This window comes from Ovis aries, chromosome 9, assembly GCF_016772045.2.
Source record: "Ovis aries strain OAR_USU_Benz2616 breed Rambouillet chromosome 9, ARS-UI_Ramb_v3.0, whole genome shotgun sequence".
NCBI classification, from domain to species: Eukaryota; Metazoa; Chordata; class Mammalia; order Artiodactyla; family Bovidae; genus Ovis; species Ovis aries.
Window position 1 is genome coordinate 9265623 of NC_056062.1, and position 144179 is coordinate 9409801.

The window sequence follows — 144179 nt, forward strand, 5'->3', positions numbered from 1 at the left end:
AATTCTGAACCCACCTTGCAAGATATATCCACATTATTGTGGTATTCAATCCTTTTTACAGTGCTTGATACAGTGTTCTGATATTAAGATTTTTGCATCTATATTCATAAGTGTATTTTTCTGTAGACTTCATAGGGTTGTATTTGTCTGATTTTTGGGCTATGGTAATCCTAACTTCAAGGTCTGTCTAGTCAAGGCTATGGTTTTTCCAGTGGTCATGTATGGGTGTGAGAGTTGAAATGTAAAGAAAGCTGAGCACTGAAGAACTGATGCTTTTGAACTGTGGTGTTGGAGAAGACTCTTGAGGGTCCCTTGGACTGCAAGGAGATCCAACAAGTCCATTCTAAAGGCGATCAATCCTGGGTGTTCATTGGAAGGACTGATGCTGAAGCTGAAACTTCAATACTTTTAAGAGGGTAACAGTCAGGAAGGGCAGGGGTCTCTAAATGGAGGAAATAGCTTACAAGTGTCTGACATTTTTCTCTCTCTTAAGTGGTAGGAGGAAACAAACTAGTGATATTATTTTCCTTCTCTATACAAATTTAAAAGGAGGTTCCTCTTAAAATTCTGTGTTGCCATGACACCTGGTTTCACCTCAAGTTGACTATTCTCAAAGTTGGCTTAAAAATCAACATTAAGAAAATGAAGATCATAGCATCCAGTCCCATCACTTCATGGCAAATAGATGGGAAAACAGTGGAAACAGTGTCAGACTTTATTTTTGGGACTCCAAAATCACTGCAGATGATGACTGCAGCCATGAAATTAAAAGGCTCTTACTCCTTGGAAGAAAAGTTATGACCAACCTCGATAGTATATTCAAAGGCAGAGACGTTACTTTGCCGACTAAGGTCCATCTAATCAAGGCTATGGTTTTTCCTGTGGTCATGTATGGATGAGAGAGTCGGACTGTGAAGAAGGCTTAGTGCCGAAGAACTGATCCTTTTGAACTGTGGTGTTGGAGAAGACTCTTGAGGGTCCCTTGGACTGCAAGGAGATCCAACCAGTCCATTCTGAAGATCAACCCTGGGATTTCTTTGGAAGTAATGATGCTAAAGCTGAAGCTCCAGTACTTTGGCCACCTCATGTGAAGAATTGATTCATTGGAAAAGACTCTGATGCTGGGAGGGATTGGGGTCAGGAGAAAAAGGGGATGACCAAGGATGAGATGGCTGGATGGCATCACTGACTCAATGGACGTGAGTCTGAGTGAACTCCGGGAGATTTTGATGGACTGGGAGGCCTGGCGTGCTGCGATTCCTGGGGTTACAAAGAGTCGGACATGACTGAGCGGCTGAACTGAACTGAATTAAATATTCTCAAACCTAGAGATAACCAATGCCTTTTTCTTATGGAAATGTTTATCTTAAACTATGCTAATGTACTATGCATTTACCCCAAACTCTGTCTTCAAGTTGGTTCCGCCTTTTGGCTCAGAACCTACTTGATAAACCAAGATGTTATACTCAGATATTGTTCCTCTAATCTATGTAAATGAAACTATTTGTATGGTGATCTGCCCTTCTTCAGGATTCAAGTTAATCATTTCATGGCCCAAGATAAACCATTTGGTTTCAAGATTATCCCAAAATGCATCTTATGTGTGAGGGGCCTGGTGTCATTCTGAGTTTTGAGACATTCCTTTCTTTCATTAACAGACTGCTTGTGACTATATGGAGAAGGGAATGACAATCCACTCCAGCAATCTTGCCTGGAAAATCACATGGGCGGAGGAGCCTGATAGGCTACAGTCCATGGGATCGCAAAGAGTTGGACACGACTGAGCGACTTCATTCATTCATTCATTCAGTGACTATATAACACCCAGCTGAAGACTAGCAGGTTGGTACTCTTTCTTCCCCCATTCAGATGCCTATGTCAGAAGCTTTCTTTATCTCCTTTACACTTTAATAAAACTTTATTACACAAAAGCTCTGAATGATCAAGCCTTGTTTTGGACCCTGGATTAAATTCTTCTCCTCTGGGATCCAAGAATCCCAGTGTTGTGATTCAACAACAATCTTTCACTTTGGCCACCTCATGCGAAGAGTTGACTCAATGGAAAAGACCCTGATGCTGGGAGGGATTGGGGGTAGGAGGAGAAGTGGACGACAGAGGATGAGATGGCTGGATGGCATCACTGACTCGATGGATGTGAGTCTGAGTGAACTCCAGGAGTTGGTGATGGACAGGGAGGCCTGGTGTGCTGCAATTCATGGTGTCGCAAAGAGTCGGACACGACTGAGCAACTGAACTTAACTGAACTGAAGCTCCACCTGGAGAAGGAAATTGCAACCCACTCCAGTACACTTGCTTCCTCTCCCATGGACAGAGGAGCCTGGTGCGCTATAGTCCATGGGGTTGCAAAGAGTGGGACACGACTGAGTGACTAAGCACACAAGCTCCATAAGTTCCTAGTATTTGGTAACTCATAATTGTAAATCCAGGTTTGGTCTCTCATGCGTTTGCTTCAGCTGTGGCAGCTCTACTTCTCTTGCTTCATGTTGGAAAGGAAGTTCTAGGATCCTGTGTCTTCTCTCTGTCCCACAAAGTTAGGACTGGTACTGAGAGCCTCTGGTTTATTTTCTCTAGGTCAATGCCCTGAAAGGCCCCGATTGTACATCTTTTCCCAGGAAAGGAAAGCCCAGCTGGTGCTATCCATGGCTGTCTGGAGGAGCTCATGGAAGCCTCTTCATAGACTGCCTTTCTGTGGGCACTTGCTTCCCACTGAAGGTAGTGCAGGGTGCTGGCTGAACTGATAACAGAATGCGGGCATCCTCAGATGAGAGGCCTCTTTTGCGCACTGTTATTGAAGGAGCCCATGAGTAAGCTGTAGGATCTGACAATTTGTTGAGGTCCACAAACTATTTGCTGTGAGCTTTTGCACTTTTTCTCTGCTCCTGGTTGTCCCCACAATCTTCAATTACACTGATCCCCTTAGTAGTTTAGGTGGCGTGACACAGAATTGGGTCACGGGGGCAAAATCCAAAGTACTGAGGCATGTTGGTGGTCACTTTGTTATTCACTTTCTCATGGGTAAGAGTGCCGACAAAGAGTACCTTTCTTGGCTTTTGGGGGATGGAGTCTTACAGGTAGAGTGAAACTATCACACAGGTGAAGTGAAACTTCTTACCCCTTCAGAGTGTCTATTCTCAAATGGTTTTCTCTTCAAGTGCTGGGATCTCCAGGCTTCCTTTAAGGTAATTCTTGTTCATAGTCAGTTTTTATAATCAGTGTTTTAAACAGGGGGTGGGGTAGGGAATGAGCGCTGGATCCTCCAATTCTACCTTCTTGATGATGTTAACACACTGTTCTCTTTTCCTCCGTAACCAGACATTACTTTATCTCCATCCTTTTTAAGCAGCATCTCTTCACCATGAATTTTCCTGTTTTGTGGGAATATTTGTCTTTCTGGAGTTTAATGAGATTCTATATAGTGAGTCCCTGAGAGCTGAGACTTAGTGGATCTTCCTCACTGTGTCCTACAATACCCAGTGCTTATTAGTTACTCAATAAAGTTTAGATAAATAGAATTGTTTCCACCTTGCAAGACAACTATTTCCAGATAACTACTTTGCCTTGGCATTTTTAGGCTTTTCTGAGATTTTGTGTTGCAGATTTTATAAGGTGTTGTTTTGATTCCTGTTTGCTCACCCTTGATTTAAAAGAAATAGGTTTAGATATTTTTCTAGGCAGAGCTGTTATCATCCCTTTGTATGCACAGTACACAAGCTTTCTCATGGAATAATCCCTTATATGTCAGTCTGTAAAAGTACTGGTGAACAACTTTTAATCAATATTTACTGTCAGATGGCCATTCGTTTAGTTTACATTTTGTGAATATATTTAGATTGTCTTCCTTTGCAGACATCAATTATTTATATTGAATTATATGAGATAAGCATTTATTCTTTTTTGTGTCTTGCTATTGTAAATTTAAAATTATTGTTGCTCTCTTGGCCACACTTCCTGTCAGGCTCTTTTTGTTATTGACATCATTTTTTTCCCAAAGAAGCTTGCACATCCCTAGATATAATGTACAGCTCTTAGCTCCTTTTTCTGCACTGAGCTGAACTCCTACAGATTTGGATAGACATACTACTAGAGTATCTGACTGGGGGTGGAAGTGGATACACATTTAACTTTCTCTATTTCATCTCATTAATATTCCCTTTATCATAGTGTCTGCAGTAAGCTAAAATCTATTCCTCTGTTTCTCAAGTGCTATATTATTTTGGTCAGTGGGCTTATATTTATAGGACATGATTTACGTCTCATTCAACATTAATGAATAGATTCATTAATTGAGAAATATTATTAAGAATTCTGCTTTATATCCTCAGGAAAATTATATTTAGAAATGGGAAAAGATTATACAAGGCATAAGTAATATCATAACCATATATATTTGGACAACTGCTGTGGTTGATAACTTTTAATATCATCTAGTCTAATGGATTAGAGATCGCTGGTAAAACATTAAGTTGGGATACATCAGGTCTGTGAGTCAGGTATTTCCAGAAGAGTCTAGTACTTGAATAATGAAACTACATAGAAACTGCCCTCACTAACTCTAGTTGGCACCAGCCAATCTGTTATGGATCTGAATAGAACATAAGAGTGGAAGGGTGAGTGTGCTCTCTGCTTAAGCTGGAATATCTGTTTTCTCTGGCCCTCTGATGTCGATGCACCTTGTCCACAAGCCTGCAGACTCAGACTGGGTCTTACCCCACTAACCCTTTAATCCTGAACCTTGATCTTGGACTGGGACTCATAGCATCACATTATCTGGTTCTCTCTACCACTGAATTTCCTGGGCTTCCAGCTTACAGAAGGTAGGAAGTCTCACCCTCTCGAAGCACAAAAACCCATCCATTATCATAAATTTATATATATATATATATATATATATATATATATGCATCTCTGTGTATTCATCTCTATGTATCTATCTTGTAGGTTCTGTTTCTTCTGAAAACACTGACTAATATAGCTGAAAATTTCTATTTTCTTGACAGACTGAAGTTTGTTTATGCATATATTATAGATATTTGGAAATTTTCTGAGAAACAGGGCAAGATAACTATAATCACAGTGGCACAAAGAAATACATAGTTGGTTGTCACCATTACACTTTCTGTTTCCTGTCAACTTTTTGTGTGTGTTTTTTTTTTTTACATATTCTTTTTCCTTTCATTCTCATAAGTCATTTTCCCTCCATTAATCTATTCACTCCAATTGATAACATCAAATTATTAATTACTGTTAAGTCATGTCTGACTCTTTGCAGCCCCATTGACTGTAGCCTTCCAGGTTGCCCTGTGCTTCACTATCTTTTGGAGTTTGCTCAGACTCATGTCTCTTGAGTCGATGATGATATCAAACGATCTCATCCTTTGTCACCCACTTCTGCTCCTGCACTAAATCTTTCCCAGCATCAGGGTCTTTTCCAGTGAGTTGGCTCTTGACATCAGGTGGCCAAAGTATTGGATTTTCAGCTTCAGGATCAGTCCTTTCAATGAACATTCAGAGTTTATTTCCTGGTTTGATTAGTTTCACCAGCTTTGACTGGTTTGATCTCTTTGCTGTCCAACGGACTGTCAAGGGTCTCCTTCACCACCAATTCAAAAGCATCCTTTCATCAGTGTTCAGCCTTCTTTATGGTCCATTTCTTAGATTTGTACCTTACTCCTGGAAATACCTTAGCTTTGACTATATGGACTTTATGGGCAATGTAATGTCTCTGTTTTTTAATACACTGTCTAGATTACAGTTCAGTAACTCAGTTGTGTCCGACTCATTGTAACTCCATGGACTGCAGCTCGCCAGGTTCCCCTATCCACAACCAATTCCCAGAGCTTGCTCAAACTCACGTCCATCGAGTCTGTGATGACATCAACCATCTCATCTTCTGTTGTCCCCTTCTCCTCCCACCTTCAAACTTTCCCAGCATCAGGGTCTTTTCCAATGAATCACTTCTTTGCATCAGGTGGCCAAAGTATTGAAGCTTCAGCATCAGTCCTTCCAATGGATATTCAGGACTGATTAACCTTAGGATTGATTGATTTGATATCCTTGCAGTCCAGGGGGATTCTCAAGAGTCTTCTCCAACACCACAATTTAGAACCTTCAATTCTTTAGCACTAAGCTTTCTTTATAATCCAACTTTCACATCAATACATGATTACTGGAAAAGCCACACTTTTGACTAGATGGACCTTTGTTGGCAAAATAATATCTCTGCTTTTTAATATGCTGTCTATGTTGGTCATAACTTTTCTTCCAAGGAGCAAGCGTCTTTGAATTTCATGGTGCAGTCACCATATGTAGTGATTTTGAAAACGAAAAAATAAAGTCTGTCACTGCTTCCACTCTTTCTCCATCTATTTGCCATGAAGGGATGGAACCTGAAGCCATGATCTTAGTTTTCTGAATGTTCAGCTTTAAGCCAACTTTTTCACTCTCCTCTTTAACTTTCATCAAGAAGCCCTTTAGTTCTTCTTTTCTTTTGCCATTACTGTGGTGTCATCTGCATATCTCAGGTTTTTGATATTTCTCCCAGCAATCTTGAGTCCATCTTATGTTTCATCCTGTCTGATATTTCACATCATTTACTTTGCATATAAATTAAATAAGCAGGGTGACACTATTCACCCTTGACCTACTCTTTTCCCAATTTTGAGCCAGTCCATTGTTCCAATGTCTGGTTCTAACTGTTGCTTCCTGACCTGCATACAGGTTTCTCAGGAGGTAAGTAAGGTTGTCTGGATTTCCCATCTCTTTAAGAATTTTCTAGTTTGTGGTGATCCACACAGTCAAAGGCTTTAGCATATCCAGTGAAGCACACATAAGTGTTTTTCTGGCATTTTCTTGCTTTTTCTATAACTCAACAGATGTTGGCAATTTGATCTCTTATTCCTCTGCCTTTTCTAAACACAGCTTGTACATCTGGAAGTTCTTGGTTCACATACTGTTGAAGCCTAACTTGAAGGATTTTAACTATTACTTTGCTAGCGTGTGAAATGAGTGGAATTACTATTATGCAATTAAAATACTTCTAATTTGAAAATAAAATTTCATGGTGATAATTAAATATCTGGAAATGATTTCGTTTATGAAATAGCACTCAGTTCAGTTCAGTTCAGTTCAGTCACTCAGTCATGTCCGACTCTTTGTGTCCTTGACGTTCTTCTTTTCCTATTTGTAACCAGTCTGTTGTTCCATGTCCAGTTCTAACTGTTGCTTCATGACATCCATATAGGTTTCTCAAGAGGCAGGTCAGGTGGTCTGGTATTCCCATATCTTTCAGAACTTTCCACAGTTTACTGTGATCCACACAGTCAAAGGCTTTAGCATTTTTAGCTTTAGCTAAATGTTTAAGCTTTGGCATAGTCAACAAAACATAAATATATGTTTGTTTGTTTGTTTGTTTTCCTGGAATTCTCTTGATTTTTTGATGATCCAGTGGTGTTGGCAGTTTGATCTCTTGCTCCTCTGCCTTTTCTGAAACCACCTTGAACATCTGGAAGTTCACGGTTCACATATTGCTGAAGCCTGGCATGGAGAATTTTGAGCGTTACTTTACTAGCGTGTGAGATGAGCGCAATTGTGCAGTAGTTTAAGTATTTTTGGCATTGCTTTTCTTTGGGATTGAAATGAAAATAGCACTACTAAACATTTAAATGGGCAAGAAGAAGACTTCACTATAATTATACAATTGCTGTTTCAAGCGCAGATTATTTAGGAACAATGATATAATGTGGAAATAAACATTAATGGGTTATAAAATATTGAATATCCTCAGAACTTGAAGGAATTTAGTGCAATTAAAACTGTAAAATCATATATTAAAATGTCAATTTCCAAAGACAAATAGAATCAAGAAACTAGAGCATTTGACTTTTATTTTTAAAGTAGAACTGTTAGTTTCAAATAGGAAAATATACCTTAATGCATCTAAGTCAATTTTTTTTTTTTTTACATTTAGTATATGGGATGTTGGCCTGAAGTATAAGTTGAGTGTGTGTTTCCAGAAGACAGCACACCTATGCTTTGGTCTGAAGGGTACAGTAGAAATACTAACATTTTCAAAAAGTAAACTAGAAATTAATGAGAAACTATAACCTGTTTTTGAAAACCTACATTTTTACACTGAGAATTTTCTATCAGATATAGAAAGAAAATTCAAAAATAAAGGACCTAACATGTAACAAAGATGATTACAATGCCTCACTGTAAAACTGACTTGTTTGAGGACAATCCAATATTGACAGTCATGAGGCACTTAGAATTTTATGCAGGCAATTTTATTCCCTCCTTTATTTTACAAGCATGTGTAAATTTATAATTTAATTATTCAATTAGGAATTTATATATTTTAGACATTAACACCACTGTCTATATCATTATTCATTAAAAAAAAAAATAGTTTTCTACCAGGCTAGAAAGAGACAAAAATGGAATAATTTAACCTACTTCACTGTGTTAATTGTAAAGGTGTAACTTTTATATGATAAAAGGTAAATAGATTAAGCTAAGCTAAGCTAAGCTAAGTCACTTCAGTCGTGTCCAACTCTGTGTGACCCCATAGATGGCAGCCCATCAGGCTCCCCCGTCCCTGGGATTCTCCAGGCAAGCACACTGGAGTGGGTTGCCATTTCCTTCTCCATGATAATGAAGCCTTAATATTAAGCTATGCTAATTGAAGGATATAGCATAACGGTATATATGCTCAAAAATTCTAAAAGTGTTTCATTAGAGGATATATCCAACCCTCCATTACAATACTCCTTTGTATTTTGAGGGAGATATAATACAGTATGTCCCCTCAGTTCAGTTCAGTTCAGTCACTCAGTCGTGTCCGACTCTTTGCGACCCTATGAATGGCAGCACACCAGGCCTCTCTGTCCATCACCAACTCCTGGAGTTCACTCAGACCCATGTCCATCGAGTCAGTGATGCCATTCAGCCATCTCATCCTCTGTCGTCCCCTTCTTCTCCTGACCCCAATCCCTCCCAGCATCAGAGTCTTTTCCAATGAGTCAACTCTTCGCATGAGGGGGCCAAAGTATTGGAGTTTCAGCTTTAGCATCATTCCTTCCAAAGAAATCCCAGGGCTGATCTCCTTTAGAATGGACTGGTTGAATCTCCTTACAGTCCAAGGGACTCTCAAGAGTCTTCTCCAACACCACAGTTCAAAAGCATCAATTCTTGGGCAGTCAGCCTTCTTCACAGTCCAACTCTCACATCCATACATGACTACTGGAAAAACCATAATCTTGACTAGATGGACCTTAGTTGACAAAGTAATGTCTCTGCTTTTAAATATGCCATCTAGGTTGGTCATAACTTTTCTTCCAGGGAGTAAGCGTCCTTTAATTTCATGGCTGCAGTCACCATCTGCAGTGATTTTGGAGCCCCCCAAAATAAAGTCTGACACTGTTTCTCCCTCTATTTCCCATGAAATGATGGGACCGGATGCCATGATCTTTGTTTTCTGAATGTTGAGATTTAAGCCAACTTTTTCACTCTCCTCTTTCACTTTCATCAAGAGGCTTTTAGTTCCTCTTCACTTTCTGCCATAAGGGTGATGTCATCTGCAAATCTGAGGTAATTGAAATTTCTCCAGGCAATCTTGATTCCAGCTTCGGTTTCTTCCAGCCCAGAGTTTCTCATGATGTACTTTGCATATAAATTAAATACGCAGGGTGACACTATACAGCCTTGACGTGCTCATTTTCCTATTTGAAAACAGTCTGTTGTTCCATGTCCAGTTCTAACTGTTGTTTCCTGACCTGCATACAGATTTCTCAAGAGGCAGGTCAGGTGGTTTGGTATTCCCATCCCTTAGAATTTTCCACATTTTATTGTGATCCACACAGTCAAAGGCTTTGGCATAGTCAGTAAATCAGAAATAGATGTTTTCTGGAACTCTCTTGTTTTTTCAATGATCCATCAGATGTTGGCAATTTGATCTCTGGTTCCTCTGCCTTTTCTAAAACCAGCTTGAACATCAGGAAGTTCACGGTTCACGTATTACTGAAGCCTGTCTTGGAGAATTTTGAGCATAACTTTACCTGCATGTGAGATGAGTGCAATTGTGCGGTAGTTTGAGCATTCTTTGGCATTGCCTTTCTTTGGAATTGGATTGAAAACTGACGTTTTCCAGTCGTGTGGTGACTGCTGAATTTTCCAAATTTTCTGGCATATTGAGTGCAGCACATTCACAGCATCATCTTTCAGGATTTGAAATAACTCAACGGGAATTCCATCACCTAGATTAGCTTTGTTCATAGTGATACTTTCTAAGGCCCACTTGACTTCACATTCCAGAATGTCTTGCTCTCGATGAGTGATCACACCTTTGTGATTATCTGAGTCGTGTAGATCTTTTTTGTACAGTTCTACTGTGTATTCTTGCCATCTCTTCTCAGTATCTTCTGCTTCTCTTAGGTCCATACCATTTCTGTCTTTATCGAACCCATTTTTGCATGAAATGTTTCCTGGTATCTCTAATTTTCTTGAAGAGATCTCTAGTCTTTCCCATTCTGTTGTTTTCCTCTATTTCTTTGCATTGGTCGTTGAAGAAGTCTTTCTTATCTCTTCTTGCTATTCTTTGGAACTCTGCATTCAGATGCTTATATCTTTCCTTTTCTACTTTGCTTTTCACCTCTCTTCTTCTCACAGCTATACGAGCAAATTCTGTTCCAAGAGTATATTTGTGAGTCCTTTTTACAATAAGTCCAACCAAGTTATGCAACTAACATAGCATTATAATACTGTAATGTATAAGTAATAAGTTTATAATGCTTTACACACAAATAATGCAAAGAAAGAGATAGACACAAGAATTACATTTTAATCTGACAGTATAATACCTTGCTTGAAAAAAGTACAGATCTGCATTACAACAGCTGACTTATAGGGACTGGCATCAAGGGAACACACAAGAAGAGTTACGGACTAGAGGAGGGAGATGAGCTGGGAGATGGTAGTGTTGAAGGACCATCAGAAGTAGGAGATGGAGGGAAAGCTGCAATTTCACTCATGCCTGACATTGTCGGCACAGGTTCTGATTCCTTGCTGGATTCAATTCTATCTCTTCGCTTGAAAAAGAAATCCAGTGATGTCTGGGTGGTAGCTCATTTTTCCTCATTATAGATTACATGGTAACACGAGATTACATTCTGAACAACTTATGCACTCTCTGTATACCATTCTTTGTTTGGATCTTGTGCCTCAAAAACTGACAGTGCTTTCTCAAATAAAGAAAATTCCCTTGTCATTTTCTGTGTCACATATCTCTTTGATTTTAAGTTACTTCTTCTCTCTTTTGTCTCTTTCATCCTTTCTCTGGGCCTGTGTATCCATCAAGTGTTCACTAGTTAGTGCCCCATTTTGCACAGCAAGGAGTTCAAAGAATTCACCCAGCAGGTCTAACTGAAGCTTCTTACTAAGTCACTAAGTTGCTGAAGACTTATTTGGACTCCTCGCTCATGTTCTTCACTTCACAATAATTATAAGTAAACTGCAAGCACAGGTTCCTCCAAACCCCATTCATGGTGACAGCCATAATCTCACTTAGGCTTGCATTTTGGAAGGTTTGCAACTTGAAGTTTGGTAATAGGGGGCTTTGTCTATTGTTCAATAGACCCAGCATTTATTGTACTGTCTCACTGCTTAAGTGCTTAGGATTTCATTTAAGCTATTTTGAAAGCAAAAACATCTCTGAGCAGCACTGATAAAAAGAATTTAATGAATGTAAGAGTTAAAGAACTTAACATACAAATTCCTAAACCTTAGAGTCAGTTTATACACATTAGGAACAAAATCATACTTCACAGTAGATTTTAGTCTTTAACTACGTAAGCAATGTGACAGTGCAAATTGAACTACTTATTCTAGGATGAGGGGTACTAAGAGATGTAAGTAGTCAAAGATGATGTTCAGAAACTCAACATACATTTTAAAAATAAACGCCGTTTTGATTTCCAAGTTATTTGAATAATTTCATCTTTTAGTTTTATTTTTTTCTATTTGCTATACCTGTTAAAGTGTGTATCTTTGAATAAGAGCTACACAATCAATGTAGTGGAAGGATTGTCTTCAAAAATAATACTGAAACACATTTCTGTGAAACTTGGCATCTCAAAATATACACTATATAGGACAAATGTAAATTTAGGGAGAACCAAAACAGCACTTTATAACTACTAATCATGTAAAAGCATCTGGCAAAAGAGGAGGTGACCTATTAAATCATTAGCCCTGAGAAACGTCTACAAAACACCTGGTCCATGCAAGAAGGGATGAGAACATTATATATAGCAGAAAACCTCATGCAAAAATAAGGAATCTATTTCCATTGACTATTACATCTTGTTTCATATAATGGAGAAAATAATCTTTGGTGATTTGATTTTATTTGATGTTTTCTTCTAAATTATAGAATTTTGGAGAACAAAGTAATCAAGGTAAACAATTTAACTTATCTTGTATATATTTTACTAGATTTGTCCTTCTAACTTTTTGTACAGTTGCATGCTATATAAATGCATTAACATAAAAATTAACTCTAGGGAGTAGCACATATTTTGGATTTAGATACAAAAATATCCGCAGGCCATTCTGACATTAAAATATTTCTTCTCAGTACTCACTTTTACTCAGCTATCAAAAACATCACTTCTCAGAAGTGTGCTATGTTCTCAAAGATGAGATAGGTCTTTAAGAGAGAGGTGATTATGATTTAAGGCATACAACAACCTCAGTCTTGAAAGTTAGCTAAGTATGAATTCAGTTCAATTCAGTCTAGTTCAGTCACTCAGTCATGTCTGACTCTTCCCGACCCCATGGATTGCAGCATTACAAGCTTCTCTGTCCATCACCAACTCCTGAAGTTTATTTAAACTCATGTTCATTGAGTCAGTGATGCCATCTAACTATCTCATCCTCTGTTGTCCCCTTCTTCTCCCACCTTCAATCTTTTCCAGCATCAGGGTCTTTTCTAATGAGTTAGTTCTTCCCATCAGGTGGCCAAACTATTGGAGTTTCAGTGTCAGTATTAGGCCTACCAATGAATATTCAGGACTGATTTCCTATAGGTTAGACTGGTTGGATCTCCTTGCAGTCCAAGGGACTGTCAAGAGTCTTCTCCGAAGCCACAGTTCAAAAGCATCAGTTCTACGGCACTCTGCTTTCTTTATAGTCCAACTCTCACATCCATACTTGACCACAGGAAAAACCATAGCTTTGACTAGATGAAACTTTCTTGGCAAAGTAATATCTCTGCTTTTTAATATGCTGTCCAGGTTCATCATAACTTCTCTTCCAAAGAGCAAGTACCTTTTAATTTCATAGCTGTAGTCATCATCTGCAGTGATTTTGGAGCCCCAAAAGATAAAGTCTGTCACTCTTTCTACTTTTTCTCCATCTATTTGCGGTGAAGTAATGGAACCAGACGCCATGATCTTACTTTTTTGAATGTTGAGCTTTAAGCCAACATTTTCACTCCCCTGTTTCACTTTCATCAAGAGACTTTTTAGTCCTTCTTTGCTTTCTGTCATAAGTGTGGTGTCATCTGCATATCTGAGTTTATTGATATTTCTCTCAGCAATCTTGATTTCAGCTTGTGTTTCATGCAGCCATGCATTTCTCATTATGTACTCTGCATATTAATTAAATAAGCACGGTGGCGATAGCCAGCCTTCACATACTCCTTTCCTGATTTGAAAACAGTCTATTGTTCTATGTCCAGTTCTAACTATTGCTTCTTGATCTTCACACAGATTTCTCAGGAGGCAGGTAAGGTCATCAGGTATTCCCATCTCTTGAAGAATTTTCCACAGTTTGTTTTGATCCACAGGGTCAAAGGCTTTGCATAGTCAACAAAACAGAAGTAAATATTTTTCTGGTATTCTCTTGCCTTTTTTTTGTGATCTAGAGGATGTTGGCAATTTGATCTCTGTTTCCTCTACCTTCTCTAAATCCAGCTTGAACATCCTGAATTTCACAGTTCACGTACTATTGAAGTCTGGCTTGGAGAATTTTAAGCATTGCTTTACTAGCATATGAGATAAGTACAGTTGTGCAGTAGTTTGAGCATTCTTTGGCATTGCCTTTCTTTGGGATTGGAATGAAAACTGACTTTACCAGTCCTGTGGAGACTGATGAATTTTCCAAATTTGCTGGCATATTGAGTGCAGCACTTTAATAACATCATCTTGTAGGATTTGAAATAACTCAACTGGAATTCCATCACCTCCGCTAGCTTTGTTCTTAGCGATGCTTCCTAAGGCCCACTTGACTTCCCAGTCCAGGATGTCTGGCTATAGGTGAGTGATCACAGCATCGTGATTATCTGGGTTATGAAGTTTTTTTTTGTTTGTTTGTTTGTTTTTTTTTAATAGTACTTCTGTGTATTCTTGTCACCTCTTCTTAATATTTACTGCTTTTTTTATGTCCATGCCATTTCTTTCTTTATTATGCCCATTTTTGCCTGAAATATTCCCTTGGTGTCTCTAATTTTCTTGAAGAGATCTCTAGTCTTCTCCATTCTATTGTTTTCCTCTATTTCATTGCATTGATCACCTTGCTGGCCTGCTTTGATTTCCCAAGCTCTGGAGTTTCATTCCAGTGAAGCTGGTTTTCTCATCATACCCTTGGTAATTTATGGGTATTGGATACTCAGATATTTAACATCCTTACTTGATAAGCCTATAATATGGGTCTTTTGTACTTGAATTTTAATATCCATAGCAGCTTTGATTTTGCCTTATTTAATTTTGTCTCAATCTCTGGTATTTCTATTTCTCTAAATTATATTATGGATCTTGTTCCTAATACTATAGGTTAGGTTTTCTGGTAAAGAGGAAACTCTAATAGACTTAAATGTGTTGCTTTTAATATATGGTGCTTTATTTCACTGTCAGATGATGCTATGTGAAAAAGGAACAAAAAATAATGCAATATGATTCTTGACCATTAGTAGAACTTTGAATATGTACTCATAAATAACTCACTACTATGAAGCTTGACTCCTGTATGGGATTGTTGGATATAGAAAAAAATTTCAGTATACTCTGTTAACCTATGTTCCAAAAATGCATTAACATATTTACTCATACTAAAGAAGTATTCTTTGTTTATCTGAAATGCACATTTAATTGAAAACCTTGCATCTTATGTGGCAACTTCAGTAATATACATTACCTATCCTAAAAATAGATGAATTTATTTTTATAGTTAAAATTAATAAGAATAGTTAACTTAGATATGGGTTTGTAGAAAAAAAGTTTTGTTTATCACTATTATTAAATAGTGAGTGCTATTTCTAGTGAATATTGTACAGAAATATTTTCAAAATTATAGTATTTTTAAAGTTATCTAAACATTTTCTCTAAATGAGCTCTTAAAATAATCATGTAATTTATTTTTTAAATATAAATTTATTTATTTTAATAGGAGGTTAATTACTTTACAATATTGTGTTGGTTTTGTCATACATCAATGTGAATCCGCCACAGGTATACACATATAGACAAATATACACAGGTATACATCCTGAACCCCCCTCCCTCCACTCTCCCGGTACCATCCTTCTGGGTCACCTCAGTGCACCAGCCCCAAGCATCCAGTATCATGCATCGAACCTGGACTGGTGATTCGTTTCATATATGATATTATACATGTTTCAATGCCATTCTCCCAAATCATCCCACCCTCTTCCTCTCCCTCAGAGTCCAAAAGACTGTTCTATAAATCTGTGTCTCTTTTGCTGTCTCACATACAGGGTTATCATGAGCATCTTTCTAAATTCCATATATATGCCTTAGTATACTGTATTGGTGTTTTTCTTTCTGGCTTACTTCATTCTGTATAATGGGCTCCAGTTTCATCCACCTCATTAGAACTGTTTCGAATGTAGTCTTTGTAATGGCTGAGTAATACTCCATTATGTATATGTACCAAAGCTTTCCTATCCATTCATCTGCTGATGGACATCTAGGTTGCCTCCATGTCTTGGCTATTATAAACAGTGCTGCGATGAGCATTGGGGTACACGTGTCTCTTTCAATTCTGGTTTTCTCAGTGAGTATGCCCAGCAGTGGGATTGCTAGGTCATAAAGCAGTTCTATCCCCATTTTTTTAAGGAATCTCCACACTGTTCTCCATAGTGGCTGTACTAGTTTGCATTCCCACCAGCAGTGTAAGAGGGTTCCCTTTTCTCCACACCCTCTCCAGCATTTATTTTGACTGATTTTTAATATCATAACGTGTTCCTGCCTGTCATTATTACTCTGTCATTTTAAGCTGTTTTATATTTTTTATAAGGGTTTCCTACTTTTAATTAAATTTATTTCAATGTATTTTTCTTAATTTATTTTGAATTTTCAGCTGCTTGCTTATCTATTTTTCTTGAAGAGTAGTCATAAATCAACTGTATGTTATACTTAAGATAGAATAATACTTTACTGATTGACCACATTAAGGAAGATTTTAATGACATCTTGATAATGTAAAATGTTGAATCTGTGACTGCATTTGTCAATACAAAATTGAATGTAAATACCCTGTGGTAGATGCATGAGAGGCATTTAGTTTCACAAGTATAATTATTAATATATATGTAAAAAGCAGAACTCTATATATCTTGTTTTCAAAGGGGAGGGATAGCTTAAAAAGCAACTTTATATTTAAATTCAAATGCAGAAAAATGTGTAGTAAAGTGGACAAATTTCAAAAAATGAAATATAATAAATTTACTGGGGAACATTTGCAGGATAGAATGAATATTTGTTTATGAACCATTCAAATTTCAAGAACTTATATATTCAAGGCAAAGTTGCATAAAATGTCAGCAAAAGTCGTCGATGTATCAAAGTCACTACACCACCGCCACAACCTAGCTCAGTAATGTCTGGCTCTTCAAGACTCCCATGGACAGCAGTCTTCCATGCTCCTGTGTCCATGAGATTTTTCAGGCAAGAATACTGGAGTGAGTTGACATTTCCTACCCAGGGGACCTTCCTGATTCCGGAATTAAATCTGTCTCTTGCATCTCCAGCATTGGAAGATGGATTCTTAACAAACTACACCAACTGCAAATCCCATAGTCAGTGTAATGATAAGTAATGTCCTTACAGTAATGACGGTAAGTGCTTAGTGTGGATTAGGATTTGGACTTAGCACTTTACCACCATTTCTATGTTTTATTTTTATTATAATGCTGTGAAATACGTAATATGCCTGGTTTTTTCAGAAGAATAAATATTAATTTCTTCAAAATCTATTGTTCAACTTAGGAAAACAGATAAAATATATATTAAACATAACTACATTTAAATGTTTTTGAATAACAGTCAATATTTCAGGTACAATTTTTACTATTTTCACTCTTTTTTTTTTTTTTAATTTTCCTGGAATACCAACTCTTATTGCTCCTTTGAAGGGAAATAGAATTCTGTGCTTAGGCGATCTGTCTTCTAGCACAATTAAACCCACATTTCAACCCTCATCTGCTAAATGCTAACTAATCTTGGACAATTTACTGTCAGGCTTCATTTCTCACATAAGTTTGGATTAACAGTGCTTGAATCATGGGGCTATTGCAGAGATGAAAAAAGATGATATATGAGATACACTTAGTACCTGGCATATGGTAATTACTCAATAACTGATGGTAATTATAATTATTTACTTTACCTATTGTGAGTCAGTTTTTCCAGGTCATGTTTTGTCTCCCTTGTCACTAGCCTTTTGTTTCATTTATATTCAGTTGAAATTGTCTCTCTGCTCTTTCCTCAGTGTTTATCTTAACCTGTTATAAGATGTCCTTTTTGCCTTCCTTCAGTCGTAGTTTGTCCATTTTTAATGCTTCTAATCAGCTAAACAAACTGACCATTCTATTACCAGGGGATTCCTTTAATCCAAAACTCAGTTTTCTTTGTTACATTACAGAGGCAGGGAAACAAAATGATTGGATCATGTGTTTGACAATGTAAAAAAAAAAAAAAAGGGGGGGGGATTATATTTTCCTCATATGAAAAATAGAATTCTCAGTACTTATCCTTTTAGAAGAGGAAAGGTGGGGACAGATGGGAGATAGGGTGTTGCGGGGGGGGGGAGGGGGGACTTACTAAATTTATCTTTCATACAAGGAAGTACCTGGGTTAATTAACACATAATGTGCCATTATCTAGAAATCTTAAATTTTATTCAGTTTTTAAATTTATAAATTAAAAAATGATCTTTAGACTAAGTCAAGAGAATCAGTGGTCTCTGCGATTCATTTTTCCTAAAACAATCATGGGAATTCAAGAACTGCCATCACTAAATTTTTTTGAAAACTGTAACTTATTCAATATTACTCAATAAGTTCTATTTTCATAATTTGCCTAAAATTATGCAAGAATATGATGAAATATTTTAGACATAAATATAAAATGTATAGAGTACTGTTTATGTTTAGAAAGTTGTACAAATATAAGAACCAATAGGTGGCATATTAAAATAGCAATCATTGTATCTGGTAATTTTATTTCTCTTTTAGATATATATGCTTTGATACTTTCTAACTTTTCTAAAACAAATATGCAATTTTTTAAACATTTAAATTATGTATTTTTTTAAATTTTATTATTGCTTTTTGTTCTTATATATTGGCTGTGGGGGTCTTTGTTGTTGCACATGGGCTTTCTCTAGTTGTGGTGAGAGAGAGCTTCTCTCTAGTCGCAGTACAGGAACTTCTCATTGTTGTGGCTTCCCTTGTTGTGCAGTACGGGCTCTAGGCATGTGGACTTCAGAAGTTGTAGCATGTGGACTCAATAGCTGTGGCACATGGGCTTAATCGCTCCACAGCATGTAGAATCTTCCAGGGCCAGATTTGGACATGGTGTTCCCTGTATTGCAAAGCAGACATTGGAGAAGCCCTATGCAGTATTCAAAAGAGAAATAGGTAGCATTATTTAAAAAAAAAAAAAGAAAATATAGCACAAAGCTTAAAAAGATAAATAGAATTAATCATAAGATTGTTTCTAAAAAATAATTTTAAAGAACTAAATTGTTTTTAAAAGAGAAATTAGAAAAATAAATAGTGAGTGTGAAAACAATTCTATATTAAATCAGCAGTGAATGTATCACTATTAGTGTTTGGTGTATAGTTTTACTTTTTTTCAAAGATAAGGTTAGAAAGTAGGTGGAAGAAGTGTCAACACACTGAAGGTTGTAAACTTGTTTTAAAAGGTTGACTAAAGTCCCATCCTTTTCCCCCACTTCCCTTCCTTTCAAAATCGTCCACCAGGTAGAAGGATAAATTGATTGAGCTTGAGTAAAAGTCATATATTCAAACAAGCAGTAGAAAGTACACATTGATTTTTGAATTATTACACATTATATATCTATTATAGACATGCTGAAAGAATCTGTTTAATGGCGGCATGCTGTCCAATAAGGGGGTTGTACCTTAATTTATGTAAAAATTGCCATAATTTCCCAAAATTACTTCCTTTCAGAATTCTTAATACCTTTGGTTAAACCAAATTTGAGAAAATCATGTGTCTATCAGAAGTTAATACATGAATGCCATGAAAGACATTATGTCAGGAATGACGGAAATGAGACTGAGGAACTTTGTGTTTACAACCTATGCTGTACTTTGGCAGAATTTCGTATTAAAACTGTGGATGAGTCATTGAGTTGCTAAGGATACATAGCTTTCCCTACTAACAAATGAGATGTGTTTCATAACATAATCATATATATTAAGTGATTACTTTCCAATCCAAATACTTGGTAAACAACCTATGAAACCCTGCATTAATTTTTTCCCCTTTTTATTAAAATACCTGATGATATTCCTCCAGTGGGAGACTATTCTGGGTTACTCCAAAATCTGTGATCCTGTGTCTTAATTTTAAGAATGCAAAATAAACTGCCTTTTTTCCTCTATAAAGGTCATATTTTTTCATAGTACCTTTATTAGATAAACATTTATTTCACAGTAGGTTTTGTTAATATCTTTTTTTTTTTTTTTTTTTAGCCACCAGGGGGCCCAAGAATACTGGAGTGGGTAATCTATCCCTTCTCCAGTGGATCTTCCTGACCCAGGAATCGAACCAGGGTCTCCTGAATTGCAGGCAGATTTTTACCAGCTGAGCTACTAGGCAAGCCCTAGTAATGGCCCCCAAATACTTTTTTATTGTTGAATTTTCTTTAATTTATACTGTATTTTTCTAGTTTTATATATTTTAGATGTTCTATAAAGAGTACATACTTTGAGTGAATGTTATTTCACTTCCATTTAAATATCAAGTTGGTACAAAAGTAACTGCAGACTTGCAATTGTTAATATCTTTACTTCTTAAAATTGGTGCTTTCATATTTGAAGAAACATGGCTATTCATGTAATAAATTACCTATGAGAAAAATGCTAGGAGATGAATCAGTACCACTGTGCCTTTTAATTTATAGATTTTTCCTGAAAGAAACTGTCTCTTGCTTTATAATTCTTTACCTTACTATATAATAATAGATAAAATTATTTTCAATATTCTTAGTGTTTTATCTTATTCCTATCATATATGTTTTTTTGTATATGACAATTTAACACAATCTAATTTTAGAAAAGTAATGTGTGCATTTTCCATGCAAAAACACATATCATTGAACAAAGATAAACCAGCACTTTTTTTTAATGTGAATTAATTCTGAAAATGCATTCTTTTCTGGGAATAATCATAGATGTAAAATATTTTAAAGCCTTTAGTTTCCAATGCTAAAAAAAAAAAAAAAAGTCAATTAGTGCAATCGTTTCCCCTTAAGTATAATCTCATTTTAAAACGTGTTTTGGGAATCAGTTGTTTCTATGGTAACCAGAAACTCAAGTGAAATTATAACCTGCTGAAACAGGATCCATTTGATCAATCCCATGAAATGGATTTAGAAAAATACTTCTTAGAAGGAGTGAAGGTATGAGTTTTCTCAAGCAAATTATTGGGGAAAATGTATCTTCTTTTTGTTTACTGTGTTATTTTCACTATTTCAACCAAATTCCAATATAATGTATATTGGTTTAATTATAAGAATAGGACTTAGAATTTTCTCACTGATAAAGTACATAAAAAAAAAAGAGTACAATCACGGTCTATGGTTGAGGTTATTGTTGCTGTTTAGTCACTAAGTCGTGTCTGATTCCTGTGCGATCCCATGAACTCTAGCCCGCCAGGCTCCTCTGTCCATGGATTTTCCCGGGCAAGAATACTGGAGTGGATTGCAATTTCCTTCTCCAGGGGATCTCCCTGACCCAGGGATCAAACCCAGGTCTCCTGCATTGTTGGGCAGATTCTTTACAACTGGAAGACAAATTTTATCTTTACCCCAGCTACCTTTGGAGTTCTAAATATTTTCAGCTATACACAAAGAACTCATCACAGATTCAAGGAACCAGTACAATTTTAACAGTTAAACATGCACACAGTCTACTCATATGCAAAGCATCTTAAATATTTAGAGAACAAAATTAAGCTTAAGTGAGGTTTTCTCTTTTCACTTCAATATAGTACATTGAATCACCTTTGAGATTCAGGTTTAATGAATGGTTATAACCTTGTGAGAGGAGGAAAGATGCCTTACCAGACTCTGACCTTGGATGAAGAGATGCATAGGCAAAGTCAATCATGTGTCCTGACTTCAGCACAGTGTCCTGGGTCCTGGACATCCTATATTCTGAACTATTGGAATAGCATTTTTTTTAACCTTATAATATACAGGTGAATGTGTAGTAAGCAGAGAAAAATATGTAGGGAGAGCACTAGACATTCTTTCTGCATAGTGACTTCTTCAGTTTACTTAAATCTCTATTCATAAGCTTTCAAGCATAAATTAAGGAACATCCTCAATTCAAAATTTTTATGAGAATTAAATTGATTCAAGATATTTAGCAGCTTGTTTTTGATCATATTAGTTGTCTATTACAAAACTGTTTCTTCAAACAGACTACTATTGATTTTAAAGATTCTATTGTAATACTGAACAAAATTTAATTTGAAAGAATTACTATTCATTAGATGCTTGAATTACTATTGAATAAGAATAAGAATCTCTACTTGAATTACTATTTAAGTAAAGATTGTTTTCTCTACTTGAAAAGAGGTGTGCATCTAGCTTGTTAATTATTATATTTGAAATATAGAGTGTATATTAGTGTTTGTAAAAATGTTTTATGAACTCTAAAGGCACAGAGATTTGAGCTGACACATTTTTAAAGTAAAGTAAAATAGGAGTCAAAGGTATATATTTTTGTTTTATAAATAAATATGGAATTATGAATACAATGCTCATATTTGAGTATTTAAGAATTAAATACTTAACTGCTTAGGCATTTAATAATTCAAATTTATTTTACGGTATTAGCACATATATATGGAATCTACAAAAATGGAATAGATGAACTTATTTGCAGGGCAAATGTAGCCAACAGTCTTGAGGACACAGCAGGTGGGGGGAGAGAGTGAGACAAGAGGGTAGCATATTGACATATTTGCACTGTCATATACAAAATAGATAGCTAATGGGAAGCAACTATATAGCAGAGGGGGCTCGGTTTGGTGCTCTGGAATGGTCTAGAGTGGTGGGATGGGAGATTGGAAGAGGCTTAAGGAAAAGGAGATATTTGTCTATATATGGCGTATGCACTTTGTTGTATAACGGAAGCTAATACAACATTGTGAAGTAACTAGTTCAGTTCATTCTCTCAGTAGTGCCTGACTCTTTGTCACTCCATGGAAGCCAGGCCTCCCTGTCCATCACCAAAACCTGGAGCATGTTCAAACTCATGTCCAAGGAGTCGGTGATGTCATCCAACTATCTCATCCTCTGTTGTCCCCTTCTCTTCCTGCCCTCAATCTTTTCCAGCATCAGGGTCTTTTCTAAGGAGTCAGTCCTTCCCATCAGGTGGCCAAAATATTGGAGCTTCAGCATCAGTCCTTCCAATGAATGTTCAGGATTGAGTTTCTTTCAGTCCAGTTCAGTTGAGTCACTCAGTCGTGTCTGACTCTTTGCCACCCCATGAACTGCAGCACGCCAGGCCTCCCTGTCCATCACCAACTCCCAGAATTCACCCAAACTCACATCCATTGAGTCAGAGATGCCATCCAGCCATCTCATCCTCTGCCGTCCCCTTCTCCTCCTGTCCCCAATCCCTCCTAGCATCAGAGTCTTCTCCAATGAGTCAACTCTTCGCATGGGGTGGCCAAAGTACTGGAGTTTCAGATTGACTAATTTGCAGTCTAATTGCAGTCTGTGGGACTCTCAAGATTCTTCCCCAACACCACAATTCAAAAGCATCAATTTTTCAGTGCTCAGCCTTCTTTATGGTCCAACTCTCATATCCATACATAAGTACTGGGAAAACCTTAGATTTGACTGTATGGACCTTTGTCAGCAAAGTAATGTCTCTGCTTTTTAAAATGCTGTCTAGCTTTTCTTCCAAGGAGAAACCATCTTTTAGTTTCATGGCTGCAGTCACCATCTGCAGTGATTTTAGAGCCCAAGAAAATAGTCTGTCACTGTTTCCATTGGTTCTCCATCTATTTGCCATGAAACGATGGGATCGAATGCCATGATCTTCATTTGCTGAATATTGAGCTTCAAGCCAGCTTTTTCACTCTCCTCTTTCACTTTTATAAAGAGGCTCTTCAATTCCTCTTCACTTTCTGCCATAGGGGTGATATCATCTGCATATCTGAAGTTATTGATGTTTCTCCTGGCAATCTTTATTCCAGCTTGTGTTTCATCCAGCCTGGTATTTTTCATGATACTCTGCATACAAGTTAAATAATCAGGATGACAATATACAATCTTTATGTACTAACTGTTGCCTCTTGACCTGCATATGATTTCTCAGGAGGCGAGTAAGGTGATGTGGTATTCCCATCACTTGAAGAACTTTCCATAGTTTGTTGTGATTCACAAAGCTAAAGGCTCTAGCATAGTCAATCCGACAGAAGTAGATTTTTTTCCCTGAAATTATCTTGCTGTTTTCTGATATAACTGATATTGGCAATTTGATATCTGGTACCTGTGCCTTTTCTAATTCCAGCTTGAACCTCTGGAAGTGCTCAGTTCACGTACTGTTGAAGCATACCTTGGAGAATTTTGAGCATTACTTTACTAGCATGTGAGATGAGTGAAATAGTTTGCATAGTAGCACTCAAACTTTGCAGTAGTTTGAACATTCTTTGGCATTGTTTTTCTTTAGAATTGGAATGAAATCTGATCTTATCCAGTCCCGTGGCCAGTGCTGAGTTTTCCAAATTTGCTGGCATATTGAGTGCAGCACTTTACAGCATCATCTTTTAGGATTTGAAATGACTCAGCTGGAATTCCATCACTTCTACTAGCTTTGTTCATAGTGTTGCTTCCTAAGGCCCACTTGACTTCATACTCTAAGATATCTGGCTCTAGATGAGTGATCACATCATTGTGGTTATCTGGGTCATGAAGATCTTTTTGGTATTGCTCTTATGTGTGTTCTTGCCATTTCTCCCTAATATCTTTTGCTTCTGTTAGGTCCATCTAAGTTCTGTCCTTCATTATGCCCATCTTTGCATGATATGTTCCCTGGTACCTCTAATTTTCTTGAAAAGATCTCTAGTCTTTCCCATTCAATTTTTTCCTCTAGCTCTTTGAATTGATCATTTAGGAAGGCTTTCCTCTCTCTCCTTGTAATTATACTCCAATAAAAAGAATTAAAATTTATTTTTAAGAGCTCATCCTTTAGTGTTCTCCTCTATTGAAAAGGCAGATAGTCTTCACTCTACACGTACAACCCTAACTGTGTAGAAGAAATTGTGCTCTAGTTCTGTCTGTTAAAACAACTAAAGGATTAAAGGAAGTGGGTAAAGCCAAAACCCAGACAGCATGTGTTATTGAACCTATCTCCCATCACTGTCTTGAAGATTTTCATGAGTTTAGCTTGTTTGCATGTCCTTTTAAGGTACTTTAAAAAAATTCTTACCATCTCTATTAGAGTTACTTGTGCAACCAATCTTCCACTCACACTGCCAATGTGAGTGAAAACTATGTTCTGGTGTTCCAGAGAGATATTATTCTTGTCTTGGAGGAAAAGCTATCATCACAGAGATACTTCTCAAAAGTGGCACTCATATGATTCCAAATTTACTCCTCCACTTTTTTTTATTATTATTAATGTTATGCTCTCATAAGGGATTAGGTTTTTAGGGTACAGAGTAGAATGCTTTTAGCTTACCGCTCAGTACTTCCTTACAGTGTACTTTCTACACACTGATAAAAAATATAAAACCTTCTAACTTTGGCCACCTCATGCTAAGAGTTGACTCACTGGAAAAGACTCTGATGCTGGGAGGGCTTGTGGACAGGAGGAGAAAGGGATGACATAGGATGAGATGGCTGGATGGCATCACTGACTCGATGGACCTGAGTCTGAGTGAACTCCAGGAGTTGGTGCTGGACAGGGAGGCCTGGCATGCTGCAATTCATGGGGTTGCAAAGAGTCTCAGACACGACTGAGCGACTGAACTGAACTAAAGAGCATGAAAGCAAACAAGGAAAAGGTAAACGTACTACGATAAACAGTGTATGCTGCTCATTAAATTATATAGGCAAATAGTTTAAATATGTAACCACATTGAGAAAATTTGCTTTGCGTTTGTATCAATCAGAATAGTTAGATTATGCTGAGGTAGCAAATTCTCCATAAATTCCATGCTTCAAACAATAATCATTTTTGTTTTGTTCAGTTGTACTCAATTATGTTTCTGCAGGTCATCTTGTAAGTCTTTTCTATGTCACTGTTGGTCTCACTCTCTGGCTTCATTGTTGTGTTGTTGGAATAGTTGTTACCTGGAAAGCGATATTGCTCTAACACAGGGAAAAGAAAATTGTCTTGAATTGTCAATTACATATACTGGCCTTGAAATAAAATTATCTGGCCAATTCAAGTCAACTCAGTGGTTTCATGTAAATCAAAGAAATTGCCTAGAAGAAAAGAAAAACATAGTTGAAAATAGCTCCAAAGGTCACCACAGTTGTATATATCAGTGTTAAGTGAGTTCTTATATTTGTCCTTATTAAAAAGAATAATCATTTAATGATATAATTTTTTTTAAAAAAAAGAAACAAAAGTGAATGATTTTGGCAAACCTTAATTCTTCAAAAAAATTAGACCAACTTAACATAGGCAAGATATACTCTAGTTGAATGCATATTTCCAGGGAATACAAAAGAGATATAAGAAAATCATCTTAATTAAACAACACAAAGAAATGCAAGAAATGATAGAATGGGAAAGACTAGAGGCCTCTTCAAGAAAATTAGGAATACCAATGTAACATTTCATGCAAAGATGGGTACAATAAAAGACAGAAATGGCAAGGACTAAATAGAAGCAGGAAGGCTTTCTTATCTCTCCTTGCTATTCTTTGGAACTCTGCATTCAGATGCTTATATTGTTCCTTTTCTCATTTGCTGTTCACTTCTCTTATTTTCACAGCTATTTGCAAGGCCTCCTCAGACAGACATTTTGCTTTTTTGCATTTGCTTTCCATGGGGATGGCCTTGATTTCTGTCTCCTGTACAATGTCACGAACCTCATTCTATAGTTCATCAGGCACTCTATCTATAAGATCTAGTCCCTTAAATCTATTTCTCACTTTCACTGTATAATCATAAAGGATTTGATTTAGGTCATATCTGAATGATCTAGTGTTTTTCTCTACTTTCTTCAATTTAAGTCTGAATTTGGCAATAAGGACTTCATGATCTGAGCCACAGTCAGCTCCTGGTCTTGTTTTTGCCAACTGTATAGAGCTTGTCCATCTTTGGCTGCAAAGAATATAATCAATCTGATTTCGGTGTTGACCATCTGGTGATGTCCATGTGTACAGTCTTCTCTTGTGTTGTTGTAAGAGGATGTTTGCTATGACCAGTGTGTTCTCTTGGCAAAACTCTATTAGCCTTTGCCCTGCCTTATTCTGTATTCCAAGGCCAAATTTGCCTGTTTCCCCAGGTGTTTCTTGACTTCCTTCTTTTGCATTCCAGTCCCCTATAATGAAAGGACATATTTTTGGGGTGTCAGTTTTAAAAGGTCTTGTAGGTCTTCATAGAACAGTGCAACTTCAGCTTCTTCAGTGTTACTATTTGGGACATAGGCTTGGATTACTGTGATATTGAATGGTTTGCCTTGGAAATGAAGGGAGATTATTCTTTCATTTTTGAGATTACATCCAAGTACTGTATTTCGGACTCTTTTGTTTACTCTGATGGCTACTCCATTTCTTCTAAGGGATTCCTGACCACAGCAGTAGATATAATGGTCATCTGAGTTAAAAAATCACCCATTCCAGTCCATTTTAGTTCGCTGATTCCTAGAATGTCTGCATTCACTCTTGCCATCTCCTGTTTGACTACTTCCAATTTGCCTTGATTCATGGACCTAACATTCCAGGTTCCTATGCAATATTGCTCTTTACAGCATCGGACTTTGCTTCTATCACCAGTCACATGCACAGCTGGGTATTGTTTTTGCTTTGGCTCCATTCCTTCATTCTTTCTGGAGTTATTTCACTACTGATCTCCAGGAGCATACTGTTTACCTACTGAGCTGGGGAGTTCCTCTTTCTGTGTCCTATCATTTTGCTTTTTTATACTGTTCATGTTTTTCTCAAGGCAAAGTAATGAAATGGTTTGCCATTCCCTTCTCCAGTGGAGCACATTCTGTCAGACTCTCCACCATGTCTTGCCAGCCTTGGGTGGCCCCACATATGGCATGCAAATTTGGGCTCGATAAAGGACAGAAATGGTATGGACCTAACAGAATCAGGAGATATTAAGAAAAGGCGGCAAGAATACAAAGAGGAACTGTACAGAAAAGATCTTCAGGACCAAGATAATCACAATGGTGTGATCACTCACCTAGAGCCAGACATCTTGGAAGTAAAGTCAAGTGGCTTTTAGAAAGCATAACTATGAACAAAGCTAGTGGAGGTGATGGAATTTCAGTTTAGCTATTTCAAATTCTGAAAGATAATGCTGTGAAATCGCTGCACTCAATATGTCAGCAAAGATGGAAAACTCAGCAGTAGCCACAGGACTGGCAAAGGTCAGTTTTCATTCCAATCCCAAAGAAAGGCAACCTCAAAGAATGCTCAAACTACTGCACAGTTGCACTCATCTCACACATTTGTATGTGAGAATGCTAGAATGCTCAACATTCATGCTCAACTAGAATGCTCAACATTCTCCAAGCTAAGCTTCACCAATATGTGAACCGTGAACTTCCAGTTGTTCAAGCTGGTTTTAGAAAAGGCAGAGGAACCAGATACAGAATTGCCAACATCCACTGGATCATCAAAAAAGCAAGAGAGTGCCAGAGAAACATCTATCTCTGCTTTATTGACTATGCCAAAGCCTTTGACTGTGTGGATCAAAATAAACTGTGGAAAATTCTGAAAGAGATGGGAATACCAGACCACCTAACCTGCCCCTTGAGAAACCTTTATGCAGGTCAGAAAGTAACAGTTAGAACTGGTCATGAAACAACAAATTGGTTACAAATAGGAAAAGGAGTATATGAAGGCTGTATACTGTCACCCTGCTTGTTTAACTTCTATACAGAGTGCATCATGAGGAACGCTGGGCAGGAAGAAGCACAAGCTGGAATCAAGATTGCCAGAAGAAATAAAAATAACCTCAGATATGCAGATGACACTATCCTTATGCAGAAAGTGAAGAGAAACTAAAAAGTCTCTTGATGAAAGTGAAAGCGGAGAGTGAAAAAGTTGGCTTAAAACTCAACATTCAGAAAACAAAGATCATGGCATCTGGTCCCATCACTTCATGATAAAAAGATGTGGAAACAGTGTCAGACTTTATTTGTTTCAGGCTCCAAAATCACTGTAGATGGTGACTGCAGCTAAGAAATTAAAAGGCACTTACTCCTTGGAAGAAAAGTTATGACCAACCTAAATAGCATATTCAAAAGCAGAGACATTACTTTGCCAACAACAGTCCATCTAGTCAAGGCTATGGTTTTTCCTGTGGTCATGTATGGATGTGAGAGTTAGACTGTGAAGAAAGCTGAATGCCAAATAATTGATGCTGTTGAACTGTGGTGTTGGAGAAGACTCTTAAGAGTTCCTTGTACTGCAAAGAGATTCAACCAGTCCATTCTAAAGGAGATCAGTCCTGGGTGTTCATTGGAAGAAATGATGCTAAAACTGAAACTCCAGTACTTTGGTCACCTCATGAGAAGAGTTGACTCATTGGAAAAACTCTGATGCTGGCAGGGATTGGGGGCAGGAGGAGAAGCAGACGACAGAGGATTAGATGTCTGGATGGCATGACTGACTCAATGGACATGAGTTTGAGTGAACTCCAGGAGTTGGTGATAGAAAGGTTGGCCTGGCATGCTGCGACTCATGGGGTTGCAAAGAGTCAGACACGACTGAGGGACTAAACTGAACTGAACTGAAACAGAAGCAGAAGAGATTAAGAAGAGGTGATAAGAATATATACATGAACTATACAAATAATAATAATGACCCAGAAAACCAAAATAGTGTGATCACTCACCTAGAGGTAGGCATCCTGGAGAACTAAGTCAAGTTGGCCTTAAGAAGCCTTGCTATGAACAAAGGTAGTGGAGATGATGAAATTCCAGTTGAGCTATTTAAAGTCCTAAAAATAATGCTAATAAAGAGCTGCACTGTACATGCTGGCAAATTTGGAAAACTCAGCCATGGTCACAGGGCTGGAAAAGTTCAGTTTTCATTCCAGTTCCAAGGAAGAACAATGCCAAAGAAAGTTTAAATTATAATACAATTGTGCTTATTTCACATGCTAGCAAAATAAGGCTCACAATTCTCCAAGCTAGGTTTCAACAGTATGTGAACCAAGAACTTTCAGATGTACAAGCTGGATTTAGAAAAAGTAGAGGAATCAGAGATCAAATTGACAACATCCATTATGTCATATGGAAAGCAAGGAAATTCATATATATATACCTACTTCTTTTTCATTGACCGTGCTAAAAACTTTGGCTGTGTGGATAACAATAAAATCTGGAAAATTCTTAAAAAGATAGGAACAACAGGCCACCTTGCCTGTCTTATGTGAAACCTGTATGCATTTTAAAAAGCAACAGTTAGAACCAGACATGGGAAAATGGACTGGTTCAAAATTGGGAAAGGAGTATATCAAGGTGGCATTTTGCTTATTTACATTCTATACAGACCACATCATGTGAAATGCTGGACTGGAATCAAGATTTCTAGGAGAAATATCAACAACCTCAGATACGTAGATGATAACATTGTAATGACAGAAAGTGAAGAGGAACAAAAGAGCCTTTTGATAAGGGTGAAGAAGGACAGTGAAAAATGTGGTTTAAACTCAGCATTCAAATTATGAAATTCATGGCATCTGGTCCCATCACTTCGTGGCAAATAAATCAGGGAAAGTGGAAGCAGTGACAGTTTTTATTTTCTTGAGCTCTAAAATCACTGCAGACATGAAATTAAAAGACACTTTCTCCTTGTAAGAAAAGCTATAGCACACCTAGACAGCATATTAAAAAGGAGAGGCATTAGTTTGCTGACACAAATTCACATAGTCAAAGGTATAATTTCTCCAGTGGTCATGCATGAATATGAGAGTTGAACTATCAAGAAGGCTGAGCACTAAAGAATTGATGCTTTTGAACTGTGGTGCCAGAGAAATCTCTCAAGATTCCCTTGGACAGCAAGGAGATCAAACTAGCCAATCCTAAAGGAAATCAACCCTGAACATCTGTTGAAAGGCTGATGATGAAGCTGAAGATCGAATACCTAGGCATCCTGATGTGAAGAGCCAATTCACTCAAGAAAACTGTGATGTTTCTAAAGATTGAGGGCAAAAGGAGAAGGGGACAACAGTGAATGATATAGTTAGATTACATCACTGACTCAATGGGCATAAGTCTGAGCAAACTCTGTGAGATATGAAGGACAGGGAAGCCTGCCATATTGTAGTCCTTTGGGTCTCAGACTTGAAACGCCTTAAAGACTGACCACCACAACAAGAGCACTTTAGTTAATCAAGCAGTTTGAAACCTCAGAGCCATTCCTTCTTCTTGACATGACTCAGTAAATTTTTACAAAACATTCATTATTTATTTGGAAACTGCTATGCAATTTGCTTTGGATAACACCATGATAAAGAAGACTAATACTGCCATCAAGGGCTTTAAAATTTAATGGTGTAGAAGATGTATGTAAATAATCTTTATCCTACAATTCGAATAAAATCACCCTTATAGAAGTCACAAATACCTACTTGAGGTCATGTCTATTGTCAACTTCTAGTTGTTTTTGTAATAGACCTTCTCCACCTTGGAATACAGCAGTATTATTCCCGCCTTCCTTATAAACAAATAATCTATGGCATTTCAATGCATGAGTCCTTGACAGAAAAAAAAAAAAAAAAGATAAATTTTCCTTCTTCCTGTTGGACTTGGTATCATCATAGGGCATGAGAATTCCCCGTTTTGGTTTCCTGACTCAAACTGTTTTTTATTTTTCAGTTTTGCTTTTTGTTTTAATCATTTCCCCTTCATAAGACTTTTCTCTGAAAGCACTGCTGATCAAGAGTCAGGCTTGAGAGAGAACAAGGTGGTGGACGAGTAGGTGGACATGGAGAAAATATCTCTCCACAGACACAGCAGTAATACACCTTCAGACACAGAAGTGCATGCAGAACATCAGCTGAGAGTGGACAGGAGTACCAGGCCACCAAAACTGAATACATAGAACCACACAAAACTCAGTAGGATGAAGGAACTTGGGGGGTCGGGGGGGGTGGGAACAGGAGTGTTAATAGAACTGGATCTGCCTTTGACAGGTAGGGGAACTGAAGCAGGGGTACAATCCTCACATCAGAGCAGTTATCTGAGTTAAAGGAGAAACATATAAGGTTGAGGGTGAAAGAGCTGATCTGTGACAGCCTAAATTGAATGAGAATCAGACAGTCCTTGCCAGAGCCGTATGTACACTGGACAGGGACGTAGGTCCCTAGACAGTACAATGGATGGAACTGGAGTTTAAGGACTATGGAGTAATCCCAGTGTGAGACCTGCTGTTGACTGTGGAGAGACATGGGTTGAGGAGATGTGAGGGAGGAGATTGTGGTTAGAAGTGCCTGTGGAGGAAACCCAGGCAGCCATGGAAGCAAGGAAATACTGCTGAGTAATGCATAGCTGGTGGAACCATCACTATGGCCTCTCTCCCCACAAGCCAGCATCCGCAGCTGAACAATAGAGAGGCTAGACCATCAAACGCCTGACACACAAAACTACATAGTGGGCCCTCACCTAGGGTGTTCCTTTATGTAACTGATGTGCTGACTACAGAGTAGGACCCCAGCCAGGGAGCCCCTCTATGTGCCTGATGCACTGAATAATAGAGAAGGACCCCAGGGAAAGGAGCCTTCAAATGCCTGAACAGGCAGCAGAGCTAGGGGACAGAATGGCTGAAGAGGTCTTCTGATAGCCAGCAACAAGAGGCTCAAAAAAAGTATTCTGATAAGGTCATAACTTCTGAGACTGAGGCAGTCCTTGTTGTGCACACTTGGAGCAGCCAGGGTCAACCCAAGCAGCTGCACTACTTTCATGCTCAAACCTCTCTGGATCAGAGGTGCCACAGGCAAAAAAAAAAAAAAAAGAAGGTCTTGTGTCTATGCATGCAGGGTCACTTTAGTCATTTTTTGCCACCCTATGGACTGTCTGGCCAGCCTCTCTGTCATAGGGGTTCTCCAGGCAAGAATACTGAAGTGCACTGGCCAATACAGGTTGCCATAGCCTTCTAGAGCATTATATTTTCTGGTGCCCTAGCTGCCAATTCCCCTGCGTACCTGGTGCTGCCAGAACCCCTGCGACCTAAGCAGCTGCACCACCTCCATACCTGGCCCTCACTGGGGCAAACCCAGGTCCTCCAGAGCACACTCAGGGGTGAATCCCAGTGAATGACCTACATACAGAGGTGGAAATAAAACCGCAGTTGAAACTCACGGGCAGTGTGGCTAAGGAAGAATACCCAAAATCTTCCCACCAGCTGTACAATTGCAGATTAAAACCACACGATCAACTAGGCACTCTGTGTCTATGGAATATATAAAAGGACATTAAGAGCTCCCACAAAAGAAAAGACACTAGCTGATAACTGTGGACATTGGAGGCAAGGATACATACGAGTAGGACCAGACTAGAATCTGAGTTGTCCCCACAGCAGATCCAGAGACTAGCACAGTGCTGAAGGGCATCCTAGGGAGGTGAGGGTGACTGACTCCCAGAGGGAAAGGACTCTGACAGTAGTGACTCAAGAAAAAAAAAAAAACAAACATTTATTATTCTTAATTTTTGCCTGTTTTCTAGATTCTTTTGGATTTTTTTTTTCTTTTTTATCCTCTCCCGCCCTGCCTCCCCATTGTAGTTGTCAATTTAATTTGCACTATGAAATTAGGTTAAGGTTCTGAATTTTTTTTTCCTCAGTCACACTTTTTATTTTTATAAACCTCTGCCTCTATTGGAGAAGGCAATGGCACCCCACTGCAGTACTCTTGCCTAGAAAATCCCATGGACAGAGTATCCTGGTAGGCTACAGTCTACGGAGCCGCGAAGAGTTGGACATGAATGAACGACTTCATTTTCACTTTTCACTTTCACGCATTGGAGAAGGAAGTGACAACCCACTCCAGTGTTCTTGCCCGGAGAATCCCAGGGATGGGGGAGCCTGGTGGGCTGCCGTCTATGGGGTCGCACAAAGTCAGACAGGCTGAAGCGACTTAGCAGCAGCAGCAGCAGCCTCTAAGTTGGGATTTTGTAGTTCTGTGGAGTTTTCCATTTTTTAATTTTTTTCTTTCTTTTTCCTTTTTCTCTTTTTAATTTTACTTTTTAATTTTTTAATCCTGTTACAATTTTTTCTAAATTTTCCCCTTGCAGTTAATCTTTAATGGATATAAAATTTCTTTATTTACCTCTATTTAACTTGCATATATATTTTTTATTCCTTTTCTTTCCTCTCAACATATTTGTTAGTTTTGTTTCCATTGCTTTATTCCCTACTTGGTACCATCCTTTAACTTTATTTTCCAGTTTGTGCTTTAGATAGTTTTGTTCTTAAATAGCAGATATAATTTTTGGTTTCCTTTGTTTGCAAAATCAATCTGTTGCGCTTAACTTTTGTTGGACTGTTTCGATATTGCTTATGGGTATATATGTGTATGTTACATTATTTTAATTATCTTTTGCCTGATTTTGTAACTGTCAATTTTCTGGGGTTCATCTTTGGTTTCTCATTTTTGAGTATGAGTTTTAGTCTTACTTAATGCCATACAAACCAAAAACCTTAACTTAATTTCATAGTACAAATTAAATTGATTGAAATAATCAATCAAATCCAAGAAGCACAGAGAATCCCATACAGGATAGATCCAAGGAGAAACATGTCAAGGCCCTGAGCCTTTGGAGTAGGAACAGACTCCAATACTTTAGACTACCAGAGAACTACCCATGCTGCTGCTGCTGCTAAGTCGCTTCAGTCGTACCCAACTCTGTGCGACCCCATAGATGGCAACCCACCAGGCTCCCCTGTCCCTGGGATTCTCCAGGCAAGAATACTGGAGTGGGTTGCTATTTCCTTCTCCAAAGCATGAAAGTGAAAAGTGAAAGTGAAGTCACTCTGTCATGTCCGACCCTCAGCAACTCCAGATACTGCAGCCTACCAGGCTCCTCCATACATGGAATTTTCCAGGTAAGAGTACTGGAGTGGGGTGTCATTGCCTTCTCTGGAGAACTACCCCTAGGGAGTATCAAATAGTGAGAACTCACACAAAGGAAACCACCTGAATACAAGACCTGGCATCATCCAACCACTAGTAGCACCTTAAGCAGGATGCCTCATCTAAACAATGAACAAAAGCAACATACAAACCCAATCATCAGCAGACAGAATTACCACAACACTGAGCCTTTTCCATCAAAGGAAAAACAAGAGCAATAACAACAACAAAAACTCAGCACAAATCTCACCCCATACGAAGCTTACACAAACTACTGGACCAACCATAGGAGGGCAGAAACCAAAAGGAAGAAATAATTCAACCTTGAAGCCTGGGAAGGGGGACCTCAAACACAATAAGTAAAAATAAAAGAATGAGAAAGCAGAGAAATACTACACAAATGAAGGAACAAACTAGAAACACAGAAGTCCAAATAAGCAAAGAGGAAATAGGCAATCTACTTGAAAAGAATTCAGAATAATGATAGTATAGATAATCAAAAACCTTGAAAATATAATGCATAAAATGCAAGAGTCAATTAACAATAGCCTAGAAGAAATAAAGAATAAACATACAGAGACAAACAGCACAATTAAAGAAATTAAAAATACTCTAGAAGGAATCAATAGCAGAATATCTGAAGCAGAAGAAAATATCAGTGAGCTGAAAGATAAAATGGTGAAAGTAACTTCTGAAGAGCAGAATAAAGCAAAAAGAATAAAAAGAACTGAGGACAGTCTCAGAGACCTCTGGGACAATATCAAATGCACCAATATTTGAATTAAAGGTGTTCCAGAAGAAAAGAGAAAATGTAGGGTATGAAAAAAATTTTTAAGAGATTGTAGTTGAAAATTTCCCCAACATGGAAAAGGAAATAATCAATCAAATCCAAGAAGCACAGAGAATCCCATACAGGATAGATCCAAGGAAAAACATGTCAAGGCACATACTAAGCAAACTAACAAAAATAAAAACAAAGAAAGAATATTAAAAGCAGCAAGGGAAAAGCAACAAGTAACATACAAGGGAAACCCTATATGCTTAACAGCTGATCTTTCAGCAGAAATTCTGCAGGCCAGAGGGAAATGGCAGGATGTATTTAAAGTATCAAAACGGGAAATTCTACAACTAAGATTACTGCACCTGGAAGGATCTCAGTCAAAACTGATGGAGAAATCAAAGCTTTTCAGACAAGCAAAAGTTAAGAGAATTAAGTACCACCAAACCAGCTTTAGAGCAAATGTTAAAAGGACTGATATAGTCAAGAAATATAAAAGAAGAAAACGATCTACAAAATCAAACCCCAAGCAACTAAGAAAATGACCTTAGGGACATATGTATCAACAATTAGTTTAAGTGTACATGGATTAAATGCTCTAACAAAAAGACACAGACTGGCTGAATGGATACACAAACAAGACGCAAATGTATGCTGTCTAAACAAATCCACTTCAGACATAAACAAGCAAATACACTGAAAGTGAGAGGATGGAAATATATATTCCATGAAAATGGGAAGCAAAAGAAAGCCAGAGTAGCCATCCTCATATCAGACGAAATAGACTATAAAATAAAGACAATTACAAGAGATAAGGAATGACACTACATACTGATCATGGGATCAACTCAAGAAAACCTAACAATTGTAAATATCTATGCACCCAATGTAGGAGCACCTCAATACGTAAGACAAACACTAACAGACAAATTGATACTAACATAATAGCAAGAGACTTCAACAATGGACAGATCATCAAAATGAAAAATTAATAAAGAAACACAACTCTTAAATGATACATTAGATGAGATGGATCTCACTGATATTTTCAAGACAGTCCATCCAAATGATGAATAATTCACCTTTTTATAAAGTGCACATGGGATATTTTCCAGGATAGTCCACATCTTGGGTCACAAATCAAACCTCAGTAAATTTAAGAAAATTGAAATCATATCAAACATCTTCTCCGACCACAATGTTATGAAACTAAATATCAACTACTATATATATATATATATGTGTGTGTGTGTGTGTGTGTGTGTGTGTGTATACACAAATACATGCAGATTAAATAATATGTTTCTAAACAGGCAACAGGTTACTGAAGAAATCAAAAGGGAAATTAAAAAAAAAGTTCTAGAAACAAATGACAATGAAAACCTGACAACTCAAAAACTTATGCGATTTAGTAAAAGCCGTTCTAGTAGGAAAATTTATAGCAATACAATCCTACCTCAAGAAACAAGAAAAACATCAAATAGACAACCTAACTTTACATCTAGAACAACTGGAAGAAGAAGGATAAAATACAGTATTAGCAGAAGAAAATAAATCATAAACATTTTAGCAGAAATAAAAGAAAAAAATAAAGAAACAATAGTAAAGATTAATAAAACTAAAAGCTGGTTCTTTGAGAATGTAAACAAAATTCAAAAATCTTTAGCTTGACTTATCAAGAAAAAATATCAAATCCACAAAATTAGAAATGAAAAAGGAGAGGTTACAACAGAAAATGCAGAAATACAAAGGATTATAAGAGATTATTATGATCAACTATATGGTAATAAAATGGATAAACTGGAAGAAACAAACAAATTCTTAGAAAAGTTAAGTCTTTTCTAAGACTGAACCAGGAAGAAAGACAAATTATGAACAACCCAATAACAAGCGTTGAAATTGAGGCTGTGTTGAAAAATCTCCCCCGAAAAACAAAAGCCCAGGACCAGATGACTTCACGGGAGAATTCTATCAAATATTATAGAAGGACTATGCCTATTTTTCTAAAACTATTTTAAAAATTGCAGAGGAAGGAGCACATCCAAACTCATTCTATTAGGACACAATCACCCTAATATAAAAACCAGACAAAGACAACACAAGAAAAAAAGAAAACTACAGTCCAATATCACTGATGAACATAATTAGAGCAAACAGAATTCAGAAGCACATCAAAAAGCTAATACACCATGATTAGGGTTTATTCCAGGGATACAAGGATTCTTCAATATGCACAAATTAATATGATATATTATATTACAAAATTGAAAGATAAAAACCAAATGATCATCTCAATAGATGCAGAAAAAATATTTTGACAAAATTCAGCACCCATTTATGATTAAAACTGTTCAGAAAATTGGCATAGAAGGAACCTACCTCAATGTAGTAAAGAACATATATGATAAGCATACAGCAAACATTATTCTCAATGGTGAAAAACTGAAAGCATTCTCCCCAAGATCAGGAACAAGAAAAGGGTGTCCACTTTCACCACTATTATTCAACATGGTTTTGGAAGTTATACCTAAAACAATCAGAGAAGAAAGATAAAGAAAAGGAATTCAGATCAGAAAAGAAGTAGAGCTCTCACTCTTTGCATATGACATGATACGGTGCATAGAAAACCCTAAAGATAGTATCATAAAATTACTAGGACTAATCAGCAAATTTAGCAAACTTGCAGGATACAAAATCAATACACAGAAATCACTTGCATTTCTATACACTAACAATGAAATAATCAGAAAAGAGAAATTAAAGCTCAATCCCATTCACTATTGCAGAAAAAAAAAGAATAAAATATCTAGGAATAAATTTAGCTAAGGAGACAAAAGAACTGTACACAGAAAATTATAAAACTGTGATGAAAGAAATCAAAGATGACATAAACAGATGGAGAGATATTCCATGTTACTGGGTAGGAAGAATAAATATTGTGAAAAATAAATATACTACTGAACACAATCTACAGATTCAATGCAATCCGTATCAAATCACTAATGGCATTTTTCTCAGAACTAGAATAAAACTTTGACAATTCATATGGAAACACAAAAGACCCTGAATAGCCAAAGCAGCCTGGAGAAAGAAGAATGGAGCTGGAGGAATCAACCTTCATACTTCATGTTATACTACAAAGCTACAGTCATCAAGACAATATGGTACTGGCACAAAAACAAAAATATATTCCAATGGAACAAGATAGAAAGCCCCAAAATAAACTCATTCACCTATGGGTACATTATTTTTGACAAAGGAGGCAAGAACATACAATGGGTAAAAGGCAGCCTCTTTGATAAATGGTGCTAGGAAAACTGGACAGCTACATGTAAAAGAATTATATTAGAACATTTCCTCAGACCATACACAAAGATAAACTCAAAATTGATTAAATACCTAAATATAAGACTATAAAAAAAAAAAAAACTTAGGGGAAAATATAGGCAGAACACTCAATGATATAAATCAAAACAAGATCCTAATAACCCACCTTCTAGAATAATTGGAAATAAAAACGAAAGCAAACAGGTTGGACCTTATTAAACTTAGAAACTTTTGTACAGCAAAAGAAACTATAAATAAGGTGAAAAGATCACACTTAGAATGGGAGAAAACAATAGCAAATGAAAAAAGTGATGGAAGATTAATTTCCAAAATACACAAGCCGCTCATAAAACTCAATCTCAGAAAAACAACCCAATAAAAAAGTGGGAAAAAGACCTAAACAAGCATTTCTCCCCTCTTCCATTGTTGGTGGGGAAAAAAAAAAAAAAAAAAAAAAAAACTAGTACAGCCGCTATAGAGAAAAGTGTGGAGATTCCTTAAAAAACTGGAAATACAGATGAATGGATAAGGAAGCTGTGGTACATATACACAATGGAGTATTACTCAGCCGTAAAAAAGAAGAATTCATTTGAATCAGTTCTGATGAGATGGATGAAACTGGAGCCGATTATACAGAGTGAAGTAAGCCAGAAAGAAAAACACCAATACAGTATATACTAACATATATATGGAATTTAGGAAGATGGCAATGACGACCCTGTATGCAAGACAGGGAAAGAGACACAGATGTGTATAACGGACTTTTGGACTCAGAGGGAGAGGGAGAGGGTGGGATGATTTGGGAGGATGACATTCTAACATGTATACTATCATGTGAGAATTGAATCGCCAGTCTATGTCTGACGCAGGATGCAGCATGCTTGGGGCTGGTGCATGGGGATGACCCAGAGAGATGTTATGGGGAGGGGAGGTGGGAGGGGGGTTCATGTTTGGGAACGCATGTAAGAATTAAAGATTTTAAAATTTAAAAATAAAAAACTAAAAATATAAATAAATAAATAAATAAAATAAAAATATGAAGTAAAAAAAAAAAAAAAACTGGAAATAGACCCAGCAATCCCACTTCTTGGCATACACACCTGAGGAAACCAGAATTGAAAGAGACACATGTACCACAATGTTAATCTCAGCACTATTTGCCATAGCCGGGATGTGGAAGCAACCTAGATGTCCACTGACAAATGAATGGATGAAGAAGTTGTGGTACATGTACACAATGGAATAGTACTCAGCCATAAAAAGGAACACATTTGAGTCAGTTCTAATGAGACAGGTGAACCTACAGCCTATTATACAGAGTGAAGTAAGCCAGAAAGAGAAAGATAAATATGGTATTTTTAATGCATATATATAGAATCTAGAAAAATGATACTGAAGAATTTATAAGGACAGCAATGGGGAAACAGGCATAAAGAATATGACATTGTAGCATGTATACTATCATGTAAGAAACGAAGTGCCAGTCTATGTTCGATACAGTACACAGGATGCTTGGGGCTGGTGCATGGGGATGATCCAGAGAGATATGGGGTAGAGGTGGGAGGGGTATTCAGGATTGGGAGCTCGTATACACCCATGGTGGATTCATGTCAATGTATGGCAAAACCAATACAGTATTGTAAAGTAAAATAAAGTAAAAATAAAATTTAAAAAAAAAAGAATAGACATATGGACGTGGGGTGTGGGGAGGAGAGGGTGAGATGTATGAGAGTAACATAGAAAATCACATTGCACTGTGTAGAATAGATAGCTAAGGGGAATTTGCTGTATGTCTCAGAAAATTCGTACAGGGGCTTTGTATCAACTAAAGGGGTGGAATGCGGAGGGAGAATGGAAAAGTTCAAAAGGGAAGGGATATATGTATACTTATGGCTGATTCATGTTGGTGTTTGACAGAAAACAACAAAATTATTTAAAGCAATTGTCCTTCAATTAAAAATTATATATATATATATATATATATATATTGCAAAACGAATACAATATTGTAAAGTAATTAACCTCCAATTAAAATAAATATAAAAAATTAAAAATTAAAAAAAATTAAAATTATATATATATAAAGAATTAAAAAAAGAAAAGTGTCAGGCTTTCTGTTTTCAGTTATTTTTTTTTCCTCAATGCCAGGAACAACCCACTCCAGTGTTCTTGCCTGGATAATCCCAGGGATGGGGTGTCCTGGTAGGCTGCATCTATGGGGTCGCACAGAGTCGGACACGACTGAAACAACTTAGCAGTAGCAGAAGTAGCAATGCCAGGAAAGACCTTCCTTCATGGAAAGGAAAATGCACAGTTAAATTATATTGAAGTCACATGTGAGCACATGATGGGGGTTGGTAAGAGTGAAAACTCTCAGACCTGTTTTATCTGAAGTCCATATGTTATCAAGGTTTTAATCACTGAAGACGATCTGATGTGTTTTGTCATCATCAAAAATTTGGTGACAAACTTATAACAAACCTATCTGTATATCTTGGGAAAGCTGTCAGCATATGTTATTTGTTTCATCTCCAGGAAATCTTTAGTTTCAGGCACTAGATGATGTGCGGATCTAGTCACACATATGGTTTTCTATGTTCTTTTGGTGTGTCGTGTGAGTTCAAAATCCAGTTCCTTGAAGTGTGGCAGCAGGAAGTTAAGTTAGCAGAATCTGATAGGGGCCTTTCCAGGAAGTTTAAAAAGGATTCTTCTGGAGGTGCCTTTTTAATAAATAAAATCTCCCAGTAGCAAGATGTCAGGCTTAAGCCCTTCATCTCCCAACAGTGCACTGAGAAAAATTGCTCAGAAAAACATGGATATTTTTAACATATTTGAATATCTTTCCTTCCATTGGTTGTTGGTCAAAAGAAGCAGAAGCCAAGTGCACTGGTCATCCTGTGACTATTTCAACGGGTGAGTTTATGGATTCCAAAAGGGTTGGCTCTGAGATTTAGAAAGACCAACTGCAATGTTTTTGCTAATGTATTCTGAGAGCTTTTAAAAGGTTTCCAATTGAAAATGAATAATTATTAGCAGTTAAAATTAACTAAACTAGTGCATTTGACTAAATTGGAGTGTTGAGGGTAGAAAACACAGTAAAAAGTGTTGGAAGACTAGATGAAGCTAAATAGTCTATACAAAATTGTACCCAGTCAATAAAAGAGGTCACTCCATCACAATGAAGTATAGAGGACTTTACCAGGTAGGATATATATATTTTTCTTTTTTTGAATAGATTACAAGTGAATACTTCTGTCCAGTTTGAAAACATAGAGACCATGACATATATATATATATATATATATATATATATATATGCATATATTGAATAGATAAAGTTGTATGAAATCCACTTGCCAGACCTTGAATAGTTCGTTAATCATATTCAAATGTTAAGGAGCAGTACAAATAGACTTTCTTTAGTTGTTCTTCAGAAAACTAGGACAAGTGAGTTAGGCAGATTTGTGACTTTTTAATGTTTACTTAACAATATAGATTTGTGAACGCCATCATTTTGTCAAAAGATTAATAGTTTAATGTGTGTAAAAAGGTGAGACGTAGAAATTTAGTTTCCAGTATGGGTAATTTGATCTAAACCAGAGCTTTCTCTTTTTATCAAACTAACAATTGTTGAATTTCCGATCTTGTTTTTCTTTTCCTGAGCCCAATTGTTGAACTTCTCTGGACAATTTTTCTAAATTATCACTTGGGTATCTAACCCATTGGACCATGACAAATGTTCAGCTGCTATTGGTCTATTTAGGGCATCATATTTTAACGGAAATGTCAGCAATGTCATTATTCTTAGCTTCCAGAGAGTGACATTTATAATATCCTGGAATCTTAATAATAGCATTAGTGGTAAGTAAAAGTATTCCATGTTATAATTTCTAAACATAAGGACCATTTCAAATTTTACTTCCATTAGAAGTAAGAAAGTCATCTTTCTTCTGAAACATTTGAAAGTCATGAACTGCTCCAAAGGCATATCTACTATATGTATACTATTATGTATATATTATATTATATGTATAAATTGGCAGTTTTGCACTTAGCTAAAGTGTAAGCCCATGTAAGAGCATATAATTCAGCCTGTTTGGCTAAAGTAAACAAAGGTAAAGATGCTGCCACAACATCAGAAGAAGTTGCAATAGTATACTCAGAACAATATTTGTATGGTAATGTTTTAAATAAGAACCATCAGGGAACTCTAAGTCAGCATTACTCAGGGAAGTTTTCTGTAGGCAACCATGAAGAGTAAGAAGGGATTCACTGGTGGACAAAGGCAAGAAGCATAACAGTTTAAGATTATTACAATGTTAAACCCGTTATGCGATGACCAGCAAACAAAATAATTTCCTGAAAGTGGAGGTCACTGACTGAGAAATGTTGAGTGTGCTGAGAATTTATTAACCCGAAGGGCAGTTGCTATAATGGCTCTAAGGTCATTACAGTGCGCCACTGGGTCCAGTTTCTAGCTGTAACACACTATACATCTATTTATCACATCACACTGCTTAGAATCCCAGATTGTATGTAATATTTTTATATTGTTAAGCATGTTTCCATCATGGCTTGCAATTGTGGTTACATATATTTTTTTGGTCTGGATCTTTATTATAAAAACTGATAAACATCTTTTGCTATTATAATTATGTAACTATTATTCATTTTAATACCACTGTATCATGATTGGTCAACACAAAATGGTAGAATAGGACTTCCCAGGTGGCACTAGTGATAAAAAACTCACCTGCCGATGCAGGAGCTACAAGAAATGCCGATTCAATCCCTGAATTGGGAAGATCTCCTGGAGGAGGGCATGACAGCCTATATCCGTATTCTTGGCTGATGAATCCCATGGACAGAGGAGCCTGACTGGCTCCAGTCCACAGGGTCACAAAGAGTCAGACACAACTGAAGCAACTTAATACACAGTACACACACATCACAAAAGTGAAAGTGAATGTCTCTCAGTCGTGTCCGACTCTTTGCATCCCCATGGACTATACAGTCCATGGAATTCTCCAGGCCAGAATACTGGAGTGGGTAGCCTTTCCCTTCTCCAGGGGATCTTCCCACACATTACTAAAACTATCAGATAATAGGAAAACCTAGAATCACTTTCCAAAATCCATATGCACATTAGAATTATCTTGCAATTTTTTGAAAAATGCAAATGCCCAGTTTTTGTTTTGTTTTGTTTTCTCCAGAGATCCAGATGTGATTCTGAACAAGCAGGACTTTATGATGATCTTTTATTTTTACTTTTTCTTTTACTTCTATCTAGTTTGTTTAACATTTCATATTCAGTAATCACATTTCATTTAGGTTATGTTTTCCAATTTCTTCATCTCTTTTGTTGTTGTTGTTGTTGTTATTCTTTCTTTTGACTTTATCAGATGTAGCAGAAAAGCTTGTGTATACATACATACATATGCAAACACAATATATTCTTTAAAACATTAAATTTTTACCTAGCTAAAAATTTACATTTTGGTCATTTGTTTGATGAAGTATGAATAGAATGCTAGATTTCTAATTTATATTAACTCAAATATAATTCCATTTATTCTGATATCTAGTTTTAGTTTAAAAGTCTAGATAGTTTATTACCTTAGTGACTTTAAAAATACTTTATGTGATAGAATTAGCTCCACTATATAATTGATATTTTAAAAATAGATTAAAAACAGTATTTTCACTTTTGAATATGCTTTCTTTGTAAAGTCACAGAAACTTCCTAATTTTTATTTGCAATGGTTTTTTTTTTTTTTATAAATGGGAATAAGTTTACACACTGAAAATAATAATTATCTTTTAAGTAAATAATTTTATTAACATTGGAAATTTTAAACTAGAAAAAAATATCCCTGTGCTTTTATGAAATTAGTTAAAATTAATGATTTAAATTTCCATTACTTGAGGAATTATCTATTTAATATGGACTTTTTCTTAGTCCCAAGTGCAAGGGCACTCTTGGTATTTGGTTCACCTCAATAGATTCTTGTGTTCACATTAGATTGTTTAAATTCTTGAAAGTTTTATCTGTGCTTCATTCCATTTCTACTATTGGTTTTATGTTGAAAAACTCTGACTCTGAGTTATTTAAGCATTTTGCAATTGATTTCTTTGGTGATAAATGTGGACTGCAAGTGTGAGCTTTATAATGACTTCCCTGGGGTTTAATGGCTGATGGATCTTTCTTGATGTATAGCTTGTCAGTTCTAGAGCTCTAGAGAGCTAAGGTGTTATCATGACAGCTCTATAAATTTGCATTTCTTCATAATATTAAGGAAATCCTAAGGCTCATTTCCAGGAAACTTCTCTGGTCCTATTTTCATCCAGTGGTAAAAATCTCAAAAGGATAATCCATACAGAGATATTACAGTTTTGATAGATTTAAGCACTTTATTAAAGTTTGAATACATAAACAATGAGTAGAGGTATAGAATAAGTTAGTAGAATGTATATGTTTATTATATAATTAAATTAATTAAATATAGTTATCTGCATGTATTTTTTTAACATACCAAGTGTCTGAAACAAAGCAGAAAAAAAAAGATTATTAAAAGCGCTTGTGTCCTAAGTCTCACAATGATTAATCAACCATAAATTTTTCTGATACTTCTTGAAATATATTGTCTTTCCTTATTAAATAAAATCATGCCTTATTTTTTTTTAAGTGAGGGACCACTGAATATTCCAGAAATAAGAAGGAGATATTAATATTTCATTGTTATAGGTCAAAAATAGGAAAAAAAATTGTACTGATTTTTAACAAAACTTCCAGCCTGTACTGGCAAAAAGCTTTATAGTGGGTATTTCTACTTCATATATATTTTTAGATAATTTCAGCAATATTTGTAGCTTATTTTAAATTCTAATAAACCATATTGGAAAATGTTGTGAAGAAATATGACCTCTCATGACTAAATAGCATCTTCCTATGAAGTGAGTAGTTTATTCTTACAGTGGAATTGTGTGTACCAATTTTTATTTGTATCAGATATAATACTAAATAAATTAAACTCATGAGCTTTCCACTTGCAAAAAAACATCTTTGCCAAGAAGAAAATTCTGCTCATGGCTGAGAAATGTGTTTTTTGGGAGGAAAGTACAGTATAGTTTACTTCCTTTTCTAAAACATGCATTTCTAATATGCTGCTGATGGGTAAAAATCTCCCAATGGAAAATACATGATTCCCTTCACTCTATTTAATGCTCCCAATCTATTGCTTCATAGATTTTTCAGAATGAATCTTCTTGAAATTTATTATTTTTTCACCTGTAATTTGAATACAGTAGAAATATGCTAACACATAAGGGTATGAATAACTATGAATACAGGAGAATATCCATAAAGAAAAAAAAATAAAAGTGAAAACTTAGTAATATTATAGGAAGCTACCAAAAATTAAGATTGCTGATATTTTTTATTTCTCAATGAAAGAAAACCATTGTCATAATATTTTTATTGGCACATTATAATAGATTTTCCTTAAATGGAAGACACAACCCTAATAGACACAAACCACTAATAAAAGATTTATATAGTTTAAGGGGAAGTATTAAAAAAGCATTTTTGTGACTTCTAGTTTCAGATACAGCATAAGAAAATCTGAATGTAATCACATTGAACATTAGGATAAGAAAAACCTACACTAACTGGAAATGAATTACTTTTCTTGCACTCACCAAAAAAACAGAATTGGTAGGCAAATCGCTAGTCTAAAATATGAAAGTTGGATGAATCCAGATCCACTTATGTGGTGGCGAGGTATTATAATACTGTGTTCCAGAGGAGTTGAAGATGGTGGAGGAGTAAGACTTAAACATCATTTTTCTCCCAATTACATAAAAAGTGCATCTTCATGTGGAACAACTCCTACAGAACATCTGCTGAACACCAGCATAAGCCCTCAGAGTTTGAAAAAGGCAAACTAAACACCACATAAAGTGGTAGGGAAACGGCAATAAGAAAATAAAGAAACAAAGAAAATGGAATGGGTCTTGCACTCAGGGAGGGAGCTGTGAAGAAGCAAAAGCTTCTGCACACTCAGAAATCCCTGCATTGGCAAGGAAAGGAGGGAGCTTTGAACCTCAGACGGGAGCACAACAAATGCATGGGAGACAAAGTGGAGAGAATTTGGCACAGAGATCAGTGCCAGTCACCGCTTCCCAGCCAAATACCTGCACGCCCACAGGGAGAGTGCAGGCTGAGTGCTGAGGTTCAGACTTCTGGGATTGAAACCCATATGGGAGAAGAGTGGGGAAAGTTACTGTGAAGATACTCTGAAGTAGCTAGTACAACATAGTCAAGGGAGCCCATGGAAAAGCCTGGGCCTGCCAGAAAGGCAAGAAATAATTAGGGGGTTTCCACCCTAATGTCATAGACCCTCTGAGTGCTTCTGAGTGGTCCTCTGAGACCATAAGACCTTGTTTTCCTGAGTGCCATAGGTGAGACAAGCTGGATGTGGTCTAAAACCCCAGTGATGGGTATGCCTAAAAATGTGCCATTGTCAAGGCTGGCCCCAGGAGGTGGGGACAAGGTGGGGCTGGGATCTGCAATCACAGATTTGGGCATGATGGCCACTGTAGCAGCCACCAAGCTGCGAACAGTCACAGATTACTGCCCACACCTTCCTGGAAGCCAATGCAGATTGTTTCTTCTTGGAGACCCAGGACTAGGGGCCAATTCCTCTGGGAGAGTGTACAATCAGCCTCTGACAGTAGCAACATCCAGCAAGTCTCTACTGCTGCAGGTACTCCTTGCACATCCCAACTGATGGATATAGATTAGCTCTCTTTTCACAGCCTGACTGAGGAAGTGAACCCTAATAAGCCTTGTCATCCACCCCCTTTTATCTGGTGAGGAACAGATGCTGGAGTGTGGCCTATAAAGCAGAGGCTGGACCACAAGCAAAGCAGAGCACCACGGGCTGTGGGACCAAAGAGGATGAAGAGAACTCACTCCCATAGCAGCAGCTGCAGGGGATTAAGTCTCTGCAATCAGCTTAAAACTCTGGACATTGGGGGCAATTGGGGAATTGGAAACAAGAACAAGCTGGAGTAAGGGAAGATCTGAGGAGGAGCTGATCCCACAATGTGCACAGCGGGCACAGGGACCCTCTGAGTAATATTGCAGGGCTTGGGATTTCCTGGTGGCTCAGAGGTTAAACCTTCTGCCTGCATTGCAGGAGACCTGGGTTTGATCCCTGGGTCGGGAAGATCCCCTGGAGAAGGAAATGGCAACCCACTCTAGTATTCTTGCCTGGAGAATCCCATTGATGGATGAGCCTGGTGGGCCACAGTCCACGGGGTCGCAAAGAGTTGGACACAACTGAGCAACTTCTCTTTCACTTTTCTGAGAAGGCAGATTTACAGGGGTACACTGTGTGACATGAACAACTGGTGTCACTGGATAATATTGTTCTTATTAACATCCTACATATAAAAGGGAAAGTGTTAGTCACTCATTCATGTCCGACTCTATGACCCCATGGAGTTAAGTTCACCAGGTTCCTCTGCCCATGGAATTCTCCAGGCAGGAACACTGCAGTGGGTTGCCATTCCCTTGTCCAGGGACTTTTACTGACCCAGATATAAAACCTGAGTCTCTTGCAATGCTGGCAGATTCTTTACCACCTGGGCCACCAGGAAAGCCTATCTGTATATGCTGTTTTTATTTTCTTTTTAAAATTTTTGTCTTGCTCCATTACTGCCCTTTTTAAGAACACTTTAATTATTATTTTGTACTTACTTTGTTTTGCTTTCTTAGTTTTACATTTTTAAACAAATATATTTAATTTTCTTCCAATTTCTATACCACTTTTTTATTGTATCACATTTTCCCCCATGTTATAGTTTTTGTGTTTTTCTATTGTAGTTTTTAGTGTTTGTATTCATTTATGGGTGCCTTTACTGGTTTGATTACTCTCTTCTTTTATGGTCCCTTGCTTTATTATTTCTTTGTCTTTTTTTTTTTTTTCCTTTTGTGAGTTTGAGTTTGTGAGTTTCTTTGTGTGTTCCTGTATGAATAATGTTGTTTACCATTTTTATTGGGGTTTTGCCTGTTTTTTCTTTCTTTCTTTCTTTTTTTTTTTTTTTGCCCAACCCCACATACTGGAGGAAGATTCCACAAATAAGAGGAACCATGACCTTGCAGCCCGTGGAAAGGAAACCTCAAACACTGTGAAACAAATGAAATAAAAAGACAGAGAAACATGCAGAATATGCAGAGGCTTAGTAGAAATCCACCAGATTTTTTAAAAAAAAAAGAAAAAAGGAAATTGATAGTCTTCCTGAAAAACAATTCAGAGTAATGCTATTAAAGATGATCCAAACTACAGAAATAAAATGCAGACACAGATACATAGAAAACAGGAACAGATTGAAAAGATAAAAGAAACATTTAACTAGGACCAAGACAAAATTAAAAACAGACTATCAACAGTGAAAAACAGAGTACTGAAATAAAAGATAATTTAGAGAGAACCAACAGTAGAATGACCGAAGCAGAAGAAAGAATAAGGGAAAAATAAGATGGAGGATAGAATGGTGGATATAACTAAAGCAGAGAAGAATAAAGAAGAAAAGAATGAAAATAAATGAGGGCAGTCTCAGAGACCTCTGGGACAATTTAAGTGCACCAACATTCAAATTACAGGAGTCTCAGAAGAAGAAGAGAAAAAGAAAGTGTATGAGAAAATATTTGAAGAGATTATACTTGAAAACTCCCCTACCATAGGAAAGGAAATAGCCACTAGAATCTAGGAAGCCCAGAAATTCCCAAATAGGATAAACTGATAAACACATTTTAATGAAACTAACAAAAATGAAACACAGATAAAAATATTAAAAGAAACAAGAAAAATGCAACAAGTAACTTACAAGGTAGGCCCAATTATGTTAACAGCTGATATTTCAGCAAAAACTCTGTAGGCCAGAAGGGAGTGTCAGGATAAACTTAGAGTGATGGAAAAAAAAAAAAAAAAAACTACAACCAAGATTACACCAGATAGAAAGTATCTCTTTCCGATTTTACAGAGAAATAATAAGTTTTATAAATAATAAGTTAAGGGAATTCATCCAGACCAAGCCAACTCAACAACAAATGCTAAAGGAACTTCTCTAGACAGGAAACACAGGAGAAAGAAAAGACTTATAAAAGCAAACCCAAATTATAAAGTAAATGAAAATAAGTTCATATACATTAATAATTACCTTAAATATAAATTGATTATATGCTCCAATCAAAAGAAAAAAAAACTGGCTAAATTTATTCAAAAGCATGATCAGTAAATGTGCTGTCTACAAGAGACCCACCTTAGATCTAGGGACACATACAGACTGAAAGTGAGGGACTGGAAGACGATATCCCATGTAAATGCAAATATAAAGATTGTGGGAGTAGCAATAGTCATACCAGATAAAACAAACTTCAAAATAAAGACTATTATAAGAGACAGGTAAGGAAATTTCCCTATATGCTAACAACTATAAAAGGGGAAATAAGTTATAACACAAAAATAGTGGGAGATTTTAACACCACACTCAAACCCATAGGCAGATCATCTAGACAGAAAATTATCAAGGAAACACATTACTTAACTGACACATTTGACAAGATACATCTAATTGTTGTCTATAGGATATTCCACCCCAAAATACACTTTACTCAAGGGCACATGAAACATTCTCCAGAGTAGATCATATTTTGGGTCACAAATCAAGCCTTAGCAAATTAAAAAATAAACTGAAATTGTATTAAGAATTTTTTTTTTTTTTCCTGACAACAATGCTATAAGATCAAGTATTAATTACATGGGGGGAAAAGGGCAAAAGAACAACCAAAAAAAAAAAAATGTTGATCCTAAATGATATGTTTCTAAATAGCCAAGAAGTTACTGAAGAAATCAAAATGGGAATCAAAAAATATCTAGAGACAAATGAGAGCAAAAAAAATTAAAAAAAAAGACAATACAAAATCTTTAGGTTGCAGTAAATGCAGTGCTAAAAAGGAATTTTTATATGCATATGAGCCTATCTCAAGAAACAAGAGAAGCAGCAAGTAAGCAACTTTATCTTAAACCTAAAACAACTAGAAAAGAAGAAGAGCAACAATAACAAAAAAATAGTAGAAGGAAACAAATAATAAAGATCAGAGGAGAAATAAATTTTAACAAATGAAAGAAACAATAACAAAGAACAATGAAAATTAAAGTTCTTTGAGAAGATAAACGAAACTAACAAGCTAATAGCCAGACTCATCAAGAAAAAAAAAAAAAGACAATATTCAATATAACAAAATAAAATTATAAATGAAAAAGTGTAAGTTACAATAGGGAACACAGAAATACAAAGAATTATGAGACTACTACCAGCAACTATATGCTGATAAAATGGACAATCTGGAAAAAATCCACAAATTAGTAAAAAAGTAAAATCTTCCAGACTGAAAAAAGAAATAAACAGAAAATATGAACAGACCATTCACAGGCACTGAAATTGAAATTGTGATTAAAAAAAAAGAAAATTCCAACAAACAAAAGCCCAGGACCAGATGTCTTCACAGGTGAATTCTATCAAAAATTCAGAGAAAATCTAATACTTATAGTTTCAAACTGTTCAAGAAATTGCCACAGGAAAACTCCCAAACTCATTCTATGAGGTACTATCACCCTGATACCAAAAGCAGAAAAAAAGATGTCACAAAAAACAAAAAATTATAGGCCAGTGTCATTGATGAACATAGATGCAAAATCCTCAGTAAAGACCTATCAAACAGAATCAAAAAACATGTTTAAAGAGTCATGCACCTTGATCAACTGGGATTTATTCCACGGATACAAGGATTCTTTAGTATACAAAAATCAATCAATGCAATACACTATATTAAAAAATTGGGAAAAAAAAAAAAACATATGGTCAGAAAGAAAAACACCAATGCATTATCTTAAGGCATATATATGGAATTTAGAAAGATGGTAACATGACCCAATATACAAGACAGCAAAAGAAACACAGATATAAAGAACATATTTTTGGACTCTGTGGGAGAAGGGGAGGGTGGGATGATTAAAGAGAATAGCATGTAAATTGTCAAATGTAAAATAGATGACCAGTCCAAGTTTGATGCATGAAACAGGACTCTCAAAGCCAGCACACTGACAAAACCCATAGGAATGGGATGGAGAGGAAGGTGGGGAGGGGCATTCGAGACAGGAGAACACATGTACACCCATGGCTTATTCATATCAATGTATGGCAAAACCACCACAATATTGTAAAGTAGACTCCAATTAAAATAAACTAATTTAATAAAAACTTTAAACAGAAACATGATCATCTCAACAAATACAGAGAAAGAGTCAAAAAAATTCAGTAGCCATTTATGGTTAAAAGAAATAGCTAACTTCAGAAAATCAGCATAGAAGGAATCTACCTCAACATAATAAAGGCCATGTGGCTCAGATGGTAAAGAATCTGCCTGCAATGTAGACCTGTGTTCAATCCCTGAATCAGAAAGATCTCTGTAGAAGGGAATAGAAACCCACTCCAATATGTTTATTTGGAGAATCCCATGGACAGATGAGCCTAGTGGGCTATAATCCATGGGGTCGCAAAGATTCAGACATAACTGAACTAACACCAGTTTCACTTTCATGACACACCTGCAGCAAGTATCATTCTCAGCATCAAAAAACTGAAAGCCTTTCCTCTAAGATCAGAAACAAGACAGGGGTGCTTATTCAATACAGTTTTGGAAGTCTTAAGTCAATCAGAGAAGAAAAATAAATAAAATGAATGCCAATTGAAAAAGAAGAAATTAAACTCTCAGGGTTTGCAGATGATATGATACTATACATAAAAAAAGGAAAACTATAAATGCAACCAAGAAACTACTAGAGCTAATCAATAAATTTAGTAAAGTCAAAGTAACAGGTAATAAAATCAATATACAGAAATATACTGCATTCTTATACACTAACAATGAAAAATCAGATTATACCCTCTTACACTCTTCTCGGATATGAAGAGTCAATATTATCAAAATGATGATACTACCCAAAGCAATGAACAAAGTAAATGTAATTCCTATCAAAATATTAATAATGTTTCTCACAGATCTACAACAAAAATGATCAAAATTTGTAGGGAAACACAGAAGACTGCAATAGTCAAAGCAATCTTAATAAAGAAAAACAGCTAGAGAAATCAACATGCATGACTTCAAATTATACTACAAAGCTATAGTCATCAAGACAGTATGGTTCGGTTCAGTTCAGTTCAGTGCAATCACTCATTCCTGTCCGACTCTTTGTGACCCCATGAATCACAGCATGCCAGGCCTCCCTGTCCATCACCAACTCCCGGAGTTCACTCAGACTCACGTCCATCGAGTTGGTGATGCCATCCAGCCATCTCATCCTCTGTTGCCCTATTTTTTTTTCCTGCTCCCAACATCAGAGTCTTTTCCAATGAATCAACCCTTTGTATCCCGTGGCCAAAGTACTGGAGTTTCTGCTTTAGCATCAGTCCTTCCAATGAATAACCAGGGCTGATCTCCTTCAGAATGGACTGGTTGGATCTCTTTGCAGTCCAAGGGACTCTCAAGAGTCTTCTCCAACACCACAGTTCAAAAGCACCAACTCTGGTGCTCAGCTTTCTTCACAGTCCAACTCTCACATCCATACAGTACTGGAAAAGAAAAAGGAAATATAGACCAACTGAACAAGCAGAGATAAACCGAAACACTTATGGACAACTTACCTTTGACAGAAGAAGTTAAAACATACAATGCAGAAGAGACAGACTATTCAATAAGTGGTTCAGGGAAAACCTGACAGCTAAGTGCAAAAAAAAAAAAAAAAAAGGAATGAAATTATAACACTTCCTAACACCATCCACAAAAATAAGCTCAAAATGTATTAAAGATTTAAATGGAAGGCCAGAAATTGTGAAATCTTTAGAGGAAAATTTATGAAGGACACTCTTTGACATAAATTGCAGCAAATTTCTCTCTGGACCACCGAGTAGATTAATGGAAAGAACACAAACAAATGAGACCTAATTAAACTTAAAAGCTATGGCACAGCAGTGTAAACTATATACATATATCCTGGACAAAGAACAACAGACTTATTCCAAATCGGGAAAGGAGTATGTCAAAGTGGTATATTTTTACCCTGCTTGTTTAACTTCTTACTGAGTCTATCATGGGAAATTCTAGACTGGATGAACCACAAGTTGGAATCAAGATGGCTGGGAGAATTATCAATAACATCAGATATGCAGAAGACACCACCCTTATGGTAGAAAATGAAGAGGAACTAAAGAGCATCTTTATGAAAGTGAAAGAAGAGAGTGAAAAGCTTACTTAAAACTCGACACGTAAAAATCTAAAATCATGGCATCCAATCCCATCACTTCATGACAAAAAGATGGGGAAACAGTGGAAACAGTGATAGACTTTATTTATTTATTTTGGTCATGTATGGATGTGAGAGTTAGTCTGTAAAGAAAGCTGGGTACTGAAGAATTGATGCTTTTGAACTGTGGGGTTGGAGAAGACTCTTGAGAGTCCCTTGGACTGCAAGGAGATCCAACCAGTTGATTCTGAAGGAGGTCAGCCCTCGGATTTCTTTGGAGGGAATGATGCTAAAGCTGAAAATCCAGTACTTTGGCTACCTCATGTGAAGAATTGACTCATTGGAAAAGACTCTGATGATGGGAAGGATTGGGGGCAGGAGGAGAAGGGGACGACAGAGGATGAGATGGTTGGGTGGCATCACTGATTCGATGGAGGTGAGTCTGAGTAAACTCCAGGAGTTGGTGATGGACAGGGAGCCTTTCGTGTTGTGATTCATGGGGTTGCAAAGAGTCGAACACGACTGAGCGACTGAACTGAACTGAACTGAACTGTTCCTTGGAAGAAAAACTGTGAGAAGCCTAGACAGCATATTAAAAAGCAGAGATATTATTTGATGACAAAGTTCTGTCTAGTTAAAGCTATGTTTTTTCCAGTAGTCAGGTATGGATGTGACAGGTAGACTATAAAGAAAGCTGAGGAAAGAAGAACTGATGATGTGGAACTGTAGTGTTGGAGATGACTCTTGAGAATCTCTTGGAGAGCAAGGTGATACAACCAGTCCAACCTAAAGGAAATCAATCCTGAATATTCATTGGAAGGACTGATTTTGAATCTGACACTCCAATACTTTGGCCACCTGATCTGAAGAACTGACTCATTGGAAAAGACCCTGATGCTGGGAAAGATTGAAGCCAGATGGACAAGTGGATGACAGAGAATGACATAGTAGGATGGCATCACGGACTCAATGAGTTTGAGTAAACTCCGGGATTTGGTGATGGACAAGGAAACCTAGCACACTGCAGTCCATGGGGTTGCAAGGAGTAGGACACAACTGAGCAACTGAACTGAACTGAATTGTAAACTAAAACAAGATGAAAAGCAAGCCTCCAAATGAGAGAAAATAATTGCAAATTAAGGAAGTGACAAAAGGTTCCACTCCAAAATATATAAACAACTCATACAACTCAGTATCAGTAATCCAACCCAATCAAACAGTGGGCAGAAGACCTAAACAGATATTTATCCAAAGAAGACAGGCAGATGGCCAATAAACACATGAAAAGGTGTTCCACACTGCCTGTTATTAAAGAAATGTAAATCAAAACTGCATAGAGCTTCTCCGTCTTTGGCTGCAAAGAATATAATCAAAATAAACAAGACCAGGAGCTAACTGTGGCTCAGATCATGAACTCCTTATTGCCAAATTCAGACTTAAATTGAAGAAAGTAGGGAAAACCACTAGACTATTCAGGTATGACCTAAATCAAATCCCTGATGATTATACAGAGGAACTGAGAAATAGAACTAAGGGACTAGATCTGATAGACAGAGTGCCTGATGAACTATGGAATCAGGTTTGTGATATTGTATAGGAGACAGGGATCAAGACCATCCCCATAGAAAAGAAATGCAAAAAAGCAAAATGGCTGTCTGGGGAGGCCTTACAAATAGCTGTGAAAAAAAAGAGAGGTGAAAATCAAAGGAGAAAAGGAAAGATATAAGCATCTGAATGCAGAGTTCCAAAGAATAGCAAGAAGTGATAAGAAAGCCTTCCTCAGCGATCAATGAAAAGTAATAGGGAAAAACAACAGAAAGGGAAAGACTAGAGATCTCTTTAAGAAAATTAGAGATACTAAGGGAATATTTCATGCAAAGATGGGCTCGATAAAGGACAGAAATGGTATGGACCTAACAGAAGCAGAAGATATTAAGAAGAAGTGGCAAGAATACACAGACAAACTGTACAAAAAGATCTTCACAACCAAGATAATCATGATGGTGTGATCACTCACTTAGAGCCAGACATCCTGGAATGTGAAGTCAGGTGGGCCTTAGAAAATATCACTACGAACAAAGCTAGTGGTGGTAATGGAATTTCAGTTGAGCTATTTCAAATCTTGAAAGATGATGCTGTGAAAGTGTTGCACTCAATACGCCAGCAAATTTGGAAAATGCAGCAGTGACCACAGGACTGGAAAAGTTCAGTTTTCTTTACAATCACGAAGAAAGGCAATGCCAAAGAATGCTCAAACTACTGCACAATTACACTCATCTCACATGCTAGTAAAGTAATGCTCAAAATTCTCCAAACCACGCTTTAGCAATTTGTGAACCGTCAACTTCCAGATGTTCAAGCTGGTTTTAGAAAAGGTAGAGGAACCAGAGATCAAATGGCCAACATCTGCTCAATCACTGAAAAAGCAAGAGAGTTCCAGAAAAACATCTATTTCTGCTTTATTGACTACGCCAAAGCCTTTGACTGTGTGGATAACAATAAACTGTGGAAAATTCTGAGAGAGATGGGAATACCAGACCCTGACTTGCCTCTTGAGAAACCTATATGCAGGTCAGGAAGCAACATTTAGAACAGGACATGGAACAACAGACTGGTTCCAAACCAAAAAAGGAGTACGTCAAGGCTGAATATAATCACCCTGCTTATTTAACTATACATCATGAGAAACGTTGGGCTGGAAGAAGAACAATCTGGAATCAAGATTACCGGGAGAAATATCAATAACTTCAGATATTCAGATGACACCACCCTTACAACAGAAACTGAAGAGCATGAAAAAGCCTCTTGATGAAAGTGAAAGAGGAGAGTGAAAAATTTGGCTCAAGCCTCAACATTCAGAAAACGAAGATCATGGCATCTGGTCCCATCAATTCATGGGAAATATGTGAGGAAACAGTGGAAACAGTGTCAGACTTTATTTTTGGGGCCTCCAAAATCACTGCAGATGGTGATTGCAGCCATGGAATTAAAAAAATGCTTACTCCTTGGAAGAAAAGTTATAACCAACCTAGATAGCATATTCAAAATCAGAGACATTTCTTTGCTACCAAAGGTCTGTCTAGTCAAGGCTATGGTTTTTCCAGTGGTCATGTATGGATGTGAGAGTTGGACTGTGAAGAAAGCTGAGAACTGAAGAATTGATGCTTTGGAACTGTGTTGTTGGAGAAGACTCTTGAGAGTCCCCTGGACTGCAAGGAGATACAATCAGTCCATTCTGAAGGAGATCAGCCCTGGAATTTCTTTGGAGGGAATGATGCTGAAGCTGAAACTCCAGTACTTTGGGCACCTCATGCGAAGAGTTGACTCTTTGGAAAAGACTCTGATGGTGGGAGGAATTGGGGGAGGAGGAGAAGGGGATGACAGAGGATGAGATGGCTGGGTGGCATCACTGACTTGATGGACATGCGTGAACTCCAGATGTTGGTGATGGACAGGAAGGTCTGGCGTCCTGCGATTTTTGGGGTCACAAAGTGTCAGACATGGCTGAGCAACTGAACTGACTTAAATCAAAACTACAAAGAGGTATCACTTCACATCAGTCAGAATGGTCATCATAAAAAAAATCTACAAATAATAAATGCTGGAGACAATGTAGATAACAGGAGAATTTCTTGCACTGTTGCTGAGAATGTAAACAGATTGTAAAGTCATTATTTAATGCAGTGTGGATATTCCTTTTAAAAACTAGGTATAGATCAATTATTCATACATGCTAAATGACTTCAATCGTGTCTGACTTTTTGAGACCCTATCGATTCTAGTCCTCCAGGCTCCTCTGTCCATGAGATTCTCCAAGGTAAATACTGGGGTGGGTTTCCATGCCCTCTTCCAGGGGCTCTTCCTTACCCAGGGACTGAACAAAAATAGATGAAGAAATCTCAGTGCTTCAGTGGATCATCTTGCTGGTGGCCTCCAGCTAAAGGAAGTGGGATTGCTGGCAGGTGAAACTAGGAAAGAAGGAGTATATAGGGCTTGTTCCAAGAGAGGCTCCTGGGTCCAGTCCTTTTAGCTGTCTCACTCAGTTTGGCCTTCTTCTGAAGGACTTTCACTAGGTGTGTAAGAATTTGATCCTTCCCAGACACAGATCTCTTTCTTAATTGGAAGAATGAGTCAAAAATGGTTGGCCAGAGTCAATTAACTTGAGATATATGAGACTGCTGTGCAGTCTCTTAGGTCTTCTGCACTAGCAGGCAGATTCTTTACCACTGAGCCACCAGCGAAGCCCAAATCTATCATATGACCTAGCAACCCCACTAATGAGCATATGCCCTGAGAAAACCATAAGTGTAAAAGACATATGTGCCCCAATGTTCATTGCAGCACTATTTACAATAGCCTGAACATTGAAGCAAAGTATATTTCCATCAACAGACTAATGAATAAGGAAGCTGTGCTATATTTATACAATGGAACATTACTTAGCCATAAAAAGGAACACATTTGAGTCAGTTGCAGTGAGGGGAATGAGCCTAGAGATTCTTATATAGAGTGAAGTAAGTAAAAAAGAAAACAAACAAACAACAAAAACAAGTATCATATATTAAAGCACATGTATGGAATCTAGAAAAATGCTGCTGATAAACCTAGTAGAGAATGGAGCTAGGGACACAGCAAGGGAAGGGGAAAGTGGGACAAATTGAGAAAATAGCTTTGACATATATCCATGGTCATTTGTAAAAGAGGCAGTTAGTAGAAAGTTTCTAAATAAATAATACATGGATTCCAGTCTGGCACTCTGTGATGACCTGGAGAGTTGGGATAGGTGGAGGGGAGGATGACTCAGGAGGGAAATTATATATATATATATATGACTGATTTTCATTATTGTATGACAGAAATCAACAAAATTATAAAGCCATTTCCCACCAATTAAAAAGTAAAATAAATGTTTTGTTTTGTTTTTAAATAGTAGTTTCTCCCTGAGAACTGTGGATCTCTCCAGCTGGAGTTTTTCACCAGGAATGAAATCCTAAAAAGTTGAGCTTTGAAAACTGTCCGAGTTTTCACTCAAGTGAGTCAGAGTGCTATAGGAAATAGAAATTCCATTTTTAAAGGATGAATGCAAAATCTCACATGTTCTGAATCCCACTGCAGAGTCAGTAGTTTGTAAGGTACTTGGATCAGACATGCTAAGTAATCCAGGAGAGTCTTCTTGAGAGGCAAGAAACAGCAGGACTCCCCCCTAGGGAGAAATTACAAGAGCATTTTTAGAATCTTGTTCTACTGTGTTAATATTGGCACTATCAAGTGACATTTTGGAAGCACTTTTCTGGCCTGTAACACTAGAATACAGCCCTATAAACCAGTGAGCCTGGATCAGCTGCATGATGTCTGGCCTGAACTCGGCAGTGCTGGGACTTGATCTAGTCCATGAATTCTCCATAGTGAAGAGGGTTCAGCCCTATCTACCAGTAAACCAACAGGAGTCAGTCCACTGAAAGAGAAGTATGTATTCAGTCCCTATAGGGTATATTCCTGGAGCATTTAACTGGTAGCCAGATGAAAACATGCTTTACGTGCCACAGGGACATCTCCTATATATATTGCTGCTCCAAAATCTAAATGATTTACCTGTTATATAGGTAAAAACATATATAACTAGGCAACATGAGGAGACAGAAGATTATGTTCTAAATAAAGTAACTAAGCAAAACCTCAGAAAATATATTAAATAAAACAGAGATAAACAATCTATTCAATAAATAGTTCACAGTAAAGACTCTTGAGAGTCCCTTGGACTGCAAGGAGATCCAACCACTCCATTCTGAAGGAGGTCAGCCCTCGGGATTTCTTTGGAAGGAATGATGCTAAAGCTGAAACTCCAGTACTTTGGCAACCTCATGCAAAGAGTTGACTCATTGGAAAAGACTCTGATGTTGGAAGGGATTGGGGGCAGGAGGAGAAGGGGACGACAAAGGATGAGATGGCTGGATGGCATCACTGACTCGATGGACATGAGTCTGAGTGAACTCCAGGAGTTGGTGATGGACAGGGAGGCCTGGCGTGCTGTGATTCATGAGGTCGCAAAGAGTCGGATACAACTGAGTGACTGAACTGAACTGAACTGAATGATCATAAAGCTTTTCACTGGTCTCAGGCGACAAATAAACAAGCATGGTGAAAATATTAACACAGAACTAGAAAATATTTTTAAAAAATAGTGCTGAACAATAATGCCCAGAAATAACAATTTTGACTGTTTCCATAGTGGCTGTACTAGTTTGCATTCCCACCAACAGTGTAGGAGGGTTACCCAATGTCCATCAGCAGATGAATGGATAAGAAAGCTGTGGTACATATACACAATGGAGTATTACTCAGCCGTTAAAAGAATTCATTTGAATCAGTTCTGATGAGATGGATGAAACTCCTACTATGAGTATACTAACACCAATGATATACACACATGGAATTCTCTGACGCTGAGCACCATGCACAGAATAAAAATTAGAGTAAAATAAGATTGCACAGGAGCAGGTGGATGTGGAATAATTCTCCCTCTATGGATACATGAGGATTACACCTTTAGACATAGAAGTGCTTGTTTCTTCTGACACCAGCTGAGAGCAGAAAGAAGTACCTGACCACCAGAAAATAATATATAGAACCACGCAAAACTCAGTAGGATGAAGGAACCTGGGGGAAAACAGGAGTGTTAGTGGAACTGGACCAACCCTTGGTGAGTAGGGGAACTGACACAGGGGTATGATATCTACATACGGGAAATTGTCTGCCTCAGAGGAGAAACATTTAAAGCTGAGAGTGAAGAAGCTGATCTGTGGCAGCTTAAATGGAATGAGAATCAGACAGTCATTGCTGCAGCCATATGTACCCTTGACAGGGACTCAGGTTCCCTAGAAGGTGCAGCATTTGGGAGCTGTAGCATAGGGATTGTGGAGCAATCCCAGGGTGAGAGCTGCTGTTAAACTGCAGAGAGATGGACTGAGGGGGTGTGAGGGAGGAGATTGTGGTGAGAAACGCCTGGAAAACCAGGCAGCCATGGAGGCAAGGTGATATTGTGGAGTCACGCATAAGGGTTGGAGCCATCACCATAGCCCATCTCTCCCCACACGCCAACATCCACAGCTGAACAACAGAGAGGCTGGCCCATCAAATGTCTAACACACTGAACTATGGAGTAGGAACCCAACCAGGGTTCCCCTTTAAATGTCTGATGTGCCAATCTACAGAGTAGGACCCCAGCCAGGAGGGCGCCTCTATGTACCTGATGTGCTGAACAACAGGGAAGGACTCCAAACAAAGGAGCTCTCTAAGTGCCTGAGTGGACAGAGCTATAAATAAAGACTAGCCAGAGAGATCTTCTGATCAACAGCTATTAGAGGCTCAAAAAAAAAAAAAAAAAAAAAAGACTCTGATAGGGCCATAACTTCGGCAGTCCATGTCCCTGCATACTTTGCACCACCAGGGTCTGTGGGACCCAAGCAGCTGAAACACCTTCATGCTCAACCCTCACTGGTGCAGAGCTGCTACAGGCAAAAAAACATGTCTTGCACTTATGCACCCAGGGTCGCTTCAGTCACATCCTACCCTGTGGGACCCTGTGGGCTGTGGCCTGCCAAGCCTCTCTGTCAGTGGGATTTTCCAGGTGAGAATACTTGATTGGCCACTACTGGTTGCCATACCCTTCTAGAACACTATATTTCTTGTTGCTCTAGCTGCCAACTCCCCTGAGTACCTGGTGCTAACAGAACACCTGTGACCCAAGCAGCTGCACCACCCACCTCCCCACCTGGCCCTCACCAGGGCAAACCCAAGTACTCCAGGGAAGCCTCAGGAGCAAACCCTAGTGAACAACCCACATGCAGGGGTGTGAATAAAAGCATAATTGAAACCCAGGGGCAGTGTGGTTAAGGAAGATGACCCAAAATCTTCTCACCAGCTCTAAAGCTACAGATTAAATTCACATGATCAAATAGGCAGACTCTGTGTCTATAGAATATAAAAAAGGACATTGAGAGCTCCCACAAAAGAAAATGCAGTACTTCTGATAACTGTACACATTGGAGGAAAAAACAGAAAGGAATAGGTCCCAATTGTGTTAGAAGGTGCCCTCGGAGGGTGAGATGGACTGTGACTCCCATTTAGGAAAAGGATGCTGACAGCAGTGACTCAAGAAGAATATTTACTATTCTCATATTTTGAAACCTTCTGCAGTCTCTTTTGGATTTATTTTCTTTTTCTTTTCTTTTCTTTCTTTTTTTTTTTTTTAAATTTCTGTTTATCCTCTGTTGTAATTATCAATTATATTAACACCATGAAATCTAATCAAGCTTTTGAGTTTTTTTCTTTTTTTATTCATACTTTTTATTATTATAAATCTCTGCTTTACATTCACTGTCTGCAGTTCTGTGGAGTGTTTTTATTTTTTTTCTTATTTTTTTCTCTTTTTTAATTTTAATTTTTTAAACCTATTATTACTTTTTCTACATTAACTCCTTTGTTTCCTTTTGCTACTATTCTTTCCCCCTAGTAATTAATCTTTAATGTATATAAATCTTCTTTATCTACCTCTTTTTAAATTTGCATATCTATTATTTCTTTACTTTCTTTCCTAACTTTTCTCTCACTATATTTGTGAGCTTTGTTTTAATTGCTTTATTCTGCTCTTGGCACCTTGCTTTAGTTTTCTTTTTCAGTTTCTGCTTTAGTTAAATTTGTTCTTAACTGGTAGATATTGTTTTTGGTTTTCTTTGTTTGTCAGGTCAATCTATAGTACTTTATTTTGTTGGATGATTTTGATTTTGTTTATGGCTCTATATGTGTATGTTTATATTCTATTATTTTTAATTATTACTTGTCTGATTTTGAAACTGCCATTTTTCTGGGGTTCATATTTGGCTTCTCATTATGGGGTAGTTGTTTTAATCTCACATAATGCCATTAAAAAAAAAAAAAAAAACGCCTGTGGAATCTTTGCTCTTTGCCAGAGATCAAGCCCTGAAATTTTGAAGTGGGTGCACTGACTCTAAGACCCTAGACTACTGGAGAATTCAAAACCCTAAAGAGTATCAAATAGTGAGAATTTTCACAAAGGAGTTCTTGAATACAAGAACCAGCCTCAGCCAACCACCAGTAGCATCCTATGCAGGGTGCCTCATCCTAACAATGAACAAGACGAAAATACAAACCCAGTCAACAGCAGATAGGACTACCACCTCACCTAGCCTTGCACATCAGAGATAGGGAAAAAATAATAATAAACTTGCTACAAATCTCACCCCATATGAAGCTTACAGCTTACACAAATCACTGGACCAAGCTTAGGATGGCAGAAACCAAAAGGAAGATAGAATTCAACCTTGCAGCCTGGGAAAAGGAGATCTCAAACGCAATAAACTTTAAAAAAAAAAAAAACATGAAAGGCAGAGAAATTCTGCACAAATGAAGGAACAAACTAGAAACACAGAAGTCCAAATGAATGAAGGGGAAATAGACAAACAAAAATAATTTAAAATAATGAGAGTAAAGATGATCAAAACCTTGAAAACTGAATGGAGAAAATGAAAGAATCAATAAGATTTAGAAAAAAATTAAAAAATTAACATAGAGAGACAAAAAACACAATTACTGAAATTAAAAATCTCTAGAAAGGATCAATAGCAGAATATCTGAAGAAGAAGAAAGGATCAGTGAGCTGAAAGATAAAATGGTGGAAATAACTTCTGAATAATAGAATTAAATAAGAAGAATGAAAAGAAATGATAATATTCTCAGAGACTGTTGGAAAAACATCAAACACACCAACATTGAATTATAGGGGTCCTAGAAGAAGAGAAAAACAAAAGGTGTGATAAAATTTCTGAAGAGATTATAGTTGAAAATTTCCCCAAGATGGAAAGAGAAAGAGTTAATTTTAACAACAGGCACAAATAAACCCATACAATAGAAACCCAAGGAGAAACACACCAAGATACATACTAATCAAACTGACAAAGATTAAACACAAAGAAAGAATATTAAAAGCAGTAAGGGACAAGCAACAAGTAATGCACAAGGTAAACCTCATATGTTTAACAGCTGACCTTTCAGCAGACACTCCGACGGCCGGAAGGGAATGGCAGGATACATTTAATGTACTGAAAGGAAAAAAAACAATCTACAACTAAAATTACTCTAGTCAGGAAACAAAAGCACAGAATCAGATGGCTACACAGATGAATTATATCAAACATTTAGAGACGAGCTAATGCCTATCCTTCTAAAACTCTTTCAAAAAAATTGCAGAGGAAGGAACACTTCCAAACTCTTTTGACAAGACCACCATCACCCTAATACCAAAACCAGACAAAAACAATGCCAAAGAAGAAAACTACAGGCCAATATCACTGATGGACATAGATACAAAAATCCTCAAGAAAATTTTAGCAAACAGAATTCACAACACATTAAAAAACTCATACACCATGATCAAGTTGGGTTTATTCCAGGGATGCAAAGATTATCCAATATACACAAATCAATCAATGTGACACACCATATTAACAAACTGAAAGGTAAAAAAAAAACATATGGTAATCTCAATAGATTCAAAAAATGCTTTTGATAAAATTCAACACCCATTTATCATTAAAACTCTTCAAAGAATGGGAATAGAAAGAACCTGCCTCAACATATAATAAGTCCACAGCAAACATTATTCTCATTGGTGAAAAACTGAAAGCATTCCACCTAAGGTCAGGAACAAGACAAGAGTGTCCACTCTCACCATTATTATTCAGCATAGTTTTGGAAGCCCTAGCTACAGCAAAAAGAGAAGAAAAAGAATTTAAAAGAATCCAGATTGAATTTGAAGAAAAGCTTTTGCACTGTAAAGGAAGCTATAAACAAGGTGAAAAGACAACACTGGAATGGGAGAAAATAATGGAAAATTAAACAAATCACAAAGGATTAATTTCCAAAATAAAGAAGCAACTCATGCAATTCCATACAAGACAAACAAACAACCCAATCAAAATATAGGGAAAAGACCTAAAGAGAACTTTCTCCAAAGAAGACATGTAGATGGCTAACAAATAAATGAAAAGATGTTAAACATCGCTCATTATTAGAGAAATGAAAATGAAAACAGTGATATATCACATCACACCAGTCAGAATGTTCATCATCAAGAAGTCTAAAAAAAATAAATGCTGGAGAGGGTGTGCACTGTTGTTGGGAATGTAAAATGATACAAACACTATGGAAGACGGTATGCAGAGTCCTTAAAACACTAGGAATAAAGCCACTGTGTGACACAGCAATCCTACCCCCAGGCAAATACCCTGAGGGAATCAAAATTGAAAAATACACATGTATCCCATTTTTCATTGCAGCACTATTTGCAATAGCTAGAATATGGAAGCAATGTAGATGCCCATTGACTGATGAATGGATAAAGAATTTGTGGAACATGTAAACAATTGAATATTACTAAACCATAAAAAGGAGCACATTTGAGTCAGTTCTAATGAGGTGGAATTAAAAGACGCTTAGTCCTTGGAAGGAAAATTATGACCAACACAGACAGCATATTAAAAAGCAGAGATGTTACTTTGCCAACAAAGGTCCATCTAGTCAAGGCTATGGTTTTTCCAGTAGTCATGTATGGCTCTGAGAGTTGGACTATAAAGAGAGTTGAGCACTTAAGAACTGGTGCTTTTGAACTATAGTGTTGGAGAAGGTTCTTGAGAGTCCCTGGGACAGCAAGGAGAGTCAACCTGTCCATAGTAAAGGAAATCATTCCTGAATATTCATTGGAAGGACTGAGGCTGAAGCTGAAACTCCAATCCTTTGGTCACCTGATGGGAGCCACTGACTCATTGGAAAAGACCCTGATGCTGGGAGAGATTGAAGACAGGAGGAGAAGGGGACGACCGAAGATGAGGTGGTTGGATGGCATCACTAGCACAATGGACATGAGTTTGGGTAAAACCTGGGAGTTGGTAATGGACAGGGAGGCCTGGCGTGCTCCAGTCCATGGGGTCACAAAGAGTCAGACACAACTAAGTGACTGAACTGAACTGAATGAGGTGGATGAATCTTGGGCCCATTATACAGAGTGAAATAAGTCAGAAAGAGAAAAGTAAATATCATATACTATCACATATATACAGAATCTAGAAAGATGGTAGCAAAGAATTTATTTGCAGGGCAGCAATGGAGAAACAGACCTAGAGAAAAGTATTATGGACATGGAGAGAGGGGAGGAGAGCGTGAAAAACAAACAAGCAAACAATCCATTGACATACACATAAAATTTTATTTCTGGACCCTCAATTATTTTCCATTGATCTATGTGTCTATCTTTGTGCCAGTAACACACTGTTTTGATTACCACAGATTTTCAGCAAGTTTTCAAATCAAAAGGTGTAAGTCTTCCACCTTTGTTCTTCTTTTTCAAGATTGTTTATTTTCTACTTGGGTCTCTTGCATTTCCTTGTGAATTTTAGAATCACCTTGTAATTTTTACCCAAAAAAGACAGCTATCATTTTAATAGGTATTGGATTGAATCTGTAGATTAATTTGGTGATAATGTCCTCATGACAGGATTAAGACTTCCAATCTTTGATCAAAAAATGTCTCTCCAGGTATTTAAATTTTCAGTTTCTTTCAACAATGTTTGTCATTTCTGCATACATATATTATACTTCTTTTGTTAATTAAAAATAAAGGAATCAATAGTACATTAGGTGATATAGAAGAATAGATCACTTATTTGGAAGACAGAGTAGTGAAAATAATCAAAACTGAACAGAGAAGAAATTTTTAAAAATAAAGATAATTTAAAAGACATCTAAGAAAACATCAAATATGTTAAGTTTTGCATTACAGAGGTACCAGCAGGAGAAGGAAGAACAGGACTGAGTTGAACTTATTTAAAGAATAATGGCTGAAAATTTCCTTCATCTGGAGAAGAAAACACATACAGGTCCAGGAAGCACAGAGATTCCTAAAGAAGATGAACCCAAAGAGGTACACCAAGATACATTATCATTTTAATGTCAAAATCAAGCACAAATATACCTATAGGCAATAGAGGAAAAGTAATAGCATAACATACAAGAGAAGGCTTATAAGAATATCAACTGAATCTTTGGTAGTAATTTACAAGCCAGACAGGAATTCACATATATTCAAAGTACTAAAAAGAAAAAAGGAAATCCACAGATAAGAATATTCTACCTAAAAAATTTACCACATTCAAAATTGCATGGAATTTAGAGATGCAATGATCCCCTTGTGGCTCAGATGGTAAAGCATCTGCCTGTGATGCGGGAGACCTGGGTTTGATCCCTGGGTGGGGAAGATACCCTGGAGAAGGAAATGGCAAACATTCTAATATTCTTGCCTAGAAAATTCCATGGATGGAGGAGCCTGGTGGGCTATAGTCCATGGGGTTGCAAAGAGTCGGACACATCTGAGTGACTTCACTTTCACTTTTGTAGAGATTCAATAGACAAGCAAAAGATAAAAGAGTTCATCATCACTAAGCTGGCCTGGTTAAAAAAAAATGTTAAGGGATATCTCTAAGCAGAAAACAAAAGAATAGGTAACTACTGTAAATACAAAAATTATGAAAGGAAATATTTCACTGGTAAAGTCAACATACAGTAAAGATAGTGATTCAAACAATTATAAAGAAAAGAGAAAATTTAAGCAAAACACATATAGTAAAATTAACCTATGTCTATAACTGAGTAATTATGGATTATACAAAAAATTATGAAAATATGATATCAAAAAATGTGATAAAACAATGAAAATGTAGGATTGTTAGAATATATGTGAGCTTAAGAGATCATCAACTTAAAATAGATACCTACATGTATGGTTATATATATCTCATTGTCGGGAGTCGCATTAAGCATTACTGACAAAATGGGGGCATGGCCCTAAACCCCCTCCCTTTGTTCTGTAGATACAGACCTGGAATGAAGGAGTTAGGCTTTGTGATTCTGACTTTTTTTTTTTTTCCCTTTCCTTGGCTGAGTTGACTGAAAAGAATATTAAGGTGCTTATTGTTTTTGAGAGAAGCATGGGAAGGCATAAAGCCTTCTGCAGCTGTGCGCAAAGAATAATTCATAACGTTAATCATTGACATTTGTTCAAGGATTTTAGAAAAGAGTGTTTCAGGGTGAGCACAGAGGCCACAGCTTGAAACCATGGGAGGGATTCCTATCTCAAGCCTATTTGTGAGAAAAGTGTTTGTGCAAAGAAGTTTGCTGAATTTAGGGCTTAGGAATAATTAAAATAATTAGAACCTAAAGATTTAAGGATTGCTGTAATGTTACAATATTCTACTATAGCTTATAAAAATTAGGGACTTTAGAGATATTATTAGCTAGAACCCCTTTCTAAGAAATAATGAGCTTAGGATACTAAGGGCAAACAGGACTTAGAAAGATAAGAATTAAACTGAGGAATGTGGTATGCAGCCCAGACATTAGCATGAGTTACAGCATATTCACAAGGACGCATGAGAATGCCTTTGTAAAAGTATAAAAGAGAATCATAAGCTTGAAATAAACAGGCAGTCCAAAAAAGACTGAGAGGCTTCCTCAGTTTCTCACTGACACCCCCCATCCCTTCAGGTTGAATCCCTGGCTGCTGGAGCTGGACTCTGGCATCTCACTGTAAACATAAAACAAAAACCTATAATTGATACACACAAAAAAGAAAAATCCAAACATAACATTGATAGCCATCAAATCACAAGGAAAAAGATAAGAGAAACAAACAGAAAAGCTATCACAGTAAATGGAAGTAAATTAACAAAATAATATTAAGCATATACTTATCAATAATTACTCTAAATATAAATTTTAAAAAATACTCCTATCAAAAAACCCTGAGTGATTGAACTGGTAATGAAAATGAAACCTATGTATGATAGGGAAAGTGAAAGTGAAGTCACTCAGTTGTGTCCGACTCTTTGCAACCCTGTGGATTATAGCCTACCAGGCTTCTCAATCCATGGGATTCTCCAGGCAAGAATTCTGGAGTGGGTTACCATTTCCTTCTCCAGGGGATCTTCCCGACCCAGGGATTGAACCCAGGTCTCCCACTTTGGAGGCAGACAATTTAACCTCTGAGCCACCAGGGAAACCCTGAAATGAAGATGAAACACATGTATATGCTCCCTAAAAGAGATAACTTCAGAACTAAAGATAGTGAAAGTGAGGGAATACAAAAAATTATTCCATGAAAACAAAAATCAAAACAAAACTGAGGTAGCAATACTTATATCAGACAAAAGAGACTTTAAAAAAGAGATTGCACTAAAAAAAAAAAAAAAAAGCAAAGAAAGACATTACACAGTGGGAAAGGGATATAATCAGGAAGAAGATATAATGTCTGTAAATATATATGCACACAACAGAGGAACTTTATGTACTTAGATACATAAAGCAAATGTTAACAGACGTAAAAGCAAAGAGACTTCCCTGGTAATTCAGTGGTTAGCTCTCTGTGATTCCACTTCAGAGAACATGACTTTGATCTCTAGTCAGGGAATTAAGATCTCACCAGCTATATGGTATGGCCAAAGTTAAAAGGAAAAAAAAAAAAAAAAGACATAAAGAGAGAATTTGACAGTAACATAAAACTTGTAGGGAATTTTATCATTCCACACCCCCTCCCCACGCACACACACAGTAATACTCAAATGTAAAAGTAACAAAATCTCTCAATTTGTGATAACATGGATGGATCCTGAGGGTATTTCACTAAGTGAAATTAGTTAGAGAAAGATAAATACCATATAATCTCATTTAAAAGTTCACACAAAATGATTAAACAAAAAACAAAATAGAAGTAAGCATGACTCTTAGGTACAGAGAAAACAAAGGTTTTTATCAAAGAGTATAGGGTTGAGGGAATGTCTGAAATAGGGAAATAGAATTAAAGGTACAAACATATCTATAAAAATTATTTGAGTGTTTTAACATACAGCATAACAAATATGTTCATTAAAACTGTAATAACTCTCTGGGGATTGATAATTGCTAAGCTTACAGTGGAGATTATTTTCTAAGTATTTAATTGATCAATCAATATGTTGTATATCTGAAACTAAATTAAAATAGTATGTCAGTTTATTCACTATGTCCAATTCTTTGTGACCCCATGCACTATGGCATGCCAGGCTCTTTTGTCCTCCACTATCTCATAGAGTTTCCTCAAAATTCATGTCCATTGAATGGATGATGTTATCTAATCATTTAATCCTCTGCCACCCTCTTTTCATTTTGCTTTCAATCTTTCCCAGCATCAAGATTCATTCCAATGAGTCAGCTCTTCACATCAGGTGGAAAGTATTGGAGCTTCAGCTTCAACATCAGTTCCTCCAGTGAATATTCAGGGTTGATTTATTTAGGATTGATTGGTTTAATTTTACAATCCAAGAGACTCTCAAGAATCTTCTCCATCATCAAAATTCAAAACTATCCATTATTTGGCACTCAGCCTTCTTCATGGTTCAACTCTAATATCCATACATGACTGGAACATGCATGGCTTTAACTATGCAGACTTTTGTTGGCAAAGTGATGACTCTTCTTTTTAATACACTGTCTAGGTTTCTCATGTTTTTTCTTTAAGGATTAAGCATAGAGCTGCAGTCACCATACACAGTGATTTTGGAGCCCAAGAAAATAAAATCTGTGGCAACTTCCTCTTTTTCTCCTTTTATTTGCCATGAAGAAATAGGAATGGTTGCCGTGATCTTAGTTTTTTGTCTTCGCATTTTTTAAAATTTTTAATTGGTGGAAAATTGCTTTACACTGTTGTGTTGGTGTCTTCCAGGCAACAAGACATATCGGTCATAATTATATACCTATATTCCCTTCCTTTTGAGCCTGCCACCCCTCCTACATCCCACCTCACTAGGTCATCATAGAGCACCGGGTGGTAGCCCTGCTGCTGCTGCTGCTAAGTCACTTCAGTCGTGTCTGGCTCTGTGTGACCCCATAGATGGCAGCCCACCAGGCTCCCCCATCCCTGGGATTCTCCAGGCAAGAACACTGGAGTGGGTTGCCATTTCCTTCTCCAGGTAGCCTTGTGTTATTCGTAAATACCGCATTACCTAATTTACACATGATAGAGTGTTTATGTCAATGCTACTTTTTCAGTTCATGCTACCCTCATCTTTCCCCACTGTGTCCCCAGATTCATTCTCTGCTAGGTTCATCAGTGCCATTTTTCTGGATTCCATATATATGCATTACTGTATGATAATTGTTTTTCTCTTTCTGACTTAATTCACTTCAGTTGTCTCAAATTTGCTCCTTTCTATGACTGAGTAATATTCCATTGCATATATGTACCGCACCTTAACTTCCCTGGTGGCTCAGATGGTAAAACATCTGCCTACAATGTGGGAGACCTGGGTTCAACCCCTGGGTCAGGAAGATCATCTGGAGAAGGAAATGGCAATCCACTCCAGTATTCTTGCCTGCAAAGTCCCATGGGAAGAGGAGCTTGCTGGGCTTAAGTCTATGCTGTCGCAGAGAGTTAGACACGACTGAGTGACTCAATTTTAAACATTCACTTTCTTTTTCCATTAATTTGTTGATGGACATCAAAATAGTTTCCATGTCCTGGCTATTGTAAATAGTGATGTAATGAGTATTGGGGTATATATGTCTTTTAGAATTATGGTTTTCTCAAAGTATTTACCCAGTAGTGAGATTCTTGGGTCATATGACAGATACTCCTAGTTTTTTTTAAGGAATCTCCACACTATTTTCAATAATAGTTATATTAGTTTAGATTCTCACCAACAGTACAGGAGAGTTTCCTTTTCTCTATATTCCCTCCAGAAATTACTGTTTGTAGATTTTTGATGGTGGCCATTCTGACTGGTGTGAGGTGATATCTCATTGTAGTTTTGATTTCCATTCCTCTAATAGTGAGCAAAGTGCAGCATTTTTTCATGTGTTTATCAGCCACCTGTATGTCTTCTTTGAAGAAATGTATGTTTAGATCTTCTCCCCACTTTTTGGTTATTTTTTTTGTTGTTGTTGTTTTTCTGATATTGAGTTATATGAGCTGCTTATATATTTTGGAGAGGAACATCCCTTGTCAGTTGCTTTGATTGCAATTATTTTCTCTCATTCTGAGGGTTATCTTTTCATCTTGTTTATAGTTTACTTTGCTGTGCAAAAGCTTTTACATTTAATTATGTTCCATGTATATTCGTTTTTATTTCCATTAATCTAGGAGGTGGGTCAGAGAGAATCTTGCTGCAGTTTGTGTCAAAGAGTGTCCTGCCTATGTTTTCCTCTAAGAGCTTTATAATTTCTGACTTTCCATTTATGTCTTTAAACCATTTTGAGTTTATTTTGGTTGATGGTATTAGGAAGTGTTTTTTTTTTTTTTCTTTTACATGTAGCTGTCCAGTTTCCCCACACCACTTACCGAAGAGGCTGTCTTATTTCTATTGCATATTCTTGTCTCTTTTTTCAAAGATAAGTTGATCATAGGTGTGTGAGTACATCTCTGGGCTTTCTATGCTGCTCCATTAGTCTATATTTCTGTTTTTGTGCCAGTATCATGCTAGCTTGATGACTGTAGCTTTGTAGTATAATTTAATGTCAGAGAGGTTAATTTCTCCAACTCTGTTTTTGTTTCTCAAGATTATTTTGGCTGTTCAGAGTCTTTTGTATTTACAAATAAATTGTGAATTTTTGTTGTTGTTGTTGTTCCTGTTGTTCTACTTCTGTGACATATACATTGGTAGTTTGATAGGTATTGCATTGACTAGGAGCTTGCTTTGGGTAGTATAGTCATTTTGACAAAAATGATTCTTCATACCCAAGAACATGGTATATCTCTCCATCTGTTTCTGTCATCTTTGACTTCTTTCATCAGTGTCTTATACTTTTTTTTTTTTTTTTGCATATAGGTATTCTGTCACTTTCTTCTTATTGTTTAGTCGCTAAGTCATGTCTGACCCTTTTGCAACCCCATGGACTGTGACCCACCAGGCTCCACTGTCCAAAGGATTTCTCAGGCAAGAATGCTGAACTTAGTTGCTATTTTCCACCTCTTTTCTCTTTAGGTATGTTTATTTCAGGGATTTTATGCTTTTTGTTGCAATGATGAATAGAACTTTTCCCCTAATTTCTCTTTCTGAATTTTCATTATTACTGCATAGGATGCAAGCAACTTATGAGTATTAATTTTGTATCCTGTAAATTTACTAAATTCATTGATTAGTTCTAGTTCTTTGGTGGCATTTTAGGGTTTTTATGTGTAGTATCATGATATCAGCAAATAATGTGTTTTACTTCTTTTCCAATCTAAATTCCTATTATTTCTTTTTTCTTTGATTTCTGTAACTAGGACTTCTAAAAGTATATTGAATAATAGTAGTGAGAGTGGGCATTCTTTTCTTTTAAGTCAGGATCTGGGAAAAGATATTTCCTGCCAATGGAAATCAAAAGAAACCTAGAACAGCAATACTCCTATCAGATACAAAAAGATTTTAAGCTCCATTACACAAGACAAAGAAAGATGCCACATAATGTTCAAATGATCAATCTAAGAAGATATAAAAATTATAAATATATATGCACCCAATGTAGGAGTATCTCAATATATAAGGCAGATGCTGACAACTATAAAAGGAGAAATTGATAGCGACACAATAATAATGGGAGACTTTAATACCTCACTCACACCAATAGACAGATCATATGGACAAATAATAATAATAATAATAATAATAAGGAAATGCAAGCCTTAAAATACACATTAGGAAAGGTAGACCTAACTGATATTTACAAGTTATTCCACTCAAACAGCAGAATATACTTTTTTCTCAAGTGCACATGCAATATTCTTCAGGATAGATCATGTCTTGGACCACAAATAAAGTTTTGGCAAATTTAAGTAACTGAAATAATGTGGGTTTTTTTGTTTTGTTTGTTTGTTTGTTTGTTTTTTGTTTGTTTTTTTCTGACTACAACCCAATAAGATTAAATATCAATTATAGGAAAAAAAAAAACTAAAAAACACAAAAATATGGAAGCTAAACAATACAGTTCTAAATAGCCAAGAGGTCATTGAATAAGTAAAACGGTAAATTAAAAACAAAATACCTAGAAATAAATGACAACAAAAAAGCAACTATTCAAAACCTTTCAGTCACTTCAGTTCAGTCGCTCAGTCGTGTCAAACTCTTTGCGACTCCATGGACTGCAACACACCAGGTTTCCCTGTCCACCACCAGTTCCCAGAGTTTGCTCAAACTCATGCCCACTGAGTCAGTGATGCCATCCAACCACCTCATCCTCTGTCGCCCCCTTCTTCTCCTGCCTTAATTCTTTCCCAACATCAAGGTCTTTTCAATGAGTAAGTTATTTGCATCAGGTGGTCAAATATTGGAGTTTCAAAAACTTTAGGATGCCATAAAAGCAGTGCTAAGAGGCAAGTTTATTCCAGGAGAAGCCTAATTCAAGAAGCAAGAAAAACTTCAAATAAGCAACCTAGGCTCAGTTGGTAAGACTCTGCTGTCAATGTGGGAAACCTGGGTTCAATCCCTGTGTTGCAAAGATTCCCAGGAGGAGCACATGGCAACCCACTCCAGTATTCCTGCCTAGAGAATCCCCATGGACAGAGGAGCCTGGCAGGTTACATCCGTGGGGTTGCAAAGAGTTGGACATGACTGAGCAACAAAGCATAGCAAGCCTAAAACAACTAGGAAAAAAAGAGCAAAAACTCCAAAGTTAGTAGAAGGAAATAAATCATAAAGTTTAGAGTGGAAATAAACTTAAAAGAAATGAAGGAAACAGTAACAAGGATCAATAAAACTAAAAGATGGTTCTTTGAGAAGTTAAACAAAATTGACAAGCCATGATTATCCAGACACGTCAAGGAAAAAAAAAAAAAGTGGGGGAGGGAGTACAAGACTCAAAACAATAAAATTAGAAATGAAAAAGGAGACCTTATAACAGACACAGCTGAAATACAAAGGATCATATTGATATTGCAGTGAGCAATAATTGGACAATCTGTAAGAAATGGACAATTTCTTAGAAAAGTACAAGTTTTGAAGACTGAATCAGGTAAATTAGAAAATAAAAATGGACCAATAACCAGCACTGAAACTGAAACTATGATCAAAAATCTACCAACAGCATACAGGCCCAGATGGCACTACAGGTTAATTCTATTAAATTTTTATGGGAGATCTAACATCTATACTAATCAAACTGTTCCCTTGCTTCCTCATGATCCACCAAATGTTGGCATTTTGGCATTTTGATTTTTGGTTCCTCAGCCTCTTCAAAACTCAGCTTACAAATCTGGAAGTTCTCAGTTAACATACTGCTGAGGCTTAGTTTGAAGGACTTTGAGCATAACCTTGCTAGCATGTGGAGTGAGCACAATTGTACAGCACTTTGAATGTGGTTTGACATTGCAATTTTTTGGGATAGGAATAAAAACTGACATTTTCCAATCCTGTGGCCACTGCTGAGTCTTCAAAATTTGCTTATATATTGAGTGCAGCACTTTAATAGTATCATCTTTTAAGATTTGAAATAGCTCAGTTGGAATTTTATCACCTCCATTAGAACAGAAAATTAGCAAGGAAACACAAACTTTAAATGATACAATAGAGCAATTAGACCTAATTGCTATCTACAAGGCATTTCACTCCAAAGCAATGAATTTCACCATTTTCTCTAGTGAACGCAAAACATTCTCCAGGGAAGATCACATCCTGGAACATAAATATAACCTTGGTAAATTGAAAAAAAAAAAAAGAAATTATTTCAATAATCTTTTCTTGAATGATGTAAGATTAGATGTAAACTACAGGGGGAAAAAGTATTAAAAATGCAAACATACAGAGTCTAAACAACATGCTATCAAATAACCAACAGATCACAGGTAAAAAAAAAAAAGGAAATCAAAATATGCATAGAAACAAATAAAAACCGATAGGATTCAGTAAAATCAGTGCTAAGAGGGAGGTTCCCAGCAATACAAGGCTACATCATGAAACCAAGACAAACATCAATTAAACAACTTAACTTTACACCTAAAGAAACTAGATAAGAAGAACAGAAGAATCCCAAGATTAGTAGAAGGGAAAAAAAAATCATAAAAATCAGAGCAGAAATAAATGAAAAAGAAACGAAGGTGGGAATAACAAAAATCAACAACACTCACAGCTGGTTCTTTGAGAAGATAAATGACATAGACAAACTGTTAGCCAGACTCATTAAGAAAAAAGGGAGAAGAACAAAATCAGTAAAATTATAAATGAAAATGGAGAAATTACAACAGACAGCGCAGAAATACAAAGGATCATAAGACTCTATTATCAGCATCTATATGCTAATCAAATGGACAACTTGGAAGAAATGGACAAATTCTTTGAAATGTATAACCTTCCAAAATTGAACCAGGAAGAAATAGAAATACTTACCAGACCCATCCCAAGCACCAAAATAAAAACTGTAATCAAACATCTTCCAACAACAACAACAACAACAACAACAACAAAAGCCCAGGACCAGATGGCTTCACAAGTGAATTCTCCAAAAAATTTAGACAAGAACTAACACCTATCCTACTCAAACTCTTTCAGAAAATTTCAGAGGAAGGTAAAATCCAAAACTATTGCTATGAGGCCACCATCACCCTAATATGAAAACAAGACAAAGATGTTAAAAAAAAAAAACAAACCTGCAGGTCAATAACACTGATAAACATAGAAGGTAAAAGTCCTCAGCAAATTTCTAGCAAACAGAATCCAACACTATATTAAACATATTATACATCATGACCCAGTAGGTTTTATCCCAGGGATGAAAAGATTCTTCAATATTTGCAAATCAATCAATGTGATACACTATATAAACAAATTTAAAGATAAAATCCATATGATTATCTCAATTGAGGCACATAAACCCTTTGACAAAATTCAACCCCTGTATAAGACAAAAATCCTCCAGAAAGCAGGCATAGAAAGAACGTGCCTCAACATACTAAAAGCCATATACGACAAACCCAGAGCAAAAATTATCCTCAGTGGTGAAAAACTGAAAGTGTTCCCTCTAAAATTGAAACAAGACAAGGGTGACCACTCTCATCACTAGTATTCAAAATAGTTTTGGAAGTCCTAGTCACAGTGATCAGAAAAGAAAAAGAAATAAAAGGAAACTCAGTTTGCAGATGGCATGATCCGCTACATAGAAAACCATAAAGACATCACCAGAAAATTACTAGAGCTAATTAATAAATATAATAAAGTCACAGGATATAAAATTAATATGCAAAAATCCTTGCATCCCTATACACAAGCAATGAGAAAATATAAAGATAAATTAAGGTAACAATCCCATTGACCATTGAAATGAAGACAATAAAATACTTAGGAATAAATTTACCTAAAAAAACAAAAGACCTATGCATAGAAAACTATAAAACACTGATGAAAAATATCAAAGATGACTCAAATAGATGGGGAAATATACCATGTTCATGGATTGGAAGAATCAATGTAGTGAAAATGAGTATAATACTCAAAGCAATCTTTAGATTCAGTGCAAGCCCTATCAAGTTACCAGAGGTATTTTTCACAAATATTTTCGAATTTGTATGGAGGCACACACACACACACACACACACACACACACACACAACTTAAATAGCCAAAGCAATCTTAAGAAAGAAGAATGAAATTGGAGGAACTTCAGACTATACTACAAAGGTACAGTCATCAAGACAGTATGGTACTGACACAAGACAGAAATATAGATAAACGGAACAAAATAGAAAGCCCAGAGAGAAGTCCAAACAACTATGGACATCTTATCTTTGACAAAGGAGGCAAAAATGAACAATGAAGAAGAGACAATCTCTTTAACAAGTGGCGCTAGGAAAACTGGTCAACCACATGTTAAAAAAAAAAAAAGAAGAAGAAGAAGAAGAAGAAGAAGAAGAAAGAATGAAATTAGAACACTTTCAAACACCATACATGAAAATAAAATCAAAAGGGATTAAAGATCTAAATGCAAGACCAGAAAATATAAAAACCTTAGAGGAAAATATAGGCAGAACACTCTCTAACAAAAAGCACAGCAAGATTCTCTATGACCCACCTCCCAGATTAATGGAAATAAAAACAAAAATAAATAAGTGGGACCTAATTAAACTTAAAAGCTTTTGAATAATGAAGAAAATTATAAGCAAAATGAATAAGCAGTCTTCAGAATAGGAGAAAATAATTGCAAATGTAACATCTGGCAAAGAATTAATCTCCAAAATATACAAGCAGCTCATGCAGCTCAGTATCAGAAAAAATAAACAGTCCAATCAAAGAGTAGGCCAAAGAACTAAACAGCTAAGTTCAGTCGCTCAGTTTGTCCAACTCTTTGTGACCCCCATGGACCACAGCACACCATTCCTCCCTGTCCATATCCAACTTCCAGAGTTTACCCAAACGCATGTCCATTGAGTTAGTGATGCCATCCAACCATCTCATCCTCTGTCGTCCCTTTCTCCTCCTGCACTCAATCTTTCCCAGCAGCAGGGACTTTTCAAATGAGTCAGCTCTTTGCATCAGGTGGCCAAAGTATTGGAGTTTCAGCATCAACATCAGTCCTTCCAATGTACACTCAGGACTGATCTCCTTTAGAATAGACTGGTTGGATCTCTTTGCAGGCCAAGGGACTCTCAAGAGTATTCTCCAACACCACAGTTCAAAAGCATCAATTCTTCAGCACTCAGCTTTCTTTATAGTCCAACTCTCACATTCATACACGACTACTAGTAAAACCATAGCCTTGACTAGATGGACCGTTGTTGGCACAGTAATGTCTCTACTTTTTAATATGCTGTCTATATTGGTCATAACTTTTCTTTCAAGGAGTAAGGATCTTTTAATAACATGGCTGCAGTTACCATCTGCCATGATTTTGGAGCCTAAAAAGAGCGTTTTAGAACTTAAACAGACATTTCTCCACAGAAGACACATAGATGGCAAACAAACACACGATAAGATGATCAACATGAGCCAATATCAAACACAAATCAAAACCACAATGAGGTACCATGAAATGCTGGTCGGAATGGGTGCCATCAAAAAGTTAGCAAGCAATAAATTCCAGACAGTTTGTGGAGAAAAGGTAATCCTCTTCCACTGTTGGTGGGAATGCAAATAAGTACAAGGAGTAAGGAGTATGTCAAAGCTGTATACTGTCACCCTGCTTATTTAACTTAGATGCAGAGTACATCACGAGAATCACTGAGCTGGAAGAAGCACAAGCTGGAATTACAATTGCCAGGAGAAATATCAATAACCTCAGATATGCAGATGAGACCACCCATATGGCAGAAAGTGAAGAGGAACTAAAAGCCTCTTGATGAAAGTGAAAGAGGACAGTGAAAAAGTTGGCTTAAAGCTCAACATTCAGAGAATGAAGATCATGAAAACTAGTCCCATAACGTCATGGGAAATAGATGGAGAAACAGTGGCAGCAGTGTCAGACTTTATTTTCTTGGGCTCCAAACTCACTGCAGTTGGTGACTGCAGCCATGAAATTAAAAGACGCTTACTCCTTGGAAGAGAAGTTATGACCAACCTGGATAGCATATTCAAAAGCAGAGACATTACTTTGCTGACTAACGTCCGTCTAGTCAAGGCTATGTTTTTTCCATATGTATGTATGGATGTGAGAGTTGGACTGTGAAGAAAGCAGAGCGCTGAAGAATTGATGCTTTGGAACTATGATGTTGGAGAAGACTCTTGAGATTCCCTTGGACTGCAAGGAAATCCAACCAGTCCATTCTGAAGGAGGTCAGCCCTGGGTGTTCTTTGGAAGGAATGATCCTGAAGCAGAAACTCCAGTACTTTGGCCACCTCATGTGAAGAGTTGGCTCAATGGAAAAGACTTTGATGCTGGGAGGGATTGTGGGCAGAAGGAGAAGGGGACGACAGAGGATGAGATGGCTGGAGGGCATCACTGACTTGATGGACGTGAGTCTGAGTGAACTCCAGGAGTTGGTGATGGACAGGGAGGCCTGGCGTGCTGTGATCCATGGGGTCGCAAAGAGTCGGACCCAACTGAGTGACTGAACTGAACTGATGTATATTACCATACATAAAATAGATGGCCAGTGCAAGTTTAATACATGAAGCAGGGCAGTCAAACCCATTGTTCTGGGACAACCCAGAAGGATGGCATGGGAAGGGAGGTGGCAAGGGGGTTCAGAATGGGATCACATGTACGTCCATGGCTGATTCATGTCTATATATGGAAAAACACCACAATATTACAAATTAATTAGCCTCCAATCAAAGTAAATTAATTAATTTTTTAAAATGAAATATATTTCACTCAACCACCTGAGGAATGTTGCTGAGGAGGAGTGAAAGAGGTCAGTAGGGAAAAATGGAACAGGGTTACTGAAGGTGATAAGATGAGAGTAATACAACATGTGTGTATGCTTATCACCGTGATCTAGGAACGAAGGAAAGCTTGTGGATGTGAGACTGTGCAATTGCTGAGGTATACTTAAAGAAGGTTGACAAGGATGAGATTTAATGTAGTTTAGTTAGAGACACAGGAGAGAGGGCAACAACTGTGATTAAAGACGTTGAGTGATGAACATGGTGAACAGTAATTTTTGGACATTTTCTCCTAGATGTATGCACTCCTGGGGCTAGGGGTTAGAAAGAATGTACTTGGAGTACATGTTGGAGTGCAAATATCAGGTGTACGGGGCTTAGGAAAAGGAGCTTAAAGTTGTGCTTTAGAGGAGTTAGATAATGAGAGACTGCTAACTTTTGTGGTTACCACTTAAGTTAGCTATTTATATGAACTTTACAAATATTTCTTATGATATTTTTGCAGTTATATATTCTCTTAGTTTTTCATAAGCAATTTACAACTGAATTAGCAGAGTAACAAAGGAGAAGGAAAGCATAGTTAATTTTTTTTCTGTAAAGTATATTTTAAGATGCTTTTAATAACTTTTATCCCCCCTTTTGGTCTGAATTGAATTCTAGATTATTGATGTGGGTTATAGATACTTTACTAGAACAAATAAGATCTTATCGGAATGTTAGGAGATATTTGCCTAATAGAGCTTGTATATAAACAATACTTTTTAGAAATGTCTGCATAAATTGTATACAGAATTTAATTATGTTTTATTACAGAATTGTTTTCTCTGGTAAAATTAATATGGAGTGCCTGCAAATGAATCTTTATAAAGTAATGCCATGAGGCTTGTATATATCCTACCTGTTGCATAAATTAATTATACAATACTGGGAACAATATTTTGATTTATTTTCCCATCAACATATCCTTAAAGTCTCTTTGCATTTTGTATAGTGACAGTGCTGACCATAAACAAGGGGTATATTCCTTTACCAATTACTTTATGTTTAAAATAGTATATTTTATTAAACTCCTGGAGAGAAGATTAATTTTTAATATTACTTTTATAGCATGTGTGTATATTTTGAGTGGTCTATTTTTTTTCTCTTTAATAATACCTACTCACATTTGGCCATTTTGTGGTATTCAATTGCTTTTGGTAATAAGGATTCACAAAAATATATAGTTTTTTTAATAATGAAGAATCAAGCTGAAATTAAAGGCAGTCATGAATTAGAACTGAGAAAGTTAGTAGCCCCCCTATTGAGATGAGTATTAGAGCTAATTTTCTTGCATTTCAAGATGTAATCATCCAGTCTACACAAAATTCACTCTTTTCTGTATAATGAACTTATAAATTTTATATTGGGGAGATGTAAACAATTTACCTATTTATCCTTATTTAGCAATAAGATATCTATTTTCAAAATTTATGCTTTTCTCCTTAGAAGGTAAATTCATATGTTTTAAAAATCACACCTTATAAAGGTTGCCTGCTTCCTTCACTACCAATCGAAGCAGAAGGATGTAGCCTGGCCAAGTGAAGTAAACAACACAGACAGGAAGAGCAATGGTTTGTAAAATGAGCAGCTTGCTTGGTGGACTTCTTGTTCAACCAACCAGCATCCACAGAGATAACCACACTAGAGTCAAAAATACTACTAGGCAGTGTCAGTAAACTCACATAGAACAATGTAGGTGGCCCACTGTCTCTGACATGGGTTCTGAGTTATGCTGGTTGTTTTCACTCACCACTGTAAGCAATCTTCTGCTTTTTCCAGGATTTGGGGGAACACAAGGTTCTGGGTTAGAATCTAAAAATGAAAGTGCTCTCAAGATAGTTGGAAGGTGGAAAATAAATACAAAGGATGATTCTCTGGAGACAGTCACAAGCAGATTTATGAACAAATGTTCAGCTTACCAGAGCTTCACAGTAAGTTTTTCAGAACAACTGGCGTCATTTCAAACACTGACATGAATAGAGAAGAGAAAGGTGGGAAGACCACCACTGATGCTTTCATTTGCAGAAACAAAATAGCCTGGGCATGAATCTCAAAAATTCTTACAGATTTGCCACCAAATTATTGACTTACATAGCACATGCAGGTCTCTCTAAGTAGAACTGCACTCATTGAAAAAAGTTTAATGACTGGTTACTCCACTCCACTGCTTTCTACTAACTTTGGGGTATGAGTTGCAAACATCAGAAAAGTATCTAGCTTTTCCTTCATTTGGTATGCGAGGCATCAGAGTAACTTCCCCCCCTTGATCAGTGACAATTCTCTCCTTGTGAACACTGAGAGACACAGTCCCTGGAAAGCCCAGCTAGTAGTGAAAAGGGATTTGTCTTCTCACATTTGATTCTTCATAAAAATTATGTCCCTTATTGGAGCTGTCTGCAATCTTGGATATGTTTAATGGCAGAGGAGAAAGTCATATCAGAATTTCTATTCAATAATATGTTGATTATTCTGAATTTACATTTCTTCTATGTTTTATAATTAATATAATGTTCTACTAGTATGTAACTTAGAAAATTCAATACAAATATGCATATATTATGAATGTAAGCCAATAAAATGTTGCTGCTATTAATCACAATTAATGGTATTTGAGGAAAATTGACTTAAATTGTGTCATATGTTGCTGCTGCTGCTAAGTCGCTTCAGTCATGCCCAACTCTGTGCGACCCCATAGATGGCAATCCACCAGGCTCCCTCATCCCTGGGATTCTCCAGGCAAGAACACTGGAGTGGGTTGTCATTTCCTTCTCCAATGCATGAAAGTGAAAAGTGGAAGTGAAGTCGCTCAGTGTCCGACCCTCAGCGACCCCATGGACTACAGCCTTCCAGGCTCCTCTGTCCATGGGATTTTCCAGGCAAGAGTACTGGAGTGGGATGCCATTGCCTTCTCCTGTATCATATGTAGTCACCTGGGAAAAGAAAGGTACTGGTTTTAAAGTGTTTTATTCACATTTTATCTTCCATAATTCAAAAAGATTATGATTTAGGTGATCTTTTATAATCAGAAAAAATGTGGCAAATCAACTTTCTACAAAGCATCTATATTTTCAACACTGTTTACAGGTGGTATAGTATATCTCTTCCAATTGAAGCATTTCAGAGCTAGTGCACAATCCTCCATTGTTTTGTTTTGTTCTGTTTTGTTCTTGGAATAAGATAGATTTTGTAAAGGTCTGGGAGGTAAAGAAAAACTTATGAAAACTGAGGAGTTGCATTTTATTAAGGTGGTGATATTTCAAAAATTGTTGCTGGAGCATAACCTCGTTCAAACTGATTAATACAAAATGTATCTAACAATTAAAATTCCAAAAAAATGTGAAAAAAATTATGAATATGTCTTGAATCATCCAACTGGGAAGGACCATTTAAGTATATCTGCTATAAAATAGTTTCCTTAGTAATTCATATATTGTGTTTAGTCACACTGAATATGAAGGACCTAAATTTCCCCATGTTTCAGTGATTCGATGCATTTAAGTAAGTAGAAATATATATTACAGATAAAAATGAGTAGCCTAAGATTAACTCAAAAGATTATTTATAAATGGCAAATTTATAGAGTAACTATTTAAGTAAGGTTACTGTCCCCCACAGCTTTCTAATTTTATTTATCTGGACCAGAAGTTTACTGCTATCTGTTAATTTGCTGGAGAAAACTCAGTGACGGCAGCGGATGCTGTAAAAGCACCAAGTGCAAAAGATTGACTTATGTTTGTACTAGGTAAATAAAATGGAACATATTTCTTTTTGTTCAGTTCACTTCAATTCAGTTCAGTCTCTCAGTCATGTCCGAATCTTTGTGACCCCATGAACCGCAGCACGCCAGGCCTCCCTGTCCATCACCAACTCCCAGAGTTCACTCAGACTCACGTCCATCGAGTCAGTGATGCCATCCAGCCATCTCATCCTCTGTCGTCCCCTTCTCCTCCTGCCCCCAATCCCTCCCACAATGAGAGTCTTTTCCAATGAATCAACACTTTGCATGAGGTGGCCAAAGTACTGGAGTTTCAGCTTCAGCCTCATTTCCTCCAAAGAAATCCCAGGGCTGATCACCCTTGGAATGGACTGGTTGGATCTCCTTGCAGTCCAAGGGACTCTCAAGAGTCTTCTCCAACAACGCAGTTCCAAAGCATCAATTCTTCAGCGCTCAACTTTCTTCACAGTTCTCACATCCATACATGACCACTGGAAAAACCATATCCTTGACTAGACGGACCTTTGTTGGCAAAGTAATGTCTCTGCTTTTCAATATGCTATCTAGGTTGGTCATAACTCTTCTTCCAAGCAGTAAGCGTCTTTTAACTTCATGGCTGCAATCACCATCTGCAGTGATTTTGGAGCCTGAAAAAAATAAAGTCTGACACTTTTTCCACTGTTTCCCCATCTATTTCCCATGAAGTGATGGGACCAGATGTCATGATCTTCGTTTTGTGAATGTTGAGCTTTAAGCCAACTTTTTCACTCTCCTCTTTCACTTTCATCAAGAGGCTTTTTAATTCCTCCTCACTTTCTGCCATAAGGGTGGTATCATCTGCATATCTGAGGTTAGATATTTCTCCAGGCAATCTTGATTCCAGCTTTTTCTTCTTCCAGCCCAGCGTTTCTCATGATGTTCTCTGCATCTAAGTTAAATAAGCACGGTGACAATAGACAGCCTTGACGTACTCTTTTTCCTATTTGGAACCAGTCTATTGTTCCATGTCCAGTTCTAACTGTCGCCTCCTGATCTGCATATAGGTTTCTCAAGATGCAGATCAGGTGCTCTGATAGTCCCATCTCTTTCAGAATTTTCCACCGTTTATTGTGATCCACGCAGTCAAAGGCTTTGGCATAGTCAATAAAGCAGAAATAGATGTTTTTTTTTTTTCTGGAACTCTCTTGCTTTTTCCATGATCCAGTGGATGTTGGCAATTTGACCTCTGGTTGCTCCGACTTTTCTAAAAGCAGCTTGAACATCTGGAAGTTCATGGTTCACGTATTGCTGAAGCCTGGCTGGATTAGTTCATGACCTCATATGTTCTTGTTTTCATGCTGTTGTTTGCTGTGTCAGACTTGGAGATGATAGTTTTACATGTTAGTGAGTAGATATGTGAGTATATAGCTGTTCTCCAGTGACATTGGATCATAATAGCTGCTTTTATCTAAGATTTTTCTAACATCAGGCTTGGTAGGTGACAAAACCAAATTTCCAAGATTCTGTTAAAATCTAAATTTAGCATATTGTTAAAATAATCAGGACTTATATTCTCTTTAAAACCATTTTTAGCCAATTTATTTGGTTTTAATTCTTTTTTTAACAAAATATTGCATGAGTTATGTTATATATTTGCATGCAGCTTTAATTTACAATTCTCAAATCAAATATCCTGATAATTTGTTTCATTTCATTGGCTGTTTAGCTATGTTAGCAAAACATATTTTTAAATTTAAAATATCTCTCCTACTAATTTTGAATTTGGTTGGTGTTAAGTGAATGTTTAATCATACACTGCAATTTGTCTGAAGATTTGTTTTGTAGACCCCAATGAGATAAATTTGACGACTAAATTTGGAGTTGTTGAGTCATTTTAGACATCTGCCTTTCTATCTTGGTTTGTTTTCACTTTTACTTCTAGTTTGTCATGAAGCAATTGCACTGTGCAATATTACAATAAGGACTGGGAAAACTTTTGTGGATATTATATCTATTACAGTTTACAATAGCACTTTTATCTGGTTCTCAGTGATTTAACTGTGATCAATCTTTCCGTACTTAATCACAAAAAGTGGGCTTTCCAGGACAGTATTTTGGTGAGGGTCAGAGTAGAATAAATGAGAATTTATAGAATTCTTACCATAAAAATTTATGGTGTATTACTGTCAGTTCACTTTGAATTTGAATATATATATGCATTATATATATATACATTATATATGTATTATATATGCCAATGTATATATTATATACAATGTAATATATTATATACACTATATATAGCAAAAATATCTATTATTTTTTATCTATTATTTTCTACATATACATTATATGTATATATATCAATATATATCAATATGCATTAATTATGTATAGCATATATTATATATAATAGATTTTTATATTATTTAATATATATAAAATATTTTAATTTTAAAAAATATATTTTACATCATATAATAAAATTTTATATTATATAGACATAATATTAATATATATGATATATTATGATATAATATAATATATGAAATATATTATAATAATATTATATAATTATAAACTATAATTATAACTATAAATTATACACATAAAGTAATATGTTATAAAAATATAGTCAAGAATATGATAATAATATGAAATTTTAATAATGAACAATATAATATATAATATCACATATATGAATAGTAAAAATATTATATGTATATAAAATATACATTATATATACTTGTATATTGTATTAATATATACTATTTAAATACATATATTAATATGTATATATTATAACAGAAAATTATATATAATATTTTGTACATAATATTATATGCATAATATATATATTATATATTATAATATATAATATATGCTAGAAAATAGAATAAAATAAAGGTCTAGTATATCTAACATATACTAGACCACCTGAACTGTCTCTTGAGGAAACTATATGCAGGTCAGAAAGCAACAGTTAGAACTGGACATGGAACAACAGACTGGTTCCAAAAAGGAAAAGGAGTACGTCAAGGCTGTATATTGTCACCCTGCTTATTTAATTTAGATGCAGAGTACATCATGAGAAATGCTAGGCTGGAAGAAGCACAAGCTGGAATCAAGATTGCCTGGAGAAATATCAATAACCTCAGATATGCAGATGATACCACCCTTATGGCAGAAAGTAAATAGGAACTAAAAAGCTTCTTGATGAAAGTTAAAGAGGAGAGTGAAAAAGTTGACCTAAAGCTCAACATTCAGAAAATGAAGATCATGGTATCTGGTCCCATCACTTTATGGGTAATAGATGGGGAAACAGTGGAAACAGTGTCAGATTTTATTTTGGGGGGCCCAAAAATCACTTCAGATGGTGATTGGAGCCATGAATTTAAAAGACACTTACTCCTTGGAAGGAAAGTTATGACCAACTTAGCATATTGAAAAGCAGAGACATTATGTTGCCAACAAAGGTTTGCCTATTCAAGGCTATAGTTTTTCCAGCAGTCATGTATGGATGTGAGAGTTGCACTGTGAAGAAGGCTGAGCGCCGAAGATTTGATGCTTTTGAACTGTGGTGTTGGAGAAGACTCTTGAGAGTCCCTTGGACTGCAAGGAGATCCAGCCATTCCATTCTGAAGGAGATGAGCCCTGGGTGCTCTTTGGAAGGAATGATGCTAAAACTGAAACTCCAGTACTTTGACCACCTCATGAGAAGAGTTGACTCATTGGAAAAGACTGATTCTTGAAGGGTTTGGGGGCAGGAGAAGTAGGGGACGACAGAGAATGAGATGGCTGGATCGCATCACTGACTTAATGGACGGGTTTGAGTGAACTCCGGGAGTTGGTGATGGACAGGGAGGCCTGGCGTGCTGCAATTCATGGGGTTGCAAAGAGTACAACATGACTGAGCTACTGAACTGAACTGAACTTGCATGAAATGTTCTCTTAGTATCTCTAATTTTCTCATCTTTCTAGTCTTTCTAGTCTTCCCCATTCTATTTCATTTTCCTTTATTTTATTCTATTTTCCTTTCCTTTATTTCTTTGCATTGACCTCTGTGGAAGTTTCTCTTTTCTCTCCTCAGTATTTATTGGAACTTTGCATTCAGATGGGCATATCTTTCCTTTTCTCCTTATCCTTTAGCTTCTTTTATTTTCTCAGTTATTTGTAACCTCTCTCAGACAAGCATTTTGCGTTTTTACATTTCTTTGTCTTGGGGATGGTCTTGATCACTGCCTCCTGTACAATGTCATGAACCTCCATCCATAGTTCTTCAGGAAGTCTGTCTATTAGATCTAATCCCTTGAATCAACTTAAGATGTGTAATTTAGGTCATACCAGTATGGTCTAGTGGCTTTTCCTACTTTATTCAATTTAAGTCTTAATTTGGCAGTTTATGATCTGAGCCGCAGTCAGCTCCCAGTCTTGTTTTTGATGACTATATTAAGCTTCTCCATCTTTGACTGCAAAGAATATAATCAATCTGATTTTGATATTGACCATCTGGTGATGTCCATGTGTAGAGTCATCTACTGTGTTGTTGGAAGAGGGTGCTTGCTGTGACCAGTATGTTCTCTTGGCAAAACTCTGTTAGTCTTTCCCCTGCTTCATTTTGTACACCAAATCCAAATTGCCTGTTTGTCCAGGTGTCTCTTGACTTTCTTGTTTGGATTCCAGTCCCCTATGATATAAAGGACATATTTTTATTGTTATTTCTTGAAAGTCTTGTAGGTCATCATAGAACCATTCAACATCAGTTTCTTCAGCATTTGTACTTGGAGCATAGATTTGGATTACCTTGGTATTGAATGGTTTGCCTTGGAAACAGAGAATGTTCTGTCATTTTTGAAACTGGACCCAAGTACTACATTTTGATCAATGAGGTTTGTTTTCTTGCCTTACAGTATAATGACTTTTTTGTATATGATGAAAGGGAATGTTTTAAGCTGATTGTAGGCTGCTGTCCAGTTTCCCCATTATCACTTGGTGGAGAGACTCTTTTCTCTATTGGATATTTTTTGTTTATTTGTCATAGATAAACTGAACAGAGGTACATAGTTTTATTTCTGGGCTCTCCAATTTTTTTTTTTCATTTATCTATATGTCTTTTTTGGTACCAGTACTGTACAGTTTTGATGACTGTACTTTTGTTGTATAGTCTGTAGTCAGGAAGTGTGATATGTCCAGCTTTGCTCTTGTTTCTCAAGATTGCTTTGGCTGCTTGGGGTCTTTTATGGTTCCATATAAATTTTAGCTTTATTTGTCCTAGCTCTATGAAAAAATTCCATGGGTACTTTGGTGAGGAACTGATTAAATCAGCAATTTATTTGAGTAGCATGTATATTTTAACAATATCAATTATTCCCATCCATTGCATTTATTTATTTCATATTCAATTTCCTTGACCAATTTTTTTCAGAGTATAGACCTTTCACTTAGTTAAATATTTGTGCACTTTATTCTTTTTGATGACATTTTAAATGGTATAATTTTCTTGCCTTGTCTTTCTGTTGTAGTTTGCTTTTAATGTACAGACAACACTTTCCTATACCACATACAAGAGAAAACTCAAGATGGGTTATAGACCTAAAACCAGAAACCATAAAACTCCTGAAAGAGAACCTACACAGAGTATTCTTTAACATAAGTTGTAGCAAGACTTTTACAAAGATGTTTCTCCTAATGCAAAATAAATAAAAACAAAAATAAGTGAATGTACCTGATTAAACTTAAATGCTTTTGCACAGCAAAGGAAATCATCAAGAAATGAAAAGACAATTTACTAAATGGAACAACATATTTGCAAATAATATGAGTGATAGGGGTTAATCATCTAAAATATATAAACCATTCATATAACTCAATATCTTAAAAAATTATTTAAAAAATGACTAAATAGACATTTTTTTCCACAGATAACATACAAACTGCCAACAGATGTGTGAAAAGATATAATCCCTAAATATCAAGGAAATGCAAATCAAACAATAATGAGATATCTCTTCACTCTTTACAGAGTGGCTTCTATCAAAAAGACAACAAATAAGCATTGGTGAGGATGTGGAAAAAGAGACAACCCTGGTTCACTTGTGGTGGGAATGAAAATTTGTGTAGTCACTTTGGAAAGAAAAAAAATTAAAATTCCTGAAAAAAAAAGTAGAAGTGCCATATAAAATTTCACTTCTAGGTATTTTCCAAAGAAAACAAAAACTTTAATTTGAAAATATATATGCAACCCTTTGTTCATTGCAGCATTGTTTACAATAGCCAAGATATGGAAGCAATATCTGACAATAGATGAGTGGATAAAGAAAATGGGTATACACAACGGAATACTACTCATCTATTATAAAGAATGAAGTCTGGCCATCATAACATGGATGAAACTAGAAGATATTACTCTTAGGAAAACATACCAAGGACAAATAGTTGTATGTCACATATACGTGGAATCTAAAAATGAAAGTGATGAGCAAACATAGCAAAACACAGTAGATTTATAGATACAGTGAATAATCAGGTGGTTTCCAGAGGACATAAGTATTGGGGAGGAGTGAAATAGATGAGGGACATTAAGAGATACAAACTCTCTGTAACAAAATAAATGGGTTGCAGGAACGAAATACACAGTTTGGGGGAACATAGTCAATAATACTCTAATATCTTTGTATGATGAGAGATGGTGACTGGGCATGTCATGGTGATGTACAGAAATATCAGGTCACTGTGTCGTGCACTTGAAACCAACATGGTGATGTAGATTTATTATATCTCAATAGAAAAAACTACTGCTGCTGCTGCTGCTAAGTTAGCTTAGTCATGTCCAACTCTGTATGACCCCGTAGACGGCAGCCCAACAAGCTCCCCCGTCCCTGGGATTCTCCAGGCAAGAACACTGGAGTGGGTTGCCATTTCCTTCTATCAATGCATGAAAGTGAAAAGTGAAAGTGAAGTAGCTCAGTCATGTCCGACTCTTTGCGACCCCATGGACTGCAACCTTCCAAGCTCCTCCATCCATGGGCTATTCCAGGCAAGAGTATTGGATTAGGGTGTCATCGCCTTCTCTGGAAAGAATTACTATGACTCAGCAAGTCAACCTAACCTTAGGTGTCTAAAAAAAATTACTTTCCCAGCTACATGAGGCCTATGTTGAATGAAAAGATGCAATAGCATTTTTAATGTTCTGTACAATGAGTTGGAATTCAAATAAAATCGTAAGCAGAGGCCACAAGCTAGACAGGGAAAGCATTAACACAGATCAGTACCAGGATGATTGCCTTGGAAATCAAAGAGCAGGGACAGATGGCATAGTTTGCCGAATGAAAATATGTGGGATTTGGAAATTAATTGGTTGTAGAGAAGAGGGGGTGGTAAACAATTACTCTGAGGTTTCAAATCCGTGATGTTATCTCTCCACATGAAGTGCTCAGCCGTGTTTCTCTGAGGCTCAGCTGGTAACAATTTTTTTTTATTATATTTCCCCAGATTTATTGAGTTGGGTGTTCAGTCAATCTAATCAGTAGTCATAGGTGGAAACAATGTAAACCTGGGACCTTAGGAAGTCACATCTAAACATTCTATGTATGTGTAATGCCGTGTGTGTGTGTGCTTGTGTGTGTGTGTGTGTGTGTGTGTGTGTGTTTTGTGAGAGAGAAGAAGAAAAAGAGGAGTGAGCACAATAGTATTGGGTTGGCCAAAAATTTGGGTTCCTTGGTGGCTCAAAGAGTAAAGAGTCTGCCTGCCTTACGGAATACCTGGGTTTGATCTCTGGATTAGGAAAATCCCCTGGAGGAGGACATGTACAAACTCACTCCAGTTTTCTTGCCTGGAGAATTCCCAGGACAGAGGAGCCTGGTGGGCTACAGTTCATGAGGTTGCAAAGAATTGAACACGACTGAGTGACTAAGCACAGCACAGCACAGCACAGTAGGATGTTACTGAGGCTTAGTGTGGTCAGATGGGTTTCCTACGGTCAGAGGGCCAGTATCTGAAGGCTCATTTCAAGTCAATCTGACTTCAAGGCTTATAATAACATCCCATGATGTCCTTCACTATCCAAACTCGAAATCACTGGGAGACTGGCTATGCAGACCACAGAGTCTGGGATCCTTAGGCCATGGGTCATTGTGCAAGTTAGAAGAAAGGGAGGGGTCACCTGCAGGAAAAGCCCTACATTCAGATAGCTAAGGCACAGGATGAGATGGCTGGTGCTGGAAGAAGAGTGTGTTTAATTCAGGATCTGGGGCTGGGACAACTGACCACTCCTTCATAACCTGTATGCAGGTTGACCACTAAAAGGGATAAGTTCCCTGGATGGAATGAAAATGCTAGTTTATAAAATCTGTGTTCTAAAATAATTCTAAAATATTTCTTATTATCTTTAAATACCTTTAAACATTTCCCCAATCAACTTTATAAGACTTTATCCATGATTTAGAATATATGAGAAGGTACAAACTTCCAGTTATAAAATAATGTCATAGGAATGTAGTATATCTCCTGGTGATTTGTTTGTGCCTGTGCTGAGTCATGTCCAACTCTGCGACCTCATGAATTGTAGCCCACCAGGCTCCTCTGTCCATGGAATTTTTTAGGCAAGAATACTGCAGTGGGTTGCCATTCCCTTTTCTGGGGGATCTTCCTGACCCAGAGATGGAACCAGCATCTCTTGCATCTCCTGCATTGACAGGAGGATTCTTTACCACTGAACCACCTAAAAGAGATCTTAAGAGGTCTCATCAAAAAGAAAAAATTGTACTGTGGGTAATGATGAATGTTTGCTAGACTTAAATGTGATCATTTAAAAGTATATACAATATTGAATCATTATGTTGTCTTCCTGACATAATGCACATGTCAATTACATCTCAACATTAAAAAGGAGATTTTTTATATATATATATATATATATGAAAGAAATTCAGGCCCAGAAAAAGCAATCTAGACCTAAAGATGAGCTAGATAGGCCATTCTACACAGACTGGAATGCTTGAAATTCAAACCACTGTAGACTTTTATGAGCCAGAATGAACAGACTACTGTGAATGTTGTTTTACTGCCTGGGATTCATGTCTTACTCCTCCTAAGGCAACTGCCTACACCCTCTGTTCTGTTCAGACTACCTGTGTGATTTCAGGTAAACTGACCCCATGTGAACCCTGGGATAACCCTGAGAGAGACTACAGTTCAAAGTAAAACCACCTACTTCCTTGGGGACTGGTTAAAATTCAGTAGACTGAATGAGACAAAATATTACCAGGAGGATTTTAGAAAAGTTTCTAACTATTTTTTTTCCCCAGAAATAACTTATTTCCACTTTCTGTAAATGAGGAAATCTTAGCCCCAGTTTCTCCTGACAGTCTCTTTATCATCATGAGTAATCATCCATAGAATAAAGTCACATTCTGGTAGTGGTTTGGAAAGAAGAACAGAGATCTCTAGAATATTTTTAGTGGCTGGATCCACTGGTCCTGATGTCTGTCCTAACTTGATATTCATGATTTTATGTATTCACACTTCTATGAACACACTTTTATTTAAGCCAATATTAGGTAAAGCTTCTGTTTCTTGCTGACAAATGTTTTCTATTGATATGCTGACAGTTTGGCTAAACTGAGAAGTGCAGACATAGGAATATCATCAGCTATAATTACCTGTTTGGTTTCAGAAGCTATCTGAGACTTTAATGTCTTTAGAAATTATAATACTTTGGATATACTGATCGCTGGACAGACAAAAACAGACACACTGCCAACCTTCATCCCATTGACTTCTCCTGATTGTCACACAGGTTCAGTAGCCAAAAGATCCCTGTACATCTGCCAGTCCACGTCTCATAAAACTGCTCAGTCATAAGAAAACAGGAAGCTGGCTACCCTGTTTAGACTTCCATGCTGTTTCACTTAGCTGGTGGGTGAACTAGAATCCTGGATCAGCTGGGACAGTGTTGTCCTCTCACTGCATGTGAACTTTCATTTTAAATTCATTCTAAGGTCTCTCATGCTGCTATAGCCAAAGGGAAATAATCTAAAAATGTTAACATAGATGCTTCCATATGCCCTAAAGGTCGAGCTATCTAAACCTCATGACATTATTTCTCCTGCATTTTACTTGTCAAGTAGATCACAGGTCAATCCAAATTCAAGTGGAGTAGAAATAAGCTTTGATTTGATTTATTTTTCCTTGAATATTAAACTTCAATTATAGAATAGTGGCTCTGACAAATGAAATGAAAGTCACTCAGTCATGTCCGACTTTTTGTAATCCCACAGACTGTACTGTCTGTGGAATTCTCTAGGCCAGAATACTGGAGTGGGTAGCCATTCCCTTCTCCAGGGGATTTTCCCAAATCAGGGATCTAGGTCTCCCACATACAGACAGACTCTTTACCTTCTGAACAGGGCTCTGACAATGAATACTTGAATAAAATGAACCCCTTTTTGAGTTATAACATACCTGGTAGACAAGTTTAGAGATGTTATTTTAGAGCAAAAGTTTATATACAATTCTCTGAGTATATTTTTTTCTAATGATTTTTAAATTACCTTTCAGGAGTCTCTTGATCTAAAGAAGGGAGAGGGACATCAGATGAAGGGGCAAACAGATGAAGTTAACCCTCACATCCCACATGAACTTCTGCTTCCTACTTCCATCAATTTACCTGTTTCACATGGTAAGCATCTGGACAATATTTCATTTGGAAAAGGAATATTTTTGTTAAAATTATTTTAAAGAACTTTGGGTATTTTATATTAGCTTATGTAATTAATCACATTCTAGCATTTTGGGATTCTATGTCTTATGAAAAACCCAGTAAACTGGATGTTAAAATCTCTTATATTCAAATTAAGTTCACATTCTCAGGGATGAAAGTTCATACAAAGATATGAAGCCACTTAAATCTACATAGAAAAATTTAGGATAAAGAAATTATTTATAACATAACCAGATTATATGCTTGTTGTATATCACAATTTGACATTGTTCTTGAGCTTCAATAATAATTCAGCTGACTCTTGAACAACAAAAACTCCACTGGTCCCCATGTATGCAGGTGCCTTTTCACTACATGCTTGCTACAGTACTATTTGTAGTACTGTAGTTGATTGAGTTCTGGGTTGCAGAACTCGGGACGCAGAAGGCAGGCTGTAAACTTATACTTGGATTTCAATTGTAGGTTGATAGTTGTTGGTGCCTTCCACAAATTATTAAAGGGTCAAAGGTATATAGCACATTTTTTAGGAAATTCTATGGTCTTTGTACATTCTCCCAAAAAGGTCAAAATGTAAAACTTGTTTTTTAAAGAGGATAATTCATGTGTTATTAAGTGAGTGATTTTTGTTTAACATCAATTGCAGAGCAAGGTAAAGGAAAATAAAAATAGACATATTTAGAAGTTTCATATAAGACAAGACTAGAGGAATTATAATCCTTCACGAGAGTCAACCTTTTACTTTTTAAGAGTTGGGATAATGTGCCTGTCTGTTCCATAAAATAAATTTCCACTGAAAGTAAAAATAAATAAATAACTTTTGCCTTTGTTATGGTCCATCATAGCATACTCTGCACATACTGAGTAGACAGATGAGGTGAGATTTCTACTTTTTTTTTTTTTTAAATCACAATAAGTCAACTTTAAGATTGCCTACATTCTTAGACAAAGGTTTAACAATTTTCAGTGCTATTACCTTTAATTATTCATTGTGCCTATAACAGAAAGATAGAACTGATTTCAAAAATAGTAATTTTGTCATTTGGGCTGAAGAAAAAAGTTCACAATTTTAATTGATCACTGTGACAGTTTTTATGGTCAGAAATAGGACAGAGGCAAAAAGAGAAAGCACAGTTCCCATTTATCTTCCTTAGTAGTGTGGAACAGCAGAGAGAGAGAATCTGTGCTTGTAGTGTTCAACCTTATCCAGGAGTTTAAACTTTATGTTGATAGACAATGCAACAATATTTTTCTCAACTCTAAAGAATATGTATCACCCTATCTAATCATTTTAGTATTTTCTTATTTATTTTTTCAATAAATATTTCTTAGGTCCATGTATTATTTTATTAAAATGTTGTGCTAGACAATGTTGTCCTAAGAGTGAAAAAGATGATACAAGCTACCAAAATAAAATACCAAAATGATATGGACAAACAGAAATTAATGATAAAATTCAAGAATGAGTTTTAGCCAAGACATGCATGCGTGCATGCTAAGTCGCTTCAGTCATATTGGACTATTTGAGACCCTATGGACTGTAGCCTGCTAGGCTCCTCTGTCTATGGTATTCTCCAGGCAAAAATACTGGAATGGGTTGCCATACCCTCCTCCAGGGGATCTTCCCAACCCAGGTATCAAATCTGCATCTCCTGTGTCTCTGGCATTACAGATGGATTATTTGCCCACTGAGTCACCTGGGAAGCACATACTACTTATAGATAGTTTTTATTAATCTTTTTATACCCTAAAGTTGATTAATAATCTGAAGAAAGACATATAACCACCATCCACTTCTTTTCCCTCAAAAAATAAAAAAATAAAAAGAATAAAAGCAAACAAACAAAAAAAAGAAATTTTGTACACTAAATCTTTCATTCCATGTAAGAAAATACATAAATATTGTAGAATCTAATGTGGCTTTTATGAATACAATTTATAGTGAAGGTCTCTCAGTCATGTCCAGCTCTTTGGGACCCCATAGATTCTACAGTCCATGGAATTCTCCAGGCCAGAATACTGGAGTGTGTAGTCTTTCCCTTCTCCAGGGGATCTCCAACCCAGGGATCGAACCCAGGTCTCCCACATAGAAGATGGATTCTTTACCAGCTGAGCCACAAGGGAAGCACAAGAATACTAAAGTATGTAGCCTATCCCTTCTCTAGCAGATCTTCCTGACCCAGGAATCGAACCAGTGTCTCCTGCATTGCTGGCGGATTCAACTGGTAAAGAATCCACTGGCAATGTGGGAGACCTGGGTTCGATCCCTGGGTTTGGAGGATCCCTTGGAGAAAGGAATGGCTAACCACTCCAGTATTCTGGCCTGGAGAATTCCATGGACTGTGGTCACAAAGAGTCAGACACAACTGAGTGATTTAAAACAATATCCATACTAATTTAATTGATTATTCAATAAGCATTGCTCTTGGAGAAAAAGAGAAATGATATCTTAAGCCTAAACCTTAAATCAAACAAAGTCCCATGATAGAGTAAAAATCACATTCAAAAAATAGAATACATGTTACATTTACATTAGGATCTCTGTTTAAAGATTATTTTTCCACATTTTAAAAATCAACATATCCAGAATTAACAATGCAAACTCAGAATTAAACAGAACCAGAACTTAAAGAACTTTCTAGAGCACTTGGAATAAACTGAATTAAACAGAACCAGAACTCACTAGGAGGCTCTGGGCTCACAGAACCTTGGGGAGTCCACCATACGTCCTTCCCCGTCAGGTTCAGTGCTGGCAGTTGATCACCACTGCTGGACTGGCTTCACATGTCCTCCCAACCTGGATTCTTTAACCCCTCCTGCAGCACTGGGACTGCTGACACTGCCCTGTTTTGTGTGATATCTCTCACTGGAGTGGGGACAAAGATGAATATCCTCATCATGGAGCAGGTGTGACCCACTGGCATAACCTGGATTTTGTTAAAGTGACAGATTCTGAGATTCGGGCAGTGGACTGTTAGAGAATCTGCATTTGACAAGGTTTCTCAGTGATCTACAACTTTAACAAATATCTCCAAAATACAGCTGCTAAATCAGTGAGCTTTTATGATCTCACACCATTTCTGAGGGTCAAGGAGAAGCTTCACTGGATTGCTCCAGCTCAGTCCTTCCTAAGGCTGTAGGCAGATTTGGACAAGCCTGGCCTGGGGCAGGAGGGCCTACGATTCTGCATGGCATTAGTGTTTACATGGCCCATGGTGATAGTTCCTTAACATAGGGCCTTTTCACCACTTGGGACAACTCAACTGTCCTTACAATATGCAGCTGGGGCCCCACAGCAGGTGGTCCAAGAGAGCCAGGAGGAAGTCCCAGCACCTCCAAAGTCACATGTGTCTTTATACAGGTTGGCTCCACTCAGACAGTGAGGGGTCACTGGGGATGTGACTGCCAATGGGCAGGATCATTGGGGCCTACATGAAGCTGAAGACAAGATCATTACAGTTGAGGAAGCACTAGCTTCTCCCCAAACCCACTTCCCTGATGCATGAGGCCTGTGATGGTGTATTTTATATATATATATATATATATATATATATATATATATATATATATATATTTTTTTACTTTATTTTACTTTACAATACTGTATTGGTTTTGCCATACATCAACATGAATCCACCATGGGTGTACATGAGTTCCCAATCCTGAATGCCCCTTCCATCTCCCTCCCTATACCATCTCTCTGAGCCATCCCAGTGTACCAGCATCGAACCTAGACTGGCGATTCATTTCTTACATGATATTATATATGTTTCAATACCATTCTCCCAAATCACCTGAGATTTGTTGGTGTTGGTGGCATTGGGCCTCCTTCAAGCTAGTGAGCTGCTCACACTAGCCAGTCCTGGAAAGGCTCTGCTTGTCCAGTGCTGAAGACACTTGTTGGAGGGACAACCCACAACTCACAGACCCACCAAACTGCAGGGATATTTGGACAGTGAGGTGGCCAGTGAGTACCACTGTCTCCCCAAGGATTGAGGCAACTGCCTCTCCCACCAGCGTCTCCATTCCCCCACATCCCATCAGCACTTGTGTTTTTTCCAGTTTCTACTCTTCACTCATTTATTTTGGCTTGATCCCAGGTCAGGAAGGTCCCCTGTAGAAGGAAATGGCAACACAATTCAGTATTCTTGCCTGGGAAATTCCATGGACAGATGAACCTGGTGAGTTGCAGTCCATGGGGTCTTATGAGTCAGACATGACTTGGTGACTAAAAAATAGCAAAACCATTTAGCAGATGTGGAATACATCTTATAGTTTTCATGTGAATTTCCAAGATTCCAAATGAGGCTTATTGTTTATTTAAATTTCCTTTGTGTGAAATGCCTCTTTTTCCACTACAATGTTTCTTTTTTGACTGTTGATATCCTTTATATATTTTAGATGCAAATCCTTTGCAGTTATATGTGAGTGTTATAAATAAAAATAAAAGTTCTAATGCTGGGTAAAACCACCAGATAATAGAAGAGATGCAAGTGGCTGACTAACTCTCCTCCCCATGAGCCTTCAAACCCTGAATAAAGATTACTTGTCTCACTCAATAACTATACTCTTGAGGAGAACATTTTCCTTTATGAAAACTTAATATTGGAATGAGATGTCAGTTCTGTTGTATAGCCAATAACACTCTCTTGGAAGATATTGCTTCATTGTAGAGAAGGATTTAAAAGAGTCTCTAAGTTATGAAAATTAAAGCAAATTGCCAACCCTTTTTGTTGTTCAGTCATTCAGTCATGTCTGACTCTTTTGTGACCCCATGGACTGCAGCACACAGGCTTCCCTGTCCTTCACCACCCCCCAGAGATTGCTAACTCCTAACCAGTGTGAATTTGTGGGCAGGTATAGGTATGAACAATGAGTGCATGATTGTTGCTTAGCAACGTTGCCTTTCCCCTTCATGTGCAACAGGGAGCTCCCTTCTTGTGCTATGCTGAGGTGGTCTCATGTAGGGGGAGCAGACCAGTATCCATGGGTACTTATTCCAGCACATCAGAAGCCAGGGCTGTATTCTGCAGCATGGCCCACCTGGCACTGTGCTAAGCATTAGGGGGAAATGTCTGAGCATGTGAGTATGATCTTGATGTGTGGCAAAACCAATACAATATTGGAAAGTAATTAGCCGCCAATTAAAATAAATAAATTTAAATTTTAAAAAATCAAGGGTAATAATAAAAAGAGAGAGAGAGATACATCCTCAGTGCTCAGGGAAATACTGGTGGAATGAAGAGAAGAAAAGAGCTTAATAAATAAAAGTATTGTGGTAACAGTGAACATATTTCCTGCCATCAGAATTTGCAAGATCAGCTGTAACTACAATTGGCAGAGACACAAGCCTCGGTGTTAGTGGACTGGTCACATTTCCTGCTTAACTGTTTCTTGCTGATTTTTGTAGAGCAGGACCAATTTTCTTTGAACTTTGTTCAATGTCTCTAGTGTTCCTGCCCCAGCAGGTGGTTGGGAGAGGGTTTTGAGAAATAAGGGCACTTTTGTCACTGAGGGCAGGTGGGTGTTAGTAGAGAGGAAGAAGTTTCTTCAGGTGGGAATGATTAGAAGAAAGAATACATTAATAGAAACACAGTGGTGAGAAAGCTTGTGTGATGGAGGGTTCAGTCTAGGTCTCTCTGAGCTAAATTGATAATATATGCTTATTGATGGGTATCCCTACTAAGAGGAAATAGAAAACTTCAAAGAAAGAGTTGCACATCTCAGTTTTCTGGGCCTAATATCAGCCATCCAAGCACACTTAAGGTGGCAGACAGAGGGGACAACACCTTAATGCTTATTCTAGATTTTATATTTATTTTCCTCCCTTTATGGTTTAGTGGGTGTTGGGTAATATGTGTGCAGAAAGTAATAGAGAAAGTGGGAAAAAATGTTTTCTGTTCTTTCCTCTATAATTTTAGGGGCCACACTGTAAGTGAATTAGAGGTCTAAGTACCATTGTGATGTCTAGACTGTATGAGAAGAAATAGGAGGCAGTAAGACAGAGCTTATCCAGTGATTCCTGGGGCTGAGCCTATGTTAATGGTTTGATTTCCCCGAGAGTGACTGAAAACGTCAGGACAGTCTCTATTTACTGGCAAAGAAGACTATTTCTTTTTTTTTTTTTTTTTTTTTAAGTTGTTACTCTGTTAGGAAACTCTATTGTTGCAGATTTTCTTCACAATAATATTTTACTTTGTACTGTATTTTTTCTTTTGCTAATGTAGAAATTGATCTGGTATATCATGTGTGTTTTGCTACTTGTAGCCTGAGAAGAGTTTTGAAAAATGTAGAATTGTGAAAAGGTACAGAATTTCCCTGGTCTGAAAGATTTATACCAAATTCAGACAAAATTGAAAGACTTCCACAAATATGATAAATTCAAAGCATTGGAAGTTGAAAAACTGAAACAGGTTACAGGATCAGAAAACTTGAGTGGAAAAACAAACACATTTAGAACATTTACTCACATGGGGCTGGGTTCTCAAGACTGTTAAAATAAAGATGAAACTTAGAAACCAGCAACATTTTACAATTCATATGTATTTCTTTGTTAGTGAACTTCTACTGCTAAGTCACTTCAGTCATGTCCGACTCTGTGCGACACCATAGACGGCAGCCCACCAGGCTCCCCCGTCCCTGGGATTCTCCAAGCAAGGAAACTGGAGTGGGCTGCCATTTCCTTCTCCAATGTATGAAAGAGAAAAGTGAAAGTGAAGTCGTGGACCATTTAAATGTGTGAAATCACTTTTGCAAAAATAATAACCTGATAACAAGGTCATCTTTACATAACCAGCATCCCTGACATGAATAAAATAAGTAGAATAAAGTCAATTAAATTACAAAAAGACATTGAGAAAAAATAATTTTATGTGCAATATTTGGCATGAAACAAAATACTCAAAGATGTATCAGTATGTCATAGTAACCTATTTGTGTAAATGGGCATGTATAACCAATTTGCACCCAGGGAAATATTGCTCATGATATTCACAATCAATCTTCCCTGACCCAATTCAAAATCAAGTGTCCATTGGTCTTTTTGTCACTTAGCATTAGCTTTTTTTTTTTTTTCCTCTCTCTCTCTCTCTCTTCTAGAATTTCATATAATCGGACTTTTATACTTTTTTGTGCCTGGCTTCTTTCAGTCAATATGTTTTTGAGATATTTCCACAAAGTTTTGCATATCAGGAATTAGTGATCATTTAAAAAATAAAAGTGATTTTTAAAAGTACAATAAAAATAATAGATTCAGTTACAATGATAAGAATGTATTTCTTTATGTCAGAACGAGTTAATATATATTAAAAGGCACATAAAAAATGGATAAATGTTTCTATAGATTAAACAAACTATTATAATATCTAGTATACATAAATTACTAAGGTATATTTAACATCAATTAATAAAATGGGTAAAGGAAATTTATAGAAAATAATAAATATGAACAACTAATATATAAAATACCCAAGATCCTAATAATAAAAGGTATGAAAATGAAAGTAAAGGGATATTTAATTTTTATGGCAATGTAATTAATGGAAAGAAACAGAAGAAAACAGTACAATGGGAACTACTAGAGATCTCTTCAAGGAAACTGGAGATATCAAAGGGACATTTCATACAAGAATGGGCACAATAATGGACAGAAGTGATAAGGACCTAACGGGCAGAAGAGATTAAGGAGAGATGGCAAGAATACACAGAAGAACTATAGAAAAAAAAAACACAATGATGTGGTCACTCACCTAAAGCCAGACACCCTGGAGTGTGAAGTCAAGTGGTCCTTAGGAAGCATCACTGTGAACAAAGTTAGTGGAGGCAATGGGATTCCAGCTGAGCTATTTCAAATCCTAAAAGAGGGTGTTGTTTAAGTGCTGCACTCAGTATGCCAGCAAAATAGAAAATTCATCAATGGCCACAGGACTGTAAAAAGTCAGTTTTCACCCCAGTCTCAAAAAAGGGCAATACTAAAGAATATTCAAGCTATTGGACAACTGTACTCATTTCTCATGCTAGTATAATTATACTCCAAGTCCTTCAAGCTAGGCTTCAGCAGTACTTGAATCAAGAGTTTTCAGATGTGCAAGCTGGTTTCAAAAACGAAAGAGAAATCAGAAATCAAACTGTCAATATTTGTTGGATCATGGAGAAAGCAAAGGAATTCCAGAAAAAAAAAATTACTTTTTCTTCATTGACTGCACTAAAGTATTTGACTGTGGATCACAACAAACTGAAAAGTTCTTAAAGAGATGGAAATATCAAACCATCTTACCTGTTTCCTAAGGAAACTGTGCGTGGGTTAAGAAGCAACAGTTAGAGCGTTACATGAAACAACTGATTTGTTCAAAATTGGAAAAAGACTAGGATACAACAGTATATTGCCACCTGTTTATTTGACTTCTATGCAGAGTACATCATGTGAAATGCCTGGCTGGATAAGTTACAAGCTATAATCAAGATTGCATAGAGAAATATCAACAAACTCAGATATTCAGATGATAACATTCTAATAGCAGAAAGGGAAGAAGAACTAAAGAGCCTTTTGATGAGGGTGAGAGAGGAAAGCAAAAAAACTGGCTTAACATTCAACATTCAGAAAATGAAAATCATACCATTTGATTCCATAACTTCTGCAAATAGATGGGGGTAAAGTGGGAACAGTGATAAATTTTCTCTTCTTGGATTTCAAATCACTGTGGATGTTGACTGCCACCATGAAATTAGAAGACACTTGTTTCTTGAAAAGAAAGCTAGACAGTGTATTTAAAAGCAAGCAGATCACTTTCTGACAGATATCCATATAGTCAAAGCTATGGTCTTTCCAGTAGTCATGTATGGATGTGAATATGGGATGGATGTGTCTGAGTTCTGAGTGCTAAGAACTGATGCATTTGAATTCTTATGGTGGAGAAGACTTTTGAGTGCCCCTTGGACAGCAATGAGATCAAATCAGTCAGTCTTAAAGGAAATCAACCCTGAATACTCATTGGAAGCTGAAGCTCCAGTACTTTGGCCATCTGATGTGAAGAATTGATTCATTGGAAAAGACTCTGATGCTGGGAAAGATTGAAGCCAAAAGGAGAAGAGGGCAACAGAGGATGAGCTGGTTGAATAGCATCACCAACTCAATAGACATGAACATGGGCAAGCTCCAAGTGATAGTGAGGGATAGGTAGACCTGGTGTACTGCAGTTTATGGCTTCACAAAGAGTCAGACATGACTTAGTGACTAAACAACAATAATTGCTGTAAAATAAGAAAAATATTATCATAATAAATATTCTCAGGATGCAATGACATAGACATTTTCATGTACCATTTGTAGCAATCTCTACAATTTAAATTTGTAAATGAAAGATTCCCAAAATAGAAGTTTCCAAACACAGACAGTTTCATGGACAAATTATTCCAATTATTAAATAAAGAGTTCTATACAATCTTTCCCAGAAAAATAGAAAAGAAGGCAACACTCCCAGTTCATTTTATGAAGACAGTATTACCTGATAACAAAATGAGACAAGTATAAACAAACAACAGTAGAGATCCTCATTCCTCATAAATATAAATGCAAAATCTTTGACAGAATCAGCAAGTGAAATTTTGCAATACATAGTACAATTATGTACAATGACCAAGTGGACTCCAAGGGATGAAACGGTACATAATTATTAAAAAAAAAAAAAAAAGTAAATTCAATGTTCCCATCAGGGATCATAGCCTTGTCATGCTTAAGAGGCTTGCATAACTCAGTGAAGCTATCAGCCATGCTGTGCAGGGCCACCCAAGACTGATGGGTCATAGTGAAGAGTTCTGAAAAATTTTGCCCATGGAGAAAGAAATGGCAATTCACTCAAGTTTTATTGCTTGGTAAACCCCATGGACAGTATGAAAAGGAAAAAAAAAAGAAGAAGAAGAAGAAGAAGACGAGTCCCTCCAGGGCAGTAGGTGTCCAATATACTAAATGGGAAGAGCACAGGGCAATTATTAATAGCTGAAGAAAAAGTGAAGTGACTGGGCCAAAATGTAAAGTACACTCAGCTTGCATGTGGTAGTGAAATTAAAGTTCAACACTATAAAGAACAATATTGCACAGGAACATGGAGTTTTAGGTTCATGAGTCAAGGCAAATTGAATGTGGTCAAATAGGAGATGGTAAGGGTGAACACTGATGTCTTAGGAATCAGTTAATTAAAATGGGAGAATGGGCAAATTTAATTCAGATTAGCATTATATCAACTATTGTGGGCAAGCATTTCTTAGAAGAAATGGAGTAGCCCTCATGGCCAGCAAAATAATCTGAAATGCAGATTTACATTCAGTCTCAAAAACACAACAGAATGATCTCAGTTCATGTCCAATGCAAACCAGTCAACATCACAGTAATCCAAGTCTATGCCCCAACCACTGATACCAAAGAAAATGAAGTGATCAGCAGTTCTATGAAGATCTACAGCACCTTCTAGAACTATCAAAAAAAAAAAAAGGTGTCCTTTTCATCATAGAGGATTGGAATGCAAAAGTAGACAGCCAAGACATATCTGGCATAAGAGGCATGTTTGGCCTTGAATAGAAAATAAAGCAGGGAAAAGGCTAATAGAGTTTTGTCAAAAGAACATGCTGGTAAAAACGAACACCTTTTTTCAACACTCCGAGATGACTCTACATATGGACATTACTGGATGGTCAGTACAAAATTAGACTGATTATGATATTTGAGTCAAAGGTGGAGAAGTTCTATACACTAAGTAAAAACAAGACCTTGAACTGACTGTGGCTCAGATCATGAGCTCCTTTTTTATTTTTGCAAAATTCAGGCTTAAATTGAAAAAATTAGGAAAAACTAGCCAGCCATTCAGGTGTTATCTAAATCATATCCTTTATGAGAAACACTCTGGCTGTGACAGACCGCTCAGTAGCATAGCCAAGAGGAGCTACCCCTCACCCAAGGTCAGGGACAGCGGCAGAGAGGAGCTACCCCACAGAAAGGAGCGGTGGCTGCATGGGCACAGAAGCGCCGAGATGAGCTACTCCACATTCAAGGTCAGGAGGGGCAGCCGTGAGGAGATACCCCTTCTCCAAGGTAAGGAGCAGAAGTTGCGCTTTGCTGAAGCAGCTGTGAAGAGATACCCCACGTCAAAGGTAAGAGAAACACAAGTAAGATGGTAGGTGTTGCGAGAGGGATCAGAGGGCAGACACACAAACTATAATCACAGAAAACTAGTCAATCTAATCACATGGGTGACAGCCTTGTCTAACTCAATGAAACTAAGCCATGCCATGTGGGGCCACCCAAGACAGGTAGGTCATGTTGGAGAGGTCTGACAAAAGGTGATGCACTGGAGAAGGGAATGGCAAACCACTTCAACATTCTTGCTTTGAGAACCCCATGAACAGTATGAAAAGGCAAAATCATAGTATACCGAAATAGGAACTCCAGAGGAGGTAGATGCCCAATGTGCTACTGGAAGTCAGTGAAGAAATAACTCCAGAAAGAATGAAGGGATGGAGCCAAAGCAAAAACAATACCCACTTGTGGATGTCGCTGGTGATAGAAGCAAGATCTGATGCTGTAAAGAGCAGTATTGCATAGAAACCTGGAATGTTAGGTCCATGAATCAAGACAAATTGGAAGTGGTCAAACAGGAGATGGCAAGAGTGAACGTCAACATTCTAAGAATCAGCGAAGTAAAATGGACTGAAATGGGTGAATTTAACTCAGATGACCATTATATATGCTACTGCAGGCAGGAATCCCTTAAGAGAAATGGAGTAGCCATCATGGTCAACAAAAGAGTCCGAAATGCAGTACTTGGATGCAATCTAAAAATGACAGAATGATCTCTATTCGTTTCCAAGGCAAACCATTCAATATCACAGTAATCTAAGTCTATGCCCCAACCAGTAATGCTGAAGAAGCTGAAGTTGAACAATTCTATGAAGACCTCCAAGACCTTTTGGAGCTAACACCCCAAAAGCATGTCTTTTTCATTATAGGGAGCTGGAATGCAAAAGTAGGAAGTCAAGAAACACCTGGGGTAACAAACAAATTTAGCCTTGAAATCCAGAATGAGGCAGGGCAAATGCTAATAGAGTTTTCCCAAGAGGATGCACTGGTCATAGCAAACACCCTCTTCCAACAACACAAGAGAAGACTCTACACATGGACATCACCAGATGGTCAACACCGAAATCAGATTGATTATATTCTTTGCAGCCAAAGATAGACAAACTCTATACAGTCAACCAAAACAAGACCAGAGCTGACTGTGGCTCAGATCATGAACTCCTTATTGTCAATTTCAGATTTAAATTGAAGGAAGTAGGGAAAACCACCAGATCATTCAGGTACGACCTAAATCAAATCCTTTATGATTATACAGTGAAAGTGAGAAATAGATTTAAGGGCCTAGATTTGATAGATAGAGTGTCTGATGAACTATGGATGGAGGTTCGTGACATTGTACAGGAAATACGGACCAAGACCATATCCATGGAAAAGAAATGCAAAAAAGCAAAATGGCTGTCTGAGGGGGCCTTACAAATAGCTTTGAAAGAAGACAAGCAAAAAGCAAAGGAGAAAAGGAAAGATATAAGCATTTTAAGGCAGAGTTCCAAAGAATAGCAAGGAGAGATAAGAGAGCCTTCCTCAGCGATCAATGCAAAGGAATAATTGAAAACCAGAGAATGGGAAAGACTAGAGCTATCTTCAAAAAAAAATAGAGGTACCAAGGGAATATTTTACACAAAGATGGGCTTGCAAAAAGACAAAAATGGTATGGACATAAAAGAAGCAGAAGATGTTAAGAAGAGGTGGCAACAATACACAGAAGAACTATACAAAAAAAAAAAAAAATCTTCACGACCAAGATAATCATGATGGTGTGATCACTCACTAGAGCCAGACATCCTGAAATGTGAAGTCAAGGGGGCCTTAGAAAGCATCTCTACAAACGAAGCTAGTGGAGCTGATGGGATTCCAGTTGAGCTATTTCAAATCCTGAAAGATGATGCTGTGAACTTGCTGCAATCAATTTGCCAGCAAATTTGGAAAACTCAACAGTGGCCAAAGGCCTGGAAAAGTTCGGTTTTCATTCCAATCACAAAGAAAGACAATGCCAAAGAATGTTCAAACGACCACACAAATGCACTCATCTCACACACTAGTAAAGTAATGTTCAAAATTATCCAAGCCAGTCTTCAGCAATACATGAACCGTGAACTTCCACAAGTTCAAGCTGGTTTTACAAAAGGAAGAGGAACCAGAGATCAAATTGCCAACATTCGCTGGATCATGGAAAAAGCAATAGAGTTCCAGAAAAACATCTATGTCTCCTTTATTGACTATGCCAAAGCCTTTGACTGTGTGGATCACAGTAAACTGTGGAAAATTCTGAAAGAGATTGGAATACCAGACCACCTGACCTGCCTCTTGAGAAAACTGTATGCAGGTCAGGAAGCAACAGTTAGAACTGGACATGGAAGCACAGCCTGGTTTCAAATAGGAAAAGGAGTACTTGAAGACTGTATATTGTTACCCTGTTTATTTAACTTCTATGCAGAGTTCATCATGAGAAATGCTGGGCTGGCAGAAACACAAGCTGGAACCAAGATTCCTGGGAGAAATATCAATAATCTCAGATATGCAGATGACACCGCCCTTTTGGCAGAAAGTGATGAGGAATTTAAAAGCCTCTTGGAGGGTGCATGTTGATGTATGGCAAAACCAATACAATATTGTAAAGTAATTAACCTCCAATTAAAATAAATAAATTTATATTAAAAAATAAATCTTCTGAAAAAGAAAAAAAAGCCTGTTTATGAAAGTGAAAGAGGAGAGTGAAAAAGATGGCTTAAAGCTCAACATTCAGAAAACAAAGATCATGGCATCTGGTCCCATCACTTCATGGGAAAAGCAGAGACATTGCTTTGCCAACACAGGTCCGTCTAGTCAAGGCTATGGTTTTCCTGTGGTCATGTATGGATGTGAGAGTTGGACTGTGAAGAAGGCTGAGCACTGAAGAATTGATGCTTTTGAACTGTGGTGTTGGAGAAGACTCTTGAGAGTCCCTTGGACTGCAAGGAGATCCAATCAGTCCTTTCTAAAGGAGATCAGCCCTGGATGTTCTTTGGGACTGATGCTAAAGCTGAAACTCCAGTACTTTGACCACCTCATGTGAAGAGTTGACTCATTGGAACAGACTCCGATGCTTGGAGGGATTGGGGGCAGGAGGAGAAGAGGAGGACAGAAAATAAGATGGCTGGATGGCATCACTGACTCGATGGATGTGAGTCTGAGTGAACTCCGGGAGTTGGTGATGGACAGGGAGGCCTGGCGTGGTGCAGTTCATGGGGTCTCAAAGAGTTCAACACTACTGAATGACTGAACTAACTGAACTATGATTTATCAGTTGAGGCGACAAATTCAATGGATTAGATCTGGTAGACATAGTTTATGAACAACTATGGATGAAGGTTTTAACATTGTACATGAGGCAGCGACAAAAATCATCACAAAGAAAAAATAAATGCAAGAAAGTAAAGTGGTTGTCTGAACAGGTTTTAAAAATAGCTGAGGAAAGAAGAGAAGTGAAAGACAAGGGATAAAGGGAAAAATATACCCAACTGAATGCAGATTTCCAGAAAATAGCAAAGATAGATAAGAAGGTCTTCTTAAATGAACAATGCAAACAAATGGAGAAAGACAACTGAATGTGAAAGACTTGAAATTTTTCAAGAAAATTGAAGATATCAAGGAACATTTTATGCAAGAATGGGCATGATAAAGGACAGAAATTTTAAGGATCTAACAGAAGCAGAAGAGATTAAGAAGAGGTATAAAAATAACACAGAATAAGTATACAAAAAATCTAAATGATCCAAATAACCATGAGGTGCAGTCACTCACCTCGAGCCAGACACCCTGGAGTGTGAAGTCAAGTTGGTCTGAGGAAGCATTTTTATAAGCAAAGCCAATGGAGATTATGGGATTCCAGCTGAACTATTTAAAATTCTAAAAGATGATACTGTTTAAGTGCTCCAGTCAGCATGCCAGCAAATTAGGAAACTCAACAGTGACTATAGGACTGGACAAGGTAAATCTTTGTTTCAATCCCAGAGAAGGACAATGCCAAAGAATGTTCAAGCTACTGTATAATTGAGATCATTTTATGTACTAGTAAGTTTATCGTTGAATTTTTTTTCACATTAGGCTTCAGCAGTATTTAAACCTAGAATTTCCAGATGTACAAGCCAAATTTAGGAAAGGCAGAGGAACCAGAGATAAAATTGCCAATATTATCACATCATGGAGAAACAATCTGATAGATTCACCTTGTTTATGGAGACCCTCCTGGACTTCAAGGAGACCAAACCAGTCATTCCTAAAGGAAATCAAGACTGAATATTTATTGGAAGGACTGTTGCTAAAGCTGAATCTCCTATAATCCATCCACCTTATGCAAAGAGATGATTCATTAGGAAAGCCCATGATGATGAGAAAGATTGAAGGCAAAAGCAGAAGGGGATGGAAGAAAAATGAGATGGTTAGATAGCACTTATTCAATGGATATGAATTTGAGCAGACTCTGGTATATACTGTAAGACAGAGGAACCTGGTGTGCTACATTCCATAGGGTTACAAATAGTGAGATATTATTAGTGACTGAACAACAAAATAATAAGCACCATTAACTTGCTCATAAAGTGACACAATTATATCTACTACTATATATAAAAAAAGTTTTCAACCTTGCTACAGAAAACAGAATCCATAAAAGGAAAAATTGATAAATTATACATTGTCAAACATTTTGAAGTGAACCAAAAATGTTTGTTCTGTGATGGTACCACTAATAGGGTGAAAAATAAAGCTTACAGCCTGGGAGAAAATATTTGAAAATATATTAGAAAAGCTTCCAGAAACAGTGAACAAGGAAAAAAAAAAAAAAAACCACAACTGCCTTTAGAGGACAAACTAGGAGTTAGCAGTGGGGAGAGGGGAGGGAGGAGGTGCCAAATAGGCCTAGAGGATGAAGAGGTACATAAACTACAAGGATATACTGTAAAACACAGGGACCTTAGTTCAGTTCAGTTTTCAGTAATGTCCAACTCTTTGCAACCCCATGGACTGCAGTATGCCAGGTTTCCCTGTCCATAATCAACTCCCATAGCTAGCTCAACCTCATGTCCATCAAGTCGGTGAAGAAATCAAACCACCTCATCCTCTGTCATCTCCTCTTCCTCCTGCCTTCAATCTTTCCTGGTATCCAGGGTCTTTTCCAATGAGTCAGTTCTTTGCATCAGGTGGCCAGAGAATTGGAGTTTCAGATTCAGAATCAATTCTTCCAGTGAATATTCAGGGCTAATTTCCTTTATGGTTGACTAGTTTGATCTCCTTATAGTCTAAGAGACTCTCAAGTGTCTTCTACAACACCACAGTTCAAAAGCACCAATTATTCAGTACACCTCTTTTTTCATGGTCCAAGTCTCACCTCCATACATGACTACTGGAAAATCCATAGCTTTGACTATATGGACCTTAAGTTGGCAAAAAAATATTGTCTAGGTTGGTATTTCTAAGTATCAAGAAATGGAAACGTCTTAACTTCTATACTCTAATGCTTCCAGCTTGAACTATTCAACAAAACTACTTTAACTAGAGAAACATCAAAACAATTACTATTTATGATCTATACTGGCCACATTTGCTAGGCTCTATGACAGATGACAAAAGAAAACAAGGAAAGGATGTGTTCTATCGGAGTAAGTTGTTTAAAGTTTTGTGCATGTTGTTTGGTTTTGTTTTTCAGTTTTTTTTTTTTTATTTTGTATTTTGTTATTTGTGGCTTTTTTACTCATTCTAAAAAAATATATTTTATATATATTTTATATTGAGGATTCTTTAAACTTTTCATTAAAGATGATTTCCAAAATTATATAAACTTCAAGCCTCCCAAAGGCAGGGTGCATATCTGTATGCATCCAGCCATCATCACATGGTGTGGGGTTGGGTTCTTTGCAGAGCATCCAAAGCCTGCGGTGGTCACCTCTGAGGGGATTTTCTTGATGTGGGCAACATGTTTCTACCATCTGGCTACTTGCGGTGTCTCTCTCACCTCCTGTTGTTCTCCCTTCTTTCAGGGTCTTATTTCTTTTGAGATGACCCTTCCTTGAGTTCTTATCTAATTCCCAGAACCACATATGTTTGTCACATCATCAGTGGAAGTGCAGCTGGTTCCAAACATAGCCCCATGTGTCTCTGCTCTACTCAGTCATCACACATCCAGCCCTCACTGTACCTGTCAGATGTGTATGGCTCATGTATCCACACTTGAGGACACAAAGCTGTGAGTGGTCCCTTTGAGCCGCAGTCCCCAAATTTTTTGACACCAGGGACCGGTTTCATTGAACTTATTTTTTCCTCAGGGACAGCAGTGGAGAGGCTGGTTTTGGGATGATTCCAGCACATCACGTTTATCATGCACCTTATTTGTAATCGAATGAGACTGTTGATCTGACAGGAGGTACTGGTCTACAGACTGAAGGTTGAAGAACCCTGCTTTGGAGCACCCTCACTCACCCTAAGAATAGGAAAGTATTCTTTACTTTTTACTGAGTGGAGACGGACTGCACTCTCTAAAGGACTTCTTGCCACAGTTTTTTGGCAACTCTGTTCTTGTAAAGCCTTGCCTTATAGGATAATGTGGTCTTGCTAATCTGTTTCCCCATCTCACTGTGGACTGCATGATATGCTGTGTTTACAGATTACTACATATTTACAGAATATTAGGTTAGGACTTGGGGTGATAAAATCCACACAAGAAGAACCCCATTTAAAAATTTTATTGCATGTCCTTATAACAAGATATATTCATGTTATTTTTATATACATTGCAATTTTAAAACTAGTGACTCACAAATAGTGAAATACATCGTATACCGAAAATCACTTTTTAAATTACAATTATGAAAGATCACATCCTTTCAGCTTTTTATGTTAATTGTTGTTCATAGGCCCTAGCAAATTCTATGCATGTAATAAATAAGGTTTTTTTAATACAGTCTCTCACAATCAGTTGTTTTTTCACATAATCTTTCAGATCAGAAGCATTTGAGTGTAGAACTTCAGTGTATCTTAGTGAGTGGTTTTCTCATAATTGCTAGTGTTTTGTTTGTCTTGTTTTAATTTTAATTCCTTGGATCGCTTGTCCAAGGAATCAACAAACCAATAGGACTTTCCTACTATTTCATGAAGCACAAAGAGGGGTAATTTGAACAGAAAAAGTTGAAAAGTGATGGAGAAAAAAGATTAAGGTTATTTTCAGTTGACTGTTAAACTTTTCCACTCTGTCCCACTAGATGCTGATATTAGCTATTCAGGAGGTTTAGTGTGCAGGAACATTGCTAGATCATCTTTGAAATCCCATCGAGACCTGAGAATACCTTAAATTTTAAAATAAAATATTCATGAGCCCTAACTTTTTGTAAAATGCTATTGAGCTACCTGAAAGTGACTCATATCCTATATATTTCACAAGGAATCATAAATCTTCTTTAAATGTACTTATCATGTCTGAGAGTGTTTTGCCTATGTTCTCCTCTAGGAGTTTTATAGTTTCTGATCTTACATTTAGATCTTTAATCCATTTTGAGTTTCGACCAGTTTTCCCAGCACCACTTGTTAAAGAGATTGTCTTTACTCCATTGTATATTCTTGCCTCCTTTGTCAAAGATAAGGTGTCCATATGTGTGGATTTATCTCTGGGCTTTCTATTTTGTTCCATTGATCTATATGTCTGTCTTTGTGCCAGTACCATACTGTCTTGATGATGTAGTTGAAGTCAGGCAAGTTGACTAGTTCCATTCCATACAAATCTTGAAATTATTTGTTCTAGTTCTGTGAAAATATGGCTGGTAGCTTGATAGGGATTGCATTGAATTTGTAAATTGCTTTGGGTAGTATACTCATTTTCACTATATTGATTCTTCCAATCCACGAACATGGTATATTTCTCCATCTATTAGTGTCCTCTTTGATTTCTTTCATCAGTGTTTATAGTTTTCTATATATAGGTCTTTAGTTTCTTTAGGTAGATATATTCCTCTCAGACATAAATCACAGCAGGATCCTCTATGATCCACCTCCCAGAATTCTGGAAATAAAAGCAAAAATAAACAAATGGGATCTAATTAAAATTAAAAGCTTCTGCACAACAAAGGAAAATATAAGCAAGGTGAAAAGACAGCCTTCTGAATGGGAGAAAATAATAGCAAATGAAGCAACTGACAAACAACTAATCTCAAAAATATACAAGCAACTTCTGCAGCTCAACTCCAGAAAAAATACGGATGGCTAACAAACACATGAAAGATGCTCAACATCACTCATTATTAGAGAAATGCAAATCAATGAGGTACCACTTCACACCAGTCAGAATGGCTGCGATCCAAAATCTGCAAGCAATAAATGCTGGCGAGGGTGTGGAGAAAAGGAACCCTCCTACACTGTTGGTGGAATGCAAACTAGTACAGCCACTATGGAGAACAGTGTGATTCCTTAAAAATTGCAAATAGAACTACCTTATGACCCAGCAATCCCACTTCTGGGCATACACACAATGTTCATCGCAGCACTGTTTATAATAGCCAGGACATGGAAACAACCTAGATGTCCATCAGCAGATGAATGGATAAGAAAGCTGTGGTACATATACACAATGGAGTATTACTCAGCCGTTAAAAGAATTCATTTGAATCAGTTCTGATGAGATGGATGAAACTGGAGCCGATTATACAGAGTGAAGTAAGCCAGAAAAACACCAATACAGTATACTAACACATATATATGGAATTTAGGAAGATGGCAATGACGACCCTGTATGCAAGACAGGGAAAGAGACACAGATGTGTATAACGGACTTTTGGACTCAGAGGGAGAGGGAGAGGGTGGGATGATTTGGGAGAATGACATTCTAACATGTATACTATCATGTGAATTGAATCGCCAGTCTATGTCTGACGCAGGATGCAGCATGCTTGGGGCTGGTGCATGGGGATGACCAGAAAGATGTTATGGGGAGGGAGGTGGGAGGGGGTTCATGTTTGGGAATGCATGAAAATAAATAAATAAATAAATAAATAAATAAAAACAGGGAGATTGAGAATTACAGAATTGGTATAAATAAAAATGTCATGGGACGATCAAAAAAAAAAATAAATGTACTTATCATAAAGAGGTTCAAGAAGAAAAAAAAATAATTTATTTCAGAAAATTTAGATAATAAATCCATGTTATTTTATTTACTATGAAAGTATTATATATTAAAATTTCACAGTTAATTTAATATAGCAAGTTAAGTATATTCAGCAAAGATGAATGATTTCTGAATATAATAATTAATGAAGATTTGGACTGCAATTGTGTATGTTAATTGAAGCAGTTTTCCCCAAAGTTATTAAACCCAACTTCTTCCACTAATTAGTTGCTCTGAGACTTTCTTTAATTGAAGGATAAAAACATCATTGGTGAAATAGAATAGGATTGGGCACCTTTCTTCTGTTGGTTTTATTGGATAAGATAATGCATTTCAGGTCACAGGGCAGTGACCATTAAAATGTTCAATAACACAGGAGTGACAACAACAGTGATAGTATCAATGAAGATAATTGTTATAGTGTTTTCAGGTCAACCTTGAATTTTTACTGAAAGCAAAATGATGAATTACCATTACAAAGCAGACGAAATGTGATTCCTTTGACTAAAATAAATGCTGTAATGAGCAAACAATCTTAATTCACCATAATATGCATTAGTTTTAGTACTCTTCATTGAATATGTGTTGTGAAATAGAATTGAAATGCTATTACTGCTATTCTAACTTGACATATCTTTAGGCTTTAAAACAGTTAAATGGACATTTCAATTGACTATAGAATGAAAAGGAGAAGGCAATGGTACCCCACTCCAGTACTCTTGCCTGGAAAATCCCATGGACGGAGGAGCCTGGAAGGCTGCAGTCCATGGGTTCCCTGAGGGTCGGACACGACTGAGCGACTTCACTTTCACTTTTCACTTTCATGCATTGGAGAAGGAAATGGCAACCCACTCCAGTGTTCTTGCCTGGAGACTCCCAGGTACAGGGTAGCCTGGTGGGCTGCCGTCTATGAGGTTGCACAGAGTCGGACAAGACTGAAGTGATTTAGCAGTAGCATAGATTGAAAGCTCCTCACTGAAGGCCATATTCTACACTTTACCCCACAAACATCCAAAATAATATATCCAGAAACTGAAATATTGACTATCTAAACTTGAAGAAAGCACTGAATAGATTTTGAATCTGCTCTTACATTTGGCTTCCAATTCTATTAATACTTTTAAACATATCATAAAATATGCATCTTAATATAGTTTTATTTAAATTTTGAAGATTAAAACAAACAAATGAAGGCTAGGAAATTATTTCTTATTGGACCATTTTAAGAAATTTTATATATCACACCAAATATTAAGTCAGAAATTTAATGCTCCGGAACAATGTTTTTGACTATGCAAGAAACATGATGCTTTGACAAGAACCAAGATTCCCTAAGGAGATGATTTGAAATCATAGTCTAAATGATTTAATTTCTTTGTCACATCATGAAATATATACCTTGTAATTTAATTTCTCGACCAAGAAACTCATATAGTCATCTTTACTCTTCCATAGAAGCAGGCAGCAATAAGAGAAGGTTTTATTCACCACACAGTTCTCCTCAGAGTCTGGAAAGAATACAAACTGAGCGACAAGGATTGGATGATATGTAGTAGTCAATATTATCTAATCAAGATCAAGAGTCAGGATTGCCGCTGTTTTCTCTTGTGAAATAATGTAACAAGGAAGGACTAATTTTGAAACTACACTGGATCTGGTTCTGTGAATTTAACCCTTATCTTGATGCTTTTGTTATAGTCATGCATAATGGCCTGCCCCTGACTTAGCCCACCTGTGAAAAAATGTGATATTCTTGAATTATTTGTGGGGCAAATGACTCAGTGCCTGGCGACCCCTGTCTGCTGCTTACTTTCTTGGCCCAGAAATTCACCTTGAGGCTGGAATCACAGATACATGTGACATCTTTGTTGATGTGAGAGGAGATATTCCATTTCATAAGACCCATGAAATGACTATAAGGAAATGAAACTAACATATCCCCCTACCTGAGACTTGCCATTCTAGAATCTATTTGTACGAATTAAATGGTCTTTTTACTTTGTTTCTGCACTCCCTCCATCTCTGATCCATAAATTAATCTAAAATCCAGACCCCAACAAGATGGTTATTTTGAGATGCTAGCCTGCCATCTTCTCAGTCAACCAGTTTCTGAGTGAAGTCCCCTCCTTGTCCCAACTCTTCATCTCAGATTTATTGACCTATCTTGTGGCGAGCAGAGCAAGCTTGAACTCAATAAGAATGAAGTGAAGTGAAGTCGCTCAGTCGTGTATGACACTTTGTGATCCCATGGACTGTATGGGATCCTCCTATCAGACTCCTCCATCCATTGAATTTTCCAGGCAAGAGTGCTGGAGTGGATTGTCATTTCCTTCTCCAGGGGATCTTCCCGACCCAGGGACTGAACCCAGGTCTTCCGCATTTCAGGCAGATGCTTTACCATCTGAGCCACCAGGGAAGCCCTCAATAAGAATACATGTACTCCAAGGTTTGGCATGGGAAACAATAAATTCTATTAATATAGCAGTACCTTTTCTTTCATATTTCAACATTTCCCAAAACATCTTTTCAGCCTATGATCCAAAACTCAAATCTGAAGCACTTCACTCATCAGCAGTGTGAATTTTCTGTGCTAAAAAGAACCAAAAGTGACTTTAGCCCTCATATATTTGACACACATACTCTTTAATATCACTCATACTTTTAAAATCTGTTGTTCCATTGATATAACTGGAACTGATCATACCTCTTGATCAAGTCATTTCCTATCACATGCATATCATCTGGTTTTTCTCTAAGCAAGATAACTCTCCTTGATATTTCATGTGGTTTTATAAATTCCTTGTAATAGAGTCACTGATGCCAGTGGTGTTTGTTCAGAGCCTAGGAGTAGGGGTGAACAACTTGCAATTTCAATTAAAGCCAGTTTTCAGGTATACATATTTTCATGCATACTTCTTTCTTCCACCTACATTTGCAAAAATCATCTTATAGGGGTCTGGATATCAGAGAGACAGAGGCAGGCAGGAATAGAGTAAAAGGGCAATTTATCTTGAAAAATATATCCTTGCTTGTAGTCCACATAAGAGAGGGGGACTATTAATTTTTTTTTTCCTGCAGTCATTCACAGATGGGCAGGGTTTACTGAGGCAGGACATCATGTATGATTATAGCTATGGACAGTATTCCTTTAGTAATTACAATAAGTAAAGCAATGAAAACCAAATGTTAAAGTAAAAGAAAAAGATCCAGCCTGAGGTCAGATTTGCCTCTTCACTGTCACAATTCCCCACTGTCATATCTATTCCACCATCCTGTGGGATACGGAGTGACTATCCCTCTTAGATATTTCTTGATGTGAAGGAGTGATAAGGGGTGATCACGGAATGGAATTTATCAGCATTGCACAAGGAATCATCCTTAGAATTTTTAGTAAATAGTACTGATGCTATGTTATTCACTAGAACAGAATTTAACAAGTGGCCTAGAAAGCAGTGGTTTTTCCAACTCAAGACAGCAGAGTAGAAGGACATTCACTTACCTTCTCCAAGAACTCCAAAATTGCAACTCACTGATGAACAACTATCAACAGGAGGTTATTGGATCCCACACAAAACAAACAAACAAACAAAAAGATACCACACATTCAAGGGCAAAGGAGAAGCCACAATATGGCAATAGGAGGGGTGAAATAACATCAAACCCCATACCTGCCAGAGATGCTCAGTAGCCTCAATAAAACATTATGCACACCAGGACCCAGAGATTCTGCAAGAGACTGGGCCAGATGTGTCTTTGAGTATATGAGTGTTTCTTGTGGTGGCATGGGTCAGTGGTGGCCTGCCATGGGCACAGGGGCTCTGGCTGTAGCAGACCTGGAAAGTCAGTGTGTGGCACAAATGCTCTTGGAGGAGGTCGCCATTACATCCACTGTAGAGACACCCAGCAGACAACCCATAGACTGAAGAACAACTGTATTAAAGAAGCTATTGCATTGTTGCAAAAGTTCTAGGCCCCATGATAGATTCCGCAGCTTGGAGACTTGGCAAAGGCACTGAGAACCCCCAGGGAATTTGACTTTGAAGACCAGTGGGATTTGATTACAGAATTTCCACAGAACTGCGGAAACAGAATCTTGGAGGGCACAACTGAAACCTTGTGCACACCAGTGTCAAGAGAGTGTGTAATTTCCGTGGTTCTGTCTCACTGCAACAAATATTTGAAACAGTGGACCAATGTTACAGCTTGGTTATAGCTCAGAGTTTTATTCGGCAAACAAAAGGTAAATACATCCTTGATGCTTGAGGACAGGCTGACCCCAAAGGAGAGGCCTCAATTTGTCTCGGCTTCCTCTTTTTATACATTTTGCCTCCCCTTCCCCCTCCCATGACTTCCTGAGCCTACTATTTGCAAATTGGGCTAGTCAAGAAGGGGATGTGTTTGTTCAAAATGAAGTTCTCACTCCAATCCATGGAATTTATTTTGTTCCATGTTCACGGGCTTTTCCCTTTCTTTGTCTTTTAGCCATCAACATTTTGGATTCCTTTTTCCTGTTCTAACTACCTAACATCTTCCCATCAAGAAAGGGGAAACACAATTCTTTGAGAATAGGAATGTCGAGGCCTCAGAATCCTTACAGCAGTGTCCATCTAAAGGTGAGTGATAGATATTTTCTGTGGTCGAGTGAAGTTTTATGTATCCTTGTTGAACTAGAACTGCATTTTGTAGCTTGTTGATCTGGGCAGAGGAGCAATCATAATAAGTATCAATATGGTGATAACAGGAATTAGTACGGACATTAGCCTATCCTAAATACCCCTTCATCAAGAGAAGGATCCCCCAAAGAGAGTTTGTAGCTGTGCTAAGGACTCTCCTGATCATTCTTTGAAATTTTGTAGGATCTGAATGCTTTTTTCTTGAGGACTGTAAGACTTTCTTTAACTTGGCTGGAGGTATTTACCCATGTCTCATTCAACATGGCTCAAGTCCATCCTTGTTCAGGGATCAGGAGATCTATCTCCTGTCTATTTTGTAGTACAACCCCTGCCAAGCTGTGTTGTCTCTTTAAATTTATCCTGAGAAAGCTTATCCCCAGAAACAATTTGGGGGGTGTTTATTAGAATGACACTTATTTGTAGTCCTGAATATGTATGTGAGATCTCCTAGGGGCTCACCAGTGTATTGAGTGTCCTCTTCTATTTTCTGCCATGGCTTGACTCATGAGTAGTGAATCCAGGATTCATGCCCTGGTACTTTGACTGATGTGGGGGTAGAAAGTATTACAAGGTAGGAGCCTTTCCACGTGGGCTGGAGTTGAGCCTTTTGGGACCCATCTTTCCAGATTTTCATTAGGACTTGAGTTCCTGAAGCATATAGTGGTAACCCTTCAGAATCTTTTGGGTCCTGATTGGCATCCCATAAATGTATTTCTTGTTGGAATTGCCCAATGGCTATGGTACAAGACCAGAGAGTCTGAGCCTCTGGATCTAGGAAGATGTCATTGATTTGAGCAAAAGGTCTCCCATATAGCATCTCATAAGGGCTAAGACCCCCTTGGAGAAGGAAATGGCAACCCACTCCAGTATTCTTGCCTGGAGAATCTCATGAACAGAGGAGTCTGCCAGGCTGCAGACCATGGGGTCATACACAAGAGTCAAACATAACTTAGTAACTAAACAACCACCAGTAAGCACTAAGACCAACCTGTTACTTAGGGGCAATTTAGGTGTGGAGGAAAGACAATGGTAAAGCCACCTTCCATCTCAGAGGAGTCTCCTGGGTTACCTTTTTTATTATTGATTTTAAGAATTTGTTGGTTCTTTCTACTTTTCCTGAAGACTGAAGCCTCCAGGAAGAATGGAGGTAATAAGTAATGGCCAAATCTTTAGAGGCTCCTTGGTGACCTTAGAAGTAAATGATGTTCCATTGTCATGTTGTAATGACCTGGGCAGGCCAAATCTCACAGTGATTTCATAGAACAGTTTATTTGTTTGTTTGTTTACTATCTCCTTGTCCTTCTCAGTCTAGGTGGAAAAACCTTCAATCCATCCTGTGAATGTATCTATCATGATTAGTAGGTATTTATACCCTTTAGAAACTAGCATCTGGGGGAAGTCCATCTGACAGTCCTCTCCTGGGTAGGTCCCATGCAATTGGATGGGCTGGGACAACTGGGGTCTTCGAGTTCCTTTCCAGTTGTTTAACTGAAAAATGGGACAAGAGGTGAGCACTTGCCTTGTAGTTTTTTGGAGGCCTGTTTCTCTGAGGGACCTTTCTAGTCATCTTTGGAGGGCTTTGTCCCCATATTATTGGTGGCATGTAAGGAGTTAACTAATTTCCACTGAAAGTTCCGAGGCAGAAAAAAAAGGAATCTCTCCTTTAGGAACACCTCATATGATCTTGAAAGTCTCACTCTTAGCTTTAAGAGTCTCATCTTCACTATATGAAGAAGTTTCTGGCAATTTAGTCTGTGGGACTAAAGTGGCAACCCCTATTAGGCCATTGTTCTGTAATGCTGCTCTCTTAGCTGCCTGATCAGCTGCTTGGTTCCCTCATGCCACTTCCATACTCCCTTTTTGGTGTCTTTACAATGGGAGACTGAAACCTCAGGGGGCAGATGGACTGCCTCTAAGAGCCTAAGGATTTGATCACCATACTTGACTGGGTAACTTCAGGTGGTCAACTGGCCTCTTTCTTTCCAAATAGCATTATATGCATGTAGCACCAGAAAGGTATACTTGGAGTGGTAACATATAAATGATCCATGTAAAGCTTTTCCCAGCTCCAAAGTTCAAGTGAGGGCTACGAGCTCAGCCAGTTGGGCTGAAGTACCTGGTGTCAAAGGTTTAGCCTCTATGGTCTCAAAATTGGAGACAACTGCATATCTGGCTCTTCTTTTTCCATCTAAGACAAAACTGCTTCCATCAGTGTACCAGATTTCCTCAGGATTGGTCAGAGGATCTTCTGACAACCCTCTCAGAATTTTGTCCAATGATCCAAAGTTTCTAGGCAACAGAGAAAGGGGAGAGAGCCCTCGGGGGTAGGCAAGAGGGTAGCTGGGTTAAAAACCTCACAAGGGATATAACCAGGCCTGGATTTTCCATCAGCACTACTTGATATATGAGGGTCCTTTGATCAGACATCCATAAATGGCCTCTCCCATTCAGGAGTTGTTTCACTTGGTGGCTGGTAAAAATAGTTATTTTGCCCTCAAGAGAGAGTTAAAGTATCTTCTATCAGGACTGCAATAGCTGCAAGCTTTCAAAGGCAGGGAGGCCTGACTGGGCAGTTGGGTTGAGCCTTTTGAATAAGAAAGCTACAGGCTGGGGCTTAGGTCCCAATCTTTGAGTTAACACTCCCAAGGCTATTCCTTCCTTTTCATGGACCTATAGTTGGGATGCTTTTTTCTTGGCCTGGCAACCTCAAGATGGGTGCTTGACCTAAGACTTCTTTTAGTGTAGCCTCTGCCTCCTTTTGAGGAGTTTCCCAGGCGGTGGCGGCGGCAGCGGCCAGTGCACTAAGCACAGGCAGCGGCTGCAGCCAGTGCACTAAGCATGACCAAGAGCTACCCCACGTCCGAGGTCAGGGGCAGTGGCCTAGAGTGCCAGGCTGTGACGGCTCAGGAATGGAGCTACCCCACATACAAGGTCAGGAGTGGCAGCCGAGAGGAGCCACCCTATGTCTGAGGCCAGGGGCGATGGCCAAGAGGAGATACCCCATGTCCAAGGCCAGGGATGGCAGCTGGGAAGAACTACCCCACGTCCAAGGTCAAGGGCAATGGCCGAGAGGAGCTACCCTGCATCCGAGGCCATGGGCCACGGCCGAGAGGAGATACCTCATGTCTGAGGCCAGGGATGGTGGCTGGGAGGAGCTACCCTACGTCTGAGGCCAGGGGTAGTGGCCGAGAGGAGCCACCCCACGTCTGAGGCCAGGGGCAATGGCTGAGAGGAGATACCCCACATCCGAGGCCAGGGACAATGGCTGGGAGGAGATACCCCGCATCCGAGGTCAAGGGCAATGGCCGAGAGGAGCTACCCTGCGTCTGAGGCCAGGGGTGGCAGCGGGGAGGAGCCACCCCCCATCCGAGGCCAAGGTGGCGAATGGAAGAAGCAACCCCATGCCCAAGGAGTGGTGGCTGTGCGGACACAGGAGAGCCTAGAGAAGCCATCCCAAGGTGAAGGTCAGGAAGGGTGGCGGGAGGAGATACCCCTCATCCAAGGTAAGGAGCAGAGGCTGTGCTTTGCTGGACCAGCCGTGAAGAGATACCCCATGCCCAAGGTAAGAGAAACCCAAGTAAGATGGTAGGTATTGCAAGAGGGCATCAGAGGGCAGACACACTGAAACCATACTCACAGAAAACTAGTCAATCTAATCACACTAGGAACACAGCCTTGTCTAACTCAATGAAACTAAGCCATGCACATGGGACAACCCAGATGGGCGAGTCATTGTGGAGAGTTCTGACAGAATGTGGTCCACTGGAGAAAGGAATGGCAAGCCACTTGAGTATTCTTGCCTTGAGAACCCCATGAACAGTGTGAAAAGGCAAAATGATAGGATACTGAAAGAGGTACTCCCCAGGTCAGTAGGTGCCCAATATGCTGCTGGAGGTCAGTGGAGAAATAACTCCAGAAAGAATGAAGGAATGGAGCCAAAGGAAAAAAAAACAAACAAACAAACAAAAAACCAGCTGTGGATGTGACTGGTGATAGAAGCAAGGTCCAATGCTATAAGGAGCAATATTGCATAGGAACCTGGAATGCCAGGTCCATGAATCAAGGAAAATTGGAAGTGGTCAAACAAGAGATGGCAAGTATGAATGTCGACATTCTAGGAATCAGTGAACTAAAATGGACTGAAATGGGTGAATTTAAGTCAGATGACCATTATATCTACTACTGCAGGCAGGAATCCCTCAGAAGAAATGGAGTAGCCATCATGGTCAACAAAAGAGTCCGAAATGCAGTACTTGGATGCAATCTCAAAAACAACAGAATGATCTCTGTTCGTCTCCAAGGCAAACCATTCATATCACAGTAATCCAAGTCTATGCCCCAACCAGTAATGCTGAAGAAGCTGAGGTTGAATGGTTCTATGAAGACCTACAAGACCTTTTAGAACTAACACCCATAAAAGATGTCCTTTGCATTATAGGGGACTGGAATGCAAAAGTAGGAAGTCAAGAAACACCTGGAGTAACAGGCAAATTTGGCCTTGGAATGTGGAATGAAGCAGGGCAAAGACTAATAGAGTTTTCCCAAGAGGATGCACTGGTCATAGCAAACACCCTCTTCCAACAACACAAGAGAAGACTCTACACATGGTCATCAACAGATGGTCAACACCGAAATCAGATTGATTTCTGCAGCCAAAGATGGAGAAGCTCTATACAGTCAACAAAATCAAGACCAGGAGCTGACTGTGGCTCAGATCATGAACTCCTTATTGTCAAATTCAGACTTAAATTGAAGAAAGTACGGAAAACCGCTAGACCATTCAGGTATGACCTAAATCAAATCCCTTGTGATTATACAGTAGAAGTGAGAAATAGATTTAAGGGCCTAGATCTGATAGATAGAGTACCGGATGAACTATGGAATGAGGTTCATGACATTGTACAGGAGACAGGGATCACGACCATCCTCATGGAAAATAAATGCAAAAAAGCAATATGGCTATCTGGGGAAGCCGTACAAATAGCTGTGAAAATAAGAGAAGTGAAAAGTCAAGGAGAAAAGGAAAGATATAAGCATCTGAATGCAGGGTTACAAAAAATAGCAAGAAGAGATAAGAATGCCTTCTTCAGCGATCAATGCGAAGAAATAGAGGAAAACCGCAGAGTGGGAAAGACTAGAGATCTCTTTAAGAAAATTAGAGATACCAAGGGAACATTTCATGCAGAGATGGGCTCGATAAAGGACAGAAATGGTCTGGACCTAACAGAAGCAGAAGATATCAAGAAGAGGTGGCAACAATACACAGAAGAACTGTACAAAAAAGATCTTCATGACCCGGATAATCATGATGGTGTGATCACTAATCTAGAGCCAGACATCCTGGAATGTGAAGTCAAGTAGGCCTTAGAAAGCATCACTACCAGCAAAGCTAGTGGAGATAATGGAATTCCAGTTGAGCTATTTCAAATTCTGAAAGATGATGCTGTGAAAATGCTACACTCAATATGCCAACAAATTTGAAAAATTCAGCAGTGGCCACAGGATTTGAAAAGGTCAGTTTTCATTCCAATCCCAAAGAAAGGCAATTCCAAAGAATATTCAAACTACTGCACAATTGCACTCATCTCACATGCTAGTAAAGAAATGCTCAAATTTCTCCAAGCCAGGCTTCAGCAATAAGTGAACCGTGAACTTCCTGATGTTCAAGCTGGTTATAGAAAAGGCAGAGGAACCAGAGATCAAATTGCCAACATCTGCTGGATCATGGAAAAAGCAATAGAGTTCCAGAAAAAACATTTATTTCTCCTTTATTGACTATGCCAAAGCCTTTGACTGTGTGGATCACAATAAACTGTGGAAAATTCTGAAAGAGATGGGAATACCAGACCACCTGACCTGCCTCTTGAGAAATCTGTATGCAGGTCCGGAAGCAACAGTTAGAATTGAACATGGAACAACAGACTGGTCCCAAATAGGAAAGGGAGTATATCAAGGCTGTATATTGTCACCCTGCTTATTTAACTTATATGCAGAGTATATCATGAGAAACGCTGGACTGGAAGAAACGCAAGCTGGAATCAAGATGGCTGGGAGAAATATCAATAGCCTCAGATATGCAGATGATACCACCCTTACGACAGATAGTGAAGAGGAACTAAAAGCCTCTTAATGAAAGTGAAAGAGGAGAGTGAAAAAGTTGGCTTAAAGCTCAACATTCAGAAAATGAAGATCATGGCAACCTGTCCCATCACCTCATGGGAAATAGATGGGGAAACATTAGAAACAATGTCAGACTTTATTTTGGGGGGCTCTGAAATCAATGCAGATGGTGTTTGCAACCATGAAGTTAAAAGATGCTTACTCCTTGGAAGAAAAGTTATGACCCAACCTAGATAGCATATTCAAAAGCAGATACATTACTTTGCTGACTAAGGTCCATCTAGTCAAGGCTAGGGTTTTTCCTGTAGTCATGTATGGATGTGAGACTTGGACTGTGAAGAAGGCTGAGTGCCAAAGAATTGATGCTTTTGAACTGTGGTGTTGGAGAAGACTCTTGAGAGTCCCTTGGACTGCAAGGAGATCCAACCAGTCCATTCTGAAGGAGATCAACCCTGGGATTTCTTTGGAAACAATGATGCTAAAGCTGAAACTTCAATACTTTGACCGCCTCATGCAAAGAGTTGACTCATTGGAGAAGACTTTGATGCTGGGAGGGTTTGGGGGCAGGAGAAGAAGGGGATGACAGAGGATGAGATGGCTGGATGGCATCACTGACTCAATGGACGTGAGTCTGTGTGAATCTGGGAGTTGGTGAATGACAGGGAGGCCTGGCATGCTACAATTCATGGGGTCGCAAAGAGTCGGACACTACTGAGTGACTGAACTGAACTGAACCACATCAATGGGATTAAATCGTCCTGTCCCTTCAAGTTTTCATATTAGGGTTGAGTAATTAGACCATAGTTGGGTATCCAGATTCTAGAATACTCGGTTGGCCCCAGCAAAGCTCACAATTGTTTTCAAGTCATGGGGAAGGATTCCTTGTACTAGGTCAGAGAACAGCCTTCTGTACCCATACATAAGCTGAAGTCCCAGGTAAGTGACTTCTGTAACTTTGCCTTAGAACGGGATAATTTAATCTCCTCTCTGTCTAAAAATTTAGAACCTCAATTGCATGTTGTTGGGTTTTTTTCTCATCTGGAGAGCAGATCAGGTCATCTACATATTGTAATGTTTTCCCATTAGGTCCCAGGTCCAGATCTAGCATATCTTGGCTAAGAGCCTGTCCAGACAGGTGGTGGCTATTTCTGAACCCCTGAGTTATTACTTGTTCAGTCATCTGTGGTGTTTTTCTCCTGGAACCTCCCACTTGAAGGCAAAACGATATTGGGATTCTTTAACTAGTGGTATGCCAAAAAATTCATTCTTAAGATCCAGGACTCTAAACCACTTGGCACTGGGTGGGATTACATAAGGATTGGGTACTGTGGGATGGAGGGGGACTACAGCTTCACTTATGATTTGGAAACTTTTAACCTTCACCACGTTCTATTCTTTTTCTTTATGAGGCAGATCGGGGTGTTACCTGATGAATTAGTGGAGACCAGTAGCCCACAAGCAGGTATTTTATTTATTAGAGGCTGTAGCCTTTCACAAGCTTTTCTTCTGAGGGTGTATGGTTTCAGTTTTGGAAACCAAGTGGGATCTTGGAGGACAATGATAACCAGGTCAGCATTGTGGGCTCATCCAGGATTCCCAGGAATCTCCTGGTCCCACACCTGGGGGTTAATTTTGTCCTCCCATAATTGTTGGTCCCACCCTTTTGGAGAGGGTGTAATAGGTTCCTCAATAGTAACCAGAAGCTGTAGGACTCTAGGGGTTGAAAAACTTCACATCACAAGGGTGGCCCCAAGCTTAGTGAGTATATCTTTTCCCAGTAAGGGAGTAGGACACTCAGGGACCGCCAGAACATGGTAAGGGGGTGGTGGTGGTGGAATATTTGTCCATCCCAGCAACAAAGAAGTGCTCTGATAAATCTTTTTTTTGTAACTGGTTTTCCTGTAGCACCCAAAATGGTACAGGCTTGGAAGGAGAAGGCTCCAGAGTAGGAGGTCAGGACAGAGTAGGTAGCCCCTGTGTCAACCAAGAAATTCTCAGACCTACCTGCCGCATCCAGTTGCACCCTTGGTTCCAGCCCTGTGATGGTTATCTGTGATAGGCAAGCAGGCTGGAATAGGCCACTTTGGTCCTGTTGAGCCATCATGAGGGAAGGTGTGGTGCTTGACCCTGAGGCTCTTGGGTTCCAAGGATAGAGTGCCACCCAACGTCCCAAATGATGGAATTTGTAGCAAGCCATATTTTAGGTGACTTGCCATAGTTTGCACACTCTTTGGCCCAATGTCCCACCTGTGTACAGATTAGGCATTTGCCTCATGTCTTGTCCTTCAAGGACTCAAGTTTTGTCATAAGGATTCCCTGGAGGGTGGCCATTATCTGGGCATGCCGTGTCTCTCCCTCTCTCCCTTTCCTGTGCCTTGGCTTCCCTCTCATAAAAGATATTGGTGGCTGTCTGGACTGCCTCATCCCAAGAAGAAACAGGGTCCTGCTGCTCTAGCTGTTGTAACTTTGTCCTGATGTCTGATGCACCCTGGGACAGGAATTTGTCTTTTAAAATCACCTGTCCCTTGTAAGAGTCTAAGTTCAGAGTGGTAAACTTTTGGAGGGACTCTTTTAGCTTTTGGAGAAAGGCAATGGTGTTCTCACTGGGCTCCTGAATTATTGCTGAGACTGATCATAGCACCACAACTACTAGACTTCCTTCTATTTTCATGGGTGGGCTTCCTTAAGGGTGAGTCTTTCTGAAGCTTATCGTACCCAGTACTGATGCAACCTGAGAGCCAGGAAAACCCGGGTCAGGGTGCAGCTCCCCAAGCAGGTTGAGGTTTGACAACCTCCTGAAGATCAAATCCCTAGGCAGGTAGAGGCAGGTCTACCTCCTGGGACACCAGGCTGGAGTTGGGCATCCCCAAAGTCTCCAGCGTGACTAGTGGTGAGTAGGATTAAGGGGTTGTAATTTTAACTCGTTACTGGTTTGTCCACCGCGGGTGGGAATAGATAACATGATGCAAAGTAATCTGAGTCTGTGCACTCAGACTGGGAACATAGAAAAATAGCCATAAATCTTATCCTCTTATTGCTCAGAGATAATATAAGCCACTGATTTCCTCCCTTAGTCTTCCATAAGAACAGTTTAGGGTGTCTCCAATGGTAAACATTTCATTGTCATAAACCCAGTCTAGGTCATAACAAAAGCAATGAAAAAGAAGTGGGTTATCTGCTCCTGTTAGGGGTGTTAAGAGTATTTTAGTAATAAGCTGGGGGAAGAGATGTTGCCTACAGAGGAGGCAGAGTCCTGGTTGTAGGAGTTAGTAAGTGGCTTAAGGACAAATTGATAAGAGGCAACAGACAAGATATTCCATAAAAGTGGAGAGGAGATTTGAGCCAAGGATATGTTTGTAATTTTAGGAGAAGGGTGGTAAGGGTTCAGGCCCAAAAGGCCTACAGGGTTAAACCCCAAAGTGGCAAACATTGTCTCTGGAAGCCCAATTGCCCTTGAAGGGATGCCACCAACAGATGGACTTCTAGCAGGCACTGTGTGCCTGTCATCCAGTCTAGCAGATTCACTGAGAAATGGTGTTGTCATATATGTAGTAGGAAACATGGAAGATGAAGGCTTCTAGAGTGATAGGATATTATACAGTATTTTCTTCCCAAGGGTCAGCTATTTTCTGGTTGTTCCATCAGAAGATTGTAGATTCAACGTTGTGGGCCTGGATGGGACTCATGAAAAGAGCATGAAACAGGAGGGAAGGGGGCAGGGCACAACTTTTGAAAGAATGACATAGCCCAAGGAGATAACATAAACTGATTAAAATCAAATACTTCCAAAATGGCTGACAACTGGGTTTCAGTTAAACCTTGATCCTCAATCTGCAAGCTAAATGACATACCCAGTGGCTCCAAGACAGTTCCAAGGCTCTATCAAAAGACCAAGAATTGGTTGGTTCTCCAACTGTTGGAATGATCTTCCAACTCATTACCATGTGAAATGACTCAGCCCATAAAAACTAACTGTACCACATTTCATGGCCTCCACAGTCACCTTCTGGGATGACCCACACTCTGGAGTGTGTTTCTTTCTGAATCTGAACAAATCCACTTCTTACCTATGGCTGTGTCTCTACTGAATTATTTCAACAATGAAAAAACAAGAAACTGAGATTCATTAGGTCCTGAAAACAGGCGCCATGGATTTTGGCTTGGTTTGAGTCCCTGTCACATAGTTTCATGCCCCAGTACGAGGTAAATGGTTTCAGTCACAACTTTCAGAAATAGAAAGTAGATGACCTGCCCAATACTTTGTAAACAGCAGCACAGATGGAGAGAGGAGCTGAAGGATGGGAGGAAAAAACAGTGGGAAGAGCATGCCAAAGAATCTCTTTAATAATCTGCCAGGAAGCTGATAAATGACTGACCTGTGCCCACGGGTTTCATTGCCCTGATCCTTGGCACAAAGGGGATTAAGGATAGAAGAACTGTCACCTGCTTGGGCAACAGCTACTAGGGCATAGCAGATAGAGTAGTGTCCTTTGGGACACACTGCGGAGTAGCCCCTGTCAGCATCTTTCAGTTGCAACCACTGCCACTCCCTGTTCACAGTGGGTTCGAGGAGACAAGAAATGAAAGATCATAAAGGAATTAAGAGATTTTTAGTAGTATATCTTTCCAACCATAGGGGTTAGGTCCTCCTACCTTAACCAGAGGTCTTCTGGAATCTGAGACTGAGCTACACGAACCTTCTGCCAGATTAGTTTTTGGATTAAAAATTTATTGAGGCTGGTGCACCCATTGGAACAGGACCCAGATTCCCCCACAACCAGTCCCTACCATCAGGAAACTTTCCTAAGCCTCTTACCCTTATGCAGAGGGTAGACAGAATGAAAACCACAATTACAAAAAACTAAGCAAACTGATCACAGGGATCATCTATAAGTCAATTAAACTATAGGCCATGCCATATAGGGCCACCCAAGAAGTAAGAAGAGGTGGCAAGAATACACAGAAGAACTATACAAAAAAAGATCTTCATGATCCAGATAACCACGATGATGTGATCATTCACCTAGAGCCAGACATCCTGGAATGCGAAGTCAAGTGGACCTTAGGAAGCATCACTCTGAACAAAGCTAGTGGAAGTGATGAAATTCCAGTTGAGCTATTTCAAACCCAAAAGATGTTGCTATGAAACTGCTGCACTCACTATGCCAGCACATATGGAAAACTCAGCATTGGCCACAGGACTGGACAACGTCAGTTTTCATTCCCATTCAAAAGAAAGCAATGCCAAAGAATGTTCAAACTACCACAAAATTGCAGACATCTTACAAACTGGCAAAGTAATGCTCAAAATTCTTCCAACCTAGGCTTCAGCAGTACATGAACTGATAAATTAAGAAGTTCAAGCTGAATTTAGAAAAGACAGGGGAACCAGAGATCAACTTCTATTGGATCATAGAAAAAACAAGAGAATTCCAGAAAAAGAAAATTCCACTTTATTAACTATATCAAAGCCATTAACTGTGTGGATCAAAATAAACTGCAGAAAATTCTTAAGGGGATGGGAATACTAGAGCACCTTACCTGCCTGTTGAAAAATCTGAATGCAGGTCAAGAAGCAACATTTAGAAACAAATATGAAACAATGGACTGGTTCTAAATTGAGAAAGATGTATGCCAAAGTCTTCTACTTTCAGTCTGCTTATTTAAGTTATATGCTGCTGCATTGTACATCAAACAAAATGCTGGGCTGAATGAAGACAAGCTGAAATCAAGATTGAAATGAGAAATATCAATAACCTCAGAGATGCAGATGACACCACCCTTATGGTGGAAAGTGAAAAGGAACTAAGGAGACTCTTGATGAAAGTGAAAAAGGAGAGAGAAAAAGCTGGCTTAAAACTCAACTCTCAAAGTAAAAAGATCATAGCATCTGGTCCTATCACTTCATGGCAAATACATGTCATAGCAATGTAAACAGTGAGAGACATTTTTGTTGTTGATGGGCTCCAAAACCACTGCAAATGGTGACTGCAGCCATGAAATTAAAAGATGTTTGCTTCTTGGAAGTAAAGCCATGACAAAATGAAACAGCATATTCAAAAGCAGAGACATTACTTTGCTGGCAATGGTCTGTCTAGTCAAAGCCAGAGTTTTTCCAGTAGTCATGTATGGATTTGAGAGTATGACAGTAAATAAAGCTGAGCCCCGAAGAACTGATGCTTTTGAACTGTGGTATTCAAAAAGATTCTTGAGAGTCCCTTGGACTGCAAGGAGATCCAACCAGTCACTCATAAAAGAATTCAGTTCTGAATATTCATTGGAAGAACTGATGGTGAAGCTGAAGCTCCAAAACTTTACTTCAGTTCAGTTCAGTCACTCAGTCGTGTCCAGCTGTTTCTGACACCATGAATCACAGCACGCCAGGCCTCCCTGTCCATCACCAACTTGCGGAGTTCACACAGACTCATGTCAATCGAGTCAGTGATGCCATCCAGCCATCTCATCCTCTGTTGTCCTCTTCTCCTCCTGCCCCCAATCCCTCCCAGCATCAGAGGCTTTTCCAATCAGTCAACACTTCACATGAGGTAGCCAAAGTACTGGAGTTGCAGCTTTAGCATCATTCCTTCCAAAGAAATCCCAGGGCTGATCTCCTTCACAATGGACTGGTTGGATCTCCTTGCAGTCCAAGGGACTCGCAAGAGTCTTCTCCAACATCGCAGTTCAAAAGCATCAATTCTTTGGTGCTCTGCTTTCTTCACAGTCCAACTATCACATCCATACATGACCACAGGAAAAACCATAGCCTTGACTAGACGGATCTTATTCGGCAAAGTAATGTCTCTGCTTTTGAATATGCTATCTAGGTTGCTCATAACTTTTCTTCCAAGGAGTAAGAGTCTTTTAATTTTATGGTTGCAGTCACCATCTGCAGTGATTTTGGAGCCTCCCCAAAATGAAGTCTGACACTGTTTCTACTGTTTCCCATCTATTTCCCATGAAGTAATGGGACTGGATGCCATGATCTTCGCTTTCTGAATGTTGAGCTTTAAGCCAACTTTTTCACTCTGCAATTTCACTTTCATCAAGAGGATTGTTAGTTCCTCTCCCCTTTCTGCCACGAGGGGTGGTGTCATCTGCATATCTGAGGTTATTGATATTCCTCCAGGCATTTTTGATTCCAGCTTGTGTTTCTTTCAGCGTTTCTCATGATGTACCCTGCATATAAGTTAAATAAGCAGGGTAACAATATACAGCCTTGACATACTTCTTTCCCTATTTGAAACCAGTCTGTTGTTTCATGTCCAGTTCTAACTGTTGCTTCCTGGCCTGCATACAGATTTCTCAAGAGGCAGGTCAGGTGGTCTGGTATACCCATCTCTTTCAGAATTTCCCACAGTTTATTGTGATCCACATAGTCAAAGGCTTTGGCATAGTCAATAAAGCAGAAATAGATGTTTCTCTGGAACTCTCTTGCTTTTTCCATGATCCAGCGGATGTTGGCAATTTGATCTCTGGTTCCTCTGCCTTTTCTAAAACCAGCTTGAACATCAGGAAGTTCACAGTTCGTGTATTACTAAAGCCTGGTTTGGAGAAATTTGAGCATTACTTTACTAGCATGTGAGATGAGTGTAATTGGGCAGTAGTTTGAGCATTCTTTGGCTTTGCCTTTCTTTGGAATTGGAATGAAAACTGACCTTTTCCAGTCCTGTGGCCACTGCTGAGTTTCCCAAATTTGCTGGCATATTGAGTGCAGCACTTTCACAGGATTGTCTTTCAGGATTTGAAATAGCTCAACTGGAATTCCATCACCTCCACCAGGTTTGTTCATAGTGATGCTTTCTAAGGCCCACTTGACTTTACATTCCAGACTGTGTGGCTCTAAATGAGTGATCGCACCATCGTGACTATCTGGGTCATGAAGATCATTTTTGTACAGTTCTTCTGTGTATTCTTGCCCCCTCTTCTTAATATCTTCTGCTTCTGTTAGGTCCATACCATTTCTGTCCTTTATCGAGCCCATCTTTGTATGAAATATTCCCTTGGTATCTCTAATTTTCTTGAAGAGATCTCTAGTATTTGCCACGCTGTTCTTTTCCTCTATTTCTTTGCATTGATCACAGAAGAAGGCTTTCTTATCTCTTCATGCTATTCTTTGGAACTCTGTATTCAGATGGTTATATCTTTCCTTTTCTCCTTTGCTTTTCACCTCTTTTCTTTTCACAGCTATTTGTAACAGTATTCTTGCCTTGAGAACCTCATGATAGGATACTGAAAGAAGAACTCCGCAGGTTAGTAGGAGCCCAATACACTACTGGAGATCAGTTGAGAAATAACTCCAGAAATAATGAAGGGATAGAGCCAAAGCAAAAGCAATACCCTGCTGTGGATGTGACTGGTGATAGAAGCAAGGTCCGACCCTATAAACAGCAATATTGCATAGGAACCTAGAATGCCATGTCCATTAATTAAGGCAAATTGGAATTGGTCAAACAAGAGATGGCAAGTATGAATGTCGACATTCTAGGAATCAGTGAACTAAAATGGACTGGAATGGGTGAATTTAACTCAGATGACCATTATATCTGCTACTGAGGGCAGGAATCCCTCAAAAGAATTGCAGTAGCCATTATGGTCAACAAAAGAGTCTGAAATGCAGTACTTGGATGCAATCTCAAAAACAACAGAATGATCTCTGCTCGTCTCCAAGGCAAACCATTCAATATCACAGTAATCCAAGTCTATGCCCCAACCAGTAATGCTGAAGAAGCTGTAGTTGAACAGTTCTATTAAGACCTAAAAGACCTTTTAGAACTAACACCCATAAAAGATGTCCTTTTCATTATAGGGAACTGGAATGCAAAAGTAGGAAGTCAAGAAACACCTGGAATAACAGGCAAATTTGGCCTTGGAATGTGGAAAGATGCAGGGCAAAGACTAATAGATTTTTCCCAAGAAAATTCACTGGTCATAGCAAACACCCTCTTCCAACAACACAAGACAAGACTCTCCACATGGACATCACCAGATGGTCAACATCTAAATCAGAATGATTATATTCTTTGCAGCCAAAGATTGAGAAGCTCTATACAGTCAACAAAAACAAGACCAGGATCTGACTGTGGCTCAGATCATGAACTCCTTATTGCCAAATTCAGACTTAAACTGAAGAAAGTAGGGAAAACCGCTAGACCATTCAGGTATGATCTAAATCAAATCCCTTATGATTATAAAGTGTAAGTGAGAAATAGATTTAAGGGCCTAGATTTGATAGATTGAGTGCCTGATGAACTATGGAATGAGGTTCGTGACATTGTACAGGAGACAGGGATCAAGATCATTCCCATGGAAAAGAAATGCAACAAAGCAAAATGGCTGTCTGGGGGGCCTTACAAATAGCTGTGAAAAGAAGAGAGGCAAAAAGCAAAGGAGAAAACTTTACTTACTTGATGGTAAAAACTGACACATTGGAAAAGATCTGGGAAAGTCTGAAGGTAGGAAGAGAAGTGGATGACAGAGGATAAGATGGTTCGATGGCATCACAGACTTGATGGACATGAATTTCAGCAAGCTCTGGGTGTTGGTGATGCACAGGGAAGTCTGGCCTGCTGCAGTCTCTGGGATCACAAAGTATCAGACACAAGTGAATGATTGAGCTGAACTGAGAGAGCAGTGGCTTTGTGAACCTTTATAAGATCTATTTTTGCTCTTCAAAAAGGATACGTGTTGAGATTGCATTTTCCTTACAGATGAAGGAGAGTGGGTCAATCTAATTGGTTATCCTGTACTATTAATAATATGGTTCTTTATACTGATGACTAAAAAATATAGTCACAGCCTAAAAGTAGAGTTATTTTATTTGATGGGAATGTTTATGACAGTCTGGGAGACAGCATCTTGGTAGCTCTGAGAAAACTGCTCCAAAGAGGCATTAATGTTAATCAGGATATGTACAGATTTTTAACAAAGAGGGCAGGGAGTCTGAACATCAAAGATCAAGTATCAATTTAAGGAATTTAGCATTTTACATATGGGAAGATAGAAGCCTCTGGATTCACTGTATTCATTCCTTTCATATACAGCTCAGCTATCTGGGGCCAATCCTGTTTCTTCAATTACTTTGCTTTTTGCATTCCCCCAGCTCCTCAGCCGTCACCATGGAGAGTGGCAGTTAAGCAGAAATTGCTCAACAGTGTAGGTCGCTGAGACCTTGGTTCTTTCTATTTCTATGGTTTACTCCTCAAGTAAATAACTCACTTTATTAGCTTAAAACTATACTCTTTGTTCCAACTTCCAGGCTTTCAGAGCAATGCTTCCTTGGTCTGGTAAATCAGAAAACATTCAGACCCTGGACAAGACAGTAATTAACTGCTATTCAGCTTCACAAGAATACTAAGCAAACCATTTTACTCTTAGTCCATACATGTGATACCTAAATAATGGTCTGTAGTCTTGAGAAAGGATCAAGGGATGGCAACTCAGTGTCTGGGAAAACTGAAAAACTGGGTACCAAAGGGAGTCATAAAGATGTCAGATTGGACATGGTGGTCTTTAAATTAATTGATTAGAAATTGCATATGTTGAAATGGAATGTACAGATCAATACTAGTAAAGAAATAAACTCCTATAATTCCCACCTTTTAAGGCACTCCACCTCGACGCAGCATCTATAATGAGAGCTTTACACCCTCTCGCTCGAAAGTAAACTCTGCTTGCCTGCTTCTGTGAGTGTTTGTGTGTTCGTGAAGTTCATTCTTTGGATCTATGAATAAGAACTTGAATTCCCATTGCAGCACCACCAGATAGACTGCAGTTTTGGGAGCCATCATTCATATTTGGAGTGCAGAAATCAATGATGTCTGTGATGTTTCTTTATTAATATTGTGGAAGATATTCATTTCACAATACACACAGTTATATTTACTGCTTGCTGATATAACTTTACTCTGAATAGAAATATTCATATAATTTTGAATTTTAGTGTACTTCTTTAAAAGACTGTTCTACGTTTTTAAATGAAAATATAACCATGCACACAGACACAGACACACAAAATAGCCCACATGACTTGGGAATATGGTTATGATTATCTAATTTTATACAATGTAAATGTTATTAATAGTATATGAACACCTATTTTGATATTTACATGAATTTAGTACTTTAAATTCAAGAGGCCACAACTAGCACTGAAAAAATTTGACAAAATTTAAAATACAATGCTGAAACAGATATGCCAAAATACGTAGCATCACTAATAATAAATTACTAAAATATTAGGTTAAAAATTAAATACTGATTAATGTACCAAGTTGAAATATATATATATATATATTAATTTTACAGATTGTCACTCCTGCTATAACATTGCTTTTGAAAGTGTGAAATGGTACAGTCCTTTTGAAGGGCTATTTGACTGCATTATCAAAAGCTATATATCTGTGCTTGCCAGTTCTCTAAGAAGTATCCTTCTAGGAATTAGTCTAAGAATATAATCAAAGGTAGGAACAAAGATTTAGACGTAATGATCCTGAGATCACACTAAAGTATTTTAAATATAATTTATAACACAATCAATAGACATTACCAGACAAATAAAGTAATCTTAAAAAGGAATAATCATAAACTGCAATTATGTTAATAGTTTATGTTAATAATGCCAGCTATGAAAATATGCAAAATGTTATTACATAGAGACACAATTTACAGCTAAATATATATATTTCTGTATTTCTATCTCTGCATTAACATTTTATTAAACAAGATTTACTTCTAGATAAATATGTAACAAGATGTTTCTAATAGTTATCTCTGGATGAAATATTGATAGAGTGTGAATGCATGAGAAATGCTTTTTAACGTGTCTTTGTTTAACTAATAGATTTCCAAGTAAAATAAATATTAAGAAATATATGCTTTTTTATCGTTGCTAAAATGTATGTTTAATTTATTTGTAATAATATTTTCATGTTATGGACAGAAGTAAATTAACAAATTCTCCTTTTAATTACATTTAAAAGAGATATATAAAAAGTATAAATTCAACCAATGAATTCAGGACTTTTGGAGACACGGAAATTAGAAACAAAATACATTAACATCAGAATATATGCAATTTCTATTATGCTCATAAATGATATTATGTTTTGAAATATTTTCTTCTCTACCCTCTACCAGTAAACAAGTCTTTTCCAATTGCAAATTTCTGAGCCCAGATGAAAAAACCATCTATTTGGAAAATATTAGCTACTTCCTCCCCAGTAAGCACTGAGGAGCTGGAGGGATTTGAGATGTGGCCAACCACCACACTGGCCATCTCTTACTATAAACAAGGAATTAGTATTTGAAAAACAAAGAAAACAGGATTGTCCCAGATAGTACATGCATATGAGGGAAATGATTTCAGCAAGCAAAGACACTTGCATTTTCTTATACATCATACATTAAATCACTCATTCATGTTGAAGGAGGAAACAGACAGAACAGGCTCCATCTTGAAAGCAGGACTCCATCTTGGGCGGGACTGTGGACTTTGAGCTATATGCCCAGTATCTATGGAAACAACATATCGACTGGAAAACCAACCCCCCTGGATGGAAAAAACCCAGGGCTCGTACCTAGACTCTCTGTTGCCTTAAAGAATACCCTAATTATCTGTGTAACCAAATAGAATCATAAATTCTATTATGCTTATTGGGGTATGACCACAGGACTTTGATAACTGTCCACTGTTAACTACCTAGGATTAAGGCAGATGAATCACGGGTTAACTTTGATTGTATCTTTCTTTCCCTTTGTTCAGACTAGTTTCAGGTAATTTGGGGAGGTGGGTTTGGGCACATACACTTACTGTATATAACATTTTTAGAAAAACTGGTCAGGGTCCTTGGCTAAGAGGAGACTCTGCCTTGGGCCTGCCAGTGTAATAAACTGCACTCCACTATCTTTGTTGTCCTTCTGAGTTAGTTTGTTTCCCAGAATGCGTGGCTACATTTGGTGCATTAGCCAGGAAACTCCTCACTTTGAGGAGACAAGTCCCATTTGGGACTACTTTGAGGCCTGTGGCTTGAATCTTCTAGAGGCAGGAAGACACCTCGCCCTTCTGGAAGGATTCTGCTTCTCAATGCCTGGACCTTTCATGTTGACAGATAGTGGACAGCAGCAGGGAAATTGAGTGCTCAGGTGAGCAGGAACCCAAGCGGTAGGGTGGAGGAGGGTGCCTGATCATCCTCCCTGGGAGGGATTAGAAGGGGCACAGACACACAGGAGCCTGGAATAGGCAGGTGACAATGATTGCTTAGTACACGGGTTGACGGGCGTGTCAGGGCTTAAGGAGGAAATTTGTGAAGGTCATTTAGAAAGTGCTGCCCATGCCGTTTTGGGGAAAATTATTACCACGTAATTGCCAGGGGATTTTTAGCAGAAGAAACTTTGTTTTTGTGTGCTCATATTCCGCCCTCCCCAAGGAGTTGTCCCATCTGCTATGAAATTCTTGACCCGCTCAGAATTGTCAGGCTAGAAGGAGGGGGATACATAAGTGAGTACTAACTGGCTTTTCTGGAGATGGCCTGGGACGCGGGATATTTAACCCAACTGTATTTTATGACCCCACAGTCCCATTGCTCTTCTCCGTACAAACTTGTGTATGGGAGGCCCCTCCCATAATAAGACAGGTGTCAACAAATTTGCCTCAGGTAAAGGAAGGTGAGATTTCACAGCAGATGGAACAACTGGGTAAGGTAATAAATCAGGTAACTGGCGGCTGGGAGGAGACACCTCACATCCGAGGTCAGGGCAGTGGCCGGGAGGAGCTACCCAACGTCTGAGGCCAGTGGTGGCCAGGAGGAGATACCCCACGCCCGAGGTCAGGGGGGGCCGGGAGAAGCCACCTCGAGCCTGAGGCCAGGGGCGGTTACCCTGAGGAGCCACCTGGAGCACAAGGCCAGGAGTGCCGGCTGGGAGGAGCCACCCACGCCCAAGGCCAGGGCTGGCGGCCCAGAGGAGCAACCTGAGGAGCAGTGGCTGAGCAGTCACAGGAGAGCCTAGAGGAGCTATCCCATGCTGAAGGTCAGGAATGGCGGCAGTAAGGAGATACCCCTAGTCCAAGGAAAGGAGCAGCAGCTGTGCTTTGCTGTACCAGCCGTGAAGTGATACCCCACGCCCAAGGTAGGAGAAACCCAAGTAAGATGGTAGGTGTTGCAAGAGGGCATCAGAGGGCAGACACACTGAAACCATACATACAGAAAACTAGTCAATCTAATCACACTAGCACCACAGCCTTGTCTAACTCAATGAAACCAAGCCATGCATGTGGGGAAACCCAAGATGGGTGGGTCATGGTGGAGAGGTCTGACAGAATGTGGTCCACTGGAGAAGGGAATGGCAAGCCACTCCAGTATTCTTGCCTTGAGAACCCCATGAACAGTATGAAAAGGCAAAATGATAGGATACTGAAAGGAGCTCCCCAGGACATTAGGTGCCCAGTATGTTACTGGAGATCAGTGGAGAAATAACTCCAGAAAGAATGAAGGCATGGAGCCAAAGCAAAAACAATACCCAGTTGTGGATGTGACTAGTGATAGAAGCAAAGTCCGATGCTATAAAGAGCAATATTGCATAGGAACCTGGAATGTCAGGTCCATGAATCAAGGCAAATTGGAAGTGTCAAATAAGAGATGGCAAGTATGAACGTCAACATTCTAGGAATCAGTGAACTAAAATGGACTGGAATGGGTGCATTTAACTCAGATAACCATTATATCTACTACTGCAGGCAGGAATCCCTCAGAAGGAATGGAGTAGCCATCATGGTCAAAAACAGAGTCCAAAATGCAGTACTTGGATGCAATCTCAAAAATGACAGAATGATCTCTGTTCATCTCCAAGGCAAACCATTCAATATCAGAATAATCCAACTCTATGCCCCAACCAGTAACACCAAAGAACATGAAGTTGAATGGTTTTATGAAGACCTACAAGACCTTTTAGAACTAACACCCATAAAAGATGTCCTTTGCATTATAGGGGACTGGAATGCAAAAGTAGGAAGTCAAGAAACCCCTGGAGTAACAGGCAAATTTGGCCTTGGAATGTGGAATGAAGCAGGGCAAAGACTAATATAGTTTTCCCAAGAGGATGCACTGGTCATAAAAACAACCTCTTCCAACAACACAAGAGAAGACTCTACACATGGCCATCACCAGATGGTCAACACCGACATCAGATTGATTATATTCTTTGCAGCCAAAGATGGAGAAACTCTATACAGTAAAAAAAGACAAGACCGGAAGCTGACTGTGGCTCAGATCATGAATGCCTTATTACCAAATTCAGACTCAAATTGAAGAAAATAGGGAAAACTGCTAGACAATTCAGGTATGATCTAAATCAAACCCCTTATGATTATACAGTGTAAGTGAGAAATAGATTTAAGGGCCTAGATTTGATAGATTGAGTGCCTGATGAACTATGGAATGAGGTTCGTGACATTGTACAGGAGACAGGGACCAAGACCATCCCCATGGAAAAGAAATGAAATAAAGTAAAATGGCTGTCTGGGGGGCCTTACAAATAGCTGTGAAAAGAAGAGAGGTGAAAAGCCAAGGAGAAAAGGAAAGATATAAGCATCTGAATGCAGAGTTACAAAAAGTACCAAGAAGAGATAAGAATACCTTCTTCAGCGATCAATGCGAAGAAATAGAGGAAAACAACAGAGTGGGAAATACTAGAGATCTCTTTAAGAAAATTAGAGATACCAAAGGAACATTTCATGAAAAGATGGGCTTGATAAAGGACAGAAATGGTATGGACCTAACAGAAGCAGAAGATATTAAGAAGAGGTGGCAAGAATACATGGAAGAACTGTACAAAAAAGATCTTCATAACCCAGATAATCATGTTGATGTGATCACTAATCTAGAGCCAGACATCTTGGAATGTGAAGTTAAGTGGGCCTTAGAAAGCATCACTACAAACAAAGCTAGTGGACGTGATGGAATTAGAGTTGAGCTGTTTCAAATCCTGAAAGATGATGCTGTGAAAATGCTGCACTCAATATGCCAACAAATTGGGAAAACTCGGCAGTGGCCACAGGACTGGAAAAGGTCCGTTTTCATTCCAATTCCAAAGAAAGGCAATGCCAAAGAATGCTCAAACTACTGCACAATTACACTCATCTCACATGCTAGTAAAGTAATGCTGAAAATTCTCCAAGCTAGGCTTCAGCAATACGTGAACCGTGAACTTCCTGATGTTCAAGCTGGTTTTAGAAAAGGTAGAGGAACCAGAGATCAAATTGCCAACATCTGCTGGATCATGGGAAAAGCAATAGAGTTCCAGAGAAACATCTATTTCTGTTTTATTGACTATGCCAAAGCCTTTGACTGTGTGGATCACAATAAACTCTGGAAAATTTTGAAAGAGATGGGAATACCAGACCACCTGAACTGCCTCTTGAGAAATCTGTATGCAGGTCAGGAAGCAACAGTTGGAACTGGACATGGAACAACAGACTGTTTCCAAATAGGAAAAGGTGTACGTCAAGGCTGTATATTGTCACCCTGCTTATTTAACTTATATGCAGTGTACATCATGAGAAATGCTAGACTGGAGGAAACACAAGCTGGAATCAACATAGCTGGGAGAAATATCAATAACCTCACATATGCAGATGACACCATCCTTATGGCAGAAAGTGAGGAGGAGCTAAAAATCCTCTTGATGAAAGTCAAAGAGGAGACTGAAAAACTTGGCTTAAAGTTCAACATTCAGAAAATGAAGATCATAGCATCTGGTCCCATCACCTCATGGGAAATAGATGGGGAAACAATGGAGACAGAGTCAGACTTTATTTTTGGGGGCTTCAAAATCACTGTAGATGGTGACTGCAGCCACGAAATTAAAAGACACTTACTCCTTGGAAGAAAAGTTGTGACTAACCTAGATAGTATATTCAAAAGCAAAGATATTACTTTGCCGACTAAGGTCCGTCTAGTCATGGCTATGGTTTTTCCTGTGGTCATGTATGGATGTGAGAGTTGGACTGTGAAGAAGGCTGAGCACCAAAGAATTGATGCTTTTGAACTGTGGTGTTGGAGAAGACTCTTGAGAGTCCCTTGGACTTCAAGGATATCCAACCAGTCCATTCTGAAGGAGATCAGCCCTGGGATTTCTTTGGAAGGAATGATGCTAAAGCTGAAGCTCCAGTACTTTGGCCTCCTCATGCATATAGTTAACTCATTGGAAAAGACCCTGATGCTTGGAGGGATTAGGGGCAGGAGGAGAAGGGGATGACCAAGGATGAGATGGCTGGATGGCATCACGGAGTCAATATATGTGATTCTGAGTGAACTCCGGGAGATGGTGAATGACAGGGTGGCCTGGTGTGCTGTAATTCATGAGGTCGCAAAGAGTCAGACACGACTGAGCGACTGAACTGAACTGAACTGAAGTTTATACAAGAAAGGGAGCCATTCCCCCTTATAGAACATATTTATGAATTTGTGCCCAGGGATCAGGTGTGGTCAATGAGTGGAAACATGGCTCCTTGGCCCCACATTGGAAGGGTCCATATACTGTTGTTCTAACCAGCCCTACTGCAGTTAAAGTTTCAGGTGTCACTCCGTGTATCCTCCACATGAGGGTGAAGAGAGCATACCACACAGACTGGGAGGAAGATGAGCAGACTACACAAAAGGACTCCACTGATCCCTGGGAAACCAAGATCATCTTAAAGAAGAAAAAGAGATGAAGCTCTACAATCAACTGCTGCTACAAGGACTTGCTGGTATCATCTTGAGACTAACCATAGTTTCAGTACAAAGAGGGACCTGTGCTATAATTAGAGTTGAATGTTGTGTATATATTCCTGATTTATCTGGCTATATATCAGCCACCCTAGATGACATGAAAGTTCAGGTAAAAGTTATGTGTGATGATAATTTTCCTTTTGGACTTCACTCCTAACTTGGGTGAAGGATGATTGGTGGAAAACTATATTTACCATTTTTA